Consider the following 126,993-nt stretch of genomic DNA (forward strand, 5'->3'; position numbering starts at 1 on the left):
ATACTTGCATGAGTCCTTAATCTGTAATTTGGCAGTGAGCTGTGTTTTTTCTGTCTAGATGCAGGTGCATCACCCTGATGAAGACACTGACAAGAGAATAAAGAGTAAAGAGTATGACACAAGAGGAAATTTGCCAGATAATTAGAGATTTAATAATAAATAGAAAAAAATGGGTGCTCTGTTACCCAAGATTGGTGCTCATTTAATTTCTTGCAAATCACAAGTACTTAAAGAGGGAGGGTGATTGATGGGATTAATTAGAGCTATATGTTTAACAAGTGCTCCTAGCTATAATGGCCTTATTAATTAAAACCTGAACTTTGTAAGAAAGCTTTTTGCAATCCATATTGGCTTATGAATTCTCTCCTTTTTTGTTTTTGAATGGAGGAAAAATCAGATGAACAGGTCAGTAGAGCATATGAAAAATAATATGTAATGCGTTAAAGTGATTTATATTTCTTTGGAGAATCAGAAAAACATGAATCAACACATAAATCAAGCATAATCAGCAAGGCCAGCCTTTGTGGAGATGTTTTCTTTAGCAGTCTCTGGAGGTCTGTGTTTAAATTCAACTTATGTGAGGTCTTTCAACTAATTGTAAACTAAGGATATAATTTTTAAGTTTTAAGTGATTTGCTTTCCATTGAGAACATTGAATATCCATCCTCTTCTTTTACATACTTTCATTTGTAAATAGTTACATCTCTTCACTTGATAAACTCTTAGGAAAATAACGTAAGGTTGTATATGTTTCCATACACATCAAGGGTCTTGATCCTGCAGTATTCTGCAAATGTAAAATGCACTTAAGTCACTCAACAGGCCCTATGCTGTTAAGGATTTGTGTTCCCTGATGCTTTGCTTTGTTTTGCATGAGTTAATGTTGTTTATTAAAATACACAGCTTTCTTTTACTAATACATTTCAAGGCTATTCATTTCAATTTGCTAATGGTCCTCATTCATTTTAAAATATACTAGTACAGTGAATATAGGAATATCCCTGGAAGACAATAGATGCACCCTCAGGACTAAAGATCATTTCATTAGAATACACTTGTTTTGGCTCTAATCCTCTAACTATTTGTCTATGTAGTTAACTTTATTTAGCATTCCCAGGAAATTCATATCTCTGATGCTGTCTTTTAGTGTTTGCAGAACAATTGCCATTACTGTTTGCAGTGAAAAGACACTCCCTTTATAGGAAAGCTGTTGAATTATGGCTTTAGTTGGAAACAGAACTGAAGGTTCAGCTGCAATTCACTTGTGTACGTGCAAATGGGAAAGACACAAATTTATCACATAATTCTGCGAGTCATTTGAAACAACATTTTATTAATATGCAAATACTAGATTCCAGAATGCAGTCCTAAGTTTGTAATTAAAGTAATACTCTGGTAATAGAGCGAGCTATGTACTTTCCAATTATTGTGTAGTTGCTTGGGAATACATTAATTTCTGTAAGACAAAGCATAACCTGTAGGAAGTATGTATAGAAAAGAGAAATGTAGTTGGACTTGCCTGCGAGCATAGTGTCTGAGTCACTAAAGATAGCCTATTATGCCTTAATATCAAGTTCAATGAGGATGTTTCATATCTATCATTCTTGATCACTTTTCTGCCATTTTTCATGAATTTTGAGTAAAATGTAATTTTTTGAAGAAACCTTTACCTAATTCTGTATTCTTTATATAACTCAAAACTTGCATCATTTTCAGCAAGGATGTTGGCTTAAAAGCAAAGAATAAAGACAACTTGGTACTTACTAAGACACTTGGAATGGAAATACTAATTGTTCCTTACTGGGCGTTGAGCCTGCACTTGCAGAGGTCTTTGGGAAACTCATCTTTCGATTTTTAACACTGAAGCATCACTGTTGCCTTCAGCAAAACTGAGAGCTGGGTATGAGGCTAAAATACACTTCTAATTACTGGAAGTGTAGATTCATAATACTACTCATGAATACCACATAATCTTCCTGTGAGACTAAGGGTTATGTTTCAATGCTTAAGAATGTAAATTTAAATTGGTTCTCTAATACAGTTTGTTGTGGCCACTGTATAAAAACATGAACAGATTCAGGCAGCGTTTCTCAAGTTTGTTAGCGTGATATTTGCATCCCAGTTTTCTGAATCAGATCATGTAGAGGTAAAGCACAATCAGACATCTTTGTAAAGCACCTCCACCAAAGAGACTAATCTGCCTGTTATGTTAAAAAAAAATTAAAAAAAAACCAACCCAAAACACTGGGGGATTTAGATATAGCTAGCAACCTCAAAATCAAGACTGACTTCTAAACCTCCCAAAGTTTTGAGGTTTCCTAGATTTGAGATCTCATTGTCCTCTGCACCATTTAGGATTAATTGCTTTTCCAAATACTGTAGCAAAGACTTTGACTTCAGAGGATGTCTTTAGAAACTTCAGGCTTCATGTTTAGTAAGTTTCAGATCAAGTTTGTTTTGGCACCATACTGCTAAAAAGTGGTTTACAACAAAGCAAAAGAAAACTATTTTCTTATCTTTTCAGTACAAAACCTTTTCCGTGTGGTGAGTTTGAATGGGCAAACAATCCTTTAGGCTGTGCTGCAGGAGAAGACGTAAAAAGGAACAAGTTTTTGTGGATTTGGCTGGGGTAGTTTTTGTCTTTTTTTCCCCCTATTTTTAAGCTTACACTTGCACACTGATATTCTTCAAATCTTATTTTAATAATTTGGTCCTACTGATGTTTTCATACTCCTGCCCTGATCATTCCCTCAATGTCCTTCAAGGGGACAGATTAGAATTCAGTGCTGTATCGTTAATCTAACAATTGGGAATGGAGTAATTAATCTTCTCTTTCTCTATCCAAAACCCAAAATGCAGCATTGAGCAAATGGCTTCATTGATCACAGGGAATTGTTAAAAGCTAGTCCTGTGTAGCAGTGAAATGGGATGGGAGTAGCTTTTATTCTTCCCTCTCCCTGCCTCACCTACCCCTCAAGATTACAAGTACCTGCTGTACATTGTAAGCAAGGGGATTTTTTGTCTGTGGCTTACTTTGAAGTTTAGAAAGATACTGTTTTGTCTGAATAAGGGAAATCTGATATTTGATGGTGCAATTTATAATCTATTCATCTGATATGAATCAAGTACTACACATTGCTCTGCCAGTGATGCACAAAGAGTTTTGGGATCACATGCTGCTGCTGAAATTATGGTTTGCCTTTCTCCAGAGAGCATTAATGGTGGGTCATTTATAGTATGGCTTATTGTGCCAAATTCAAATGATATATAAATACTGTTGTAAAATGCAGATGAAGGATTAAAGGGGGAAATGGCATACCTGCCTACAGTCACCCATCGTTGTCTTAAGGCATCCATCAAGGAGACAGCAGAGACTTCAAAGAGCAATTGATATTAAACAACCATTTGAAGGAGAATTGGTACTCAGTGTTCATATGAAACAGTTTCATATTAAGAAGGTGTTCATATTCTATCACGAGTTGCTCTTGCTGGCATGAAATTTCTAATTTTCCCAAGAAGCTGGACTGCCCTTTTCTTCCATGTCCTTGATGTGCAAAGAGAATCACAAGGTGCAGATACTGACTAAAAGGCAGGAGCATCTCTGCTTTATCCACCTGTTATATTTGGAGTGGGCAGAGGACATGACTAATCAGTAATGTATTGAAGGTATTTGCCCAGAGCAGGAGAGCCCTATATCTCTGACATGCTGCTCAGAACAGCCATGAGGCTGCTCTAACTTTGGCCCTGTTTGGCAAAAGAGAGTCACAAATGACTTTTGGATCAGCCCCTCTGTGCTGACTGACAATATGGCAGGAGTAAAAAGAATGCTGAGAGATTATTTTTAACCAATCCACTGCTGTTGTTTTTCTTCATCAGAAAATCCTATGATTAGCTGTATAGCATCAGTAATTTATGCGAGTGTGCTCTCTTGCTTGCCTGTGAGAAAGTTACAAACTGCAGACGTATTAGCATATTTGTTCCAATTGTTAATATTAGAGCTCCACTATGATCTCATTATACTACACTATGGCATCTGCTTTCTGTATACAGTGGACTGATTGTTTGGAGTATCAGTTGCCTGGTGCCTGGCAGCAGCACCTATCAGTCTAAAAACGTATGAACTCCGTTCATCAAAATAAGATAAAATAAAATTCCACAAGTAATGAGCTTTTAAAAAAGGATTGTATTTCTGTTCTGCACATAGAATGAGTGGCACAGAGAATTCTCTTTTGTGGGCAGATGGCAAAGCAGTAAAAACGAGGGTTTGGAAACTGCATATTAGGATTTCCAAACCTACAAGTAAAAATCTTACTTTCTAGCTTTCTTAGAAAACACCTGGACCAATTTTCAAGTCCAACAGTTTTTTACAAAGACATTTATGCCTGACCTATTAGCAAGGCAACGGAACCCAACAAAAAGCTGTATTGGATGCTTGTAGGTCAGTGAATTCCAGTAGTGACACTGGAGTACAGTTTTGTGCCCCATCTAAGTTGCTTCTCCCAGTCAGTCCTGGTATTATCTTTTTCTAGGACTTTGACTGCTTTGTGCAAATAGGACTTCTTGTAACCTAATTGGGCACCTGCTTATTTCTATCCTATTGTTGATCTGCTCCAGCTCCTAAGGCGCTCTGTTTCTTGATTGCAAGGAGCACTGTAACCAGAAGAATTGGGTTACCATACAGCACAGCTACAAGGTGTGCAGAATACGAAGCATGCTATTTGGCACTCCCTTAATAACAGGATTGCACTGGACAAACTCTTCCCATGCAGAGCTGACCCTGAATTCTGCAGAAACAAAAGGCTGCACAGCAAATAGATAAATTCTGCAGATTCTGTCATCAGAAATACATAATTTAGAACTCATGCATGATGAAATAATAATTTTATAGTGGTTCAATAAATGGATATTCGTTAAGTACCTGAGCCTTAAGCTATCTGAAGCTGTATTAAATTTAGATACATTAACTTACCTCTCTAATAATATATTAGCTCAGAGTCTTAGACTGAATTTCTTCACAACCTGATTGAGCTAGGGACATTGCCAGTTGAAATGTAGTGAATCTTTTGGACATAGTTTAAGAAATTACTGTCACCACCTATGTGCTTCTTTCCCCTGCTGTAACTTACTGAAACCATACAGAATCATAGAATTGTTTGGGTTGGAAGGGACCTTTAGAGGTCACCTAGCTCAACCCCCCTGCAGTGAGCAGGGACCTCTTCAACTCGATCAGGTAGGTTGCTCAGAGCCCTGTCCAACCTGGCCTTGACTGTTTCCAGGGATGGGGCATCTACCACCTCTCTGGGCAACCTGTTCCAGTGTCCCACCATCCTCATTGTAAAAAATTTCTTCCTTATATGTAGTCTGAATCTACCCTCTTTTAGTTTAAAACCATTACCCCTTGTCCTATTGCAACAGGCCCTGCTAAAAAGTTTGTCCCCATCTTTCTTATAAGCCCCCTTTAAGTACTGAAAGGCTGCAATAAGGTCAAATATACACCTTGAGCAATCATTTTTTAATTTGTACCTTGCAAAGAAACTCGTGAGTTGTGGTTCAGCACATAATCTACTGACTCTGTGGTGAAGGTGGTAACTTTCAGCAGGAGGGGGTCATTGGTGGCTGACACATCTTGTGTTTCCTTAGTAAGATTCACCAAAGCTCTTAGTGAGTACCGTTAAGTATGCACATGCACAGATGTGCTGGCTCTGAGCTCTGAAGATGATCATATTTAGTCATATATCTCCTCCTGCTACATGAGAATCTAACTCCATCTCCAGAGACTTGTCTAGCAGGGCTTTCATGAATTTCAATAGATATTGCAGAGGAGGAAGGCTAGAAGTCATCTATTTTATACTTGACGTGAGTTCAGAAAGTTGAAGAAGGGAGATTAGTATGGTAGAGGATGCGGATATTTGTCAGATGCATTCTTTATCTTAAGCTAAGGTTCTTGAATGATAACTAGAAGAAGCTAGCATAGCCAGTGGCACATGTAGAAGTTTTTGAGGCTATGGGTTTGAACCCATAATTATTTACTTGCACACATGAGCATGTGCGTACTTGTATATGTGCAGTGAAAATGCACTGAAGCCTTTGCAGATATGCCATCATATAGACATAGTCAGATAAGTTTTGAAAGCTTCTTCCAGTGTTGTCTATTAAAACATATGCAATGTTACCCTCAAAATGAAGAAGCACACATGCAGAAATCAAGGCAAATGTATCAGTAGAATTAAGATTATTAGAATTGTTTTGCATCACTTTTGTGATTGATTAAGGGGAAGATTTAAATATTAAAAAAGTATTCTTTTATTGAAACTCTGTTTCAGACTGTGGCTGGTTGTCTGCAAGCAAAAGGCATGAAAAACTCAGGCTAACTAATGTGGACAAACAGGAGCAGGGCAGCACCTGCATTGGTCTTTGGACTGGTCCATCCCAAATGCGTCTAGATGCTGGCATGGCTGGAGGGACAATCCAAAGAAGCTGCATGATGCTGTTTAATCAAAGATCAAGGACAGCATATGAGCTGAGGAATCTGAAATCCTTTCTGCTAGGACTTGTGCTATGGCCCCTGCTGGGCTACTTCTAAGTTGATTTGGCTATAGATTATCCATGGACATTTAATATCATGGAAAGGGGTTCTAATAATTGTAATCACTCTGCACATCTGTCTTGCTTTCTGCATGCTCGTTTTGCCAGTTACAAGCTGTCGTTCCACACACATACTGACAGACATTGCCAGCAGAAACCTTCAAAAACCTTATGAAGAGTGCATTTGTGAGGGCTCCGGTCTATTGTTTCAAGGAAATGAAACAAATAGGAAATTAAATAATCACAACAGTTGTTTATTGTTTCAGTGAGAACAAAGTGCAGACTCGTCCATGAAGAAAGACCAAAGACAGTGTGGATTTGCAACCTTATGATCAAATGTCTGAGTTATGTTTTGTTTCACTTTGTTGTATTACCACTGTATGAAAGAAGGCATTGCAACATGAAAAACAGAGAACACGAGGAAACAATTCTTTCCTGCTGTTTCCACTTTGCATGAATTTTTAACACCTTTGTTGGAGACCAAATGTCTGGTGTGACTTCAGTCAGGATTCCTCCTGGCACTTTGCTGAAGCATTTGTAGTTTTCTGTTGCAGTTTGCCCCTTGCATGCCAGTATGCCAGTTTAGCTAAAAAAAAAAAAAAAAAAAAAAACACAAACCATCTTGTCTTTCACTTGCTGAATTTCAGAAAGTAGGGTCTCCATAGTTCCATAGTGTTTGTAGGAAGGAAAGCCTTTCCCTCAGGCACTATGCTCTTTCAGACTGTCCCCACTTTTGGCAAACTCCTGCTGGACTTCGTGTTTTTAAGTTTTTGAGTAATGTTTGGAGGAAAAAGTAAAACCAAGTGAACTGCTTGTTTACCGCGAGTCTGTCCTGCAGTCTTCTGCCTTTCTGGAGAACAGCAATTTCTGAGACGTTCATTTTCTGCGTGACAGGTTTGGCCAGTCCAGGTCAGCTTCCCGTTACGGACCTGGGTGCTGCCGGTTGGTCGTCACTCAGTGCTGGGTTAATTGCCCCCAGGGCTGAGCTGGCCCTCAGCTGGGGTTGCAATGCAGCGCCATCCCACCACAGCCCTCCGGCGGGTTGCTGGGATGCTCTGCAGGAGGATCTGTTTCTTCCTACCTTCTCACCTCACTGAGGCTGGCCCTTGGGAGGGAGAGGAGGTATTTTGCTGTGGGCGCAGTGCAAAGGGCTGGCTTTGGGAGCACAGATTCTGGCGGAGGCAGTTAGGTGGAGCGGGTTTTCCTGCAATTGTAGGGGAGATTTTCCTGTTGTGCTTCGTCCGCGACTGTCTCACAGTTGCAGACGCAGCCAGTACTGCCACAGGATTACTGGGACAGTGGTGGCTGCTACTGCTTGTCCCAGCTGGGCTGCGGGTGCTTTCCAAGAGGGTCGGCGTGGTCCCTGTCTCCGCAGCAATGTTTCAGCCAGAAGATACAGGGCGGGATCCAGCGGTGGGTATGCGGCTGGGTGGCTTCTTGGGAGCTGGAGCCGATGTGTATGTGTAGGCTTGCCATTGCAAGTAGCGCAGGAGGTATTTTATAATGCATTTAGCAGTCGTAAGGGAGGAGCTGAGGTTTGTTCTGCTGCTGTGATGAATTATCTTTTTGGTACCGAAAACTCAGGAAAAAAGGGAACTTTTTTAGTAAAGGGTATTTTTTGTCTTGTGTTTTCAAACAAGGGCTTATTGTTGTCTTGTTAGTTGTCAAAAAACTAGTAAGAGAGATAAAGAGGCAATCAGCATCTTCATACTGTTAACAACATCTGGAACATTATAATTCTGATTTAAAAAGAACAGTTGAAGGCTGAGATACATGTTTACATGAGAAGAATAAAAAAAAAATGTCATTCCCTAAACCCTGTTCCAATCCCTGTGCAAACTTTTTCAAATCCCATTTACTTGTGTGTAACTGTTGAAGTTATGTAACCTAAAGTAATGACGTGTTTAAGTATGATGGCTGAGAGACGATGTTTTTTCAAAGGATGTACTTTTTGGCATGGGTATGCACAGAGTGATGGTCTGGTCACTACAGTTACTTTATATGCAAGATCTGTATCCACAAAAGCCCGCAAAACAAGTCATACGTTTAGAAGGATGAGAAGCATGTACAGTGCACAGGTACAGAATTTCTAATGTGATTTTCCCAGTATAATATTTCAAGCTGAGCAATTGTCTGAGAACAAGATAAGCTGACATTCAGTCAAGTTTTAAAGTAGATATTTAACAAGTTCCTGGGAAAAAAAGCTTGAGGCTGGAGGTTCTTCAGATGCATGCCAGTAATTCTTTCACAAGTGCTACTCTCTTTATTACATTAAGAGTCACCTGCTTGCTAGCTGACAGGAAATGTACAATCTATTCTAGTTTTTTGAGATAAACTGTGAGACTTCATATGTTGTTGCTGAGGAACTTCTCAAAGGGATGTAATTGAGCTGTTGTTTTCTCTTTCCATGCTATCTTTAAAGCTTCTAAGCTATTTTGTGAGTGACATTGAGAACATTTTGCTTGAGAGGCCTATATGGGGTATTGATACAGTTATTCAGAAGTGATTGCTCATTTTAGTTGTTTTTTCCTACTCCCTTTTGGGATGTCCTGAAGACTATCTGCAGGACAATTAATTTGAGGATGTCAAGTAAACTAGTAAGTAGTCCAACCGCCTATAGCCAGTGGATCCTTTCTGTGTGCATGTGTGTGCGTGCATACATGTGTGTGTGTTTGGCAGCCCACAGCCATAGCCACATAGTGAAAAAGCATTTTCCATTCATCTCATGAGGCGACTCAGCAAGGCCTTTCCCAGGATCGGGATCTCCTTGTAGCACAGGAGAAGAGCTGTACAAACCAAACACGACCCACATCTCGGGGCTGGAGGGATGGGACTGGGACTCTAAACACCAAAGACACTGTATAGTGACAGCTCAAAATTACAACCCTTTCACTCGACAGACTGAGCTTAAATTTATTACTGGAGCTTCTGACTGTTGTACCGTTCTCTGGTAGATGTCAAGTGAAGCACAGGTAAATTGGATCATTTTTTCTTATCACTTCACTAGCTGGATTAGAAACTGGTGTTACCGGTTTTCTTAATTTATTTCAGCTCCCAGAGCATCTCCCTGGTCATCAGTAGGGTTTAAAAAGACTAGTACTATTTACTACTTCAGTTTCTAAGCTGCAAATTACATCACTGTTACAATGCAGCCCAATGCTGCTCTTAATTTCTTAGCTTAAAGCAATGAAGTTTTGCTGCAGTGTGGTTACAACCAACCTGTGAGGCAAGATTATGTGGCTGTGGTTAATGATTGGTTTTGTCTCAGGTCTTTAAAAAGTCTTTAAAGGATAACATTCTTAAAGAATGTAAATGCATAGAAGAAAATATTTGAGATCACCAGGGTTTGTTGTGGTATGTTTCTGTTAAGTAACACTTTCTCAAGAAATAAAATACATGTGGGTGTGCCTCTGGCAAGCAGTAAAGCATTACTGGTTCTTTGCAAAAAGCACCAGTTGACATGACTTAGAAAGTCCTCAAGAGAGGTTAAGTGGAAACTTGCCACCTTCTTAGGATTTAGCTTTATTAGCAAGGAATAAAGACTAAGACTTTGCATCTCATTGTGAGTGAGGAGTGGTACCTCACTGAACAGGCTGGGTTGGGATGCCAAACCCTTGAGTGTCTTGGGGACAGAACAGCCGGCTCTTGTTAATACAGCACATGCAACTCTGTACTTATTTCTCTTCTAGGTTGATTTTGCTGGTTTTGTTTTGTGTCCTGTTGTGTTGGGGTCAGAATATTTACTCGTGCACTATTTTACTCATGCACTAACCGTTTTGGGTTATTTGGCTTAATACTTCCATTTAGTAATGCCAAGCAACCTGAGGAGAGGACTGGTAAAATAGTTACTACAGTCCTTGGTATTGTGAGTGGGAGAAACTTAACCCCTTCAAGCCTGTTAGAGAGCTGCAGTGGGATAGCAGGAAGGACAAGGATGAACAGTTGGAAGGACAAGAGTCTTGCACCTGGTTCATGATCTACAGTATAGTAAGGCAAGCTACTATTTTGTCAGAAAACTATGAATAAAATACAGAAGTTGAAGTTAGGTTTGTCATGCCAAGCAGGCTGGTCTTAAGACTTAGTGCAGACCCCATTGCATTTGGTTCTCAGGAACTGTCTGTATGCCTTTCACGTGCAGCAGGGACCCAAGCCATCCAAATCCAGAAAAATCCCCACTCAGTAGTGTCAGCTGGAAACAGGTTGTTTTGGGATCATTCTCCTGCAACTCAACTCAGTTTTCTGTGTATCCTCTTGGATCTTTAAAGACAGAGAAAGACAGAAATGAGTCATGTTGGAAGAGAATTATTGGAAGCAAATTTGACTAAACAAATGATTGTTGAGCTCATAAGAATAACAAAGATTCTCCATTTTCTTTTTTTAAAGCTCAAGAACATGGGAAATAGTTACTTATTAGTTGATGTAGTCTTAATTTCTTACATTCTTAAGTTCCTTTCATACTTGGAGTGAAATAAGCACATCTAGAAAATGCAGACCACTTAATCCTACAGATAATCTAAAATAGTATAATTGAGATGCCTTTAGAGATGCCTGTTTCTTTCTATTGATTACCCGGACCAGTTCATATGAATGCCACCCTCTGTGTTTAGGAACCACTGTGCAGTAAGAGAGAGGAACTGTTTTCCCATATTTGTTCTGCTAGTGATTTGCTACGAGGTATTTGCAGGTTTTTGTTCTGGTCTATGGGGCCAAAGAATGCTCCTAAAATCACTCTGGTAACGGAGAACAGGAACCTAGTACCGCAAGGTGGGGTGGCAGAAGCATGTTCACGGTGGCCCTGGTGACACCAGTAGGATGGGAAATGTCCCCACTCCTCTTGGAGCAGGCCTTGGGGTCTGGTGAGGGCCTGCATGAGGGTTGTGCTCCCCAAATAGAGGAGCAGCCCTGCCAGTTCCCATTTTGTTATTCCTGGGCCCAGGAAGCCCAAGATGGGTGTTTCCTGCACCAGTGACAAAGGTTTCTGTCAGAGGTCTAAAATAGATTATCTTCAGAGCACGGATATAATTTGTTCCTTATCCCACACCCTCCCATGGTTCGTAGCTAATTTCCCATTCTAATTACCTGATTACAATCTTGATTTTTAAATACACCATTGATCTTTTGGAGTTCAGTGTACTGAGAGTACAGCAGGCATAAATTAGAAGGAGCTCCTCAATGTTGGACAGTGGGGTGGGGTTTTTTTTTGCAATCGCCAGAATCTCTTTGTAGTCTCTCCAAATGTGCAGAATATAACTCTAAGAACGTGTGTTTGTTCTTTTAAAAAATCAAAACCCTTTTGTAGGCTTTTTTAACGATCACATATGAGGATCAGAGAGCAGGACAGCAAGAGGTTAACATTGCGTGCCTTGCAATGCAATAAGGATAGCTTTATAAACACAAGGAGTTTTAGTTAGTCAAAAGCGCATCTTGCAGGTAATTTAAATTCAGAGTCCTGTGTGGCGGGTGAGGCCACACCTTCATACCTGTTGTAGTTCTGGGACATTTTTTGCTGCTATTTGAAATGTTCTCTTTGATAAGAAAGTAGACCTTGGGGTTCTTCCTTGAGAACTTATAATATCTTTATCTAGGAGGAGGCAATGATTATGAATTTAAGTAGTATTTAGGATCCCCTTTACTTAGCTGCAGGGAAAGAATTCATAGGACAACTTTCTGGAAAGAGAATGCAATAATTTCTTTAAGCCACGCTAAGATCATCCCTGAAAACTTGCAGTAGCTTAAGGGCCCCAGTGTTTCCAAGCTGCACTAAAATACGTACCAGTGTGTGTGAACACATATGACTGGAAGGAATGTGCTGAACTATTTCTGGCTATTTCTGTTGCTGTATCATCTACGCTAAAGATCAGGCAGTACCATGTCACCTAAGGCATTACACAAGTGAAATTCCCAGCTGGGGAAATGTGAGAGATTTCCAGCTCTCTACTGCGCAAACAAAGCCCTATGAAAACTGGTGGGTTTGGGTATTTACTATTCGGGTAAAATTATTTTACCTTCCTTCTGTTGCAGAGTAGCATCCATCATCTAGAAAGCTCTTAGCTTGAAATGAGAGAGAAAAAAAATTGTGTGGTATATAGCAATTCGTCCCCTTTGGCAAGTTTTCGGGGCTGCTCCAGTCATTGTTTCCCATGCTGCCAGTATCCAGACCAAGATGTGAACTCACTTCCTGAATATTTGTTGTTGTATAGTTACCATATACCCCAGAATAAATACCGATTTCTCAAATGAAGAGTGTGAATTTAGTTGAAGAGGTTTTTGGAACAGACCTTCAGCCATAAATTTGTTAGGAGGTCACTGCTGATACCAGTAGACCTATGCTGATTCACATATGCTAAAGATTAAACAGTCCTTTCCTTTTGTTCCCCTAAAGCATTTAGAGGAAATATTAAATCTTATATCTAAGAACGTAAAGCTACGGGAGTTGCAAGAATATAAAAAATAAAGGTCAAAAAGCATTCCAAATGTATACTAGTATAGATTTATGCACACATGTGTAATACTGTATCTAATACTATAGATAGTATTAAATCAGCTATGTATTGATTGCTTTGGGATTTACAGGACATGATTTTTTTTCTTGACTCTTAGCTTTTAAGGCTCAGTTATCATTTTAGCTCCCATGAGAAAGAATATGTGATGTAGTGCCAAAGACCTTAATTCTGAGAGATGTTTTTGTCTCACTGAGTAACATACAGGATTCAGCTTTTTGAAAATATATTCTCCTACCAGCATATGTTTCAACCAGAAAGGGATGTTGTCTAGGCTTTGTATCACTACAAACAGCATAGCAGATGTGCTTTTGCTGTATTAATATCCTTTAAATGTTGCAAACAACTATTTCAACATCATGAAAACACTGCATGTAACTTCTAGACAAGGCATCTAATCATTCTTCTGTCAGTGAAAATGTATGAATAGGATGAACTAGTCATTTTCTTTTTTGCTGAGGACTTTTTGCATATCAGGAGATGTTGAAAAGCATTGTCCTTTGAATATTTGTTAATTTGCACTGCTTTGATAAAAAACAGTGGGAAAACAAGTATTTGCTTGCTTCAGGGTGTGTGCAGCTTGCTTTCTTTAGCATCATAGAAGTTTTCATTAAACATTTCTAAAGAAAAAATTCTGAGTTTCGATCATTAGTTCCTTTTACAGTACTTACACAAATTACACTACTTACATGAACATCTCACTAGCTGTCCTGCTGGCAATTATTAGTACCCATAGACTTCAGTGTCTGTGCTGCAGAAGGTAAAAGCTGTAATGCACTTGGGACAAACTGGGCTATGAAGCAGTCCATTGGCTTAATCACATTTGAAATGGTTATTGAATGCGATGTGAAACAATCACATTCACTTGTTGGAAGGAAAAGTTGTTCCCAAGACAATTTTGTGTATATCCTAGAATAGGATAGAAAATGGCCAAAAGAATAGCATTTTCTTTTTTCTTTTTTTTTTTTTTTTCCAGAGCTAACAGAAGAAATTGCAAGTGTTTTTTTTTATTGCCCATAACAGATTTTATGACAAGAACATAAATTTAAAATTTTCCTTTTATAATGCACTTAAGAGAAAAATACTGCCACTTTGAAAACTACAGCTGTGTATTATGATAGTAGCCTGCCTAAGCACTTGCCGTAGTTTATTCAGGAATAGTGTGTGTGTTGACTGTAATTCTTCTTGTACTATAAACCTAGGATACATATATGTATGCACACACACATGCATGCATACATGCATAACACATTTTATTACCTTTCTTATTTACATGTTCATATTTTGTACAAAATTTCATTTCTTACTCATATAATGGCAGTTTAATAAATTTGATTTTCTAACTGAAAAAGTTGGCAAGTGTTTTCTACAAAAATACTTAATCTTCCAGTGTTTGATCTTTAATTTAGCCTGTAGGCTTGTACCCATTTATGAACATTCTTATATATGGAGGATCGGGGTTGAAATAGCCTTATTGTAGTAGGCATTCAGTAGCAGCCTTAACACAACAAATTGTTAAAAAATACTATTAGGAAAAATGCTATTCGAACCTACTTGGGTGTATTTTGGCCATAATTCACCAAAACACGACAAACTGTGATTTTGCCAAAGAGGTAACCCATCTAGGAATTTTGGAGCATGGCACAAGTCCAGCTCTTTTGCCTAGTGCTATTTGTTACTAAGAAGCTTAGAATTTGCAGAATGGCCTAGAGCTCTGTTTCCTCCTTCAGTGTCACTGAGTTTGCTACAATTTAAAAGTTCACTGAAACAGCTTTAATTCAATCTATGAGTTCCACCTTTACTAGAGTGGAAAGCGAAGCTTCATAGGACATCTTCTTCCACCACTTTTTCACTCCTGGTAGACTCTCTTCTCACCTTCCCTGGAGGCTTGTGGGAGCAGCTGGAATAGAAAAGGAGCAGGAGGCAACACGTGGCACACTAAAACATTCCCTGCTAACTTTATTCTAATAGCTAGTGATTTATTCTGTGTGGGGAGACTTCTGTAGTGTTTCACTGACAAAAAGTGATCTCAGTATACTGGAATTTTTCATACATTCAGTTTTAAGTGTAGTTTTATACTTTAGGCATTTTACTTCAGACATTATGTTAACACTTCAGAAATACCATGTCCTGGCTTGAACATACTGAGTTAAGATGAAGAATGTTCTTTGGAAATATCACGCTGTAATTACTTTGTTAATACAACAAATGTAAATAATTAACAATATTATTGATTACCTAGTTAACACCAATGAAAAACAGATAAAAGTAAAGACCTTGTCAGGTCACCAGTGGCCTCTGGTGAGTATGACTAGTTAAGCTGAAATGTCTTATCCAGATGCAACTTTAAAGAATGCTGTTAGTTTATTACCGTAGCGTCACCAGGTCCTATGGTATTAGTGCTGGATGTTTCTCTTTTTCCCGAGGAGGTTAGCAGGGTAATTGTTTTGGACATTAATTGCAATTTTCTGATTGTCATTTGGGTGCAGAAGGAGTGCTAGCCTGTGTACAGGAGCCATATAGGGGTATTTGCTGTGAGAACAGCTCCACGTAGCAATGTGTGGTTTGCAATATCTTTCTAATGGCATGTGAGTTCTTCAGAATATAGAAATGTGTTGCTTCCTGTGAGGAAGTGCTTACAGTTCTGGTTCATGGAAGTCTCCCCCCACCAACGCTTTCTGGTATTTTTATCCTGCTGCTTCTATATACTGCTTTCTGTAATTAAAGTGTAGGGATCATCCATAACACTGGCACTCCAGCAATGAAAAATCAGGAATCAGCCTTCAGTCAACCCTGGGCTTATTTCAGGGCCATTAAATCACAAGATTTTTGTATAAATAGTAATATTTCTAAAAGTGATGAACTGCCTGTTTTATGTCCTCCTCAGGAAATGTGTTTTGGGCTTTGATTACTAGGGTCTCATTGAGATCAGTGGTAACAGGTTTCTGGACTTCTGGTAGTATCGCTTTTTTTGGTAGTATCTCTGATCCATAATTCTTCAAGTATAAAACAAATGGAAGGTATAATACAGCATTTTTGCAGCATAGCATTGCGTCCAGTTACAAAACAGCTTGACAGATTTTTTTATCTATTCAGCTCTACTGGTTCTTAACATACTGAAATTTATCTAGTTCAGCTTTAGATTTAATTTCTCTCATGCCTCTTTACTTCAGAAAAGTTTAGGGTGTGCTTCGGTGCAACTGAAGGCATTAATGCCACCTGCAAAATATGTCATGGTTAAAACAAGAGGTACAAAGACGCTGATTCCACTAGGGTTACTAGAAGTCTTGCCATGAACTACATTGAGATCAGGATTTCATTTACTGCATTGCTTACCACATTATGCATAACTAATCGTTATGTGCTGGGGAGATGTCACAAATCCAAAGTTACTTATATTTTTGATTTTTAAATAACATTTGTCTTTTGACAATCACTTTGATATCTGTTCTTAAAACTACCTCTTGTGGGTAGAGAAATACTACTTCTCATTTCAATGACATTTTGGTAATAGTATAATTTTCTGCCAGTAATTCCATATTCTTGCAAATATGAAATTACGTACTCGAAACTCCTTCTTTCCTTTCTGTGTCTGGAGGCTGTCTATGTGGCTTTCAAATTATGGGCCATGTTGAATATGGAATATGGAATACAACCATGTGCATATATAAACCATGTGTATTGAATTTCTGCCTAATCTTTCAGTTTACTGTAGTTATGGATTCTCTACCACTCGAAAGGAAAAAAAATTACTGAATGTGAAACCTTGAGGCAAGGGCCAGTGAGATTGAAAGATTTTGTAGCTGGATCAGCAGCACACTCTGTACTTCAGGCACCAACCTAAAAGTGAAAGCAGAATTGCAGTCAAAGAGTAATCATTGGATTGCCCAGAAAATGCAGCCCCTCTTCAATGACTCTTAAAGGATTCATTATTCAGTCCCAGATGCAGTATGTTTTGACTTATTTGCAACTGCAAATGAAAACAGGGAAATGTAATTTCTTTTGGTTTCTATCAGTGTGCTCGGCTTTGATTACCTTGGAAGATAGGGTCTTATTCCAAGATGTTTACAGTGTAAGATCAGATTTTGGCACCCTTGCTCATACTGAATAGCATTAGTCAGGGCTGAGCTGCTGCTCATTCAGGTCAGATGGATCAGAATTAGTCATCAATTGAGATGGTGGTATTTACGTAGAGCCATGACAGTGATTCAAACATCTTGCCATGAAGCACTGATGCAAATGTTTTTCTGCTGCTTTTATCTGTTTATCTGTACCTCTCCTTTATATGAGTACTGTAAAAATTACTTGGGTTAAAAAAGTGCTTTAAGAAGGAAACTGAATGAATGTAACTGGCACATGAAGGAGCAGGAGGGGTTTTGTACAGAAAGGATAGCATGGAAGAAAGCCCCTTATTCCAAACATGTCCTAAGAAATAAAACCCTTTTGGAGGGTTGGCAGGTTTTCACTGGGCTGCCAAGAGATAAGCAATGATTAGTTTGCCTTTTTTAAAATGTTGTCTCCTGCCAACTTCAAAACCCGTTCTCCCATTTCCAGCACAGCATTCAGCCTGCAGGATAAGATGGATGATGAGGTACACAGTTGTGGTGTGGAAGGGATTTGAACAATGTGAATGAGATTTTGATCTTCTGGGACTTCTGTGATACAGAGAGTGAAGAGGAGGAAAGACAAACTGGTCTTCATTTGCAGAAAAGGCTTTCGTCTCTTCCGTGCTGTGTGGCTATGGCTGAGGAGAGAGGAGGGGAGTTGTCTTCCTGCTTATGTCAAATTGCCAGGCCTTTAATTTTGACCAGATGCACCATGCAATTATGGCAGCTGATGGATAGTTATAAATGTATTAGTCTTTGGCAAACTGAACTTTATTTCAAGTAAGATCAGCATCACAGAAGACACAGGAAAGCAAATTTTGTGATGGGGTCAGTGCATTTTTTAAATGCTCAGATTTCTTGGCAGAATAAAAGGACGCATTAGTGCAAAGAGGCGAAGTATCCTAATTTCTAACCATACCTCTGGAACAGACGCCTTGCTGCTCTTCCCACAGAGCAAGGATGACTAAATACTGATGGGCAGCCTGAACCTTGCCTCTGTTTGCTGAACTTTCCTTTTTGCTGTTGTTCATATTGGGGTTATAGGTAGCATTCCTGTCACTGCCACTGCGCTCCCCACACTAATTGTCATGAAGGACAGAAGGTTCAAGCACGCTTGGTTCCCAAGGCTGCTAATGAGCCGTGAGCTCTCCTTACCCTTAATGAACCAAGGTTTGTTTGTGGGGGATTCTCGTCCGACTCTCCTTTTCCCTGGTCAGGGAAGGAGGCAAGAGTTCACACAACTGAACAACGACTTTACAGTGTAAAGACGATGCAGCTGTGCCATCTGAAGCCATCCTCAGTTATGAGCAACAAAGCTTAAATAGATTGTACTGCGAAGAGGTACAGCTCTGTGAGTATGAAGCATAGCTTTTGCTTCTGCTCCACTGACCTGTCTGCTTGTGGCAGCGACGGGCCCTTGACGGGAGCTTAGGCAGGGAGAGCTGCGTAGGGCGACTCTTTCAAAACCACTCTCTGTAACGCCAAGCACAGAAAAGGAAGCAAAATGAAGTTTCAGTTGATGTCTGATGGGGTATACTGCTGTGTTCTCCAGAAAATCCCATGCTCTCCATTTAAAAGTCATTGATTCCTAATCCACTTCAGGTGGTTGATCAATAAGGCCACTGAAGCAAGCGGTAGTTCGTAAGTTTTAGCAGTAGAGAGTACTCGCAGAAAAGTGGATGTACACATGTACACACAAACTCCTCCTAGGCAAATCACACATTTCACCGTCTCACTATGTTTTACTGTCTTACTCTCTAGAGGCTCGTCTTGTACCAGAAATTTCATCAGAAATTTGGGCTAAACTACTGTTTATCATTTACTTCATCCACCTTCCTTCAGGCATTTCAGTTACAACACTGTGTGATCCTCTAGCTATATTTATCTTACTATAAACATGTAGGTGATATATTTTGGGGCATATGTGTACAGGTACATATGCACAAAAGTACAGGTACATATAAATACAGTTGCATATGTTCTTGAAATACATAGGAGGAGTATATTAGTATACGATATATGTGGTATGTAAATGATATATGATATGATATATCATACATACATATTATATGTAAAATATCACATGCTTTCCTAGAAACATTATTCCTTGTATATATTCAGGTATATATTTACGCAAGTAAACACAGACATGTACTCTAAATGCTGTGCTAATGCTACAATAGCAAATGAAAATCTCAATCTGATAAAATAACTCTGTTCATTGTAATAGCAATTGTAAGGTTATCAGTTATAATACTCTGGACTAATCCTTGCACAATGCTGTACAAAGGTGAAGTTTTTAAAAAAAGTTTTACTACTAGATGAGTGAAGCCAAAAGCAGCATCTGCAGAAGAAATCTAATGTTGCTGTAATAGGCTGTTTGAAGGTCATCATTTGGAGTTTTAATAATGCACAGAAACGTCTGTTGTTTTCCTCGATTGCATGAGAGAGAAAGGGCAGAGAAAGAAATGAAGAAGGAGCTTTTCTTTTGCATTCTTAAGTGAACGGGGGGGGGGGGGGGGAATAAAGTGGTCCAGTTTTAAATACCTTGATGTGTGCACGTGCAGGTTCAAAACTTTTGATTGCTCTCCCACCCGGCGGGGTGGGTTGATAGCTCCGGGAGCAGTGGCGAAAGTTGACAACCCCCCACGGCTGACCCCTCATGTTCTTTCTCGCCTAATCGAATTTTATGTGTGTTTCCAGATAGCTGATCAGCTTCCCTGGATTTCGCTGACGCCACAGGAAAGCTTTGCCTGAAGATGGAAACACTGGAGTCGGAACTGACCTGCCCTATCTGTCTGGAGCTGTTTGAAGATCCGCTGCTGCTGCCTTGCGCTCACAGCCTCTGCTTCAACTGTGCGCACCGCATCCTGGTCTCCCACTGCGCCACCAACGAGCCGGTGGAGTCTATCACCGCCTTCCAGTGCCCGACCTGCCGCTATGTCATCACCCTCAGCCAGCGCGGTCTAGACGGGCTCAAGCGCAACGTCACCCTGCAGAACATCATCGACAGGTTTCAGAAAGCCTCCGTCAGCGGGCCCAATTCCCCCAGCGAGACCCGCCGGGAGCGGGCGTTCGATAGCAACAGCATGTCGTCCTGCGAGAAGGTCCTCTGCCAGTTCTGCGACCAGGACCCTGCCCAGGAGGCGGTGAAAACCTGCGTTACCTGCGAGGTGTCCTACTGTGAGGAGTGCCTGAAAGCCACTCACCCCAATAAGAAGCCGTTCACCGGCCACCGGCTCATTGAGCCCATCCCGGACTCTCACATCAGGGGATTAATGTGCTTGGAGCACGAGGACGAGAAAGTTAACATGTACTGCGTGACTGACGACCAGTTAATCTGTGCCTTGTGTAAACTGGTCGGGCGACACCGTGACCATCAGGTGGCAGCTTTAAGTGAGCGCTATGACAAGCTAAAGGTTGGTACTACCTATCATTCTTTCTAGCCAAGCAGCGTGTGGTTGGGAAGGAAAGTGCCCTTTGGCTACATGCTAAATTCCTCATTTGGGCAGGGGTTGGAAAAGGTAGGTGCGCGGTCTCTAATTGGACGAGATACACATATGGATCTATATGTGCATTTGCTCGTCACCATTTAAAAGGTGTTGGATTTTGCTTAAGGAAAAATTCCTCAGTTGTGCTTCGATTTCTCTATAGCTACCATAAGGAATATGCCGCATATACTCCTGTTTAGGTGAATTTTCTTATCTACGTGCAGCTTTATTTGTGGCAGCTGGCAAGGTCTAGTGCTGACTGCACATAAACAGATCCTGATTGAAATGTCAGGCATTCTTTGCGTATGCTCTGCTGTTGATTATTTTTCATTTGGTTGCTTTCATTGTGAAAAGCCCTTCCCATCGCCGCTAACAGGAGATGCATTTATCTGTGCTGGCTTCAGGGATGCCAGCTGCCCGTCCAGCCAGGGAAATGGAATGCCGGCTCCGCTCTTCCCGCGCTGCCTCCCACCCCAGCTCGCAGGCGACACAGTCTTGGAAACAAAACCGAAATTGTTTCTGAGTTTCTTGTGGCATTTCCACAGCTTGGCAAGCTCCTGACACTTCTGCCAGGTAGCCAGGCGGCTCCAGCAGCCCCCAGGCGCCGTGCAGGACACCCTGGGTGGGGTGGCAGCGGGCAGCCAGGTCTCAAGGTGCTCTGGGTGCTCCCCAGGCTGCCGGCGGATGCAGAGCTCCCATTGAACAGCGAGGCCAAGACGAATGGCCTCCCACCTGCATGGGTGTATGTTCCTCTCATGACAATTCCGGTGCTGCTGCAGAGCAAAGGCAGGAATTAAGCATCCCACATTTTCCTCCATCCGCTGCCTCTGGACAGTCTGCGTGTGCCTGTACACGGGTGTCGGGGGGATTTTTTAAAGGTGGACTGCAATCGAGAAACAACAAGTGAGGAGGGCAAAGCTTATCTGCCAGCCTTCTCACATAGAATTTTGGAGGTGGCAAAAGAAACTGAATTAATAGATTTAACTAACTGGAAAGGTTTTCTTAAATACCTTCAGACAAAAAAGTCTGGCTGCACACATGTCTATGATAACTTTAGGTGATTGCAGGTGAAATCTGCATACACATGCTGTGTGAGTTTTGTGCCTCTATGCATGTGCAAACATGCAGATCATATTCTGTGATTACATTAACATAATGAAAGACACCGCTTTACCTGGACCTGAGAGCTTCTTTTCATCTCTCAAAGACTTTTTTATTTACTAAGGAGGAGTTGCTATTTTTGCTTTCTTTTTTTTCCTGAACTGGTTTGCTGCTTTAACAGGTAAGAGTTTAGCCATTGATAAAATGGGGCATGGACTATAAATGTGAATAGAAAATGCCTGCATTTACAGTGCTTTTCAATAATCCAACGGGTTTATATCCTTGACAGGTGCTGCTGTTTAGTAAGATAACAGTGTATTGTTTATCAACTTTATATGAGTAGGAATACACTACTTAATGTGAAATACCTTCAACATTAAATAATGGATAAGTATATTTCTGAGGATGTAAAAAAGTAGTAAACATTTCATAGTGTTGATGTACATAGATATGGCAAGTCTTGAAAGACTTTAAAAGGTATGTCCCTTCTCTTGAGATCTTTGACTTAATATTGCAGATAGTTAGGGAAAAAAAAAGAGGGTATTTTTGCAAGACCTATGGCTTTTCTGTGCAAAGATGCCTAAGCAAACTCTGAAAGGGTATCTCAGACAGGCAAGTAACATTCATATCAGATGTTACGCAGTTTAGCTAACTTGGCGGAAGCCTAATAGAATACTTTCTGCCAGCCTCGTTGAAGAGTAATTCAAGTACCAGTTTAATGGTTAGCATAGGCCCAAGTCAAATAACTCTTTACTTATAATGGCAACTCCTAGTGTTGTTTATGACATCTGTATGATTTTTCTGAGACATGGACTTTCTTTGTACCCAAACTATCTGAAAGTAATTTACACAGACAATTATTAGTCTACATGAAATCCCATTCCTATCCTCTTTGTCTTGAAGCAGCTTATTTCACTTTGCTAATGTGAGCAATGACATCAGTCATGCCAATTATGCCAGCGATTATGACACGTTTATACTCTGAGCCCAGGAACAGTAGGCTAGGTAGTTTCCATCCAGGTCCAGCATCCATTCTCTGTTCACAAGAAAGTAATCTGAAAACTATGTCTTTCCTTTCCTTATTGCCTCTTCCATCTCAGAAATTTGTGCTGTTTTATATATCAGACTCTGAGAATGAGATTTTCAGTTCTGTAGACTGGCATTTATCCCTCAGGAGTAAAGGAATGATACCTGTTCGCAGCAGCGTTCGGTCACTGAGAGGCAAGAATTTCAGGTCCATTTTCATGCAGGCCTCCTCCTTCGTAAATGGTGATACGACCTCTTGAGTCACTGGTCATACTGCTAACGTAAATCTTAGGTACAAGCTTGCAGATGGTCTCTGTTAAATTACAGATAATGTGCACGTGGCATTGGCAAATTCAATGTTCAAGTGGATCAGAAAAACCCCACCTGAAAAAACAGGTTGTTGCTTGCTATATTGCACTGCAGGTTTTTAAAATACATGGGGTTTGATAGATAGGTTACCCAAATCTTTAAAAAAAATTCTGAAAGAATGAGCATGCAGTAGCCAATAGTATCCGGGATTCATTCAAAAAATGAGTGGTTAATTTTATCTTTAAAAAATAAAAGCAAAACTGCTTCAAGTGATGCTTCCTTTCTTGGGGTTTTCTTTTTAAATCGACACGTTGATGCTAACAACAGCAACTGGTGTTGCTCTGGGTGTCAAGCTATGCTAATTACTTGCATTCTCTTCTAGCAGTGTTACTAATTATTTAAACAATATCTCACCCTTCATTAAGCATAGGACAAAAGATGCCATTACAATCTAGCTCCTTTTGTGGCAAAAATGAACCCCCTTAATTAGGAGTTCTGTTCACTTGTCCAACCGAGGCGTCTATGCTGAAGTGTGTGTAACAGTCAATGTAATAGCAATTGTGGACATCTGAACATGAGAAAGTGTTTTCCTTTGGCAACTACGGCTCCAGCCGTGAGAGGTGCTTTTCTTTCTCAACTTCTCTCGGGTGGAGGGGGTTGAGGGCACTTGTGTTCTTCCAGGAGCGGTCCTTTCTTGCTTAGTTACACAACCACATGATAAACCGTCACGTTTATAGTTGGTTTAGTGTTTACAGATGTGGTGGTGGGGTTTTTTTAAGTAGATCACAGACAGCTGCATATTAAAAATGGAAAAATGATAAACCATGACCAAAACAGGGAACAGGAAATATCCTGGTGATATGCTGAACTTTTGAGGTGGTGTTCAAAATTGTGGTATAAATTAGAAAACATTTTTAGCTACATAAACAATGACAGCTTTAAAAAGAGAAGGTGCAAATGCTTATGCTTAGCCCACCATATTACCTCAAAGAAAATATTTATGGCTAATTACTTTTGATATTGTTTCTTTATTTTTTGTGTTGTTGCAATGGAAAGGAAAAGACAATTGAAAAGTACATTATTTTTTTTCAGAAAAGATTCATAAAATTACCATTGTTCTATAGGTGTATTTATACTCAAGAAAGTGATAAGAAAAATGAGAAGATAAAATTTATTTTGAACAAGAGAAAATATTTTGGAGAGAAGTTACAAGGTGTGGATGGAAAGATATCGCTCATTTAATATTAGCAAAGGGCGATGAAGAGGTGTAACAAAAGAGGAAGATAGATGGTAAGCCATATTTTTAAATGGTGTAAAGCCAGCATAACTCCATTGAAACCAATGTTTTTGCTCACCTTCATATTTACTGTGAATCTAGCAGCTGACGTATATTCTTGCCAAAATATAATTTTGGCACGGTTTTTGTAGTGCTTAGTCAAGAAAGATCTTTTGTTGAATCAAACTGCTGTGGGCTAGCTGTGGTTCTCCATGTTTTTGTTTGAATCTTATCAGTGCTGACGTGTATTGGGCATGTTTATGAAGGCAGGGCAGTCCTCTGAATGGCACTCAGCGATGCCAGGAACAAAAGGGAGCTTCTTGTTTTTGTGGTTTTCACCTAGTTTTAGTGGCAGAATTCATACATATCTATCTTTCCTACACTGTTGATTCAGGGTGCAAGGATTCAGTTTTCTACAGTGTGTCAATTCAATTACTCACAAATACTTTTTGGTGGGAAGCAGCCACAAACTGTTTCCATGTAGGGAGAATTGCATTCAACTCTTATAAGCCTACTTTGACTGTGTAAAGGTAGGAGACTTGATAAAGTCCACAGCTTCTACAAATAGAGCACAAAAATGTCTGCATCCCTGCTATGTATATGATGAATTAAAAAACATTTCGTTTTTAAATGTCTTTGCAGAGATACTGGCAAAATGTGTGTTGAAGCTTTCCAACTACTTTTATTTGGCATTATTTTATAGTTGCAGCTTGATCATTAATTGGTATACTGTGATACTGTAAGAACCCAGCACAAGTCTATACTCATACAAACAGTGGGGTTGACAATCTGGGAACATTGGCTTCTGGACTTACATGTAAATATAGTATGCACATACATGTAAATATGTGTCTATATACATTTTATTCATTTTATGCACATATTTATAGTGTTTGTGTTAGTATATAAATGCAATACAAGTTTGTATGTATGTGTATGTGGACTCGTTTGTCTAGCATAGAAATACATGAAATTTCTAGTAATGTCCAAGTTCCTGAATATCTAGAATATTGAATTTGAATAAATACACCTATGCCTATATTTTAACTAAATATATACAGTTTCATATATATGTGTAGGTCTGTAAAAATATATTTGATCACATAAATTTATGTAAACTACAGGTTAATTGTTTTACTTGCTATCCATTTTTAATATTCCATGCATGTATCTTTTTTTTTGTAGCTGAATATTTTCAAATCTAAACTTATAGTCTCCCTATATACCCTTAACTTTACTAACTTTGTAATTAATGGAAGCAATTTACCTAAAAAAAATCCAACTGATACGTAAAGACATAGTATGTCAGTGTTATAGTGATATGTGTTATTAAACATTTAGATAAGTGGCACTTTTCCTTACATTGTACTTAATAGATTCAGAGTGTAGAAAATTACTTTCTATAGTGCCAGTTATGCACATTTAACATATAGTTAAAACACTATAGCCAACCTGACAAAATGTGGAACTCGTGGACTTTCATTATTGTTAGACTATTTTTAGATTTGATGCAGCTTGATTTTATTATTAGATTATTATTAGATTAGATACTACTTGACAGATATTTCAGTATATTCATTTTTTATGAAATTAAAATGATGAATGGTCACATCTATTAGTATGGAATATTATCTGATATTACTTAATACAGAAATAGATGCAAAAATATAACTAATTGGCTGTGCTTCAGTATTTGCAAACATCCAAAAATATTAAGTTGTTGCATGGAAGAGGGTTGATGTAGGAATGAACTATTTTACTACAAAGGTTTTCCAGCTACGCTTATTTTATTACATTAATATAGAACTATTAAGGCAGATTTTAGAACATTCTCTCTTTAGTGTTATCTCAAGTGGCTATGTTTCCTCCATCTGGTGTTTCTTTGGTGGAGTTTAGAAGGTTAATAGAAAATGTCAATAATAACAACATTAGGCTTTTTTTTGGGGGGGGGGGCATTGTTTGGATTCTTTTGCAAATTTTAGACTGTTTTAGCATAGTTTGAAGTTCCTTGTGTTTGTGACTTTGGATAATGAACTATGGCTTTACAATAATTGTAAGTACTATGAGATTGTTTTTATTTTGTCTACCTAAAATCCTTTAAATAATATAAGCCATAGTCTTTTAAAACTTACTTTCACAAATTTAACAGTTGGCAAGTCTTTCAAAAATGTTCGCATACTACTTATTTCCTTCAATTTTTAGTGGAAATGATGGTGTTGAAGGCATAATCTATTCAGGAAGAACAAGAGAATTAAATAAAATTGTAAATGGTACAGTGTTATTTTCTTTGTTCTCATGACTCTGGTTTCCAGGGAAGCCAAACTAGGCATTAAGTAAAATGTATTTTCATAGTTTTCCATGGATCTGGTCCAAACTGTTCAGATAGTTGTTCAGATAACAGACTTTAAGTCCATGTTCTAGGTCTGAATTTGCTTATTGTAATGACCTCCTGACTGACCCTTCGTTGCTTATGTGTTTTTAGATAACATGCTGCTTGAAAGTGGGTGGTGGAATATAATGCATGACAGATACTTCCTCAGAATGAGAATTTGTATTTAAACAATAAATAATAAAGCAATAAAAAATAAAAAGTAAAAATGGAAATGAAGCAAATAGGTGAGGTTAAGGGCAGATAACGAACTGTTTTAGAACACTGGGCACAGGTTGACCCTTTGTTTAGGAAATGTAGTGTCTGCCTACCAGAGTAACAAAGATAGGGCTGGTAACAGGAAAAGTTACAAACAAGTGACCTTTCAAAGGCAGAACATTTATGGGTTTTAGCATAACAGTACGTTTTCTTGTACCTGAGAAATAGAATGAGTAAGCTAATCCTTTTAGTGCTTTGCCAGGGAATGATAAAGCTAGTTGCAGGTTAAAAACACTTACCATGGACAGTAGGCTAAAACTCACACTCTTCGATGGCACTGAGGGGCGTGTGGAAGAGTATGAATATGTATGTCTATATGTTAGGTATGTATACTTTGAACTTATTTTAAGGTAGAAACTTATTTTAATGCAAATTTTTTAAAAAATAATGTGACAGCAAATACATTTTCAGACAAAGGTGAAGGTGGTTAATAGTATGCTTTAAATAGGAAAAAAAACACCCCAAAACCTGGATGTAAATACCTCCCAAATAAGCACTGCAGAACACTCAATATTCAAATTTCCCTCAAGCTTTAATTTAATATGTTAAATTACTCCACAAAGAGAAATCCAAATTATTTTAACTCTGCCATGTAATGACCTACAATCATAGGAGCACGATTAAAGCATTTTAGTTCTTCATCTTATGTTGAACAACTTTCATGACCTATTATATTTTTTTTCATGTTGTCTGATCTTAAAACACAAACCCAGCAGTGACCCCAGTACACTACTTTCTATTTCAGGCTTTACAAGTGTACATCTATTATGATTTTCTTTGGCCTTCTTTTTTCAGCAAAACGTACGCTTCCTGGCAAAATGATATTACTTGTATGTATCCTCAGTACTGTGAACCTATACATAGGGGCTCATAATAATCAGAAACAGTGCCTGATTTGGAAAACGTGAATACTCCATGGACAGGGAATCTCCTCCAGAAGGTCATGGACTAGAAAGCCATGTTGGGTTGCTAAAGCACACTTTAGATTCAAAGCCTGATATGGGTGGTAAGATTGTGTGTTCCCTCTTTCTCCCATCTGTATTTACCTCTCCCCAAAACCAACCATCCAGCCCCCTATCTCCCTTGGCATCCCTTGACCCTCCACGCAGGAAGCCTTTTCTTCTCCTGGGAAAGACATTGTTGCCCCGGAGAGTGAGCACCCTCACCGAGGATGTGGGGTGAGGGGATTCCTGCCCTTCACAGCTTTCACGCCTCACTTATAATGCCGTCTTGCAAATCAGACAGAGCCTGCTCTGTTTTCCAGTTATCTAAAGTCAGTGAAAAATGGAGGAGCAAAGAAAATGGAAAATTAGATGATTTTATCATAGTGTGACTATACTCAGTTATTCCTAGACCTTCCGTAAATGCTTACTTAAGAAACTCCTACCCTTTTACAGTATAAATGCTCAATTGAAAGCGCATTGTCTTCATCAGTAAAATGCTTAGAGCATGTTGGGTAGCTAATAAATAATATCACTGACTTTCTTGATAATGTGCCTTGATGGTGCCAGCAGGATTGCTTTTTACGATAGCCTTTTCTTTTTTAATTTCTGCAGGCCGGAGTGGAAGTATCACTTGTTTTACAAATTTCTCCTTTGTGTGGGCTGTTGGCCCTATGCAATATCAGTTTACGACTGTGGAAGGGGAGCATGTGCAGGTTTGTTTTAATGCCTTGGCCAAAAGCGCTCGAGGGACCGCAGCTCTGCACTGCCTCTATACCTTACAGGTCCCCTCCATTAGAGCTTACCAATCTGCTTTCAGCTGTCCCTGGTTGCCAAGATGTGAGACTCTGTCATAGTTAGAATCGCACTGCAAAATTTAGAAAATTCTCTGCCGCCTGATAGCACCTGTGTGTTTGCACATACACCTTGTCTCCTCTGAAAGAGCTCTGTGAGATTCTGAGTGCTGAAAACTGGAAAGGGAAGAAAAAGGGACAAGCAACGTGTCCACTGTCAGGAATATGGTTCTGTAGAAATATTTCCCCATCCATCTCAATTACAAGACTATTGCACTTCTAGAATTCTTGGGCTATTTACATGTTTGTATTGAATGCATGTTCAAAGTTGCATCGGTTTGACTTTGAATGCAACAGAGTTTGGTGGCTTGTGTTTTTTCCCATGCTCACAACATCTGCATTTTTGGAGAAATGAAAATTTCCTGCCAAATTGTAATCTTAGTCTTCTTTTTTGAAACTTTGCAATTTTAGCTTCCTTACAGTATGTTGGCCATAATAACATGAAGTAGCAGTGTGATCCTATAATTATATTTTACAGTATGTGAGGGATCAAATTCAGCACAGATGAGAAATGTAACTGGAGTGCCTATGGCTAGCTTTTTCCTTTGTGATTTACCTGTTCAATTACTTGCGATACTGAGAATAATCTTCTAAACTACAACAGACCCCTCATCCATAGCCCTTTAGTGGCCCACAGAACATTGGCTGCAGAAGCCAAATGCTGAAAATTTGAAAAGACAAGGATATTTTGGTGGACTAATATACAATATACAATTTCATATCTATACGGAAGTTGAGGGGTTTTTAAGAAAAAAAAAAAAAGGAAATCTCCGTGGGCATTTGTGACTTTGGAAAAGATGGTATTCCACTGTACTATCATCTCTGCCAACTGCATCCGTAAAGTATAGGAATTATTTTACTTAATTTTACTATGGTAATTCCCAAAGACTCAATTAAAAAAAAGTCCTGTAATATAGGATCTTGTGTAAGGACATGAGAGGTAATCCCAGTTTCAAGGAATATTCATTCAACTGTGCTTAGAACAAAATACGAAAGTAAGCATGACACTTACGTAGAAATTTTATATGGTCACAGGGATATTCAGGTGAGCTGTTGGCATCATGTAAATAGGTAAGATTAAATAAGAAAAAAGTTTTAAATTAATATTGGCTAGTTCCACTACTCAGCAGAGGCACTAGTATTTGATTGCTTATAATTATTCTGGTTTGAAATACAACAGCCTCACTCCTCCTTGTTACTATGGTGAAAGGCCTGGGTTCTTGTGCCCTTCCTTAAGGAGAAGAGGTCCCAGTGCAACTCCTGGCTCTGCACATCCCATCTTATGTGCCAGTCTAATAACAAATTAACTCTGATGTCCAAACTGATGTTAGTACAATGTTATAACAGTACTCTCTGTTGACTGAAAATTTACACTCCCTAAATTTGAAACAAGAACTGAAATATGAGAGATTCCAAAATAAGATACGAGATGGAGATTCTCTTCTATCTCATAAGTGTTTCAGCTTTTATTTCTTAATGAAATTATGGTTTTGATATCACATTCTTTTTCCAAAGTGTATTCTAAATAAAATGAAAATAAAAACCTGGTACAATAAGAAGAGATCTTTCATGTAACATATGCAACAGCTCATCTAAATTACAATAAATAGTAATAAAATATATAGTCTTTTCTCAAAAAGCTAAAAAGTACAAAGGTGCCTTTTTGATTCCATTACTTCCTAGCGCCATACTACACGAATCATTTCTTACACCATCTCTTACCGTACGCTCACCAGTTGTGGGTGATAAATCAGCATTGTTAATACCAGGACAGATGAAGATGGCAGCAGTAATCTGCTGTTAGGCTGAGTGAAGAGATGGGGGTGAGATGGGGACGGAGCTCTTGGGTCCCAGGACTAACATCAGGGTGGGATTGCTAATATACCTCTTGTTCAGGGGTATGCCTGAAATCATAAGCCACTCCAGAATTTTTCCTGTATTGTTTCCTGTAATTCCACCTATAATGCACAGACATCTTGAAATACATAGTTTAAGGGTATTAAACTTCAGCTTTTGCCTCAGAAGATAAATACTAACCTGTTCAATTACAAATAAGCTGGAGCATCTCTGATGGCACATAGTACTGGAAGACTTCTTAGCACACTCAGAGTACCAGAGCTGGAGGAAGCAATGACTAATTTGAAGCTGATGATGAAAAAAATAATGAAAGTGCTTCCCTGGTCAAAATAATATTTTTTTTCTCTTTTCTTTAAATTTTGTTTGCATATATGTGGATACTTTTATGACTTGCCAAACTCTCCTGTTTTCCCCATGCAGTTTATATTGAGATTTCATGCTATCTGTGAATAACAACGTCAATTCAAGCTTGTAATGCATTTGAATGTCAGGGAAATTTTCCACACCTAAGTCTAGCTGATAGGTAAAATCAGTTAAAGGTAAAAAGAAATACATCATCTTTCATTAAGTACTAGAGAAAGGCAGACATCCTATGGCAAAGTAAAAGAGAAAAACCTGTGTTGCATATTAGTTATATAGATTAACGTTCTTCTGGTTTTTGGGAAAGTTGTGTACCCTGGTAGGGTACCCTGCTTTACCAGCTGGCAGTTGCTGTAGGTCCTGCATTACAGTAGCCTCCCCCCTGAAACTCATCTCTGCGCTTCTGGAGTTGTACTGGCTATTTTGAAATGTGAGGTTGCGCACCCAAGTTTTGTTATTTGTTATGACACAGTCAAACTAAAAGTGATTAAAGACAAGCAGCTGTTCACAACATATGTGTCTCGTGGTAGAAGCATTAAGCAGACTCGTTAGGCTGTAGCTAATGACAGCGTGTGCAAACTTTATTTCCAGATTAAGCCAGCAGCATATGGAGAATATAACTCACTCAAACTGAATTTGAGCAATATCTATCTTAATAATAAATTACTAAAGAGAAGAAAACGTATCGATCAGTGTATGGATGACAGTTCAGCTGAGTAGGTATTTAAAATGTTTTATTTGTGGCCCAAAAACTCTAAATACATACATGCAAAAAATCCATCCAATGGAAAGATTCAGCTTGGCAGGTGTGAGCCGCATTTGCTTTTCTGTGAGTAAGTGCTTGCTGTTGGAAGGCTCGCACTGAGAGTTAAAATTCATCAGTACCTTGACAAAACTCTGCCATGTGAGGAAGCTCCTGCATTGAGGCCCTTTTTCATCCCAAGGGGTGATAGGTGCCCACTTAGCATAAAGGACCCACTCGAGATGCCTGGTGAGGTTATGCAAACTTTGGGCGAATTTATATTATGATGCAATCTTTTCTTTCATGTGCCTTAAGTATGGCCAAGCATTGTTCTCTTCCCTGCATTTGATTACAACCTCCAACTTAAAAAATATTCTGCAGCTTGGGGGGGAATGGGTATTATATTAGATGTACAATAATGTTTTCACCCTCTTTTGAGCATTTCTTATGATCACTCTTGAGGAAAAAGTGACCTTTCCATTCACATCCACCAATTAGAGCAGCAACCATGAAGCTTTTTTGTGGTTTTTTTTATGTTGTCTTTCCCTCTGCTGAATTAGCTTTTTTTTACAGACTTGGTAGACATGTGCTCCAGCTCTCCTGACATTCTGGTGCATTGAAATTCTTATGCAGGCAGGATGCTATGAATTACTGTAGTTTTTTCTGGGTAAGAATATTATCAGAACAACTATTTTATACCCCTTTAATTTACTTGATTACTTCCAGCTTTGTCTGTATTTATACAAATCAAAAACCTTTGTCTGAACATGTAGTGAATTACTCTAAGTAATATCACCTCTTTAGATTAATAATTTTCTTGCAATGTCTTTTGTTAAAAGAGGCTAGGTAAAGAGAGTGATAAGCTAATAAAACATTTTTCTGAACACCTGAAAAACATCTAAATGAATTCTGAATTTTGAGCAGTTTTAAATGGATTCTTGCTCTGCCTAAATCAGTTTGAATGTTCTCGCTTGAAAGCAAAGTAATTTTTCTGTCAGATAAATCACTACTACTCTTTAGGAAAAATCAAACAAACAAACAAACAAGCAAACAAAACTGATTCTGAGTTCTGCTCTTAAATCTCATAATACTTAATTTCAGCACTGTTAAAGTCAGTGAAGGCTTTAGATTATAATGTGTACAATATCAAAATAATTTTGAATAAGTTAGGAAGCTATTTTAGTCTAATTGTTGTCTCTACTGTGTGCAGAGTTGAGTGTTTGCAGTATAAGGGTACAAGTAAATTGTTGGGTTACGGGTAAATGATTGTCAGAAGTTACAAATTCAGATGCAGGAGAGCTTATTTTGTAATGACTCTGCTTATAGTTAGCACTGAAACTGTCACTCCACGGAAGAAAACAACAGAAAGGTAAAGAGGATGATGCGCTTTTTTTATGGGGTTTTTTTTTTTTTTTCTGACATATTCTAAGCATGGTAGGAACCCCGGTTCACCCTGAAGTTCAAGACCGGAGTGCCTCATTGAATGACTTCTGCTTGCAGAAGAGGCTCTGAAACTGCTGTCACGTGTTTTCCTTGGAGGAACTCGTTTCCTTCCTGAGGAGGTCTGCAAAGTCAGGCAAATATCCGATCTTGGAAGCTGCCTGTCTCAGGGCTGCTCTCTCTGAGTCATTATTTCTACAGAAAAATTCATAGGGAAAGTCTGTCAGAAACCCTGGAGTGTAGCTAAGTGCTTCAGTAATGGGGAGCCATTTTAAACAGGGCATGCCAGGTAGGAAAGCGTTTTGAAGCTTTGGGGATTCGTTGTCTTGTAGAGCATATACGTAATTTCAGTATTCTTGCGTAAGAGTCAGAATTCATGTATTTGTTTTCTAGTGCTGTGAAGCGGTAAGGCTTGGTAGTGTGAATACAAGGCCTCCTGTCCAGTCTTAAAAATTTGGCCCTTTTATTACTTTTGCTTTACGTTATGTTTACAGTATAGACCAAATTCTGGCCTCAGGCATACCAGCAGAATCCCACATTGCTTCAGTAAATATTATTGGATTTTTTTATTATTCTCACTTACTATTTACTTACTAGGTACTTACTACTGAATATCTGGGGTTTTTTCTTATTTATACTGTTAGCACAGAGAGTACATTATGGGCTCACTGAACTGATTTAACAAGCCCACTGCTGCCAAAAAATGGTTCACCCTGTTACATCACTCTCACTCTCTTTCCTGCATGCTACCGCTGTCCCCGCTGATGCAGCTCCGGCATTTGCGCGACCCTGTGGTGAGCCGATTCCCTGCCTCTTCTGCCGGCAGTGAGCAGCCCCGGCAGTGCAGCGGTGCAGGCATGTGTGAGGTGGGACCACTGTGTCTGCTCCATTTTCACCCTCTTCAGGCACCCAGCTGTCTTCGCTGCCCGCACAGGTGTACTCCAAGAAGTCTGCTGCCCTACATGCTGGTATTAGCTGCACAAGTCAGGTGCCTAAAATACAATTTCCCAGCAGCCAAATCAATTTAATGGCTGGTTTCTGTAGGTCCAGCATTTTCCCCCTCCTGTAGTGGTGCATCCCTCCCTCCTCCTCAGCATCTGTGCCATGCCTGTCTGATCCCACCCTGCGCTATGCCAGCTCTCAAGGTCAGTAAAAAAACAACTCCGCATGGTAAGTGAACAATTTTCTGGATGTTTAGCAAGTTGGAATGACTCGGTGATGGGTCAGACTTACTCTGGTTCTGGCACAAATTAAAAATGGGGATCTTACAGAGTAGGACCGGGAGGAAAGTAATTGAATAGACTTTAAATATTATCCTAAGCAAGGACGAGTGATTCCACCTATAGCCCTTAACTGTGTATAAAAAGGGGATACAGCAACTTCTCTATGTCCAGCTCTGTTAAGGTTGTTCTCTTTATCACCACAGACCGCTGTTAAGATGTACAGATGTGACTCTTGACATTGAGTCAACCTTTCAGAATTTGAGGAAAACTGAAAAAAGAAAGCTTTCTTTTTTCTTGTGTAGTTAAGTAGACAAAAAATATTTTTGCCAATAAAAACAACTGAATTGATAAACAAAGCAAAATAAACTACTGAGGTACCAAAGTGGTGCTATAACTATGCCTATACAAAGACTTTTTTCAGTGCAAAAATTCCCTGAAGAAGTTACACCCCTCACATGGTGTTAGCACTCTGGAAAAGCTTGTAATGTGACTTCTAATGTGAAGCTGCAGCTTTTGTTTGGAATAGTGGCAAGAGAACAAATTTGATCTTTGGATGTTTTTACCCCCCTGTTATGAATTTTGCCCTATGATTAGGCTTCATGTCACCTCCTAGGATGTGTTTAGAACTCACTGTAAGTCCTCCAGACAGTTCCAAAAAATTGAACAAATATTTTACAAATCTGGCTTAAAGTTTGAGCTTGGAAGCAGTCACAGAAGTAATTTGGTTTTGATTTCCTTGAGAACCCTTACTAAATTTTTAGTAGGGATACAATCTTTTCTGCTTTGGGAAAAGTTCATCCATGAAAAATATGGACAAAACTGAGGATTTGTTATTTATGTATTTATTTTGATTTATATACATGGCTTTTGAAATAGTCCTGGAATATTCCTTGAAGTATAGTGGAATGGATCTGTCTTGTAATTCCTTTTTAACCACAAACCAGCAGGACTTCAATAACTGAGCTGCAACAGGTGTAGATATATCTGATTTTTAAGAACTCCTGTCAGAGCCTTCCCACTTTCTCACAGACTGCAGGATCAAATGGCCTTGGGAGTCATGCTCACTAAAACAGGTCCATTCTAAACTAAATAAAGAGCAAATTCCAAAACACATCAGAGCTAATTTGCCATTGTTTTCACCATAAACCATAATGAATCCTCATCAAATGAATGCAGCTGCTATGGTGCTGTATCCAAAATAATGTAATTAAATTGTTGCTTGGGGAATTTTAGAATATAAATTTGGCAGAGACTCGGTACTGGCAATTGGACAGCAAAGCATTTATAATCTTATCCAGAGAGGTGTTCCTGTGTTCTGTCATTCTAAGAACAGAGAGAGGAGAAACAGAACCAGGATGACAAATGACCAGACTGAAATCTGAAACAAGAAACCGCAAGAACTTAAGGCTAATCCAAGCCATGCTGGAAAGCCTATTGGGAAGGCAAGGGGAGGACAGAAGGAGGAACCTTAGATGGGTTACATTAGAAAAATTCTCCACTGTGCTCAATGGTGACAAGGTCAACGAGGAAAGAGGGTCCACCAAAGGGAGCCTGTGAGAGCCACAGGTTTGCCAGCATCAGGGAAAGAAGAGTTGCAACCCCAAAGCAGGCAAGGGTACCTCTGGGGCATCAGGCCCAGAGCTGACTCATCCCCCCTGCCTGCTCCCCTACAAAAACATTCCCCCCCCATGCTGTCAGCAAGTGTGTGGGTGCTTGATCGTAACTTAAATGACCTCCATCTGGGGAAAGCAGTGATGTTGGGCAGTTTGGCCTCTTGCATGATGAATTCCCCTGGAGCTGTCAGGACCCAGGCTGGCACATGGAGATACAACACACAGCTCAAACATCTGTAAAAACTTCCGTGATGAACGTGTGCCGAACACACCAATGTTGTCTTTGCTTGGGCTGTTCAGGATCAAGCAAGCAGTCATTAAAGTGCCAAGAGTTATGATGTGACTACTACAATCATTTTCTTGGTTACAAAACTGTAAAACTAAACCCAGTGTCATCCTGTCTCATCAGAAAGCAGGTTTTATTTCTAATTTGTGCTAAAAGTGACCCCAAATTAAATTCTAATTTCAGGAGAGAGGAATTTGCATGAGGGCCAAATCTGAGCCTTTAAATGTTTATGTTTAATAAGCCTTAGTATGCCCATTCTAATTAAGTATATATGAAATATTGCTGCTTAAAGTATACTTTAGTTTAACAGTTATGTTTCAGTTCCTTTATATGCTAAGAAAAACTCCTGGGATTGTGTTTCCGATATGAATATTCAGTATTATGGCTTCAGAATTGCATATCCATGAATATTTAACGTTACATGCTCCCAAAGGAGTTACCTAACACTTCAGCCTAGGGACAGCTGATCCAATGAAGCCAACAAAGTCCTTCACATTATCTTCAAATAAAGTCCTTCACATTATCTTCTCATTTTTAATTTTTTCTTTATTCCTTAGTGCATAGCAGTTATTGGCAAAGTTGCAGAAGCAGCAGCTGACAGCAGTGGCAGCAGAACTAATTGAAAAGGGGGGCGGGGAAGAGGAAAATTTCAGGCTTTTGATGAAAAGCAAAAAAAAAATTATTTGCTAAAGAAAGTGTAGAGATCAAATGTTGAGATTAGAGACTGACATGTTCAACAGTAAAGTTCACAGCACTTCTTTGATGTGGAAAGAACATTAAAAAATACTACAAGCAAAGAGTTCAGAGGTAGGTGGGAATCCCTATTATATATGTGTGTATATATATATATATGTCTACTTAGAGCTAAACTTTGAGGTTTGATATTCTTTCTACCCTAAGGTTTAAAACAATGTCCTGGTTTCAGCTGGGATAGAGTTAATTTTCTTCCTAGTAACTGGCATAGTGCTGTGTTTTGGATTTAGTATGAGAATAATGTTGATAACACACTGACGTTTTTAATTGTTGCTAAGTACTGCTTATGCTAGTCAAGGACTTTTCAGCTTCCCATGCTCTGCCAGGTGCACAGGAAGCTGGGAGGGGGCACAGCCAGAATAGTTGATCCAACCTGGCCAAAGGGCTATTCCATACCATGTGACGTCATGCTCAGTATAGAAACTGGGGGCAGTTGGCTGGGGGCAGCGATTGCTGCTCGGGGACTGGCTGGGCATCAGTCAGCAGGTAGTGAGCAATTGCATTGTGCATCACTTGTTTTGTATAGTCCTTTACGGTTGTTATTATTATTATTATATCTTCCTCTGCTGTCCTATTAAACTGCCTTTATCTCAACCCATGGGTTTTACTTTTTTTTTCTGATTCTCCCCCCATCCCACCGCGGGTGGGAGGGTGAGCGAGCAGCTGTGTCGTGCTTAGTTGCCGACTGGGGTTAAACCACGACAAACAAGAAGACAAAATGAGCCTGATGTATCCTTCTGTTACTCAGTATTGGCCAGTAAACATTCTTTTGGATGGAAATAAAAAATTGGCCTCAAGGTAAATGTTCCAGCCACATAAATCTAATCTAGCAACAGACTGATGTCTTCTGAATTTGAACTGCCAGAAGGGGGAAGTGAAAAGAGAAATAGTCAGGGTGGGATTTGTAGGTCAGTCATGGATTTCATGTAATTCATTTGTTGATGTAGCTTTGCAAACCCAAAGCTGTCTGAGATTTAGAAAAACAACTATTCGTGTCTTCTCAGAGGTTTGCCAAATGACAGAGTGCTGGCAATCTTAAGGAGAGGCTGAAATCATTTGTTACCATGTTGTTTCAGCTCACAATAAGCTTTACAGTTATCCTGGATTTCATACATATCTCCAGCATTGCTGAAGGCAATAGGGTGCCTATATCCCATGCCAAACCTTCCAAAAAATTTTGTAGCAGCTGCTCAACAATTCCACTGTGATTTTTTTAGCATTACTGGATGATGACTTTGGTTTTGGCCTGTCTGGTCAGGTTAATTTGCTGCTGTAAAGTTCTGCAAAGTGGCTGAGAAAATGCTGGCATAATCTTGAGCTTATTGGAAGGATCAAACTGGCCTTATCCTGCAATTTAATCAATAGAGTTGAGTAACATTTTTAGTGACTGCAGATTCATCACAAATGGGGTTTTGATCCTAAAGCTGTTTCCACTTTTGAGTAGAACTGCAGAATCAATTTGAGGTGAGAAAAAAAAATAACCTGGAGATAAATTCTAGTCATGTTGCCCCTCTTTTACCCACTGACTCGGGGATTATGAAATTTGACTTTTATCTCAGCATGAGAGTCTTGGAAACCGCACCTCCCTCTGCAAAAGGACAGTGTCTCTGAGGAGAAAATTAGAGGGAATTTGGAGTGGGCTCTTCTCTTTCTCTCTTCACTGTACTTTGTGTCTTTCACTTGTGAGGGTAGAAAGCAGTTCTTCCTCTGACCCTTTCCTCAGTAAACCACAGTAGCATAGTTTGTCCCTGGTGCCATGCATGGCATCTCTTGTGCCCAGCCAGCCAGAGGTGCTGGCCTCTGCCGTCCCCGAGGTCCTCAGCCTGCTCTCCCGGCTCCTTTGGTCCATGGGGTCCGCTGCAGCACACAGCCTCAATGCTCACGCCGCTACTGAAACCGCTTTAACAGCAGAGAAGTCACTGGCCGCGTTTGCCTTCCTGCTTGGTTGTCCTAGAGCCTGAAGGTTCAGTCTCTCTTTAAAAATGCAGGAACTCCAGGTCAGGTTTGTTCTTTTCCCAGTCCAGGGTGGGGACAGGACCAAAGAGACACAGCCACTTTTTTGCTTCCAGTATTTCAGTTTGGCCGCTGACCCAGAAAATCAATCGCAGTCACAGCCCTACGTAGTGCAGAATAGGGTAATATTCAGTATGACAGTGGGTATGCCTGGCCTTTGTGGAGCTAAGGCACCTGCGGAGGCTGCTTTCTATGTGCTCCCTTATTTACCCCTTCATATTCCTTTGCATTCTCCAGAGGAATTCTGTTTTCTGTGCAGATTTATTTAAAGTAGAGATGCAGTACATTAAGAGAATACTGCCTTTTTTTTTTTTTTTTTTTTGGCACAATAGTTCTACAGACTGGTCTTAGATGAAGTTCGGCTAATTTATATACTAACAATAGTGAGCTGATATTTCCTCTGATACTGAGACTTGGCAGAGAGGACCAGAAGGAAGTGTTTCAATCCAATGTATAAAAGAACAGCAAAAGGGAAAAAAGGGACTTCCTCTTTATTATGTGAGGAGAATAATATATTACAAATAATTTCCACCCATTAAAATGCCCTTTTGTTCTTACAGCCTAGTTTGGGATATGTGGTCAGTCCAGTTTTGATCACTGTAATATCTTTGCAACATCCCATCTTTGCTTCCTCATATCTATAGCTTGCTTTTGCATGTGTTGCATCTGGTGCCAGCTGCTTACATTCAAAGATCATTAACCAGGACACTTACTATTAAAGAGTAGTGGTCAAAGTTTGGGCTATTCTGGGCCAGCTGTTGCAGCTGGATTTTTGTGGTCCTCAAATCCGGCCATTTCTGGATACCTTCATCTTTAATCAACTGACCAGCTGTAATTTAGTGAGAGCACTAGTGGGCTAAGTTCTCTGAAGAAGGATATTTAAAAGAGCTTTCTGTAGTTTTGCAAATCCCAAGGTTAAATCCCAGGTTGAGAAGCTTCCCACAGAGTTCAAAGAAAAAACTTTGTGCGTGCTATTAGCTTTTTTGGTGTTTGCATGAGTTATCACTCTGGTTACTGAATGGTATGTTTTTGCATTACAAATCAGTAATAACTGGAGGAGAAAGACGGAAAGATTTTACACTGTTCTTTTTTTGTACACCACCAGCAACACAGTAATATTTCATTCATTCATGTAAGGGACGTTTTCTTTACTGAAGCGCGTGGCTTCTGTGGCCCATTTTGTCCTACTGGCGTTAGGAAACTGTCAGTAACTTGTCCCTGCAAGTGCTATTTCAGCCTCAGAGTGCTGAGGGGCTTGTGGTGTTTGCGAACCACACAGTGTCGAAGAGCTGAATTGCTCAAAGGCTTTTCCATCGGAGGCATGCCACGAAGCCTGATGTGTGGCTGATTTGGAAACCCTGGGGCAGCATGCAGTTTAACAGCAGAAGGGACTAGGAGAGACGCTGCCAAGTCCTGTGGAACCACGGTTCCCAATATGGCAGAGAAGGAGAGGAAGATTTCTGATGCCAAGGTTTTCAAAACAATCAAGAAATGGCAGTAAGTTCTGTCATGCTTTGGGAAAGGTCTGGTTTCCAACCACTGATTTTTGATAGCTTGTCGTGGTTTAGCCCCAGCCAGCAACTAAACACCATGCAGCCGCTCGCTCACTCCCCCTACCCCCATGGGATGGGGGAGAGAATCGGAGGAGTAAGAGTGAGAAACACTCCCGGGTTGAGGTAAGAACAGTTTAATAATTGAAAGAAAGTAAAATAATAATGATAATAATATAATAATGATAATAACAATAATAATATACAAAGCAAGTGATGCACAATGCAATTGCTCACCACCCACCGACCGATACCCAGACAGTTCCCGAGCAATGATCACTGCTCCCTGGCCAACCCCCCCCAGTTTCTATACTGAGCATGACATCATATGGTATGGAATAGCCCTTTGGCCAGTTTGGATCAACTATTCTGGCTGTGCCCCCTCCCAGCTTCCTGTGCACCTGGCAGAGCATGGGAAGCTGAAAAGTCCTTGACTAGCATAAGCAGTACTTAGCAACAACTAAAAACATCAGCGTGTTATCAGCATTATTCTCCTACTAAATCCAAAACACAGCACTGTGCCTGCTACTAGGAAGAAAATTAACTCTATCCCAGCCGAAACCAGGACATAGCTTTAGGACATAGTCAAGCAATAAATGCCAAAAGAGTGCTGCTCTCTTCTGCACTTTCATGTTGGTTGCAGCTAAAATCCAGAAGTCTGGAGGTTTGTTTAACAGCCTATGGAGTGCAGTCCTGGGAATTAAAATTATCCAAATAATAAGCAATATGAAAAAGTTGTGTTTCTGATTTGGTCAAATTTTTGGCTGACTTCTCAGTCACAGAATAAAGATAGTATGGGCAAATTTTTCTTTGCAATGGTTATTGTGTGTGAGCCAGAGGTCCATTCCTAATGAGGGAACTTCTGTTTTAAGAAGTTAAAATTTTTTGCAAAACACAGACACTCATACTCTAGTAGACAGCTGATGGCAGCAAAAAACACTTACGCGTTTCCGGAAAATAACACCTTACTAGTTTAAGTGGAATTTCTTAATGATGAACAAGCTGTAGTATACAAGCTATAGTATACAAGCTATAGTACTGGTTTTTAGTCAGCTTTTCAGATGAGTTTAGCTTGTATACTAACACCACAGCTTTTCTGTGTCAACTCTGCATCAGATCAGAAGGATGTTTTCTATTAGCCTTGTCCATTCTGCTCAAATGGACTTTGTGGGAGAGATGGGCTCAGGAAACGTGCTGTGGTTCTCTGAGTCTGGCTAACTGATGTTCAGCAGCATTCATTACTATGATATATTTTTTACATTCTTACCCCTGGCAAGTTTGTAATAAAAAGCTTCCATACACCCAAGTTTTCTCGGGTGAGTCCTCTCCTTCTGGATTGTGCAAATCTTAAAGGCTGTAAAAGAGTGCCCTGAATTTCCAGATGGTAACTCTAAATGGATCACACACTTCTAATTTGGCTGCTCTTTGTCTGGAATCCTAAATGTCTTTGGGATTTGCAGCGATCACCACCCAGGCATGTGCATGCTATTCTTTACCTGTGCACAGGAATTCTGATGCTGTCAGGACATCCCAGCCTTCCTGAACATGTGCTATTTTATATATTCACTTTCAACTGCATAATAAGTCTTCAGTAGGTCCCTGAGAAGGGTCACACGCTGCCCAGATGGCCTTTGCAGCCCCAGCAATTCTATGTGCCCTTAATGCCTCAGATTTATTGAATTTACAGCAAACGTTCACTGCCTTTTGATCAGGAAATCTTGCCTAGCAATGAGTCCTCTTCTATGTAACACAAGCTCCTGCCTCCCTGGATGATCCACACTATGGTAGATACAGGTGGAAACAAAACCACCACCAGCTTTCTAACCACAAAGAGGTTTTTTCATGGTGAGAATGGTCCATTTGACTTTTGCTGACCCACTTAACACCGTGTGTTGACGTTTCACTAGAAAAACTGGCCCTGTTTGGGAAATACCTCTAGTGAGTATTTAAAGTTTATATAAATGCCCTTCAAGCATATTGGCTATATTAGTCTTGAAGGTAGAAGAATGACTGTGTGGTGCAAGGAGTTCTGTCACCAGGATATTGTGCATTTGATCTTTATTTCATTCTTTATTTCCCTATTTCATTCTTCTTTATTTTCTGTATTTCATTCATGAATTAGTAGCCTATGAAGCTATGGTGAAAACAGTTGGAAAATATGTCCTGTCTTTTTGCTGTTGATTCCAGTCCATGCAACACTATTTCAATAGGAATTTGAATTTCTGGAATGACTTGTTACTATATCTACTTCTTTTATCTCTGGTCACAGAGTCATAAGAGACACAAAATAAGTTAGTGTCTACTTTAAAGAGTAAAAATAGATGTCTCTTGAAGACTCTTTTTTTCCTTCTGAGGCAGTAGTCTTCCCTCCTGAATTAAGATAATGCTACTCAACTACTTTGATTTTTAAAGTACATAATTACATATCTTTTAAGTATCCTAATGCATTTTTTTTTTTGCTTTCAAATTGCATGTGAAAAGGGGATAATTGCTTTGTCTCTGAAATTCATGGTTCTAATACTTTTTAAGATATTTCTGAAGCACATATTTGGTGGGCCTGTTATTTATTGACTTCTTATTCTGGACAACATCAGCATTCATGGTCTCATTATAGTCGTGGATCTCTCTGAACATTATAACTTGCCATTTGACTGAAGTGAAAGGCTGTTTATTTTGATGATGTATAAATTAATTGGTGAAAATTCTGGTTTTAATGTAATTTAATAATTTAAAATATTTCAAGACAGAGGTATTTGACTCAGTTAATTTGTAAAAAACTATAAAAGACAGAAGGAGAGGAAAGAATGAAAATTAGCATAGAAAATATGGAAGAAAAAAGGTAAATAAAAGTTGTGTAAAGGCCCCAGTCCTGTAGGTGGAAATCTTGCTGTTGATTTAAATGGGAGCAGGAACTTACTCTTTAGTAGAATGACTGCTTACAAGATATGGGACTGTCATTCTGTAAAATGATTTTGTATATTTGCTGTATTTTTTTCACATCATGGAAAACCCCCAAGCGCTAAAGACCCTCAGGCTAACATTTAATTCCTAAAACAAGTTTAGTAAGCCTATTATTTTTATTGGCAACGTGCAGTCTGTTGCAGCACTCATTCTGCTGTCTAAAAAAGGGTCTTCAGTGAGGTAAAACATGAGCTTTTCATGTCTGGGGACTTGGCAGAGGATGAACACTGGAGTCTCAGTTCGGCATCTGATATACAATAGGTGATTTCACAAATCACCTTTGCAATTTGGCAGCCTTGTTTGCAAGAGACCTCAGGATTAAATGAGCCTACAGTGAATTACTTAACATTACCCCATAGAAACCTGCCTCTGTAGGCCAAACCTGAAGTTAATTCACCAAAACTACTGTAGTTTTTTCTTTCTGTGCTGTTCTGGGCCTCAGAGTACAGCAGGAGACATCTAGCTCAACTCAGTACCTATTTCACCCTTTAGGTGTTGGTCTGAAATGTATTTACAGCTCTGAAATACGCTGAAGAACCCAGTGAATATAGATGTGACACTCAATGAGAGACTTTTTAAATATTTTACACCTAAAAAAAAATGTGTCTGGAATCACCAAATTAAATCTTACTGTAAACACTATGGGTTATGTTTAGGGAATTAGAACTAATATTACCCGAGTTCTTTCTACTCTGATTGTGACACAAAGTACCATCCAGTTTTTATCAACCATTTTTAGGGGTGTGCTTCAGTTTCTGTACCGTACTCCTTTGAAGTTGGTATTAACATCATTCTGTGAATGGCAGGCCTGATTCGGGGCTTGTTGGCATCAGCAGAAAAGGCCCTAGATTACTTCGGAGGCTGCTGCACAGGGAATCGATGGCTATACACATAAAAAATTTACTGGGATTGAGTGTTTTGTCTGCGTCTTGAGTAGCAAAGTCTCAAGTGAGGTCCATGGAGTCAAACTGTGTATAAACCATTTAAAAGCACTCCAGCAAACCCCATGTGCTTTGACTGGGCACTTAATCGAGTAATTAAATGCCCAAGTACCATGAACTTTGCATTGTGAATTAGGTATCTGACTGCTAACTTCTTTACAAGCCCTAATAATGTCATTGTATAGTATATTTCTCAGATATCTTTTGTCTCATTCCATGCAAAATATGTCTGGAAACCCTTAAAATACTAGGTTTTTCTAAAATATATTGTTTATGTTTGGTTTGGAGAAAAAAAATATATACACGCTCTTTCAGATTACTCTTTGTTCTATTTTCTCTTGGCTATTTGATTTAAATTTTACATTGCAGAGATCATGTCTCCTCTGGTTTTGTAAAGATCCATGGGTACTTCTACGATATATAGGTGATGGAGGGTTTAATTCTAAGATTAGCTCTTCATAGGTAAGGTTCTACAGGAGGCTATGAAACATTATGTATTATTAAATCCGGGTGTATAATCGCCTGCAGGATCAGGGTCTCATATGTGAATTTTTTGGTTCAGGCATGTTTGATGCAAATGTTGCATCTAATTTTTAGTGCAGTTCTATTTTACTTAATTATCCTTGTAGTCTGACTGAAGTGTAAGGAGGTCAATTGACTTTCACAAGGTTCATGGGGTTCCTTGACTCAATTCCTCATCAGCCAGACTGAGTGACCTCCTTATTTAACACTCATGTCTTTGCAAATTATAGAAGACCTCTGCTTTGAGACTCTTAGAGATAGATGTTTACTAGCAGTATTTGTTTGTGTGGTAGGTTGACTCTGGCTGGATGCCAAATGCCCACCCCACCAAAGCCGCTCTATCACTCACTTTCTCAACTGGACAGGGGAGAGAAAATATAACGAAAAGCTCATGGGTTGAGATAAGGACAGGGAGATCACTCAGCAATTACCATCACAGACAAAACAGACTCAACTTGGGGAAAATCAGTTTAATTTATTACCAATCAAAACAGAGTAGGGTAATGAGAAATAAAATAAAATCTTAAAATACCTTCCCCCCACCCCTCTCTTCTTCTTGGCTCAACTTCACTCCCTATTTTCTCTCCCTCCTCCCCCCAGGCAGCACAGAGGGATGGGGAATGGGTGTTGTGGTCAGTTCATCACACATCATCTCTGCCGCTCCTTCCTCCTCAGGGGAGGACTCCTCACACTCCTTCCCTACTCCAGCATGGGGTCCCTCCCATGGGAGACAGTCGTCCATGAAATTCTCCAATGTGGGTCCTTCCCACAGGCTGCAGTTCTTCCCGAACTGCTCCAGCGTGGGTCCCTCCCACGGGGTGCAGCCCTTCAGGAGCAGACTGCTCCAGCGTGGGTCCCCCGCGGGGTCACAAGCCCTGCCAGCAAACCTGCTCCAGCATGGGCTCCTCTCCCCACGGGGCCACAGGTCCTGCCAGGAGCCTGCTCCAGCGTGGGCTTCCCACGGGGTCACAGCCTCCTTTGGGCACATCCCCCTGCTCCGGCGTGGGGTCCTCCCCGGGTGCAGGTGGATCTCTGCTCCCCCGTGGGCCTCCATGGGTGCAGGGGCACAGCTGCCTCACCAGGGGCTGCACCAGGGGCTGCAGGGGAATCTCTGCTCTGGTGCATGGAGCACCTCCTGCCCCTCCTTCTGCACTGACCCTGGTGTCTGCAGGGTCGTTCCTCTCACGTATTCTCACTTCTCACTCCAGCTGCGTTTTGTGTGCCATTGGTTTTTTCCCCTTCTTCAATGTTACCCAGAGGCGCTACCACTGTCACTGATGGGCTCGGCCTTGGCCAGTGTCCTGGTTTCGGCTGGGATAGAGTTAATTTTCTTACTAACAGCAGGCATAGTGCTGTGTTTTGGATTTAGTAGGAGAAGAATGTTGATAACAGGCTGATGTTTTTAGTTGTTGCTGAGTACTGCTTATACTAGTCAAGGACTTTTTCAGCTTCCCATGCTCTGCCAGGCGCACAAGAAACTGGGAGGGGGCACAGCCAGAATAGTTGATCCAAACTGACCAAAGGGCTATTCCATACCATATGACGTCATGCTCAGTATATAAACTGGGGGGGGTTGGCCGGGGAGCAGCGATCGCTGCTCGGGAACTGTCTGGGTATCGGTCGGCGGGTGGTGAGCAATTGCATTGTGCATCACTTGCTTCGTGTATCATTATTATTATTATCATTATTATACTGTTACTATTAGCATTACTATTTTACTTTATTTCAATTATTAAACTGTTCTTATCTCAGCCCAGGAGTGTTTCTCACTCTTACTCCTCCAATTCTCTCCCCCATCCCATCGGGGTAGGGGGAGTGAGCGAGCGGCTGCGTGGTGCTTAGTTGCTGGCTGGGGCTAAACCACGACAGCCAGCAGCAGGTCCATCTTGGAGCTGGCTGGCATTGGCTCTATCAGACATAGGGGAAGCTTCTAGCAGCTTCTCACAGAAGCCACATCTGTAGCGCCCCCGCTACCAAAACCTTGCCATGCAAACTGAATACAGATTGGTAGGTTCATAATTATTACACATATTTTATACTGCACTTGTACAATGCAGAAACCTTCAGGATTACAGTTAAGACATCAAGAAAAAAAGACTATGTTTTCTAATGAAGTCAACTTTTCTAAATACATGCATTGGATAAATTGTGGCATTTATCTGTTGGCCTAGGCTAGGGATAATGGGAAGCTGTTTATTCTGCCCGTATGGGTAACCTGCCCCTTCAGTGTGCTTAGGTCCCATGAGGTGGGATAACTGTGATGAGACCTCTTACCTGGAAGAGGTCACAGCAGTCGAATGCATGTTGCTTGCAAATAAAAATTATCCTGCATTTTGTGGTATGATTTGGAATGGAACTGTTCAAGACTGCACGTGTTATCTCAAAGTTTTTAAGAAGGGAGAGACATGAACAGTAAAAACAATATAGTGTATCAGCCCCATGTAATGGAAATATATGGTACATAGTGATCTATTGCTATCTCCAGTTGTACTACTTGCAGGAGTAAGGGTCAGTCATATGAGGGCTTATGAGATAAAGTCCAGGGCTGCCTTTCCAAAGCACTAAGAAGAATTGCTAAGTAATAGCATTTTCCAGGAATGCCTCCAACCAGCATTTTTTACCACAGTACAAGAAACAACAAACCGAAAGCATCCCTTTCTCTTTGGCGTATTTTCCACCACATAACAAAGCTACATAGACATGTTAGGAAAAAAAGAACATACTCTTTTAAATGTAGGGCTGCATAAAGCAGGACAGATTCACTTCAAGAGGATAAATAAAAAATAGAAGAGTCTACTTTTTTTAATCCACTAAATTTCTTGTTTTCCTAAGTTTAAATAAAAAAAATTTTGAGTCTTAAACATTTTCTGGTCCAGGATCCATTTAAAGCATTACAGCTAGCATTATTGTGTCTAGTAAGTCATCACTGCAAAGTAGGAGTGTAGCATGTCCCAAATGTAGGAACAACCTGAAGTCAGAGATGCAGCTTGTTATTACTAACTGTGACTTTATTTATTCCTGTGAGTCACCATCAAAAGTTGCAGTAGAGATCGCAAGAGATCATGCAGTTTTTCTATTGTATAGTGGATTGCACCTGAAAATCAACTCTTTCAGTCATTGGGCTAGCATTACTCTTGGAGAATTTTGGAGGCTGATAATTATTTTGGACCCTGTGACAGGTATAGCTATGATCTCTTGATTTTTGTCTTTTTAATCTAGATTCTTTCTAGAATCTTTCTTTCTGATCTAGGATTTTTTAATCTAGATTCTTTGTCTAAACTTTTGAGTTAAGGTACTAGTGGAATTTAGGCAAGAAGGGAGAAAAGCTTTGTTGGAACTTCAAAGAAAACCACAGTGTGAAGTGGAAGTAATGTGACACTGCAGAACACCACAAATGCTCTTTCATCGCGTCTATTGTGCTCTTTGCTCTTGAAGCACGTCAAAACCGTATCTACTCCCACACTTTCTGTGAGTATACCCTTAGTTTAAAGCAAGAACAGAAAGCAGTGTGTTTGTCTCATCCACAGTCGTTGCCAAGCCTTGAGATGGAACCTAGGTTTTTTTCATCTGTCAATAGTCAAGTACCAGTATTGTGCTTATATTGTAACTAGTAAACAATGCTTCCTCAAGTAACTGAAAAAAAATTTCTCAATTCCTATCTAGGTTTCAGATTTGGATTACCTATTTTATTCCAAATGTTTCAATGTCTATTTCAAACAAGGAAGCTGAATTTTATTTTTAACTGTGTTAGATAGAAGTATCTTAAAAGTCTGACAAAGCATTATGTCCTAGTGGAACAGAGAGCAACCTGAAACTTCACAAATAATGAATGCTGCAATGTAACTTGCAATAAAAAATCTCAGTATAGGGCACAGGCAGATCAGATCAGGTTTATCTTTGATCAAGAGCCAAAAGCATCAGGAAAATAGTGATAGTAATTTTGTATTCTTTTATTTTCATAGAGAACATGAGATAAGCATTGGAAAAAATTATTATTTATGCTAACAAGGGAATTCCTTATTGAATTACTTTATTTAAAACAAAGCTAAGACTGAATGAAATAAAATTGTATACTCTCCTGCCATCCTTACTCTTAATATTTAATAAATTATCTTATCTTCTATCGTCTGCTGTCTAATATTCTATTCCATTCTTCAGTCTGCATGAAAAAACTTTATATTAAATATAGTCTAATGTCTGGGCACAGAGCCACTTCTAATGCTGTAATTCACTTCAACAGTTTTTGATCGTTTCAGAACCGGTAACTGAATCTCCTGTCACTTGTACACATTATTAGGTCACAAAGATTCAATTTCCATTCCCGTGTAAACTTTCAAATAGAGACACTAGTGGTTTTGGGGGTTTTTTTGGTTTGTGGGTTTTTTTGTTTTTTTTTTTTCCCCTTAATTAAGGCATTCCAATCTGTTTTGCAAAGAAAAGAGTTAGGCCAAAGATGAACCCTACCTACCTTTACAGAATTGTTATTACAGAGATCTATAGCTATCAGGATGTTGGATTGTGTATGCCATTGGGATCAGGGACAATTAGGAGTTTGGGAACTAACTTTCTATTGCTGTTTTTTGTAAATGGTGGTATTTATAATTATTTTTTTTTCTCCAGGAATGATCCATTTTTAATAAAATTTCTGTGGAGAGAGCCAGAAATTACTTCAGGGAAAGAGAAAAGGAGAAGCATCTCAGAATAACCTTTGTATTCTTTGGTAATGATTAGGGAGAACTCCCTGTCGGAAGTTCATAACTGTTTCTGTAAGTGAACATATATGTAAGGGGAGACTTTGTGAAAGAGGGTGGTAGGAACTGCATGCTCCAGTCACAGGTAGGCTGCTAATTGACATTTAAGGTAGCTTGTTCAGATCAGTAATATGGGACACCAAAGTTCAAGTATATATTCAATATATGTTCAGTAGGTAACCATTTATAAACACTGAAATCACAGCAGGAACAGGGACCTCACACACTAGTTTATTCATACACGATGAGAAAATTGCTCTGCAAATCAGGAAAGAAAACATAGCTCCCTATATGTGTAGCTATGTTGAAAGAGCCATCTTGGGGCCAAAAGAAAATCTAGAAGCTAAAGGCGACTTTTTTACTTATCTCATGAAGTTTCTGACCAGTGTATTCAGTTAATACAGTTATGTTTCTACCATCATTCTAACAAAGCTCTACAGTCTTAATTCATTTTTTGCTAGAATACATTCAGCCAGCTGTGGTTTCCCTCCCTGTGTTCCAACACTTTCTTTTGTTCCTTAAACCACGTGGACTTCCTTTCTCAATAGCTGCAACTGTTTCCTTGTCTTCATCTGCCTACTGCTCGCTTTAAAACATTCCCTCAGAGAATACGCATCTAAGAAATTAATTTTTAAGATTTTTGACACTCTGGCCTTTAATGACATTTGTGGGGCTTGACATCTTTCTCTGAGAGTCATATCTCAGCATCCATATGCTCAGGCAGTGCTTCTCATCAGCATGCTTGCTTTTAGCTTATTGCAGTTGAGATCAGTCAGGAACAAGCTCTGAACGGGAAGGAGCTGGGGAGAAACAAACACTGCTTGAAAGAAAAATAAAAATTTGTGGGGTCTGGAGAAAATCAGCTGATCACATGCATTGAATAACGCACATTCACAGAAGTTATTTAATTTTGTCAAGATATTTTTGACCACTGACAAACGTGTACATATATATATGTGTGTGTGTCTGTATATATATGCACATATGCAGGTATATATTTTTATATATGTATATGTGTGTGTGTATGTATGCATTTGTATAAAACAATGGTTTCAGACAGGCTGAAGTTTCTCATGTCTTCAGTCTTTCATTTCTGATACAGCTGTTCACATGCTCATGTTCTTGCTTGTCCATATGCTGATTATTCCCCATATAGGCTTCTACTCTTCGTGAATGTTGATTCCAGCCTCGCTTTACTCCTCCTCATTGTCCAAGGTACTACAGTCAAAATTGTATGTCCCAGCTATTGCTTCAGCCATGTTACTTCGCTATCGCTTTAGTATCCTGTTTTGATGTCCTGAATTGCAACTTCCCATGTTTCCTTTGAACAGCATACATAGTGGTACTTCTGCTGCATGCCTATGTCTTCCCTGTTCTTCTCATTGTCTCAGTGCTGCCGTTTTCCAAAGACACGTCCATTTCTCACATTTAGTCCCCTTACCTAGAACAAAGCTCAGTGATTCAAGGCAAAGTCACTTCAGGCTCTAAGATGGCATTTCCAAAGCAGTGAGGTCTGTATTTTCGCTTGTTCAGAATGTCATATATCAAAGAATTAAAAAATAATAAAAGGTGATCTTAATTTTTCTTTTTTTTTTAATGCTAGGATCTTTGCTTGTAAAGTCTAACTAGTTTTGCATGGGGACTAAATTTTTGTCTTACATTTATACAATATCTAGCAGAGCAGAGTTCTGATGTGTGACAGGACTCTGAAGAAGGAGACAGAAGAAAGAACACAGTATGTAGCTTCAATTGCTTATAAATTGATTGCTTTATTGTGGGTATTTCAAAACTACTCATTAATTCACTTTTAATCTTGGATCTACTATATAACAATACAGTAAGTATTAAAAACTGCAGGGAAAAATTTTAAATGTTAGTTTTATGATTTTTTTACTTTTAAACATTTGGGATATTTCTCTACTCATAAATTATTGTTTTTAAAGCATACTCTGTAATATTTACATAGAAAGTTGATAATCAGTTTAATTTTGACCAACTATCACTCATCAGTAATCAGTTAGTCATCTGTGGGTTATGGATAATTACCATTATTTAAGTTTTAGCCTAAATTCTCTAACATTTAAACAAGGCAATATTTGAGTAAGTGTCCCTGGAGGGAATGTTTCAGTGCTCAGCTCTGCCTTTAATTACTACAAATTTCTTTTAACTTCATAATTATTCACTAGTGACATTTTATTTACAGATAAATGTCTCATGCACTAAAGAAGGAAAGGGTTTCTAGCAGGCTCAAAATTCAATGTTTTGTCCTTTCTTCTCTGTTGATAATTAGTATATTAACTGGTTCTCTGAATGTTGATTTATTTTGTGTTTATTTCTTTGTAACTTGAAGGCTCACATTGGTCTTTGCATGTCGTAGAAGTGGTGTAGTTCAGATGGATTCCTAGTGCTGGGTAACTGTCTGCATAATTATGAAGGAACTTAAGGGTGAGCACATATTTATGCAGCTTGATGAATTCCAGCCTAAGTCCTCTGAACCATTCCAGGAGTTGAGAAAAAGACTCCCTTCCCGCTCAGCAGATGTAGAAATGGGGCAATATAATTTCAAATGGCAAAGTCTACCTAGATATGATGGATTAACTGAGTGCTTGGCGTTATCCTTTGGAAGGAATTAGCTAAAGAACAGCTCTTAAGGATAGACCAGTTCTTGGGAACCTTCTTAAAAAGTGCTTAGAGGAAATGTGCCAGTCTATAGACCTAACTGCATTATTTTGATAATTTAGATCTTTCTCATTAATTTAGACACTTTTCCCAAATTTGACAGGCACACAAATATTGCAAATATGAATGTAAAACTGTGATAATACAACAAATGTGCTAAGAATGCAGAGCTGTATTCACTGTAATACTTGACTATAATCCTTTCCAGGCCGTGGACTATGCTTTTACTCATCCTGTTACAGCTAGTGATACTGCACTAGTATATTGCAATATTGCAGTATAGTATACCATGTAATAATATATACTATATAGTATCATATGTATTTTAGCATACTACATAATGATATATAGTGGTGCCTTGCAGTATTGCTGGTGATACAGATGGTATTATTGTAGCACTTTCCAGCTGAGGTTAATACTATACTTTCTGCTTTGAGATTGGTGGATGCTCAAGAATTTAACCAAGAACTTATTCTTTGCTTTTACGTCTGTGGCCAGAGGTTAGCTCCTTTCCTGGTGTGCATAACCGAGCCCCGGTCCAGGCTGGAGACTCTGGAAAGGTGGCAAGTGCATTACTAAGTAGGCTGTATGTGCAACAGGACTAGCAAAGCTACAAGTAGAGCAGCCTGTGCCTTGATAACCCCTCCAAATAAGTCCAGTTTCCTCCCATGCTCCCTGGATTAAGTTTTCCTTCCTTGCAATACCTTCTTGAAAATCCATGGGCGTCTTCAGTACCTCTTTCCTTCCGTAGGCTACCATCTGGGTAAGCAGCAGAGCAGCACAAGGGGTGCTTCCAGGGTAGGTGCATGCTCCGGTAGGCCCTGTGGGTCAGCACAGTTCACACCACGGTCTTCCTCCTCAGCAGGGCCATTAACTGAGTCCTCACTCCACTCCTCAGCAGTCAATTTTAATGAACTTTGTAGGACTCCAACATATCTAGGACTTCTGTCTCTGTTTTTCTGAAGCTAGCCATTCCATTTGTAAGCTATTGTAGACATGGCAGAAAGCTGCATGGAGGTGTAACAGGTAGTCAGGTCAAAGTTAGAGAGAAGGATGAATTTAAATGAAACCCTCTTGGAAACAAAACCATTTCTATCCTCAGTATATTCTCTAGAATGCTAAAAGCTACTTTTTCACCTCCTGCTCTTCCCTCCTTCCCCAGCATAACTCTACACAGTTGGACCAATTTTTTGAAAGGAGTGGCTGTTGTATTTTTCTGTACTTATGAGTGACGCCCGTGCTTCTAGACATATGTGTTCTGAGGATACTCGCCATTCTACAGTTGTAACTTGTTTGTCTAGAAAGATAAGCAAACTCTAATAGTATGCAAATAAAATATTTCCACCTGACTGAAATCTGACTGACCGTTTGCTCATAGAGCTGACAGTAAGATGCTTCTTTGTGTGGCAAGCATATAGATGCTACAATAGGGAATGTAAATCAATTAAGTTGAGCTTTTCAAGATTTGCAAAAGTTATTCAGCAGTTAAGGTGTCCAAAATGTAATACTTCATGGGAGCCTAATTTTTCTAGTGTTTTTTAAAATCCGTGCCTTGTAAATGTGTCTTCAAATCTGAGGCATCTGGAAAAACAAATAAGTAACATTTTGAAGTAAAAGTAGCTTAATTTTCAGAGGGGCTGTAAGACTTTCAACAGTCATAAGCCTAAAGAAAATAGTGTAGGCTCTAGAAACTTCTGAGGAAAATGTCAGTTACAGAAGTTTTGCGACCAGTTTCAGCTAATCTGAGACCTCATCAATAGGAGGGATGGTTCTGCTTCACCACTTGCTTCAAGATAACTTGTTATCCACTCCTCACTGGTGCTGGCTGTTACAATCATGCACCTTTGGGAAGGATTTGTTTTCAGCAAGATTAATATTTTGATGCACTTGACTGTGCTCCCACATGCTGTAGTGCTGATGAAAAGGTGAGAGCAGGAATGCCCCTTTCAACAATGGCATGTTCTTAAGTTATTTTAATAACTTTTGAAATTAAATCACTAGCTGCCAAAAAAAAAAGTAGGGCAAATAAAACTAAGAGGTTTTCTCTGACTGTCTGGGGAAAGGAGCTTAAACAGAGTCCTTCCTCTACTCAGAGAAACAGTGTGGGGTTTTGTATGAGGGGGTCTTTTCTGGAACTTCAGAACCAGTCTCTGAGTCACATACCACACACTGACTTTGCTGTCTAATTCCTCTCTTTAAAATTGCCTCTTCTGTAAATAAAAGATGCAAGAATGCCATAAACTCTGTCTGTGTCAATTAGTTTCTTTCTCACCAAGGAACTAACCCCATCCTGGAGTCCAGACCTTGCTGAGAATTCAGGAGGTGTGACAGTATCTCTCTGTAGTGCCATGATAGGCCAGGTAAGGAAACCTGTGTTCATAATTCAGTTTCCTGAACGCAAGCATATACACGTCCAGTAATGAGTACATTTTCAGTAGTCATGTGAAAGAAATGGTGTCAGATAATGGAAGTAAATGAGGTCTTTGGTTTTTGTACTTTAAAATAGAGCAAATCTTTTGGCCACATATGTACATTTAAAATAGATCTAAGAAGGGAAGTAAGACACATTCATAGCAGAGATATCATGTCAGTTCAAAATAAGTAAATAGAACATCATTAAATTATCAGGTTTAAGGAGCAAGGAACATAAATTTGCAGCTGGAGTTGACTGTCTGTTTTGCAAATTGAATAATGTTTGACCAAGGAGACATGGTCACACACCTTAGCTTATGCTTTTCTGAGAAATGGCACCAGTTATGCAGTTACTCTATTCCTTCCCTTTCTCTTTTATCATCACGTGTAGTATCAGACGCTGACATTACATTTTTCTTCAGTAAATTCCTCCCTCCTTTTAACATCACGACATCAGTGAAAAGTAGTGATCTATATAATTATATTTTACAGTGCTTAAAGGGACTTGGTGAGACAGGATTACTTTTTAGTGAAACCGTGAGATGCTGGCTTTAGTGTGACGTCCACCTGGCAATTTCTGGCCCTTCGGCACCTTGCTTTCCCCACTCTGTCACAGGTCATCACCTCCTCAGTTTTTCTGCTACAACTCTCTGTGGAGCTGCGTTGCAGACGGGATCTCTTATACTGGTTTAGAGTATATTCCCGTTCCCTCCCTCTTTCTTTCAGAGGTTTATTTTTAACCCAGACCCGGCTTGCAGTGCAGCCGCACAGAGCGGTGCCAGCAGGGGTAGGGCAGTGGGGAGGGCAGGCCCGTACTTAAACTGGCCTCATCACCACAGCCAGTAAGTGACAATATCATGCTAAAGACTGCAGGACTCTTCATGTTCCGTGTTCTTGTAACACTTGTATCCAACCAGTCCCAATCAGTTGACTGGTGCCTGCTGAGAATTAACTTGTACAGGCTGCCAGAACATTGTAGAGGCTGCTCCCACCCCACGAAAACCAGCAAGTGACAGTACACGGAGGGTGGCTGTGGAAGGCCTCTGGGTACTGCCCTGAGACCAGTTTTGCATCGCCTCATTAAATAGAGTTAGGCCAGTATTACTTTTTTTCTTTTATAGATGAAGGAACTGAAATACTCAGTGATGTGGAGTGGCAAAGGCCAGAAAATAAACATCACTCCTGGGAATAAAAGTCAAGACAAATGTATGTGAAAAACTCGCTCTGTAGTTTTTTTCCTACAAGCCTGTGCTCAAAATAATGCAGCTCTCATAACGATACTTATTTTTTACTTTGCCAGATGTTGCCAGTCAGGAATGCTTTCTTCTTAAGACAAATAAGAAAGTAGCATAGTAAATGTGTTACTTTTAAAAGCATGCTTACTGTGCACTAGAGCTATATGCCATTTCCAGAATCTCTTAAAGGAATGGTAAATCTTGTTTTGCTTAAGTATTTTTTTTTCACAAGGGAATTGGGATTTGCTGGGATATCTCTGTGTGGGTTAAGTCATACATATGAATTTTATTTTCAAAAGCAGTATTTCTTCCAGACCGTGACTTATTCCTTGAACAAATAACAATATCTAGCAGTGTAAGAGAAATGGCTAGCACTGAATAAAAGTATTGGGGGAGAACATTTCACCTTTGGCATTTGGCAAGTGTTGGATGAATACTAAAATATCTCTAAACCAGCTAGCAGGGTCAGGCTGTGGCTTTCCTAAGCAGTCTTAACTTGTCTCTGGATGTAAGGAACTCAGGCGGGTTTGGTTATCATTTGGTTATTGCAGTCTAAGCACCTACAAATGTTTTTTTCCATTGTGTAATATTTTCACCAGATTTGGCCTCTGCAAGACATAAGGAGATAGGCTTTGGATATAGAAACACGGATGACTGAAGAGAATGAGTTTTTACCTGATATTTTCAAAAGTTCAGAATAAACCTTGCATTTAGGAGTCTAAGTCCCTTTGAAATTAGTAAGCGTTAGATATGAACAACCTTTTTCAGATCTGTATCCTAGATGCCTGCTTCTCTAGGCATTTATGAATATCCCACAAAGAACATATTTACTATTGCAGCCACTATACCTTTGAAAAGCATAAGTCAACACATTGAGCCTCCTATAACTCCAGCTGCTTCTTTCTGGTTGCAATCCAAAGCAGGGCCTCAGAACTGAACGTACACACAGATTGGAAATCAGTGCTGTTTGGTGCTGTACACACTGAAGGTCTCAATCCTGGTATAGACGGGTTGCACGGACAGCTGGGCTGTAATGGCATCCTTGACTGGGTTGTATCTGGTAATAAAGATGGAATTGAAACTCAGTGAACCCCACACCTTCATAATTAACAGTTTAGCATGCTTCTGAAGCACTTTGATAGACAAGATTTTCACTTCTTTTTTGTCATGAGACAAAGTGTTGCCAGGTGGCTGGACACAAGTTTTGAATGCCAATGGTTGTAGGACCACACGACATACAGAGATGGCTACAGCCTAGCCTACCTTAGACCTGTTTGATGCATATCCACTGAGTAGCACACTAAAAAATGCCTCCTGTAGTTTTCTGATCTGTTTTCCCATCCTTATGTAAAAGTTATGCCACCACTTTGCTAAATCCTACACTTCAGATCTGTCATTATATTTGTACTTGGCTGTCCTATATTAGCCTGAAAACTCAGTGCTCTTCACATTTTTAACATAAGCTTTTAAATGACTCATATAGAACCTTAGGCTTGTAGCACAGCCTCAAAAATATTATGTCTGTGGGAGATTCGTCATGATAAATACAATAAAGTAAAGTATCTGTTTTTCAAAGAAAATATCAGCAGTACAGTTAGCAGGGACACATTCTCAGCTGACATAAATAACATCGTCAGAGTCACAATTTACATCAACCAAGGGTCTGCAGATGCTTAAAATTCTAGACACTTTCCAAAGCAACAAATTTCTGTAGGCCAAAACTGTCACACATTTTGTGAAATAATTGTAATATGGGAAATGAAACCACTTTAATTTCTTTGATTGGCAGTGTCAAAAAAGAAAAAGAAAAAAAAAAGAACAACAAACTCCACAGAGACTTCTGTTTGGAGAACTTATTAATAAGAACACTAAACACTCAACCTACTTAAAGCTGATGACAAGTTGCATTGTATTATACATTATACTTGGTAGCAGGTAGAAGGAAATAATATCGTCCTCTAACACCCTACTAACTTGCAGAGAGTAAAGAGCTGATCCTTACACTGAAATATCCTTTACAAAAACGGAAACCAAACAATTGTATTAACATTGCAGCCTTTTATTAATTAAAAGCTGGATTAGGAGAACAAGTGCTTTGTTTCAGTTTCCTTTTCAAAGAAAGATGGGGTAAAATCCTACCAAAATCAAATCAATGGCAAAATTCATAGAAACAGAAATCACAGGTTGGTAATTTAGAAGAGTAAAGGATCATTTGATATTTTCCTTTTTCAGTGTCTTCAAAAGACCAGCATTTCCAGAGACAACCATTGGTCTGTTTATGTTTTTTACTTGTCACTTTTTGCATGTAAGCAGATTTCCCAAGGCTGCAAAAAAGAATTGTGAGAAACAATTAAAAACAGAACGTTGCCTCTGTTGGTCTCATTTATGTGATTCTGTTGTAATACATGATTGCATTTCTGCTGGCAGATGGAAATATTTTGCTAAATGGGAAAGTATAGCTGATATCATAGGGATCATTTGAGAATTATAAGAATGCTGTCTGGAGCTGACTGACTTCTCTGTCAATATACGCCCACACAAAGGCTTGTGAAATTATTTACCTAGAGGCCTCTCCCTCTGAGGGAGACTAATTTCCTATTCTCATCTTCTTTCCATAGACTCAGTCTTCCCCTTTCCTGACACCCAGTCTCAGTCTTCTTGCCTGCTCAGATCCTTTTCCAGTTGTATATGCTCAACATCCATGCCCCAAGAGTACCTTTTCCCTGCCTCTACATCTGTATTTATTCTGAACCTTTTCCTTTGGTTCCCAGACTGCTTGGATCTCCATGGATGCTCATCTATGTTCGGTAAGCCCCCGCCTCCCGCAGACCACTGTTCTGCTCAGGGCTCTGCCCTCCCTGGTCTCTTACCCCAGTGGCTCTGCCCTGCAAGGCTATATTTGCCCAGACCCAGCTGTTTCCCCACCACAGTAAATCCCATATGCAGATTCTCATCTAACTTATGCTGACCTTCCACTGGTCCTTCTTCTCCTCTGCTTCTTCCTCCCCTCACCTTATCTTTCACCATCGCCACCCCTTTTTCATTCCTGGGGTTATCATTTCCACTATCTACCCTGCTACTTTACCCTCTCACTTCCAGGCTTTCTTGTCTGGCTGTATTTCCAGAGGGGCCTTACAGCTCACCCAACTCCCAGTCTCAGCATCCTTTTCCAAAGTCACTTTGCTTGCTCTGCTTTTCCAGCGGTCCATCCCCATTTCTTCCCAGCACCTCCTTCCAATCTAGACTTATCAGGAGCAATTTTTGTCCATTGTTAGTCTACCCGATCCCATGTCTTTGTCGAATTCCTTTATCTGTCTCTAATCAAACTATGGCACTTGCTTCATTTTGATTTTCACTTGGACCTCTCTGCATTAACTAGTGGGTCCTCATGGGAGGGGAACTGAGGGCACAGGAGAGACAAACTCCCTGGTTTTAGATGTGGAATATGACCCTGCCTTGGGTCATCAGGTGGGAGAAGTCATTACAAGGACATTGTAATTTGGTTTTAGTAGCCCTGAGCTGTACCGTGATGGTACATGTACCGCCTGGTCAGCTGGGAGTCTGGAGCTCAGCTAGTGTTGACAATCTTCAGAGCTTTTAGTTGCAAAAGCTCTGATGTACAGTTTTTTTCAGATCTTGCCTGAATTTGGAAGGGCTGGCAGCAAAAGGCAAAAAGGCATATACTTAGCACAGAAACCTCTCCTGCCAAATTTAAGTCCAGCTTTCAAAGCACTGAAGCAGCAGAGCAAGACTTTTTGTCATTGACAGCAGCATATTTCCCTTAGCCTGTTTTGTAAAATTAGCTGGTGGTTTTATCTGGCATTTTCATAAAAATAAAAATTAAATCAAATCAGGCCAAGGAAACACTGTAACTGGAAAATTTAATGGGGAATAACTAAAGTTTGACATTTCTGTATGTGAAATCAGGATCTAATAATGGGAAATGTCAAATGTGCATAATCATAGGTGAAACTGCAGTCCCTGCTGATATGAGTAACAGCTTTAAAAAGCCTGAAATATGTTCTAAATTGTTGAGGATAAATTATGAACGGAGCTACATCTCTGGAAATCATCTGATTCTTATGTTCAACTAATAGCTGAATTTAGCCCTTTGTGTATAGCAAAACTTCTAATTTTTAAAACTTGCTGCAGGCAGACATTATAAATTCTCAGCTTTCTAAGGCCAGACATGACCATGGTAATTGCAGAATCTGACCTCATGTGCAACATCGAGAGACTGGAACGTTTTGCATACTAATTCTTTTATTTCACCTAAACCTCACAGTTGAACAAGAAGATAGCCGTTAGTGTATCTAAATCCAGCTATCAATATGCATGTATTCGGGGGGGCTATTTCCCGGGTTGTATTCAAGAGAAGAGGTTGAGCCTAATGGCCGTAATGACATGACTGTATCTTAATGGGAACACACCACTAGCAAAACATTCCAATTAACGGGGGATGTACTGAGCTGAAATAAATGGTTTTAAGTGATGATCAGCCTGGTGTGAAATTATAAACTCCTTTGTTAGCATCAAAATGACTAATTACAGCTCTGATGCAGAATAGCACTCAAATTTTTAAATCTGTGGGACTAAACTGAAAATGCTTTCAGCCTTTTGCATGACCTCCAGGGAAAAATGAAAAGCATGCAATTTTTAGCTTGCATTTTTATTTAATTGGTGCATTATTTCAGTAAAAGCATTATATAGTATTTCTTTCCTCTTTCTCCAGTCTTTTTTTTAATTGAGTTTCCACAGGATGTCCTAATTAGGAGACCCACACTGTATACCCTCAAAAGAATTAAGGATTTCACGTCAGCTAAGTGGCATTTTTGACTGTGGAAAAAAAGCACAATTTAACGGGACAGACTAAAACAAGGTAGCCAGGCTATTCAGGGAAAAAACTGAGAAATAGGTACAAGTTTTATGTAAAGATTCATAATTCATTTAGGTGGTACTCTTTTCTTTACACTTTTCTAACACTGTATAGTACCAAATTCTCTTAATTTAATTTGTACTTCTACATAAAGCAATCCACACACATTTTAAGGTTTTTTCTTCCTTTTACCCTACAGCTTTCATATCAAGCAAGCAAATGTTAAAAGCAGTTAAAAGCAGGCTTGAATATGTTCTCTCCATTGATGGGTTTTAAAATTAAAGCTCTTTGAAACTTTCATGCCCATCAGTGCAGCCTGGGACCACTAAATCACAACTGTCTGGTGCCACACACGGACAAACCAAGTCTTGAAGAAGGGGTGGCAATTTTTCTGCCCTAGCTTAGAGTGCCCAACCAATGCTGAATGGAAGAAAAAAACACCATATTTTTCTTTTTAGTAGAGTATATGAAATAGTAAAGGCAGAAGATGCCTTTGAGTTCCTGTTCTGTTTTATTACCATCTCTTACAACTGCCCTGAAAGCTGAAAACATCCCTTAATAAATTACAGTTTCTTTCTTCATGACAGATTCCAGGTGAAGTAGAAAAGGTATGATATTTCTGTAAATGTACACTACACAGAAAGTATATTATTCACTGAAACTTGATATCCTGCAGAAGATAAGAATTCAAAGGACAGATTCAATGAAGTTAATAGAATGAGCCATGTAGCCACATTATTCACTCATGTTTTACAACGTTCATTAAATAGTGTAATCAAACCTACAAAAAAAGTTGACACCTATGTGCTATAATGATGGGCATATTAAGCATAACCTAATAAAGCTCACAAGTTTATCAAAATCCTAAAAGCTGATTTTCCTGAAATCCATGTCCTTGAATATTTAAAACAAAATCTTAAATTCATAGATATTTATTAGTTCCTTGTACTTTTATAAAAAGTACATTGGCATACTTCACATTTGGATATTATAGGTCTCATAGCTCTGGTGAAAGGTAAAATAATATATAAGAAAGCTTCCAAAGAAATATACTTTGTTAAGTTCTTTATATAAAAATTATTTAAGGCTCAACTATCTATCTTAAAAGAACTTCAGATTTTCACGATTTTTGTAAAATTTATGAAGATAAACATCTTAATTATGGAATTACAGAATAATTTAATTTGGAAGAAACCTCTGGAGGTTATCTAGTCCAGCCCCCTGCACAATGAGGGCAGGTTGCTTAAGGACTAACTATTTTGAATACCTTTAAGGATGGGACCCCACAGCCTCATTGGGCAACCTGCTCCAGCATTTGACCACCTTGAAGGTGAAACAGCCAACTTTGCCATGAGAGCACATGGTCAGCTTGTTGTCCACCAGGAACCGCAGGGCCTTTTCTACAAGCATCAGGGTGAACAGCTGTTTTACCAAGTACAGTGTTTCCTTAAAGAAAATCACCATGTTGTGCTATTAGATGCATTGCTTTTATGGTGATTTCCTTTTCTTTCATTCACATTTGATTTTAGTGCTAGTTGTTCAGCCCTGAGTCTCAAAAGCATTTTTGATGTACAAATTTCATTTGTACCTAACATCTCTGAAGGTACCTGTACAGAACTCTGCAAAATGAAACAAACCAGACTTCTGTTTACTTTGAAAAGCATGCAGCAGCCGATGTCATACACTGGAGACATCCCACAGTGCATGTTTAGTAACGGGAATGTACAGCCTTAAAGTTCTGGACAAACCCAGCAGGAACTACTGAAATCCCCCTTTTCAGACATGCAGTTTCAAAATGACATTCAGCAGCAAAACAGTGATTTTTTCATAAAATGTTTCTGAGGTGCTAGTTTTAGAAGTCTGAATTGGGAATGTTTATCTGATAAGTTTTCACTTTGATCATGTATCAATGGACTGTGGCAAGGGCAACATACCTCTGTTATGTCAAACCTAGGCATCTTTGAGTCATTGATTTTGTTGTCATCGGTAATCATGTATATGTTGTTTGAACCATAGTGTGATATCAGATATACAGATACTACTCTGACAACAAAGTAATAGCCAATCAATATCTTGAGTGCCCAGACTACTTGTCAGTGCAAGCACGTGTTACCAGCACATGGTGTCTGTGACAGGAGGGACCTTCTACTTATCTTTACTGGTTTCTGATGAATCTCATTCAAAGCCTACAGATTCAGTAGAAAAATTAGTATAGCCTTCAGTGGGTTTTAGACTAAAGGCATTTGATCTTGGGGAAATTGAATTATCTGTAAAATAAGGATCATAATGTTTCTCTCTTGTAAAAGTAGATGAAATTCATAGAGGGAAAGTACAAAGTACGCACGATTACTGTTTTATCTCTATTAAGAAAACTGGTTTTATAAATTTTTATTTAATTACTTAAATGACTAATTTAGGCATTTTAAGACCTCATGTATCTGGTGTTTCATTCGTTTCTTTCAGCTGAATTGAGGTGGTCACTATGGAAACAAAGACATTGCATTATTTGAGTTACTGTTAGCTTTCAGAAGAAATACATTATTATGAAAACAAAAAAAAACCCCTGAGATATTGAACTATAAAGTAGAATAAGATCCTTATTAATTAACAAATCCTGGGTAAAAGATATTTTTATACTCTAAGTATGCAGAATAGGAGCCACTCTGGCAGAAACAAATGAAAACCAAGAAAGTTAATGGAGTTGTCATTTCAATATTCAATAATGTTATCTAGAATATGCAGTTTCCCAGATGTAATTCCCATATCCTGCATGAACAGTTACAACAAAGTGAAAGGCTTACTGATGCCAACTTGCTTTTCCTGTCACAGTGTAACTGCAAAATGTATACACTTCTAGAAACAGCAGCGCAATTGGGAAAATAGAGCTGCTCTCAACATCGGTTATACAGGCAATGTATGGCATAGTCCTCCTGGCACCTCCTCAGCTATTTGCACAATTATTTTCTTGGCCATCTCACAGACTTGCGTGTTTATGCACGGGGCAAACAGGCGTGCATGCAGAAAGGAGTCGTCGAAGCCCCTCAGCCTGGAGAGCCGGATGTCCTGATGGTTGACAAGTGTTGCCAGGCTTTGCTTTCCAAACTCCTGGCAATACTGGAAAGAATGGACTGGGCCAGTAGGAGTTAGATAGATGTCAGTTCTCCTCTCCCATACATAACTCACTTTTGACTGTTAGTGGCCCTATAATGTTCAAATCAGGAAAGAGTTGCATAATTGAAATCAGCTCAAACTGGGCAAATCAAAATACAGGCATGGAGTCCAGTGAGCTAGAATAAGAGCCCAGGCTAACCTGTAAGTTGATATCACCATAGCATTTGCTAAAACACACCCATACATGCACGCACACACACACACACAGAGCCACACTTAAAAGAATGCTTTGATTACAGATACAGCTCTTTAACTAATAAAAGTACTCGATAAACCACCAGTCATAGAACAGCCCAGGTTGGAAGGCACCTCGAAAGATGATCTGGTTCCAAACTTTCATGGGAAAGGGAACCTAGATGAGTTTATCTAGACTGTCTGTGCAATTGCATCTCGAAAAGTTCCAATGATGAGGACTCTACCATGACCCTGGGGAGGTTGTTGCAGTGAATGATTGTTTCCACTGTAAAAAATTTCTTACATCAAGATGAAGCCTCTCCCAGTGCAACTTGTACCTGTTACCCCTTGTTTTCTTCCTGTAGCTTCTTGTGAAGAGAGAATCTTCATCCTCTTTGTAGCTGCCGTTTAAGTTCAGGAAGGCTTCCTGAGCCTTCTCTCCTCTAGGGAGTAAAGACCTAACTCTTTCAGTCAAACCTAACTCCTTCAGTCAAGGAAAAGAACAAAGGAAATTAAAGAGCTACATTGTCATGGGGTGTCTTAAAAACTGTTGAGTGTACGAAATCAAGCTCATCCCTCAATCAGTGTTGTATGACCTCAAAATACTATTGTTAGTCATGCGCAGAAACACCAGAGGAGACTCTGTGTTCTGCTTCTACATCGTTTGCACATTGCATAACTTATTTTTTCCACATTACAGAGCATGTATGAGTACCTATGTAAATGCGTGCTTGTTTCTGTCTGTTTTATAAGCTAAAGAGAAGGCATTTCTCACAAAGTCAGTAGACTTGACTCTCAGAAACAATGGATGTTAAAAATAAAAACCTGAAGTAATGTACTGGGTGAATCAAGTCCATGTCTTTTCTCCAAAGAAAGCTTTATCTGAGATCAAAATCAAAATTAGTTAATTAAAGGCCCCAAATAAATACTTCCATAGGCTTTACAGTTTTTATATCTTCCCAAAGTGCCATGAAAAGCATACTTACATAATCAGCATTGGCTCATGTTTTCAGTGGAAGAAGTTTGCCAGCCTTGATAGCAGGGAAAACTTCAAAGGCTCTGATGAATCAAATGAATAATTTGTCTGGAGGAAGTCTGTATAAATTGGTCATGTTATCTAAATGTGTTAAATGAAATGTTAAGATCTCCCTATCTCTCTTTCTCCAGGAGTAATTGGATTTGCACATCTCTCTAAATTGCTAGTCTTTTCACCAAAATGTAGGCACATGTATTTTTCATTGCCTGAACGCCTGTCGTGATAAACGGTTATGGAAAAGTGGGCAAAGCTATATGGGAGGGTTCAGGCAGTCTGATTCTACATTTTCCTACTGTTTCCTACTCTTAGCCCACCTGATGTGAAGATGATCAGCAGCCGTGTAAGACTAGCTCAGTTCTTCCTCCTTAATTTAGATATGCTGGACTGAATAAGATTAAAGGGTCTAAGATTCTTTGTATATCATTCAAAGGTAAGTGAGAAGGCTTCATTACTCACACATGAGTATTTGGCACTGGTGAGGCTGCACCTGGAATACTGTGTCCAGTTTTGGGCCCCTCACTACAAGAAAGACATTGAGGTGCTGGAGCATGTCCAGAGAAGGGCAACGAAGCTGGTGAAGGGTCTGGAGCACAGGCCTTATGAGGAGCGGCTGAGGGAACTGGGGTTGTTTAGCCTAGAGAAGAGGAGGCTGAGGGGAGACCTTATCGCTCTCTACAACTACCTGAAAGGAGGTTGTAGTGAGGTGAGTGTTGGTCTCTTCTCCCAAGTAGTTAGCGATAGGATGAGAGGAAATGGGCTCAAGCTGCACCAGGGGAGGTTTAGGCTGGAAATTAGGAGAAATTTCTTCATGGAAAGGGTAGTCAAGCATTGGAACAGGCTGACCAGGGAGGTGGTGGAGTCCCCATCCCTGGAAGCGTTCAAAAAACGGGTAGATGTGGCACTTTGTGACATGGTTTAGTCTAGTCTACCTCTAATTGGTTTAGTGTGGACTTGGTAATGTTAGGTTAATGGTTGGACTGGATGATCTTAAAGGTCTTTTCCAACCTAAACAATTCTATGATTCTATGATTCTATGAGTTCCTCTAGGGGACCATCAGTTCTGAATTTGGCATTTTGGAGGAAGAAGAGGTAACAGGAAATTGCATTTTAAAATGATCTTGATTTACCTTAAGTTTCTAAGGTTTTAAACATGGGTTGGGTTATACATATCACTTGCTGTTCTTATAGAAAAGGGACTGTGGATTCAGATGGTTTATTCTCTGTTATTCATATGGTTTTTGTTCTTAATTGGGCATTTATGAAAATCTAGGATATATATGTATTTAAATATTGCTTTGGTTTTCTATGCATTAAATGCTCTCTTTTCTGATGCCAGATTTGCCAAATTTACTAATGCAAATTCAGATGTTTAATGTTGACATCAAAGACAAAGCTTCTTGTCCTTATTTTATTACTAAAATGTTTGAAGCTTCTTGCTATTAGAACATGTGGATGTCTTATTAATTGTTCCAGTTCTCTTACGAAGATAACACATAGCTCTTTCCTGAGTGGTCTGCCTTTCAGCTGAGAATCTGAAATGTCAAGAAAACAGAGAAAGGAAAGTTTCAACTCAGAAGCTGAAGTACAAAATTATGTGTTAGAAATTGACACAGTGATAGATAAGCTTGTGCCTGCACAGTGTGGGTGTGAAAACTTACAGGTGCACATATTTGGTCTTCTATTTACACTTTTTTTCTAAAAACGTCCTTTGATTTCATATGGTGTGATCTATCTCCTTGCCAAAGTATAGCAGAATTTTAAATTTTTAATGGTATGTTTCAAATGTCTTGAGAGACCCGAGTTCTGTGGTGCTACCAGGAATGTATTGTCACAATCCACTGATTCTTACCGACAGTTTTACCTCGTATATGTTTTCAAGCTGTATGTAAACTGAAGTAACAAATGGAAAATAATGTTTGGAATATAATGATGGAACCTCAAATATTGATGAAGTAGAACTGGCTTGAGTTACATTTATGGTTTGGCATGCTACAATGATTTATTTTCATAGGAACATAGTAAAAATAAACTACAAAAGTGCTTGGTCCACAATCATGCAAACGTGCCTTCTTGAGCTAAAATTCACTACTTTGAAGTATCCTCATGCAATTGTTCATATTAGTATGAACAATTCATTAGTTCATACTAACTTATTAGTTCATATTATTAAAATAAAACACATCTGTTATTATCTGCAATGCTGAAATAAGTGAAACACTCAAGTCTGCTGTGGCCTCCACATAGGACATTTGCTTTTGGTTTGTTGGTTTTTTTAACCATTCCATATACATTGTCTAGGGCTGTTAAATAATAATTTGTCCTTCAATTATTGGGCCCTCAAATGATAGCCAGATCAACATTGAATTGATTATTGCATTTTAGTCTGAGTGAATATGCACTATATTCAATATAAGATATCCAATAATATCTTAGAAGGAGAAGGAAAAGAATTATTTCTTTGGGTGCTCCCCTGGCTGTAGCACACACCCTTTGCCCCCTGAGTATTTTCTTGAGCATCCAAGTTACTTTCAGACCTTCCACCCAGAATCTCATGGCACTGTGCAATGCCGGCAAAGCAAGAGCCAGCAACTGGGTTCAACTCAGGTTATTAAAATCTAGCAGGAGGTGAGGTGTGTGTCGTAGCAGCAGCTGGGCAGGTCACAGCATGACCAAAGAAAAAGGGGCAAAATACATATGTGTTTTGGAGGTAAGAGTGGTGAGGGAGATCACGATGTCTGGGAATGGAGTTGGGTCCACTGCTGAGGTGAGGTGGGGAATAGCTTTTAGTGTTGCACATTATATGAGAGAGGATGATACTTCTGCCTGCTGACTATTTCCTTGGTATGTTTTTCTTTGATTTATCAGTTGCAAATACAAGGCAAAAAAGAAGTGCTATTTTTGTTATGGGTTTTTTTCCGGTGGATTGATATTTAAATTGATATTTAAATTGATATTTAAACCTGAACCTGGTTTTCCAACCAAAAGCTCCTTTTTTTTTTTTTTTTTTGTTGGTGGTGGTTTGGTTTAGTTATTGGGTTGTTTTTTGGGGGTTGGTTGTTTTTTTTTTTTGTTGTTGGTTGGTGACTTTGAAATCTGGAGTTGATGTCTGATGCAGTGTTGGCAATAACGGTTAGGCAGGTCAGAACAGAAACTTCACCTGAGTATGACAGAAATACAAAACAAAATCTGATTCCAAATCATGATCTGTACCTTGCAATTTATACTCACTATTTAGTTTAAACTTAGCTCATCACCATCACATTGTTTTAATAAGTCCCTAAGTATGTGATTGTACTAAGATTACTTTGTACTAAGATTATTTAACATTATCCATAGCAACTTGTAAAGTCAAAGACTTAAATATAACAACTCTGTAGCTGAAATCTGAATCAAGGATGATCATTACCCTAACTCCTAAATTCAAGATCTGATGCTTGGTCAAAGGCTTTGTACGGAAAAATACTGATAAATTATATCATCAGGCCAGACTGACAAGTATTTTAGATGAATGTTTAAGCCTTCTTTTCAAAAAAGTACTTAAGCCCGTGTCTAAACTTTAAAAATGTAACTGAAGTTTACCATGCCAAACTTCTTTTGGGGCATTTATTCAATGTAGTAGAGGGGCTTAGTATACTGAATAGGAAATAGAGCAAAAGAAGGGAAGAAAAAACAGAGAGATTTACACTTCTGTCTAGACCAAGCTCTAACTGCAGGCAGCAAGGCAATGACCATGTGCCAGAATGAGCATTAAACTGGACAGTTGCCAACTTTTTTATTGCAAGTAACCTCTTGCAGCTGGAGCCTATTCAGTGGAAGGAAAAGGCAGAGCCACCAATGACTTCAGTGGTGCAAAACCAGAGCGCTCCAGAGCGGAAGAATTAGCTCATGGTGTACTTCTTGGCAAAATCCTGGAGACTTTATAAACACAAAAAAATACCATAAAGCGTAATTGTAAGTGGGGCTTTGTTTAGTATGATTTACCCTAAGTCAGGGTTGGCTCTTTCTGGTTGACTGGTTGGTTGACGCTTGCCTCATGCACCATGCCGTTGGCCAGTGGGATCAGCATTTTCCAAAAGAGATGCTGTGCTCTGGCTTCACTTGGGCTTACCAGTGGTGCCTACATGGCTCCCAATATGCTGCCAGAGCAACAGCTGGGAATATACTGTGTTCACAGATGCACCTGTTTCCTCTTTATAGAGGAACTGCAGAAAGTCACTCCCGTTTCTTGAATTCCTGCTGGTGGTCTGCTTAGCCCAACTGCTAGTTGCTGCACCAGTAGCAGACAAAGCCAGTGTGTGCCCTGGGTGTCCCAGTCCTTCCAGCTGTGCCAGGACATGGACTTCCAGCTCCATTCTCCAGATGGACAATTAATATCCGCAGGAGGGCAATCTATAGACGTCCTTCAAAGTGCTGTTTGCCGTACTGAGAAACATAAATGCAGCTGCCTCAAATGGCAGCTTTGTTACAGGCCAGCAAAAAGAGCTGAGTTAGGTTTGTGACATCTCCACTGGTCTGCTACCTAACACAGACCAAATCACCATGTTGACCTTCTCTACTCCTCGCCTATCTAGTCATCCTTTCTAACCCGCCAGTTTTACATAATACTAAATTGCTTTTTATACATACCTGGTTAGATAAGATGGAATTTTTCAACCGCAAAATGCAGTAATATGTACTGACTGATTAAAACCAGATTTTTTTCCATAATAATACCTCTTAAATAAAATACAAACTTTCAGAAATGTTTAGGCAGACATCTGTAGAAGCCAGGACTTTAATAACACTGCATAAATTGTGGTTCTTTAGATGAGCTTTTTGCTTTCTCTTCCTATAAATGTCTGTCATTAGTTATGTACAAAACTTGGAATTTCAGCTTTTGGAATGAATACTTCCCAGGTCTTGCTTGTGCAATATTAGATTAGGCATCTCATGAGCAGGAGATCTTGTTGAACTCCTGGTTTTAAGTACAGTCCATGTCCTGGCAGTTCGGAAGTAGATGCGGCCAGGATGCTGCAGAACAGCTGTGCAACAGTTCAAGTTCTGCTTAACCCCCTTCATTGCACTGGGTTAGCCCACGGGGAAAAGAACGAGCTTATGAATCCTCTAGCTCTCCTTAATAAGTCTTTAATGACATGCTTTAAATGCAGGGTGTCTGGTATTTGTTGCGCTCTTTTAGCACTTCATCTTCCAGTTTGACTAGTGCATTGAACTGAAAAAAAAATCAAATATATTTGGGCCTCAAATACATCTACAGTTTTGTAAACCTTGATTAGTTCACATACCAGTTCAAGACTGGTTTTGGTTTTTAATTTAGTCAAATGCTCAATCTAGGCTTTCTTGAGCCTTGATTCCCGATCATTATTCTAGTCCTCCTTTGATTAATGATTCATTAATGAACCAAACCCCCAGATCCCAGCCAAACCAACATTTGGATATCTTATAATAGTTTGATTGAAATGGAAATCTCTAAAAAAAATTACTTGTCCCATATTCAGTTTTGTCACTGTCTAAACTGGGACAAATTTTTTGTAACATGTTTGAATGCCATGAGAAAACAAATTGCTTTCTCTGTTTAAAAGAAAATGGTATTTTAATTTTTTGTATGCTCATTTCCCATTATAAAATTGAAAATACCTAAGCAGTGTCAGTTCCGTTGGCCTGTGTTCTTGGTAATCATGGTCCCTGTTACAGGCAGAATAGTTTTTAAGTATATATATATTGTTTCTTTCCCAAACCTAGTACTGCACATCAAAGGAAAACTTCTTCTATAGTGTACTATATATGGCTCTCATCCTGTCCTTTTTCCTCAGAGGCCCCAGCTGTGAAATTTCTCTGATGCTCTGAAGAAGGGAGAAAAAGCAGTGAAGGAAGGCAAAAGAGCATGGCAGCAAAGCAACTCACAAGGCAGATTAGTGTAGTTAAATCAAAGGGCAGAGCCATGGCTGCAAGTGGCAAGTGCCCATGGTATATTTGAGGGCATGGCTTTGCCCATTTGCTTTGCAGAGAAGTGAGAGTACAATTGTAGGTTTTCCCTCGAATATTGTGCTCTCAGTTAATGAAGATTTTATGTGGTCAAGAACCTGAAATGCTTGGATTTCCTTTAATTTTCACAATGTCCCATTTTAAATAAGGGTTAATAAAAAAATAAGTGACATTCCTATGAAATATGGAAACAGGTCCAACTTAGCTAACATCATTTAAGTCACAGTGGCTTCAAATGCAGCTATTTTTATTGCACTTTTAATAAAAATAGTCCTGGACAATTAATTAACAGTGCAGCATCTCATGGGTCTTTCCTTGTGATATACTCTAATCACTTGAGGTAAAAATCTTAGTCCCCAGGAGTGTATCAACATCATAGCTGTTATTTCTTTTCACATAGAAATGTGGAGTGCAGTTGTCAAGCTCTGCACATTTGAGACTTGAGGTCAGTCATTCCTATTAACCGCAAATGTTACCATTCCCTGGCTGGAGAAATGCAGGGTCGAGCACGTGTATCCTACGGAAGAGTAGTCATCTGTTTCAGGACAAGTACATAGAATAAAAATTAGCTTAAATTTTTCCATGTGCACCTGGCATGTCCATTTAAATAAAGAACACCAAAGGAAACATTAAACTCGCATACAACCAAAACCTGGCTCAAAACCATGCTCGATATTCTGGCAGTTCTTCTGGAATTGATTGGCAACTTTTTTAATAGGTTAGACACAAGTCCTGGAGGCAACAGGCCTAGTTCATAGGGTATGTCACCGCGATGAGGTGGAAACGTAACTGGAGCACATGCAAGCATAACTTCTTCAAGTTAGGATGAAAACCAGTCGCAGTGAAGATGTAGTTGCACGGCCTTTGTTAGCGACAGGGTGTATATTTATGATCTCCAGCCAGCCTGCATGTACTAAAGACTCATCTGCCATGTCAACACCACTCTGGTTGCCCTGCTGCCTTGAGTAAGTTAGGATACGATCACACTTCTGCTTTGTGGTGTTTTATTCATCATTCTCTGTTTTACTGCAGTGTAACTGTGTGGCTTTTGTTTACATGCGTTAACCAACCAAATCTGAAAACATATAACCTCCGTTTCAGTTTGACCCTTTGTAAAGAGATGATGGGAGGGTGACTGTGGTTCTCATGAAACCTGTATAATTACTTAACCTAATTTCCACTGTGCAGGAGTCTGTAAGCCCAGAAGGCTCTCCGAAGTTGTTTTCTTCTTTAAACCAGGAGGTAGCCTCAAACTATGCCTTACCCTGGTCAGTTCTACACCAGGAGCAAAGGAAGTGCAAACTGCTGTCAATGTTTGCTGCTGAAGGGCTTTGATCATGATGGATTTGATGTAAATGGTGAGCAAGGCTGTCGTTACAAAGTACTGCCCCACACTGTGTGAGTCTTAGCACATGCCGTAGTTTCAGTGGATCGGTTCTCAAAACCTTCCAGTAAGCAGTGAGTGGAAAATACAAATGCATACTTATATTTAACAATGGCAGGAAGAAGAATATTTTTAATGAGAGAAAAAAAAAGTGGCTTTACTTAAAATGGAATTTAAAGTCTCATTGTAGCTGATAGCTATATGTTTTATCTTGTGGCCTTTTGAATACACATTTTTTTATGGACCAGGAAAATGCCTCTGAGAAGATCTCTGGGATGTTGTTGTTTTCTCTGCTGTGACGTAAGGCAGGAGCACACAAGTCAGTGTTTTTCTTCTTAAGCTTACATTAATTTATTTTGACAGCATTTTTGACCCATGTAGTAGCTTAGGACTATCTGTTTGTGCTACCTTCCTATTTCAGACAAGCGATGCTTTGCGTGAGACTGTTAATTTGGCAAAGGGCATGGGTTCACATTTGGTTTTCATAGACTGATAGATTTAAAGGCCAGAAGAGACCATTATGATCATCTAGTCTGACCTCCCACTTCAATCAGGGCACAAGCCTCACGCAATCGTTACTGCAACAAGATCATGACTTCAGTGTGAGCTAGACAGCAGCTTAAAGAAGGCATACAGTCCTGAGTTGCCTTCCTCTGATTTTTAGCATTAATTTTTCCAACTTCAGACTCCAGTCCCTGGATCATATAATTTTATAGGCATGCAGAGTCAAAATGAAACATCATGCTCAACTGTCCTTTTCAATTACATGTCTGTGATTCCATCTACTTGGATTTATCCCAAGATTATAGGAATATTTATGTTGTATCGTTGTCAGACCATGCTAAATGGACAGTAAGCATTCTTCTCACTTCATACTTGATATTGCAAAAACAGTTGCAAAGCACGCATGAAATGTCAAGATCTTGAGCTAGCAGTATTCAGGCTATGTCAGGAAGGATTCAGCTTGGTTTTTGGTTTTTGAGAGCAGTTTGATTCCACTGAGTTAATGTGCATAAAGCCTGTTCACAAAGCAAATGCACAACTATTGTCCTTCTTTTAAAAACCAACCCCTGCATTTCTAGGATCAGTTTTTAATAGAGAGGTAACAATGAGAATTGGCAAGTGACAAAAAAAGATAAGGAAAGGCAGGTGGAAATGTGTAAGAAATTATGATTTATCTGGAATATTTAAAAAAAAAATGGTTGTAATTTGGTTCACCTAAGAGAATGGCAATAGAACATTTGGTGGGAGGAAGGAAGATACTTTGAATAAGCTTATTCTGCCACTCATCTTCACACACACTCATCATAGCGTGGGAGCACGCTTTCTTCAGACTTAAAACCTGGCTACAATTCACTGTCCCAGGAATTCTGGTCTACAGCACTGGATCAATTTTTCAAGATGGCCAGAGCTCCAAATTTGTCATTGAAGTTTTACATAACCTGGGAAGTTTCAGGTGTGGATGTGAAGTGGGTTTGTGACACTTGGAAAGTCTGTGAGCAAGTTAAACTATTTCTGAAATTTAAAAGCCTTTCAGGCCCTTTCCAGCTCCCCCTGTGCAGAGTAAAGAAAGAGTGCAGGGCTTGAACTCCCCTTCTGGTACATACTATCATGTGGTAGACAAAGTGGTGCCATGGTCCATATGGGAATGGAATAGGGGAAAGAACGAGAGGAAGACACTGCCAAGAGAAAAAGAGGGTAAACATACTGCAAGAATTGATCGAGTTTTATAACCTTTAAAACTTTCAAGTCAGGCCAGTTTTAAGAGCTGCCATTCAGTACTTACCCTAGTGAAACTGAAAAGATTGACATTAATTTCAGAAAGCAGCTGCCAGGTTGTTGCTATTTAGTAAAGCATTAATATAAACTGATGTTCTTCAACAGAAGTTTATCAAAATTCTGATACTTCTTGACTTAAAAAGACACCGCTCTCTTGCATACCAAACTGCAAGGAAACAAAATTTCAGGCTTTACAGTTTGAAAATGAGACACAATTTTCACAACTGGGAAATGCAGAGGACATCAAGAGACCTATGTGAAACCATAATAATGGGTTTATGTGTGTATTCACTGGATAGAGAACATATTCTAAAATTTTGTTCTTTGTCCAGGATTTTAAAATATTCTGGATATAATAATTGCTATTTAATCTATGGGTAAATAAATTTCTGTTTCGGAGAAAAGTACTTACTCTTCATATATTAATGGCCTTAGTTCAAGACACTTTCAGGTTAATGAAAATCACTGCAGTATTCCATAACAGCTTTGAGAATATTTTTTCTTAATAGTATGTGAAGGTCCCAACTCTTAGCATTTATTTTGTCCAATAATACATTTGAAATCAGGCAATCCCAATCAAGAATTTACATTTTTCAATTTAAATCTTTTGGTATAAAATATTAGAACATGTAAAAAATGAATATATGGGCAGTAAGAAGGTATATAAATATCATTTCAAGAGTACTTGCACATTTGGACCCCCCTTAACAAACTGTTTTTTAAAGACAAAGGTTATCTGATACTGTAACTGTATAGGGTATTTTGAATTTGCATGTGAGTCTCAGCTCTGCAAAGGGACATCTACCAGCACAGCAAACATGCCTTTGCAATTAAGCGATCATTCACAGTACAGCTTATGGAAATATAAGATACAGCTCAAACTGTTCAGTAAAGAATGCCCTTCCTTGTTACTCTTTGTTTTAATGGGCTATAAAATAAATGCAGTGTAGAAGGGATTTTTACAGCCAGAGCTTGTGATACACGATATGCATGGCTGTGCTGGGAGGAAAATGCCAAAATTATGTTCTTCAAACACCCATCACGCTTCTCGGAAGGGTTATATACGTAAAGCCATCAAACTCCTGTGCTATCTTTAATGCAACAGGACTGACTGCTCCTCTGGTGTTTACAGCATCAGCCCTGATAAATGCCAAAGTACGTGTGGTTCAGCAGTGAAATACTGCCAGCTTCACTCATTTGTAGCCAAATGCAAGAAGGAGTAGGGAGACTGCATGGCTGCAGAAAAGGAAGGCAAGGAACAAAGTATTTTAAAACAGCATGAAATAAGCAGGGAGTAACAGCACCAGAAAACAAACGAACACACACACACACACAAAAATATGCATGCATGGAGGTGGTAAGGGGAGTGGGGAGGAAGGAAGAGAGGAGTCGGGTGAGTTCATGGTAGCAGAAGGGACTTAAGCGACGGAATAGACGCATCGGGGGGAAAAGTAGTAGTGCGAAGAAAAGAAGCCCATTAATAAAAGATGAGGAGGGATGAAATTAGTGAGAGCTCTGCAGAGACACTACAGCCCTTGTGAGGAGAGAAGCACGGGGCCCAGTTCTGGTATTCTTGTTCAGTACTTCCTAGATCCTGGGGACTGCTCGGAGGACAAAGTACAATTAAAAGGCAGGGTCTGTCAGCCTGTCAGGAATACCAAGCAAGGGCCTAGTCTCACACACTTACATAGCTGAATAACTATGAGGAACAGCTTGTCACACCAGCAGTCCCCAGGGTTTTCAAAATTGAACTATATGCCCATGAAGTGGCTGAAATAAATGAGTGTTTACAGTTGGGACCCTTTTTAATAGCTTACTACTGTATTTTTCTTCTTCTTTTTTATGTACTCAAGTTATTTCTACAGAGGTTTTTTTTTATCTCTGTGGAAACTTTGCATTTATGCAAAGCCAGGATGTTTTCATGCCCGTGCGTTTCCAGAAGATGGAATTTCATGTAAAACAGTAGCTATCTTGGAAAGTGTGGTAAAAAGCGAGGAGCTGCTAGTTGCAAGTTCCGCAGTACCCGGCATGGTCCAAGGCAGCCAGACCAGGGAGCGGGTTGCAGCCATCACAGACCTCCTCCTCCTCATGTGCTTGGATTTCCTTCCTGTGGATACGGAGGGGAATCTCACATGCAGTTGCACAGTGGCCAGGATGCAGCCTCAGATCCTGACACTGGAAAGCACTCTGATGTCCCACAGTTGCAGATATTTATTGCAGCCACAATCGGTTGATAAACACAGGCATAAGCCACAAGTTCTCTCTTAAGAGCCATTAATGAAGGCACAACCTGTGAGAAGATATTTCATTCTTATGCATAGGAAGGATGTTTTTCCTTAGAAATATTTATTTTAAAATGTAGCTCTTGAACTAGGGAATTAAATCAATTAGATCAATCCCCCAAGCACTGTAAATCCCAGGAAGAAAGTGCTGACCCATCTACTGGGTCCTTACAAATACAGTCCCAAAGGGACACGTACTTGGAGACCTCAGTTAGCAACAGGCTTTTAAATTCAGATGTTAGACTGACAGCAGGAAATAAGGAGTCAAAAAGTGTTCTCAGCCAAAATAAACCACTTTCTTTTGTGAAACATTTTAAGCCTCCCTGCTGTTCCCCTTACTCTTTTTTTTCCTCCTGACTAAAATTAATTGCTTAATCTAGTTTTTGGTGGGTTCCTTAGAAACTCTATTTTCTAGAACTCACTCTTATCTTGAACTTTTCTGCTGTCTTGTCTCACCATACTTGATGCATAGACAAAACATTTAATGGAGCATATCAAAATTAAAGTCTCATGTTCATGCCTGTGTAATTACAAAATTCAGATCCTGAAAATACATCAATTTTTCAGCTGTTCAACTAAACATTAAATTCTTCAATATGCTAATGTGTTCTTTTCTTTCTTTTTGACAGCAAAATTTGGAAAGTAACCTCACCAACCTTATTAAGAGGAATACTGAACTGGAAACTCTTTTGGCGAAACTCATTCAGACCTGTCAACATGTAGAAGTGAGTACTGACCTCTATCTGAAATACTTGTAAACTTAATTACGTTCACTTCTAGCATTCAGGAACAAAAGTTTAAACAAAAAAAAACCAAGCACAGAACTAAACTAAAATAGTGGTAAACTGATTTGGAGCTTTTTCACTGATAAATGGTATTCTCAATACAGATGACCTCCTTTACGTTCCTTCCTATCCCCTTTTAATTACAATATGTTTGTATGGCCCCTACCACTGCTATACTTGAGCATATCACTCACTATCTGTAACGTTTATTTTTTCGGGTCCTTCATGAGGTAGAGTAATATTTACAGGTTGAAAACTAAGGCAAAGAAATAGTAATGACCAGATCCATAATTATATTTAGGTTTCTATCAACCACAGATTTTTTTTTTTTCTCCAGAATTAAGTATCTAAGTACAATTGTGGACTCAAAAGTCATACATGAAATATATCTATCTTCAGAAGAAGAAAGGTGCCTACAGGCCTTTGAGTTGCCTCAGTTACGTGTTCCACTTTATCACAGAAAATCTTTAGCAGGGAGGGACCTGAATCCATATTTCCCCAAAATCTGGGGAATTTTTTAGATGGCCCCATGGGGGCTGCTGCTCTACATGCAAATTAAAATAATCACAGACTAATTCAGCCATGGGAGCTGACACAGAAAGAGATCAGAGTCCAATATGCTAAAAAAATCCTTTTTTAGCAAAACCTCTCTTTTTACTTTTTGCCACGCTATAAGACCTTTTCAGTTCCTTATTCAGGTCAACAAAGCCAAAACCACTATGAACAAAAAGCTTCCATATCATAAAAAACTTGCAAAAGACAATATGAGTTTATGCTTTCTGCAGGTAAATATTATACAAACATCCCCATGGCATCAAAACTTTACCACCAGTGCTTTCCTCTGTGTCAATCTCAGCCATGAGTCCCAGGTGACACACCAGATACAAAACATTTTTACTGCTCCTCCAGGTGAATTGTGGTTGAGGAACACTGGAAGACTAGGAAAGGCTCAACATCGTGAGATGCATGTGCTTGTTGAGAGATATACTGGATTCATTGAGACACACCAAATTCACCATTTGCAGCGCTATCGGTTCTCATAAGTTCTAAACTCAATTTAAGATGGCATGGGAAAGTGAATGGGGTAGGAATCAGAGGAGCTGGTACAACATATATACTGCTGATTTAGAGTGGAACAAGCTTTAGACCTCAGTCACAGAGAAGAGGTATTTTCAGTTGAACAGCTAATTACTAGTCAGATTAGCAATGAAAACTTATTTTCCCTGGGAAAAATGGTTGGGTTTTTGTTTGTATTACAATGCTGTCTGTTGACAGGCTGCTGCATAGGACCATGTCACTTCTGACTGCATTGCAGTTCCTGCAGCAGCCTTGTTTATTGAGAGAAGGGTGACTGTATGTTCCTAGCAGACAGGCAGCATTAAATAATAATAGCGTTGTGTAGAAAAGGTATTCCACTTTGAGTATGGTTGTCTGTATATGTGAAAGGAAGCCATGTTTCTTCACTAGTGTTACTTGGGGAATAGCCCTGGGGAATCTGAGAGAGGAAGGTAGCCTTAACCCAGAGCTTCTGAAACATGGATATAATTTAAGTTAGCTGTGACATAAACTGCTGTAATACAGCCACCTGCCAGCTCTGCAGAAAGGCACTTGGCTTTTAGAGAAACCTCTTTTTCTTCCTTATAAAGTCCCATGGAAGTTCTCCATAGGGCTGCTTCTCTTCTGTCTTTTTCAGACTAAAATTCACTGACCTAATTAAGCCCAAGAGCAACCTTTGCTTGTGAACTTTTGCTTGTTTCAAAGTCACATCTTCAAAATTTGGCATCTGCTTAAGTACCTCGTTGACCGTGGCAATGGCACATGTCTCAGAAAAAAAGCAAGAAAGTAAAAAAAAAAAAAAACCACCCCAAAAAACCAAAGCAAACAAAAAACCACCAAACCCCAAAACAAAGCAAACCACCCCAAGACTTCTTCCAAAGAGATGGTCTCATCCATTTTTCTGTCTGCTCCACCTCTGTGGAGCCTCACTGATTTCATGGGGCTCAACAAAACCATGAAAGCCTATCCACAGTATCAGGCTTGAGGTGAACAGTTTGAGTTCTTTATACAGGCAGCAATAATATCAGGCAGAACAACTGTAGTATCAGCTGGAACGACTGTAGTAGGTAACGAGAGACAGAGGCAAGGCACGTTTTCTTCCACTGGGTATAAAACTCAAAGCAAAACCCATGAAGCAGATGGGCCCAGGACAGCATAAGGCCTCTTCTTCATTAGTGGCCTATGTCCAAGATGGGCTAGATCTGGAAAATTTAAAATCATTCCTCCATCTCCTCTGCAATTCTGCACTATATTACCAACTCTAAGGTTTAGTATTACAAAAAATCCAACTTGTTCAACTGGTAACAGATGCGCTACTGTCCCTGGAGCCCTGTTTTAGAAAATTTCTCTGTAGACATAAAGCAATAGGAGCAAAGTTGTTAATGAATTCCTACCACGTTTTATTCGTCAAATTAGACTAATTAGCATTTAAATTAGCTAAATATTAAGAAATGAGCTTCAGTCAAAACCCTGGACCTGGGCCGTGCTGGAAATCAGGCAAGTGGGGATGTGGAAGTAAACTTTAAAGCTATCTCTGTTTCTCAGAACCCTGTGAAAACTTCCGATATCATGTGAATATTTCCAATGTTAGAGAAGCTATCTAAATAGATTTTTAAAAAGTCAGTATGCTCTCTTTCTTTGTGCTTCTTTGTGACAGAAATTCACCCCAAGCCAGAAACCCGAATGAAGCAAACAGTATATTGGTTGTAACATTAATGTTACAAATTTTAAATTACAAAATATTAGGAAAAAGAAAAGCTGAAGTTTCCAATGACTGTATTAGTGTTGCCATATGAACTCACTCAAAGGTTGAAACTGAACAAATAGTTAATTTGATAGGAAATGTTTTCTTTTTCATTTTTTGATACAATATATTACAGATGATGATGTAGAATATATTGTATACAATTTGTAAGCATGTAAAAATATAGGTGCTGCACTGTAAAAACTGCTGTTACATACCTAGATTTTCCTTACCTACTTTTAAATCATTTAAATAATGTTATTTTAAAGTTGATCTAGATTTTGGTGCGTTTAAAACCAGTTGAAAAAAAAAAAAGAAAAGAAGCTTTGGGTTTCACACATAATTTGAACTTTGAAAAACAAGGAAGGAAAGGAAATTATTATTCCTTGTGTTAAAGTTACCAATTTTTTTTTGAGGGGTATATAAACTTTAAAAAAAGTTATGCTAATTAACATTTATTTGTAGAAATAAACACTAACATTTTTTAAAGCCTTTGTCCTGTCAGAAACCAAAAAATTCCATATTACATGAAAAATAAAAAAGGAATGCCTTTTTTGGCTTTTGATATGGAGCAGAAGCTGATGTTTCCGAAAATGAACAACAAACAGGCTCTGTGTCTTTTGAACAAATGAATCCTCGCCAGCCAAACCAAATGTTGTCGCAGAGCCACTGTTTCTCATCAACCAAGTGAGCTGTTAATGTGTTCCCAGCAACCAGCTTCACTGCAGATTAATTATCTACCCATACATCCTTCGCATCAGGCAATTGAAACTTTATCAATAGCAAAGGCCAAATCCCAGTCTCTCTGTGTTTTAAAACTAATGTTTATTCCCTTCTGAGAGAGTTGTTTTCACTTTTTGCTCACATGAGCAGGCAAGGACTGATCAGGGATGTTTGTTATCTGGAAGCTGGACACCTTCCAGCCACTGGGGAGGGGGGATCTGGGGCTGTGTTTCATCACAGCAACGGAGGCATAGATACTGCCTATTTTTAGTTGGTGTTTATCAATTTATGATGAGATTTATCCTGATGGAGGACCTGATCTTGGGAGGCTCAAAAAGTCCACTTCCAGTCTTGCATTCCTGGGGGTGGTTCTGGTCATATCGATGGGAAAACTTTTGTGAATAATTCAAGCCAAACTTGTATTCTTTACTGCTTTAAGTACAGCAGAGATATTAATCATTTTATAATATCTGAATGACTGATTTCATGCCTAATATGGAAGTATAGTCTGTGCCAATACTTAGTTTATGGTAACACTTAGTTTTTAAAATCCCATTTTCTCAGTGGGAACCACACCCTGAAAAGTGAACACTTGAGACTATAACACTCTTTTCTGCCCCAAATCTTTCTGTTTCATTAGGAGCATCCTGGCACACTGGTTTTACTCATCTTTCAGACACATCCCTAAATCATTTTTTGTTCTACACTCATTTTTCCATCTTTCCACTCTCCCTTCCTCTGTAATCCTATCTGTCATTTCTTGGTTTTGCAGAAAATCCAAAGGCTGTTAATCAGGAAAGTTTTGTTTTCCTTCCTTGGAGACAACGGCAGGTCTACAACCTCACACCTTTGGCTAGGCTGCTTTCTGCAGAGCACCCCCTCGATCGGGGCAGCTCACTGGGTTGGCCCCGGTGATTTGGCTCTGCTCCTCACTCTCTTTAGTGAAGGCAGCTGTGGCTGCTTCCCCAGGGACAGCAGGCTTGGCTGCATTGAATGATGAACTGATTCATAGGATAAAATATAGTTTTCTCCACAAACTGAGAAAATGGAATAGAAATGGCTACTAATCTGAAATATGTTTGTTTGTAGTCCTAGTTCACAGCATTCCCACATCTCATAGCATCTGGAGAAAACTTTTTTAAAAGCATTAAAAACCATCCTGGAAAATTTTATCATTAAATTCTGTGGACATTCACCCAATGAGAGAGCCCTCTAGCATGTGGCTAAATCAGCATGTGGCTCTTAAAAGCCCATAAAAACATCCGTGCATGTCAGGAAAGCAGCCACTTAGTTCTGGAGCTGTTATAAGCAGAAGATGTTTGAGGGAAAAGGAAGTAATGTAAATATTTATGCTTTGGCATAAATTAACAGTCTAGGTACAAGCCCTCTATCTCAGCTGAGGGAGGAGAGGCTCTAGGTGGATCCAGTCCTACTGGGTGACACAAGGCTGCAGTAACTCGCTCCTAACAACTGTGCTACACAAATTGCTCATGTGAATATCTGAAACTTTCTGTAGGTGCCTTGGACAAATCTTCCAAAAACACTTGTAAAATTGGGACTGGCAGCCCTAGGATATAGTGATATAGGGTAGTCTCTGGGTGATAGCATTCCTGTGGCCGTACCAGCCCACCTCCAGGTCTCCCTGCTTCTCGCCGTGTGCTGCAGGGGCACCAGCGTGGTGGTGCCCCGGGGTGGCCTTTGGCACTCCTCCCCTACCTGCCCCCGGCGCCCTGCAGCACTCCCACCCTCCCCTGCACGCCCGCCACGTGCAAGGTGATGGGGGCAGCACCCTGCGCTGCTGGCCTGTGGCTTTGCCAGCTGCGCGCAGCTCCGGATTTAGCCACTTCTCAGCTGAATCAGGGAAGGATTTAACGCTGTAAGCGCTTAGGTTCTCCCTTTGGTTGTGGTGTCACAGGTTTCTCTGGCTGACAAAGTGCTATGTCACAGCGAATTTGCTGCTTTGTCACAGTTTCTAAGGCATGTTGCTTCTATGAATGTGTGAGGCTTCTGCAAATGTCTTTTAGATCATGACATTAATTGGCATAAGGCACAAATTTGAGCATGAGACTCTTTTGCCAGTTACTTTTTTCTAAGCAATTTGAGTGTTGTTTCTGGACCTTTTTCTGATCTCTTCTAGGAAATATATGATTAAATGCCTGTTATATAGGCAATACCATGAAGCTCCCCTCGTTTATTATGCAGAAACATAATCTGAACTCAGCTGGAGGAAAAATTGGAGCAATTATCTCGGAGGGAGGGGAAAGGAAATAGGTTTTGCTTGTAGACAGTTTTATAACATCTGTATCTCGGTCCTTCTGTTTGTTTGTTTTGTTTTCAATTCACCAAACGTCATAGGAAGCAAATTCTGGACACTGCTGCAAAATCATTTTTGGTTGTATAAAGAAGGGAAGGCATTTTCCTCTAACTGTGTAACCCTCAAACTGCTGCATCGTTTGCTTTCTGTTTGTAATGGAAATGCTCAGTTTCTAGCTCACTTCTAAAGATCCACTGCAGGCTAAATCTCAGCATAAAGTTCTCAGTCAAAATTTTTGTGTGTATCAAAGAGTGGTTTTTATAGCTATGTTATATAATCACTTAAAAAAAATAGTATATTGAAAGACCCTTTATTTCACCAGCACAGATACGGAACACTCACACATATCAGACACATTTTAAATCAGTGTAAAAACAGTAGTGCAAAAGAGATGAAGAGAAGATGGCAGCACCTGGAAAATCCTGCTGTTGCTTTTTTCTGTGTGCCTGATCAAAAAAAAAAAAAAAAAAAGAGCCAAATGGGAAAATTATAAATAATGAAAATTCGAACCTGTGGTAAGACTTCAGCTACAAGAGAACTTCTTCAAATTTTGCTATAAAATATCTCAATCAATTTTTCTATAAGATACATGTAGCATTTCTGTTACTTGGGGAACAGCAAAATCAAAACTCGGCTGTCAGAGTGATTCCCTGAGGACACTCTAACAATAAAGAGGCTTTGTCTGTGACAATAAAAAACAGTGGGTACTCTGTTTTCACTAAGTTTCATGGTACTCGCTCCTTCTTGAGATTTGGGATCATTTCAATCAAAGCCCAAGTAAACTGAGAAGTTCTCATTAGGAAAATTTAGGTGGAAAGCCTGTATGTAAATCCTGGTGTCTGAACTGCAGCAAATGGCCTTCATAGTCATACAAAGCTGACCACTAGTAGTTTGGAATTGGGAATCTACTTTGATGAGGTTTTTTAGACAGTAGGAAAAGGGCAATGGGTTAAATAAGTGTTTACCATCACTGTGGGCAGATAACTTGGAAAGTAGCTCCACTGAAAGCTGCTTTTTCCTCTGCTTTAGTATCTTCTGGTTTTGCTAAGATACTTGTTCAGCAGCTAAATTTATGTGCTATATTTAAGTGCTAGAAGTAACTGACATTTTTTGATTTGTGAAATAGATAGGAAAACATGACTTGGAGGAAATCCAGTTAATACTCTCAGTAAGAGACTAGTTAGCAAAATTCATGATGTATATAAAACCCTAAGGAAGTTTACAGTATTAGTTTCCTAAGACAGTTTCTAATGAGACAGGGTACAACAGTACTTTCTGCATTAACATTGTTCAGATGAAATTTATGGCATGATCTACTTTTGATTTCTAATTACTTTAGTTCTACATTTAATTCCACTCTGATATAAGATGATTTCATTGAGTGAAAATCTCGGGTAAGCTTTAGTAAGAGTCTTAATTTTACATAGCATTAGAGAAAAGAGAAGCTTCAGAAATAAAAACTAACATGCTGCATAACATATGGCAATACAGAATATTCATTCAAGGATGTCCTAAGTTGCATGCCCTTTAAGCCCTAGCCTAGTAGTCAAATATTATTTGCCTAAAAAATTATTTAATTGTTTTCACAAATGTATAATTGGTCCTATATAAAATATTAGTCCTATATTAAATGTATAATTGGTCCTATATATGTATAGAACTGCAGCACTTATACATACATTTTATGTACAGATTAGGCACGTACTGGAATATGTTAATGCACCCACAACTGCTTTGTAACTTCTGGAAATTGGAGTCATAATTATGATAGAGGTCACACACAGTGCTTGCCGTTGCCTGTTAAGGCCGCCAGGTCCCATTGGCTCCATCTCTCCCTCGGTCTCACATCCATACACGTGTATGTGTTCACAGTCTTGTTAGACTGATATTCTTGCAAAAAATTTGGACTCAGACTGAAAAACGAGGCTTAGTTCACTGTTAATCACTGGTTAACTAATGCAGCAGATAATTTTTTGTGCCTGCCATCAGAGAATACAACTTGTCAGTCAAAATGTTGTTACTTTTTGGAACCTTCTGTCTTTGAGACATTTACCTTTATGGGAACAAAATACACCTGAGTCTCTCCTTTTTCTGCCTAACATAAATAGCTGAACAGTAATTAGAGTAGCAAGGGCACCAAAGACGTTGGTCCTCTAGTGAGGATGTTAAACACTAGGCTAAGGACCCTGGATTCTGGGTGAAAGTACTGAACTGTTGGTTACTAGGGCACTTGCTTCATCTTCATCAAAGGATGGGCAGTCCTTTGAACTTCAGTGATTATTTAATTGTTCTTGTTTTTTCTACCCTAAATGAAACACACCACGTGAAGTATTTTGCTCAACTTGAAACAAAGGCTTAATGTCAGCAGGAAAAAACAGAATAAAACCAATAAATAAGTAAATATAGTTCAATTAAAAAAATATTTTGATTATTTAGGTTCAAAGAAAAGACTAACATAAAGGACAGAAATAATGACTGAAAATAAATGATTAATATGACCATTTTACTGCATCTTAAAAAAATCACATCCCTCTTAGGCTTAGTTTCACAAAAAGCTTAATCTGATCTTAAGCCTCATTGCTTCCAAAAGTCTCCCCACCTCTGCTTCTGCCCTCCCAGTTGTGTTTCTTTACCTGCTTCCCATGTATTTGTGCAACATCCACATCAGCCAGGTGAGCTCAGACCAGCCATTTCCCCAGGTGGCCACACTGGGTTCTGCAGATGGAAGAAAAATGGGAATACCTTTTTTCTTTTTGGCAGTGTGATCCCAGAGCAGTTTAACCCAGTTGTGAAACTGTGGTTTGTCTCTCAATAAATGTTTTTGCTCCAGTATGCTTTCCTATCCTGAGAAATGTCAGCTATAGTTTCAACATGATGCTGCATTTGTGTTTTATAAAGCAATACCTGGTTCATTGAAGCAAGCCTAGTTGATGGGCTTTACAGCTGTCAGCATAAGCATATCTCAAGCAGCTCTTTGTAAGAACTTTCCAGATCATCTGAGTTTAAGATTTTTTTATGTTTTTAATGGAAATCTTACAAAAACAATTTGTTTGTTTTCCATGAAACTTCTGGTTTGGTTTGGTTTTGTGATTAGATTTTAAATGTCACTAGAGGACTACTAGGTTTCTTGCTGCTTAGTTTCTCAACCATGTGCTTCAAAGCACAGTGGGGAGAAAAATTTAAAATAATATTTTAATAAGGAACATGAGTATTTCAAACTTCTAAAAAGGTTTGCTTTTAGTCAAGACTGGGGCAGATAGTCTTATCAGCCTGACCCAAAGTGGTTTAGCCATCCTGGTCTAATTGATTCTTCATTCACAAAATTCCTAGGTAGCCAGAGTAAGTTGCTGTATTTTTGCACTGACCTTTGTTTAACCTGCTCCGAGACTGCCTGTAAACACAGGTCTCCAGGTTAGGGATAGATGTGGAATGCAAACAAAAACAAAACCTCTGGCACACTTGAAATGGGAGATGACCATTCCTTTCTCTTGCACCAATTCAGAATAAAGGAGTTGTAGATGATCCATTCAGATTGCAAGCTGATTAATATCATGTATTTCCGAAGGCACAGTTTGTCATAATAGATAAAATCAGTCTAACACTTAATACTAGATAAAGTCTGAAAAAGCTTTATTCCAAAAATTGCTTTTACTCTACAGAAGACTAAATTGAATAACCTGTAATATCAAACAGGGATATGAAATGAAAGAAGTTTGGATCCATGACTCTCATTGCCTAGCCATCCAGAAAAGAAAGGGAAGAAATATTTTCATAAGTGCGCATTAATCATTATCCTTTGTATTTCCATTAAATAAATAAATGAAACATGGGTGATGTTAAAATATTACTTCAATGTATTGTGACTCTATGAAGAAAAGTTACTCACTTTACAACATAGAGTAATTAAAAAATAAATAGGCCTCTCTCTTCAGATGAGTATAATCCTTTAATTCATCTACAGACACTAATCCCAGAAAGTGTGTTCCACATCTACAGGACAATGAAGAAAGTTTTCCTAGACTAAACAGGTACCAGCTATTATATGTCATCATTTTACATTTTTTTCCCCACTGCCTGGGTTTGGTGTAAGGAGGAATTCAGGCTCAAAATTTAGACTGAAATATGTGGCAATGATGCTGCAGTTTTTAAGTGGAATCATTGCAAATTGCTTTTCTGATGTTTTTGTTTATTTGTGAGTATATAGTAATTCTGTAACCATCGACTCAAACCCATAAAGAAAAACTAGTACCTCTTCTTTACCTGCTTGGCCACAACTGCAAAGAAATTATTTTTGAGGCATTGAGACCAATTTTAAATAGTAAAGCTGAAACTCATTTATACCTCACTTTCCAAAGAAGAACCTACTTTCTTTCATTTTGCATAACTAGTGGAGGACTAGAGAATAAAAATTACTCTGGTTTTGATGAATTTATCCCAGACAGTGTTGTCTTAAAAAAGCAGGCCACCTCTAACTTTAGGTGTCTTTTTTTTTTTTTTTTTTGTCATTTAGAGACTATTTGCTGAAAAGACACGTGCATTTCCACTTGCGGACAAAATTGCCTCACCCATAAGGAATCCCAGAGGCAAGGTTTTGCTCCTGCAAGGAAAATTCTGCTGAGACACTAAAAAATGCTTTGATTCCCACATAGTAGTTGAGGAAATTTTCATGGGTATGAATCTAGCCCTCTGAGACTCTGTTTGCCTTTGAATTAACCAGAGAAGCTCCCCTGTAACCTTGAACCTCTAGCCATGTTGTAGTTGTGTGATTTCCGAAACATCTGCTGGGGATTTTGAAACCATCACATTCATTTTCTTATGACCTAAGCTGCAATTCAACTCAGGTCTCTGAAGATGAAAGCCAAGGAAGCCTCTGCAGAGAGCAGAGCACTTTCCAAAGCAGTTCTCAGCTTGTGGAGATGGGAACAGCTGGCCTGCTCTCCCGTTCAGGTCGGGAGGGCTTGTTGTTTCCAGCTCCCTGTCAGACATCTGAGGAACCCCCATTTTTCTTTTTTTTCTACACCCACTCCCTGAGGCAAAGGCTAGCACTCCCTATCCATCTGTCTGGAAAACCTGGAAAGAACCCTAAAATATTTTTTTTTTTTTTCAGTAAACTGTCTGAGGTCTTCAGATATTACAGAAAAAGAAACAAATTCCCCACAAAAGCAGCAGGATTATAATCAGTCCTTGCTTGCTTGTTTGTAGTAAGAAAATGTCATTTTTGCTAAATTGTAACAAGGCATCCTTGTCAGTTTTAAAACAGTTTTGTGGAATGGAAGAGAAGTTTATGAAAATGATACCAACAAAACCCAAACCTTTAGGTTCAAAGTAGTTCTGGACATGGATTTTTAAGGAATTTGTTAATGCCAAAACTAAGAGTATTGATATCAGTGAAATTTTCTACAGAAAGGTGTCCCCAAGTCCACCATAAACTCTCAGGCAATAGATATCTCAGATTAAGGAGTCAACACTCGTCTGGGATGGAGGAAGCTCAGATTTAAGTCTGCTCACGATGTGATTCAGAGCCTCCCACAACCAACGTGAGCAACACAGTCTCCAGACTTTTCTAATGCAGCTCTCAATCTCTTTTAATGAACTCCTTGGAAAGAGGGCTTGTTTTTAATGTGGAAAAATGTAGAATGTAAAACCTCAAATATTTTCACCAGACAGTACTCGCATTCCTTGGCCAGTCCCAGCTGGAAGTTATTGTCAAGGTTGCTGTTCATCAAAGGACTCAGGCAGAAGACAGAGCCTTATTCTGGTATTTCTGTAGCACCTGTACAGCGGAGCCCCACTCCATGCCTGTGGCTCTTTGGTCTGACATATGACTTCTCAGAAACATACAAGTAAATAATATTCAGTGCTAATCTCACAAATAGTCCCTTTAGGGCCACAGCTAATACGGTGCACTTAAAGTTAGGCATGTGCTCAATTATCAAGTTATTACTGAATCAGAGGCCTTGTAGGCTGAAAATTTGATTAAGGAGTTATTTCAACTTGAGAAAAGCCCCCAGATTAAATGGGTTTTTTTTCATACAAAGTTCAGACATATCCAATTATTTTGGAATATTCTTTTCACTTTTAATAAGCTTGTGCAAGCTATAAAGTTGGAAATGTCCTCAAATGAATTTTATAAAAGAGTATACTTTTCAGATTTCAAAGAAAGAGAGAAGTCTGCAGTCAGTGTGTAAGAAACCCAAAGGTTTTTTCCAAGCATTTTGTTTTTCTTAGTCTAGAGTTTTTTAAGTTAAGATTTAATTAATACTTTATTATTTAAACTAACCAGAGCATTAAATGAAACAATGTTGACTTAACCTTCCTGTAACTCTGTTTCATGACAGTTACCCCAAAGATTAATTAGATCTGCTCGACAAAATGAATTCGTGATGTAAGTGGTGATAGAAGTAACACTTTGAGTGGAAGCTACTCAAAAATCCTGTGAAGTGTTACTGTAATTAAGTGCCAAAAGTCGGTTCTGGTGTGAGCAGACCTTAGTATCAACACAGAAGGAGTTGCATCCATGTGCAGTGAATGTGATCGTTGCCACTGACTGAGCCCATTTGCGATTCCCCGCTCTTTGGTGGAATTTCCGTCCACTAGTGAAGCTGGAGTCGGGGCTGGGGAAACTGGTGCACTGGATGGCTCGTTGAAAACAGCTCTGCAGAGTTTCATGCCAAAGTACAGTGCATGACAGGAGGGTGTGCTACAGCTGGGGCGGTGGGATGATGAGAAGAGGGGGAATAGGAGGGACAGTGTTGATTGACTAGTTCTTCTACTCATGGACCATGGTGGGAAGCCAGGCAGAGCAAACAGCTAATGTAAGGAAATAAATAGGCACCTAAAACTGCATAGTGGAATTACTTTCTACATCTTCCCCTACTGTGTGTAGATCTCCCCAGCACTTTCAGTTCCATCTGACCCCTTCCAGAAACAAATATAGTTTCTCTTTATAATCCTGATAACTTAATTAATATTTAAATTATTAAATTATTAATGTAAAATATGCAATCAAACATTAATTTTATGAAGGTTTGAGAAGGATAATCCAAAACCTTAATGAAAGCACGCCTTTGTAAACAAGTCCCCTCTTTGCCTGGAGGAGACAATGTATTTCACATAAGCAGGTTATTTGTAAAACTGGCCCTGGTCCAAATTCAGATATATAAGCATTTGTTTAATCTTAATGAGGTTCATAATGTGCTTACAGGTAAATGCATGTTTAAACACATTGTTGGAAGAAAAAAAAAGGCTGAGGCAGATCAGGGGCTCATCAGACTGAAAAACAACCAAGAGGAGAAATATAGGTACTTGTCACCCAGAACTGTTCCCTGTTGTTCCTTTGGAAGAGGTGACGTAGCTCTGAAGATTGCTTTACTCTCTTAGCAAAGTGTGTATGAAAACAGCTCTGAAATCACTCCTTTAAATTTTTCTTTATTCTAGATATGATGAGAACTTTTTGCGTTTTTCTCTGACTCTTTGTGGATACATGTAAGCTATACATACTACTGCTGGCGGGGAAGTACATTTTTCTTGTCATATAGAATGTTGACTTTTCACTGAAAAAAATCAGTCTCCCCCAGAAACAAAACATTTTCAGCTGAGAACGAAAACTTTTCTGGTTTAAGTTTTCTTATTTTTTGACAAAAGTCAACATTTTCCTTAGAAAGCTAATATCCTTTGTGAGGATCTTTTGCATTAAATACAGTTTCACTGGCTCATATATTTATACTGTAGAAAACTACATGAGCACAGCTATTATCTTCTGTCTGATTCGTTGCTGAGGCAAAGTGGTAAAAATAAAGACAGGCAATACACATGACTTGGTAATGTCTCTTGGATCTTTGGTGATTTGAATCTTTCAGGAACCACTATGTGGACACTGAAAATAATAAACAATATTTTCAAGTGTTAAATTCAGCAAAGCAAACATTAGGAATCATTGTGAAAGTAATCAAGATGGAGTAGAGAACATATCGTGCCACTGTAGGACTCCATGGTTTGTTTGCACCTCAAGTACTTAGTATAGTTCTGTTCCTTGTATCAAAAAGGAGATGATAGACCTGGCAAAGTTTCAGAGAAGAAAAACAAGGATGATTGAAGGTATGGTACAGCTTTCATACAGGGAAAAATTGAATCACTTAAAACTCTTCAATGGAAAAAAAGAAGTCCTGCTAGAGGACAAAACAGTGATCTATAAAAACACAAGCAGCATGGAGATTGTGGGTAGGTATCAAGTAGTTCACTGTCCTTTCCAGTAAAAGAACTTGGGATCATTAAATACAGCTGGAAGGAGATAGGTTCAAATCCATTTGAAGGAGGCAGTTGTTCACTTGACTGTGAGTTAAGCTGTGGTGCTCGTTGCTGTAGGATGGTGGGCATATTTAAATTTTGCAGGGGCCGAAGGAGAGACTAAATAAATCCACAGAAGATAACTTCTGAGGATTAGTAATGATGTAGAAATTGTGTCTGGTTCAGGGAGACTCTGAGCTGCAAATGGTTGGAGGATGAGAAAATATTCATGGGAATTATCGTATATGTTGGGACTTCTTCCTAAGATGCTGGCACTAGCAGCAGAGACAGGATACTGCACTAGATGGACTGTCTGATGCAGTACATGTGCTCTTAGTGCATTAGTATTCACTGCAGTCCTACATACAGCTTGAAACTGTGATGTGTTAAGCACCTCCTGAAGAGCCTTCACTTCTCACTGATGTCCGCCATCACTCAGCACTCACAGGACCAGGCTTTTCTCACTTGCCTTAGAAATACCTGATGAGTATCTATTTGAAGTCCCACCTCCTACAAACAAGACATTCAGACTCATTTCACTATTTCACAAAATCCAAGACAGGGAAAACAAAATAACACATAGATTATACACAGAAAGGAGAAAAAAATGCCAAAACAAACAATTTAGAAATTACAGTTTTTAAATTAGAAAAAGGAAAAGGAAAATGTCAAAAAAGGTTTTGCTAATCATAATGGTTTGCTTTCTAGGTAAATGCATCCCGCCAAGAAACCAAGCTGATGGAAGAATGTGATCAGCTCATTGAAATAATCCAGCAAAGACGACAAATAATTGGAACCAAAATCAAGGAAGGAAAGGTAAAAGCTTTTCTTCTTTAGATCACAAGTATGTCAACACTGCTTCCTCATGCTTGCGGCTTTTTGACCTCAGGTACTGTTAATACAAATTTGTAAAAGACCTTATGTAATCCTGGGCTACTGCTACATTCATGTAAAGAGGAATGAAATATATCAAGATTAGTTTTCTAGACCTCAATATTTTATTTGGCATTTCTCTTACTACCTGTGATTATGATTTTTAAGGATAAATATATAAATAATGTCACCATCAGTAAATGATAATAAAATGATGACTAATTAATGATTCCTTCACCCTGTTATATGTCTGACAGTGTTTCCCCCGAAGTTTTCACTTTCACAAGGTGTCGCAACATTTGGTATCATGGCTGACAATTATCTGCATGAATATTTTAGTCTAGATACTTTAATTATTTATTAAAATACTATCACATGAATAATTTGTTTCAATCATTGTTCTTGAGAATAGGAAGTCTAACTTATTTACAAAAAAATACATTCAAAAACATGCAGGAAATTAAATGAAGTGTGCATTTGTAATTACTGAGGTATAATGATTATTAGCAACAAAAATATTGAGCAGGAAAAATCTCTGATATTCAAGTTTCAATGCATTTTGCTAGCTACCTGTTAACTCAGAAACACATTAGAGTTGAATTAATGTTCTTATTTTCTAGGTACATGGTGTTTACTCTTTAACTACTAAACTAACTAAGTCAAATATAAACTCTTCTTGTGTGGGAAAAGCTCAGGAAAGGAATAAAGTCAAGAGCACGTTAAATGGTTCATGCGGCTGTCAAGATATTCCTATTAACTTGAAATAAAAAGCCTGTAGGCAAGGGCTGACTTAAACATGTTTCCAACCACAGGTCCTGTACATTGTGGAACAGAACTTGAATTTCCTCATGCTGTTAACAAAATATAATTCCCTTCAAAATGGAAAAGATGGCCTTCTGCATTATTGTTTCAACTCTGTTTCTCTATACAGTGACACCAGCTGTGCTTCCAATGAAGTAGAAAACTTTCCATTAATTTGGATTTGTGCTATATACATGAGTTGCTTTTAAAAAATCTGTTGCTTGCAAAGATGTATTCTAATGTCCATTAAGGCATGGAAGATCTGTAATACAATTTACTCCAAATTTGTATGAATATAGCTGGTATCAGAATCTGTCCCCATTCTTTGTTCTGCTTTGTTCTACCAAAAGTGATTCCATTGGAGGTCCAGTCAAGATCTGGAATGCTTTGCCCCAAATATTGTATACGTTGAAAGATTTCAGGGGTTCAAGAGACCCATGTGAAAAGCCACAGGAAATTCTGCCCAGTGTACCATTTCTAAGAGGGCCTGTGGCTAAGACTCTGGAAGGTAAGGCACAGCAAATTTGGCTATAGGACTATAGTTATGGCTACAGAGCTGGAAACACTCAGGTATAAAATTCTAGCTATGGCTGCAAGGCTGCAGATTCAGACACAGGAATCTGACAATGTGGTGCAGCTCTATCCTTAATCTCACCTATGACCTGATACCTATAAAATCCCACAGAGCATGTAACAGGAAAAAAACACTTAAATATCAAATAAATAAGATAATTTTAGTACAGACGTTGTTCCTGCCATTGGGGGCGGGGGGTGGGGAGTGGGTGAGACGAGACTCTTCCTTTTAAAGTTTATCATCAGTTGACTTCTTGAAGAAGATATAAAAAAGAACCAAGCAAACAAAAAAAAAAAAACGTACTTCATATGTAGACCTCACAAATCATTACATGCCTTCTGATTGCTAAAAGCTCACAAGGTAACATTTATTTCAATTCATTGTTTGTTTTGTTAATTAATAAGTAAATAAAGAGGTGAGCTACTTAATACTGCAATGAACCTTTCCCTGGTTAGACTGGTGTAGACTAAATTCTAATCTCTGCAAATGCACAGTTAGAGAAAACATTATGGTATTAGTTCATCCTAGAAGCTGAACAGATCATTAGCATTATCAAGATCTTTATGCTTTCCCAGCATTTTTCTCCCTTTATTGTTTCTATCTTTAGAAGAAACACCAATGTTACAGGACACTAATCATTTGGCCAGTATTTTCTTTTTGAAAGTTTTCCAAAAGATTTATTTTCCTGCTGGTTTCTCTTGTCAGGTAGGTGCACAAAGGTACTTTTATCTCTGCTTAGGATGCAATTATATCTGAAATTCAACTCAGCAACTTCATAGCTTGTGCCCTAATCGCTGAGATTGGGAATGTTATCTTCATTATAAATTTGGATATTTCTGCCAATCCACTTGGTTGTTAGTTTCCTTATTTTGCATGTAACTGGGTCTTAATGGCTTTCTAAACTCCAGAATTATTTCATTTCCTTCCTATTTCTTACTCCTGTTCAAACTATGATCCTGATGTGATAACAACAGGGAGGACTCCCAGACCTTTCAGGAACTAGAAGTTTTGTTAGCCAACATTGTCTTTAAATGGAGGATTGACTGTGCTCCTCCCTAACCTTTCAGCTAATGACTACAGTCACATCCACTGTGTTTATCTCCAGCACACGTGTTTGCACTAGTAGTAATCAGCTTTCCAGCACTACCGTGCTTTTATCCAGTTAAAAATAACACAAAAACACCCTGTTTGATTAAAAGCACATAATGAAAAGGGCAGGCGTGTACTGTTAGTAGAATTGAACAGTCTTTTTCTGTCAAGTTTTATTTTCAGATTATTTTTTATGAAACTCACCTCAGTAATAGGAAAAAAGTGGTTAATCTGTAAGATACCTTTAACACAGATCTCATCACTTCAGGGAAACGGTTATCTAAATAGCCCTTAGTTATCATGTAAGCAGAAAGTACCAGGAAATGACGTTTCTTCTGTTGGAAATTAGGCCAGCTGTGCTTGTTTTGGCTCTCCCCTGTTGTTTTCCATGTGGAAAATATTGAGGCAGAAAGGCTGTGCATGCCCCCTTATTAAAAATGTTACGTGGCTAGATGGGGCTCACCATCAAGCTAGTGTGAAAGAAGCTCTTGTCAGCGAAGCCATTCATCTCAGCTCCCCCTTTGCATTCCAGCTTTGCCTTGGAAGTGCAAATGCAATCATGATTTGTGACCTTAGAGATGTGACTGCTTTCTTATGTTTCCACTCAAGGTGGTGAGGTTGAGAAAACTGGCTCAGCAGATTGCAAACTGCAAACAGTGCATTGAGCGCTCGACATCCCTCATCTCTCAGGCTGAACAGTCGCTGAAGGAGAATGATCACGCTCGCTTCCTGCAAACTGCTAAAAATATCACTGAAAGGTAAAGACGTTCCTCTCAATAAACTGAAAAGCCTCAGTTTAAGGCAGATTGGTTGTCATAGTTGCCATATTGTCTTGTCCCACCACAAACGTGGTCAAAGGGGGCGGGGGGGATGTGTGAATTCACACATTCCCCCAAAACACTACTTTGTGCTGTACCAGAGTGGGAAGGACTTTACTGTAATGCTAAACCAAAACATCCCTTTGAAAGGAGGAGCAGTTGAAAAAGGATGCAAAATAAGAGTTAGAACAGTAATAGCATGCACAAATGAAGGAGGTAGCATGGATGCCAAGCAGATATCTGGTGCTAAACACACTGAAAAAAACAGGTTTCTGGAGGCTGAAATTCCCAATCCACGAAAAATTCTGAGATTGCGAAAGAAATCAGGCAGAGAGTGCATTCCTTAGAAGAAATTTAGAATGAACTTATTGGATTCATATTCTTCACAAAATAGCAAGCTGCAAGGTAACAAAATGTGTAACTTCGGGAACCTGCAACATGCATCTTTGAGGTAGCCCACTCGAAGAGTTGGAGATTTGACAGCTTGGACGTCTGGAAGTTATGGCAGCTGCTGTGTTGGGTCCCTGGGTGCAGGGAATTTCTATTACTTCCAGGATCCTAGCTCCTTTTCAGTGTGCCAGATGTATCAAGGACCCAAAGACAAGGGACCAAGTCTTTCCAGGAAACTGCTGTCAGAAAATTTAGTCTGGTTTTCAGTGCAACACTGTGAATGCTGAAATATTCCCACTGAATTTCAGAAGTATTTTCTGATGAAGAAATGTTCTATTGGAATTATCAGCTGTTTAGCCCATCAGTCAGAGAAACAAAAGAAAAAAAAAGAATAATGAATCTGGACAATGAAGAAGAAAACTATTAAGAAGTATGCTCATTTTTTCAGCTATTTTTTTTATCTCTGGGTTCCCATTATAGCTTCACATTGTCCAGCCAATCCAAAATCAGCTAATCCAAATCATGAAATTCCTTGCTCTTTTTTTTTTTTAAATCTGTCACTTGCTCTGAGTGCTGTGTGCAGATTCAATGAATATCATGCTTCACCAAAGCTATTTAATCAATTTATAAATAAGCCAGCAATACTGGGTTGCTTGTTGCAGGTTTAGAGAGTTGAAAATCTGTTGAGAAAGGCAAAGCAAAGGAAGGGAAGGGAAGGCAAGACAAGGCAAGGCAATGGATTCCATTTGATCTGTCAGACTCAGACCCTGGTTTGTATTCTGTCACCAAGCTACATTGTAGCACTTCCTTCTCAAAGCTGAAGCTGATAGTAAAACCACCAGTATCATGAGCAAGAAGCTGAAGGTGAGGGTCTGGCCTTTTTTCAGTATTTGGTGGAACAAGCAGTAGGGCAGAAACCTGTAGAGACACACAGCTTTTTGACTGACTACCAGAGAATACTCAGAGAAGCTCATTTTCACCTTGTAAACATGAACAGTTGCATCATAAATACAGTCACGGGAGAGACACTCGGAGAGCAGAAATGAGACCAGCTGACATATGTGCCCAATCAAATCGAATTCTTGGCTATCACAGATTGCTGTCTGTAATGAGATGGCTGTGAACACCCTGAAAATCAGAGAATCATTTCAAGCAGTGAATAAACCTGAGAGGAAAAAAATCCCAAGTGCTTGCAGACAAATTGCAAGTGGAAAAAGAGGCTAAATCTGATTAATAAATTATTCCCCACAAGTAACTCTCTTAGTTTTTATGTGGTGAGCGATATTTTGTTTGCTTCTAGACTGCTCATGTAACAGTCTCACCAGGGCCCTGAGCTCCAGCAGCTAAAACAGTCTCCTGAAATTATGCTCACTGCATTTCTTCATGCACATATTTCAAAGTAATTGCAGTATAATATTCTCCGTTGTAAGCACAATAGGTAACTATGTATAGCAAAGACATTACACACACTACAATGATTTAGGTCGTGCATTATTTACAGTGGGTGAAATGCATTTATCCTAGAAAAACCCTTTCCAACCAAGTACAGTGTCGGATAGAGCAGGCAGAAGTACAAGAGGAAATTCAGTCCTCTGAAACTAATATGTTGACATGGTGTTTGAAACTGGGAACTGTTGAGCTCACTGAAAACTGACTTTAACACACATAGTCACAGTGCATCCTTTGCATAGCCCCAGACAAAGTCCAAAAGGGCCTGGTGATATGATCTTCTTCACAATAAATATGTGCTTTATGGAGGTATTCAAAGAAGCTCTTCATCTTAAATACCTGCTTGCTGGTTTCTTAGCAAAGCCTTTGTTAATTTTGCAGAGGTGTTTGCCCTAACACAGGCCCTACAAGAAATGCATGTCCTTTTTTCCTACTAGATATAAAACACCATAGTGTAACTGCACATGAACTACTGTGGGGTGGGAGCAGTGGGGGAGAAAAAGAAGAAGTGAAAGAGCTCAGGGAATTTTTCCCCCTAAGTAAATGGAGCAGAAGGCACTACAATTAACCTCTCTAAAAAAACCCATCTGTACTAGGATCTACTTTAAACTAAGTTCTCCAACCACAGTCACAAGAGAAACAGTGCTGAAAACTGTATAACATGAATTATTGACTAGGAAACATTCTCAGTTCAGCTCTTGAAAACTATGCTGAAGACAATGAGATGTACAGCTCAGTTTTTTACTTTCCTAACTGCATTTTCCTAAAATACTACACGAGAAATATATGAAAACATAGTTTTTAGTAAGCATTTGGCCTGGAGCCATTTGATTCATGTCTGCAGAGAAATACTCTAATTTGGGAAACTGTTAACTGAAGCAATCGAAATATTTTGATCTGACATGTGTCATGTATGACAGATAACTGACATACCTTGTGTGCATGGTTGTGTGTTTACCTTCAAACTCAAAAAAGTAACAAATGAGGTTTAATAACCTCTTTGCTTAAATGGACCAAATTTTCTGTAAACATATCCAGTATCCAGCTCTCTAGTAACATATATTTTGAGATATCAGGCTGAAGGATCTGAAAGATAGATCCTGATGGCAGTTTTCTTGTGAAAGCTCATCTCTCTATATAGTGTGGCTGGACAGACAAAAAGTGGATGTAGCTCCTGAAATGAGGTAGGCAAGGAAGCTTTTCAGTTTTGGAGGAAATGTAAGTATGCACACATGCTTTGCAGGGAAAAGCATTTCAAAATAAACTGTGCCAGCATCTATTTGTTTTATCTCCCCCCTGTGCTTTTTGAAGTTAGTAGCAGTGTGCTGTGCTGAACAGCTGAGGAGGTGTGGGGATCTGCACCAAACCTTTGGGACAGCGGTGCCAAGGAATGCCTGCAGCAAGAAACTGCTTAGGAAAACAAGGGTTGGCAGAGATGCAGCATCTGTCAGGATTGCTTAAAACACAGATAAATACAGTGCTATTGCTACATTAGTTTAGTGGGTGACTAGAAAGAACAATTCAAAGTATATTCTTGTTTAACAAATATTTTGTTAAAAACTTATACTGCATGTTGGGCAAAAAGCTAAGTAATAAGAGATTTTTACTGGAGACTACTTGCAAAAATAAAAGTTGCAGGAGAAGCTCCTAACTTAAACCATATAAATAAAATACATGTAAAAGTTTTTGTCAAGCTTTTTGAGAAGTGATAACAATCATAATGATCAAGTCCTACCTTGATGTGAAAGTTATTGTATCTTGGGTGCTAAAAGACTTTTCTTTTCATTATAGGGTTTCCATGGCAACTGCATCCTCCCAGGTTCTAATTCCTGAAATTAATCTCAACGATACTTTTGATACTTTCGCACTTGATTTTACCAGGGAGAAGAAATTGTTGGAATGCCTTGATTACCTTACAGGTAATTTTTTTGTCAGGGTGCTACTATTGCTACTATTATATGTTCCTCATAAAATAGTAGTGATAGGATTGTCTTCATTCCTCTCAGTGGTCAGTTAACTTTGGCTGACTGCCAGGTGCCCACCAAGCTGCTCTCTCATTCCACCTCCTCAGCAAGATGGGGAGAAAATAAAATGAAAAGCTCATGGGTTGAGATAAGGACAGGGATCTCACTCAACAGTTACTGCTACAGGCAAAATAGACTCAACTTGGGGAAGATTGATGTAATTTATTGCCAATTAATTGTAAGAGTAAGATACTGGGAAATAAAAACAAAATTAAAACTACTCTCCCCCACCCCATCCTTCTTCCTGGGCTCACCTTCAGTCCCAACTTTTCTACCTCCTCCCGCTGTGTGGCACAGGGGGATGGGGAATGGGGGTTGCAGTCAGTTCATCACGTCGTCTCTGCCGCTCCTTCCTCCTCATGCTCTTCCCCTGCTCTGGTGTGGGCTCCCTCCCACAGGATGCTGTTCTTCACAAACTTCTCCAACATGGGTCCTTCCCGCAGGCTGCAGTTCTCCAAGAACTGCTCCAGTGTGGGCCCTTTCCACAGGGTACAGCCCTTCAGGAATGGACTGCTCCATTGCGGGTCCCCCATGGGCCATGGGTCCTGCCAGAAAACTGGCTCCTGCGTGGGCTCCTGTCCACAGGCTGCAGCTTCCTTCAGGGCAAATCCACCTGCTCCAGTGTCAGTCCTCCACAGGCTTCAGTGTGGATCTCTGCTCCATTGTGGTCCTCCATGGGTGCAGGGGCACAGCTGCCTTCACCATGGTCTTCTCCACAGGCTGCAGGGGAATCTCTGCTCCAGTGCCTGGAGCACCTCCTCCCCCTCCTGCTTCACTGACCTTGGTGTCTGCAGGGCTGCTTCTCTCACACTTTCTTACTCCTCTCTCTCTGCCATGCAGCCTTTTGTTCCTTTTCTTAAATATGTTATCACAGGGACACTACCAGCATCAGTGATGGGCTCAACTTTGGGCAGCAGCAGGTCTGTCTTAGAACTGGCTCTGTCTGACATGGGGTCAGCTCCTGGTCTTTTCCTGCGGAAGTCACCCCTGCAGCCCAACTGCTACCAAAACCTTGCCACAAAACCCCAATACACTCTCCCTCTTAATCCTGAATATATTATCTCCTGCAGCCCCAGAATACCTCAGGAAGGATTAGGTGCTACAAAGGACAACTGGAATGCATTTGCTACCTCCTCTCCTTGCCTTCCTCCCCACCAGAGTGTGGGCAAGTGGGAGTGAGAAATGGTTAAAAGCCACCACAGCAGAGTGAAATGAAAGAACAACTGGAGCTCAGCCTGGAGCAGCTAGAGGAGGGAGAGCAGGGACCAAATCCCATTTCCCAGGGGACGTATGCTCCATGTGTTACCCTCTCCCTTGGGGCTGCCTCCTTGCTGCAGCAGATTGCAGCCTGGCAGGTTTCCCATGAGCAATCAGAAGCTGTTCAAGCAATCAACATCAAGGGCTCAGCAAAGAAAGATGTTTTCTCACGCCAGTGGCACTGTGTATTTCTGCCATCACAGAACCGGAGAACCTCGCTGTGTCTGGGGCTAGAGAGCGCGCAGTGTGCTCTGCGCCAGGGTGTGGGATGGGTTGTCCCCAAAGCAGAGCCCCAGCTCGCTTAACTGAGAGCTTTGGCCTGAAGAAGCCTGCAGGATTAGACCCTTACTGAAGGCCTGAGTAATGTGCAATCTCAGAGTATATAATGACTCACAAAGAGAAAAAAATTACTGTAATTTAGGGTGTTTTGATTTCAATGCCAGAATTAGAACAATTCATTCCAGTTCAATTGAAAACAGAAGAGACACGGAGTAGGTTTTCATTTTGCAGGGTCTTTAAGCATCTGCTGTTAACAGCAAGAATTTGCAATGAAAGTCACAAAGCACTGTTAGAAAAGCACTTGAAAACACTTCCTGGGCCCATTCTCTTAGCCCAGTTTGCAGGAGATATAACAAATACCCATGTTATTTCAGAAGAATGTGAGAGCGTGGGGTGTCCTCATTGCCAGCCACCGGATATTTTCCATGCAGAGGGCTGGGTTCTGGCTTTTCTGCAGGGGAATAAGTGAACAGATTAGTACTGGGAAAAACAAGGCTGTCTGCATGCACAGGGCAGCAGCACCCTTACATTACAGAGCTGTGGGGTTCTTGCCATATCTGAACAAGAAATTTTATCTGCAAGAAATTTCTGTATCACTGTGTAACTGGTGAATACAATCAATGTTTAACACATACTCAGGCAAATAATACATAATAATAATGTGGTGAGAGTCACTTGAACTTTTTATACAGCACCAGTGAAATGTTATGGTGTCTGCCTCTCCCCAAAGTCTGCTGGAATTTTGCCACCACGTTGAGTATTCACCCCAAACCTATAAAAAGACAAGGAAATGAAAGGAAGGATTAAGAAAAAGCCAGGCTCATTTGCCCTAACCTAGAAATCTACCTGTGAAATAATCAGCCTCAGCTTCCTTTATAGTCAAAGAAGAGGAATAACCTCTTTTTTAAGGCATATCTATCAGTCAGTTGACTCCATTCTGGAGGTGCCTATTTCTCCCAGCTGGCTCCAAACAGAGGCTAGAGAGACTCATTGAAATACAGACAATTGTGGTTAAAATCTTTGAAGTTATAAGAGGTGAACTCCATCTAGCAGTCTGTTCCGCACCCCAGGTCTTCTCCCCTTTCCACATCCCGTGTCAATATTACCAGCCTAATCTCTGTGCAACTGCCAAAATTGAAGTTTGTATCTGTACCAAAATGAAGGGTAGTCTTGCTACAGGGTGCAATGCCACAAAGATCCTTTCTGCAGTCCATCATGCTGGCTGTGCCATTTACACAGCTCCTTCTCTGCCTTCTTCCTACCTCATCTACAGTCTTGAAAAATTGCTCACAATGCAGTCTAAGAGAACTTGCAAATGTACCAAGCAGTTTAGCTGGTTTTTCCTAATCTGCCATTTTTAACCTTGCCCTTGATGCCCACTGAAGAACAGTTTTAGCTGGCTCTGCCTTTGTACTATTTTTCTTCATATTAATAAATAGCATATGGCTGCAATGGCAAAATCTGAAACACATGTCCAAATTATCTGAGCATAAAATACAACCTATGCAGACAGTTAAAATAAGTTTATGTAAATATATGTATATATGTAATATATATGTGTATACATATAGTCCCAAGAGTCAAATGCACTTGATTATTCTCTATTGTTGTTCAGAAACTCTAGAGGAAGATTTATTTTATTTTACCCCTTTCAGATTGATGAATGGAGTCTTCATAGATCTTAAACTGAAAACTGTGTGACAGAGTGAATTGGGCTTTACTTTTATCATGTTTCACAGTTAAGTAAAATGAAGACCATTTGTAAGTCCTGAAGACCATTTGTAAGTCCTAGTGGTACATCTGTGTTGTGAATCAAGTGAAGAAGCCTATATTATATCAATCGTCTGTACTGATTGTGAACAACATGTCAAAGCCTGAATTCCAGCTTTATTCTGTCTGCTGTCAGTTGCCTTCAAAGCAATTGTCCTTGGTTGTCTTCTGGAGATTTCCTTCTCCTTTGGTTCTTCCCAGTGTACTATTTGTCAGATCTTCTTCATCCTCCATCTCCCCAACCCCAGTTTTCTATGTGGCACATTGAAGTTTGCATTTTTCTTTCTTCCTAGGCTATTTCTTTCCCAAATATAAATTTAACTAGTTTGTGCTTATCATTTACGCAGCTGTCTGTCCAAAGCTTCTGCTGTCCAAATGAAAATCTCTGATATCTCTCTGCAAGTTGCCAGCCAGACATTGAGATGTCAGGCTCAGTATAGTAAAACAATACCCTTAATCTTCCTCTGACTGTTCTATCCTCTGTATATATAGCCTTGACTTCTTTTGAAAGCTTTGTTATCTTGCCAGTTGCTCAAGCTCTTCATCTGGAACTCATCTTTTTCTAAACATGTATCTAGCTAGATCCAGGCAATGCACATGACTTGCAAACTCTCTGCACAGTATTACTAACATAAGGACTTTTTCTTATCTATTGTGAATCAAAAATACTTGTTCTGTGTCTTAATACTTTGAAATCAATTGCAGGAACATCTATTCTTTGACCTTGCAATTTGCCCTGCTTCAGAAATCCCCTCTGAAACAATGATACATTTTCTTCATCCATCACTTTAGCTATGACTGTACTAAGAAATATGCATTGCCTAGCATGTACCAGCAGTTTTTTTCACATGAAAAAAACTTCATTCTGGAAACCCTTCACAACCTCTCTTTCATCTTAACTCTTCAGTATTAAAAGATCAAAACCCACCTCCAGCCAGCTCAGTCTCATGGTTTGTGTGTAATCTCTTCTCATTCTGTTGTTTTTGAACAGTTCTGGTCTACCAAAAGACTATGTCTACATGGTTGTATGACTGAGCTCTTGATGCCAACTTATGCATGACACGTCAAATTTGTATCCACATCTGTTCTATCTGTGCCTTTCAAGTTCCTGCATGCTGGTTCAGCCTAGTGTCATGCTACACCATGGAGCCAGTAATGAACAGCTGAGAGAAGTTCAGAGCAGCTTCCTCGATTCCTTCATGTTCATACCGCCAGTATGAATATTTTTAGCACCATTAAGTCAAAGAGGTGGCTTAGATCTTTGTTTTTTACTCAGTATCAAAATCAGTAAGGAACCCTTACAAAGTCAGTCACCCCATGCCAGCAGTGAAGTGGAGACCGAGCAAACAAAAGGAAGTTGAGGTGGTTTTAGTCAATCTCTGTGACCTTGAGCTGAAAGGACTTAGACATAGTCTCAACAGTCACCCAGGAGCCACTGAATTCATGCTGGGATTCACCAATGAGAGGCAGAAATTTCCCTAAACTGCGTCTTGGGTGTATGGACCATGCGGGTGCTTTCACTCTGCTTCAGAGCAGAAGCCGCGCAGATGACATTGAGTGGAAGGTGGGTTAGACTAACCCAGTTGAAAAGGAGTAGGTATACTCACGAGGTCAGTTAATTCCAGAAGCAAATTTAAGAAACTGCTTTTCTAATATTAGTTATTGCCTTTCAGGCACTTCAGATGTGGTTCCTGACTATTTAAGCATGCCTGCTCAGTTTTGAGTCGAAGTCACACAAATGAACTAAAACAGCCTTCAGCAATGATTTTCAATCTTGTCAGAGAGTGTCAATTCATGAATGCAGATGGATGAAAGTCAATGTGACTGAAGCAGTTACCACTCCCAGATGTTTTCCCTGGTCCTCTATGGAGATTGCCACCCCATGATCAAGGAGAGCTACAGGTGTTAGGAAACAATTCCTTAAACTACTGCAGCTTTCATTGTGCCTTGCTAAGTCTGCTGGCACTGATTCCAGGTTCCCTCACTGCTCAAGGCTGTAAATTTGGGGTTTTCAGGAGCTGCTTCAAATTTTTTTCAGCTCTCCCTGACATTAGGTAGCAGTTTGTAGACAGGAGGCGGCTGCCAAGTACTGCGGGTATTAACAGCATCAGCTGTCAAACTTCAGTCTTGTTACTGTTGCAAGTCAATGCTCCGTCCTCACCCTGAAATGGACTGGAAGTGCCCATGGGCCATCCCTGCTTCTCCTCTGGGAAACAGGAATGAAGGGTGGGTATGAGGCTTTACGTCTTCCACTGTTGTGCTGGAAGCATGCTGGGCTTCCTCTTCCTGAGCAGTGGTGGAGCACACCCAAGTCAAGGCCACGTCGGGGAAGGTGCTGGTGCAATCTTGAGATCGCTCTGGAGTCTCTGTAGAGCTTTCCCTGTGGCACCTGAGCTCTGTAGCAGTACAAGTAAATGTGATAAGCAAACCACACACTATCAAATGTAATAATGAAGATAACTGATTAAGGTCAATCTCTTTAATTGCATTACGGACTTACATTCTGCAAAGGAGTACGTGCTGTGGAATGATGAATTTGGCAGTCAGACTTCATTATTTTGAAAGCCATAACAAACCATTTGCACGTAGATTTCCCTGTCTGTCTGCATGAAAAGCAGATATATTTTGTTTTATTCTGAGTGGTTTATGAAATGAGTGTTGCTGAAGAGCTGTATTTCATGCAGTATGGTCTCAGGTGGGTGTGGGTTAATTACAAGAGCAAGGGAAAAGATGTCCTGCTTAGGTCAAGTCTCCTTTTTCTGTCATTCCCATTACATGAAGGCTTGTAAAGCTCCAGCCATAAGGCCAACCAGGTGTGCATATGAAGAGAGAACTTAAGCTCTCATTTTCAAAGGAGTTGAAGACACTTAGGTACTATTAAATGCAGTTTACAGTTCATTAAGCCTTCAGTAATTGTTGCTTTCCATTAAATTAATATTATTATCTGTGTTGTAGTAATAACAGGTACATTTTTCAAGTTAAAAGGTTTTTCTCTGTTTGGTGCAGAAGACTGAAGAAGACCTCAGTTGAATAGTAGCAAAATGGATCCACTTGTATATTTGTAATTAATATTTTTTCAATTTTTTTTTTTTTTTTTTTTTTTTGCCTTTGAAGGAAAAGCCAAAATATGAAAAAGAAGCCTCAGCTAGAAAAAAAAAAAAACAAACATAGCTCCCCTAGATTGTTCTGCTGGATACATTTCTGAAACATAGCTAATAGTACCAATGCAGTACTGCATAGATTTCACAACAGTTAGTTGGCACGTAGGGAAAATGATTAGGACTGAAGCTCCCACTGAGACAAGCATGCAGGAAGGCCCACCGGTCTTTGAAAGAAAGACTCATTTGTTTCTTATTTAGGTTTTTGGCTTTGTAAATAATGCAAACAAGGAAAATTTAGACTTAAGAAGTTTGCTTCAAGTTTCACTTTTTAAATAGGTCTTTAAAACAAACTTGTGTGTTAGTATGGGAGAAGAGTGTATAGCTTGCTACACAGAGATCTTGTTTGTTGATTAAAAAAAAAAGAAACAGAGGCACAACTTTTTAATAAAGCGTTTGAATTGTTTTCTAGAATTATTTATTTAGCAATGACATTGAAAATTAGGTTGCAATAGTCATACAGTCATGATGTTATGATAAGAACTCTTTATGTAAGGCTGAAAAAAAATGAGTTGTATTTATTAGAAAGGATAGCTAGGAAATAAATAAAAATGAACTTGGACAGAGAAGAAGACTGAGCAGGAAAGCATGAGTGTTTGGAGGCTTCCCCAAAATGATATTTTTTAAATACCACTTATGCCGATCTCTGGTAAGATAGACTAGGCAAACAATGCTTTCAAGTCAACAGTGAAGAGTGTTGACTCTCCCTCTTGATACATGCATCAACGAAACTTTGATAATTTTGGTGTGATGGTCAGAAACAATCCTAGAAGAAGTAACATGTCAATTGTACCCATTTAATCACAGTTTCATGTGACCACCAACACTTGACTTGTGCTAGGGCATCTGAAATTAAAGCTACTTTAATAAAAAATACTTAAAAATCTGGAGTTCCTAGGTGACTATATTGATAGCAAGAATACCTTTGCAACAACTTATTGATAATAAAACTTACTATTGGAATTAGCAAAAAGTTGTTGAAAGGTCTGTTGGATGGTTTAGCTACAAAGTCATATATCAGATGCATCCCCTAATCTCAGATGAGAAGGGAAATATTTTACTGATTGTGTCAGTAAGACTCCTCTGTTGTATCTCACAGCTCCCAACCCACCCACCATTCGAGAAGAGCTCTGTACAGCTTCTTATGATACCATTACTGTCCATTGGACATCGGATGATGAGTTCAGTGTGGTCTCTTATGAGCTGCAGTACACCATCTTCACTGGACAAGCTAATGTTGTTAGTAAGTATAAACCTCCTCTTTCCTAGTTCTGTTCCCTTATGGTTTCTCCGTAAACCAAGTGCCTTTAAATATAAATGTAGGAAAAAATTATTTTCTAGGAAGATTTAAAACCAAAAAATTTAAATCCACACCAATAATGATTTCAAAAGGTCTTCAAATTCAGAATTAATTCAGTTAAAATTTTGTGTGTCTTTTCTGGGCATGCCATGTAGTGGGAGCTTTCAAAGACTAAAACCAGCACATATTCCCAAAGGCACGAGCATTGTCTATGTTAACAGGACTTGTCTCTTGCATCCTAGGTCCCTTGTTGCAGATGAGGCAGGGACAAAGATCTCAGTTCCATTGTCTGGGCTAGTCAGGCACTTGGTAGCCCGTGTTGAACTGGTCATTCATTAGAACTGCAGCCCTGTTGTTACTTAGATACCCTTGACAACTGGACCTTTGTCAGAAATACAGATTAAGTTCTTCCCTCTGATTTTTACTGTCTTCAAGGCTACAAAGCACAGGTCTCAGTGAGTATACTGAAGGCTAAGACAGCAAACATCAGAGGAACAACAATTAATATGGCAACCTTGTTTGACTTACAATGACATTAACAATCTTTGCTCTATATTTTGTATTGTAGCACATTTTTTATTAAATACATTCTCTGTTTTGAATCTGTGACTTTCCTTAATGAACAAACTCACTGACTATTCTTTGGATTGTTTTATTTTTAAATAACTATTCCTCTAAGAAAACAATATTGTCTAATCTTTGGCCAGGACGTCAACACTTCAGGGTTCAGTGCATAGTGAACATTGACTATGAATTTGGAGGAGTCAAATGACTTCTTCCTGTTCCCCGTATGTTTAACAGGAATACCACTAGCTGACACATACTTGCTTTATGAAACAAGGATTCTGAAATGAACCAAGTCAATCAAAAGGTGGGGTTTGTTCAGTCAACATGTATTTAAATTGGGAACTCATTGCCACAGACGGTTGTTGTGTTTTGAGTTCAAGAGGTGACTGGACAGATCATGTAAGAAAAATCCACTGAGAACAATGAAGTGTAGAGACTTCCTCCTGACTCAGGAAGTCCCAGAGCTGTAAACTGTTGAGGCTTGGGAGAACATGGTGAGAAATGATCGCTGTGTGCTTTCCATGTTCTTTAACACCTTCCTACGCTCCTGCTTTTGTCCACCATCAGATACCTTGGCCATGCACTGAGCTAGATAGGCTTAGCTCTGACCCACTGCAGAAGTGTTTTTCTTCTTACAAAGTTCGTTGAGACACTTTGATGAAAGTCAGTGCTGTGGACATGTTTATATGCTTTATGTCAGTGGAAAAATGTTATGGACTATGCCAAGTTTCAGTACTGAGCCAAATTCTTGCAATGACTCCTCTGTTGCTGTGTGCACCTTATTTTCTCCATCACTAAACTGGAGTTAGTTTTCCAAGCCATCTGAAAGGATATCTGAAGGTTCATGGGCTGGCATTTTAACACCATTTTTAAGTAGCATACTGTGAATATATTATGGTATTCAGGATCGACTAAAAAATAAGGTGGACTATTGAAAATTTGATGAGTATTTTGCCAAAATCTCCATTTAGTATTTCACTAAACAGTCTAATTTTGGACAACACACTGTAAAAGTTAAGACTGCTGGAAAGACCAAGTAAACTTCAACACCTGCTCTTACATCTCAGCAAGCTGGATAACAAAAAGGTCTAACAGAAATTTGTAACAAATTGGAGCAAGGTAGATAAGGAAGGAAAAGCTTCCCTGATTCATCACTGCTTAATGATAACACAGTATGTTGCTTGTTTTCTAACCCATTTTTATCTATGGTTTCATGCTAGAAGACTTTATGCCAGTCAGTTATTGGCATTACATGTGAACACGGCAGCAGAAAGGCATGCCATTGACACACCTTTATGATGTGGGGTTTTACACTTTGCTTACTAGTGAAAAAATAGCAAGATATTTCATTTTTAGGCTGTATTGTAGGTTTCCCATGTGGAAGTGAAAGCTTTGATCTGCAAAACTTCTATCAATTAGTCTACTTTCAGAGATGCAATATGATAATTTTTGGGTATAGCATGAAGTGCACAGTGTGCAGTCTGAACTTGCATTTTATCACTTTGCAAAAATGGTGTCATTAAAAGTTTGAAGAGAAAACAGATTAAGAATGTAAGAAACTTTGTTTACAAAATGCTCTGAAGACCTTAAATTATCGTAGAAAGAAATTAAAGAACTGGCCTTCCCCCCCAAAAAAAAATTCCTGGCTGTTAGTTTCAATTTAATTGAAAGTTACAATGTTAACACAAATTAAATACATGCGTATATAAGTATATGTGGAAGGGTTTTCTAAATGTTGTAGAGCTTATTTAATGTAGACTTGAACACTTCCAATGGAGATGTTCCCACCAAATCTAACTGCTGCAGATCTGCCCAGGTTTCTAACACATGGGACTCTCCCAGTTCATTCCAACTTCCACTGGTACTGGAGATATGCCCACTAATGTTCTGATTTTACTCAGAACACTGCTTGGATGTTTCTTCACTTTGTTGAATTATATTCTTTGTCCTGCAGAAAGGTCTAATATCCCAACTTTTATAAATGACTTTCCAAAATTGTCCCTATAATATCAGAGTGTACCTTAGTAATGTGGTTGAACACAGACAGATATTGTCACTGTAAGTGGCTTTAGCAGGCGCTGGATTGCAGCCTTCATGTTTTGATGAAATGCAGCTAGGTGATTTTTTTTTTAAATCCTGTTTTAATGGAATAGATTTTGGATTAGCACAAATTTCTTTCTCTTTATGACATTTGCATGCTGTTGCACGTATTTTTTTTTTTTTTTTAATTTCTATCATATCCCCAAAAGTTTCCATTGGTATTGTGTGTTGCCTGTAGCATAATGTAAACATGTTCATAGATTGTCTTCTTTTCTGTGTTTTTATAGCTATGAATTAGTCACAAGGGAGTAGGTAGAGTACTGCATTAAACCAAGCTTTTTTCCCCTGAGACAATAGGAATCACTTTGCATACATACCCGCCTACCGTGCTAATGGAGGCTGTTATTTTGGAATCCACTTCTTAAAACCACATAGCCAGACTGACTGCACTTTCCACTCCTCAGTACATTTCCCCCACCAGAGGCATATATCATTCAGAGATTGCTAAGAATTCAGTAACAAAAACAAGCAATGCTATGTTTTTCTAATATATTTTCTATCCAACATAATCAACTATATTCTTTTTTATTAACTGAAAAATTGGAGAGTTAACATTTGATGGAAAAGGTCCAAACAGAGTATTTCATTTTGAATCCTATTTCATACAGGAAAGATTATTTCCAAATGTGGCCAGACTGCTTGGCTATTAAATGCTTGGCAGCCCTGTTCTGTGCATAAGAGCAATACAGAACTTTAAGGTAAGCAGGCTTTTACTAACGCAGTTGTTCTCAGAGTTATACCATTTGTACATTTGCATTTCTGAGAGGCAGCTAATCACCTACAATCTGAATATTATAAAGGCTTTTAAAAATTACTTTGTCACTAGCTAGCTAACATGCATTATAATTTCATTATCCCATTTCAATAAATTTTCAAGTATTTATTTGTTGAGTATGCATTTTTTTAACATCATGGAATTGCTTTAGCGTGTTTCAGGAAGGTTAAAATTTAAAGACCCAGCTTTTTACTAGCTGCAATACAAGATGTCTTCATGAAAAACACATCTCTCTTCAAGACAAAAAGCAGTAAATAATTCTCTCTTTCCTGGTAAATGGAATTTGGGATAGTTAGTTTCATCAGCTAAATACTAAAATTAAGGATTATTAAGGCTACAGTGTACTGTCAGAACCTTCCCAGTGTTACATGGCTACTCTTCCTATAAAATAGGATAAGATTTTTTTGAAGGGTCTAAGACAATTAGGACCCCAAGCTTCCATGAAGAACAGTGAGTTTATGATTCACCAATTGATTTTTGAATATTCTAGCTTTTGTCTGTTTCTGAAAGTTTTAATTTATTAAAAACAGATTCCTTACAATCTTCAGATTGCTAATGAGGATTTTAGTGAGTATGTTTTAATGGCACAAAAGCAAGTTTGGGAGAAAACGAAGAAAACTTCTGCCTTTTGAAGAGTACAAAAAGAGTGTATTTCTAAAAAAAATGCAATGTGTTTTGCAGAAATCCTGCATATAATATTTTCTTTCGCATGGCAATGCAGAGTGGGGGTGGACTGCTGTCTGTTACCTTCACCTACTGTATTTGTTCTACCAATTTGAATTGCTAATAATTTAAGTAAAGCATTTTAAAATAATTAAAATATTCAAGAGATTAAATAACCTTCTCATGACTTCTGTGCTCCTCTTCCAGTTTTCAAGAAGGTATATTTTATTAAAATCTACCAGTGTAAATTTTAGGAGGATTTACACCTTGGGATTTTTCCCATCTGTTTTTTAAAGTGCAGCAACAGACAACACCAGGGAAATAGCTTTACAAATTATTACCTCCAGACTCTGAGAAACTTGTTTTGAAAACTCACACATCCTGTACGGACATCACTGTGCTCACTGCACCATTTCAGGATGTAATTTAAATTCTCTACATTTTTGTAGGCTACAGTTTTAAAATGCATTGTTTTACCACCTGCATTACCCTGTAAAAAGCCCTGGGTTTTTGAAACAAGAAACCTGAATGTAGCCTGGGTTAGGAGTGGGTACAATAGGAGACCCTTAGCTCCTGCTGCTGCGCCAGTGAGGAGAAGATATGTGCTTTTCCACTTAACCTGCTGCCACCGGCAGTGAGCTGAGAAGGCAAACGCTACCTCCGGAATCCTGTGTTACCAGGCTGCTTCCTCATTTCCCTGGACCTTCTTAATCATCTCCTTTTGTATTCAGAGAAGAGAGGCTGTCCTGACAAGGCATAACTGGAGACAAATTCTTTTGATGCAGTGACAAAATATTCTTTCGCACTTAAAAACTTAATTTGGCTGCCACTAGTTGCTATTCTCTGTTTTGAAGGATTTTGGTCTTGTAGTTTGACACCATCAAAATTTCATTCCCAAGATTTTTGAATCAAAGTTCAGTTTAAATCCTGTTATCAAACACCTCACAGTCAGGAAGCACATGGACACATCACTGAGCCCCTTGGTGGTTTGTCAAGCAAAGTAACTGAGGCAGTCACTGCACATCCAATATTTATTATACGCCCGTAGCCTGGATTGCCTAAGACTAGAAGGACAAAGAAAAGAAATCAAAGGTGCCATGTATCATCAAAGAGGATAGAGCCTTACCCTAGAACATGACACAGGTCAAACGAAGGGTTCCCAACTCTCTGCATTGACTATGCAGTGAGTTTAGGGTAGGTAAGGTCCTAACTCAGGAATTCTGCTCTGTGTTCAAGGTCAGGTGGGATGAATCTATACCTGCCTGTCAGCGTTTTGCCATTAACCCCAGCAGCAGAAGCCAAGCTATAACAATGCCTAAAATTATTGTGGCTCTGCCTTCTGTACACAGAAATCTAAATTAAGCATTAACTAGATTATTTAATAATATAATAATTTACCGTGTGTGAGTATTTACAGATTAGTGAGTATTGGGTATATATAAATCGACATACACAGGAGGAGAGGATAGACTGGAGAGGAGACTCATAGCAATGCATCTGTACCTTATAGTCCTTCATATATTAGAACCAAGTTTTATACTTTATTAAGGAGTGATCAGCCTTTAAAGGGTAACATAAAAAGTGTAATGCAAGCCTGAAAAATGTGCCCTTTAGAGAGCTGTAGTGACTGATATAAATCTAGTTTTGAGATGATTTAGCAAAAGTCTGGGCACTTCTGTGTCTGCGTAAGGGTTTGTTTATATACAGCCTATGTATACCACAGACCTTTGCTTTTGAAGTGTGGTTGTCAAAGGAGAAGACACTTCCAGGACTCCTGTCCAGATTCATCCCACTTACTTAAAGAATTAAAGGTCTTTTCCAACCTAAATGATTCTATGACTCTACTGCCATATGTTATTTGAAACCACATCCGAGGCATCGGAGTTAGGGATTCCTTGGTCATACTGGACTCCCTCTCAATCCAGTGCTTCATTTTGTTTTATTTTACCTTAACACTTATTTTGCCATAGCACCTATGAGCCAGGTAAGTGATGGTCTCAATGCAAAATCAATGTGGTAGTTCAGCTACAGAACAATTGTGCCTTCACTCTAATACCTGTGGCAAATTTTTATTGGGAAAAGATGAGGATTCCTCTGAGCAGTCAGTGAAATATTTGATGCCAGGAAACTACTGCTTTTATTTCCTTTCTTCCTCTTGGGAAACCCATTCACACCCAGCCTAAAGAAATAAATATCAGTCAGTAGGTATGGTTCAGTGAAACATGATGTGGACTGATGTTGCTATAAGCAGTTTACTACAAGTGCTAGGCGCAACTGGGGTTTTCATGGGGTATAACACTGGGTTGTTTTTTTTTCAGGAGGTAGACATATGATTGCTCTATATGATCTAGTGTTTCAATAGTCTTGAGAAAAACAGTGCTGCAAGGTTGCTTTTGTTTGCTGCTTCTATCCACATATAGCAAACCATTTGAATCCCTTGTAGGTGACATTTAGGGAGGCTACGTGTGGTCAGGATGCTCACTGCTTGGAGCATAAGGAACATCCTAGAATTCTTTTTTCCCACTTTACACCAGGAAACTGCAACAAAGAAATGTTCTCTCTCTGGTAAATCATGGTCCAAAGGCCACAACCCATGTGTGAGTTCAGCCACAGGCTTAGACTTCCAGACTTCGAATCAGGGTGGTGGGGGTGTTCATCTCACCTCGTTTCAGATACCTGAAGTTAGAGATCTCACCTATGGTAGTCACCTAGACTTCCTCTGTGGCCAAGAAAAGAGAGGCACTTGTGGTAGGATGTTCACACCTGGAGAAGTGATAGAAACTACTCACTGATTTCTGCCTCTCCTCAGAGTCCAGAAAAATACATTAGGCATTGGAGCTCTTCATGAGATGACAAGGTGATATGAGTCCTGCCTGAAACTGTGCCTCAGTTACCCTTTTGCACAGCAGAATGAGTAGCTGCCTGCCTCTGAAGTATGCTATGTAATATAAGGGAACTTTGAGACAAAAGCTACATAATTCTTAGATTGAAATTTTGGGTATGAGGTCTGTTTCTAACGACCTTTTGTTATGAAAGCACATCCCAAGTCAGGAAGGAATCTCCCAGTATGGTTATCAATTGTCTATGAGCCTGTAAACCTGTATCACAGGTCTTTTTCTTTCAAGTTTTGTGTCCAGTAGCCTTTTCATTTTTACTTTACATAAAGATTTTGTATGGCCTAATATGTGGGGCTGAAATTACTACTGACTTCTAAAAGATTCTCTTCACTAGTACTTACTGGTTTGCTGGTAAAACACGAGTTAAAAGCTGAAAGCTGGTTTTTAATAACACAATAGCTTTCATAACATGTTTTATGCCCAGTAAAGGCAGAGACCAAGTCTGTCAGGTTCCCAATCCAGTCAAGCATTTTTCTTTTAAGTTTTCCAGTCTTACACATGCACACTCATGCATACACTTCCATCTGCATATATCTTTTTCTGGCTGTATAGCTATATAAAAGGTTGTGAATATATATACACTTTATGAATGTTGAATTTGTTATTTATGTAAATGTTTGTAATAAGAGAGCTATGAGACTGGGGATCCATTAGACCAGGAGCTGTTCAAAATGTACAGCAAGTAATATGGGTGATTGACTACCCTTGCAGTTATATCACAGTAGGAAAAAAATATGTAAATTAATAAATTCATCTCAATGGAGTATTTTCCTGTTTTGCAGATGATATTGCTCCTCCCTTATTTCACTTACTTCCTAAATATTATACTTCTGTAGTAGGCATCAAACATACCCCAAAATGTTTGTAACTGGAGAACTATCCAGCTCTTCCCCAGCTGACATCTAACCATGAGGACATAAATCAAAAAGTTGCATCCCTTAAATTTACTGGCTTAGATTACATCCTGGCAAAGCCTGGAGTGTAAAAGCCAAAGCTTGCTCTGGAGCCCACACTCTACCCTGTTTGGCCTTCCATGATTTGCTTCAGGTCCTGAAGAATGCATACCTGGGGACTACCAGCAAAGGTGCCTTCCCAGCCCTTCTAGCTTTAGTGCTCACATTAGTTTTCTGAGGCTTAAACTGAGTTTGTTAACCCAAAGAGTAGATTGATGGGATCTCCATAATCCTCTAGTTCTTAAGCAATAACAAATTCCTTGTACTGGGATATGAAAAATCTCAGACTGCTCATGCCTCCACTGACTCATTTCTTAAATGTCCATTTTTTATGGTTGACTTCACATAACAAGAACTTAAAAGGTACCTTGGCTGAGGGCTGATGAAATGGGTTAGTGGAATTAAGTAGCTACTTGGTAAACATAACAGCACTTTAAAAGTACGGAAGCAAAATTCATATCGGTCATTGGGTGCTAGGGAGTGCTCTAAATGTTCCTCTGTTACAAAGTGTTTAGTATGTTATGACTAATGTGCTCTGTTTGAAATTGCAGGTTTATGCAACTCAGCCGACAGCTGGATGATTGTTCCCAATATCAAACAAAACCACTACACAGTGCACGGGTTACAGAGTGGCACTAAGTACATCTTCATTGTTAAGGCCATTAATCAGGCAGGCAGCAGAAGCAGCGAGCCCGGCAAGCTCAAGACAAACAGTGAGTAACGTGAGATCTGGCACGCACACATTCTTCTCCTTTCTTGCCTTCCTTTTTAGGTTTGATCTTTGGAAGACAGAAGAGTGCAGAGCAGCTTAACTTGTCTAAAGTGCTTCCCACAATGGAAGCCACTTATTTAACTCAATTCAAGACTGCCAGATTCTTCAGTAGGGCAGATTTTTTTTTTTTGAGATGCATCTGTAGTTTGGTCACTGGAAATATCATTTAGGAACAGAACCATCACATGTAAAATGATTGGAAATACTATTTTGTGGTTTTGTTTTAATGTCCTCTATTCTTTTTCCTCTACAAAGCAAAAACTTTTCTTATGTTTGCAATAAAACATTTATTTTTGTATAACATTCATAAGATAATTGCTAGTTTAATTTTATCCTCCAAAATGATCTCTTTCTTATCTCCATCCCCCTCAGTTTTTTATGGAGTTCAACAAGGTGGTAGAGTAGTCAGAGAACCCACTTCAAAAAAACAATGGTTACACAAATTATTAGCAGATGTAGTATAGCAATTTTAAGACTGGTTTTCAGCCTTTTTCTTCTTGTGTCCCAGCCAATCCCTCATTCATGTAGTCATCACGGGCAGCTCTGAGCACTGGAAAAGGAACACTGGGATTTGTGCACCCTCTGAAACCTGCTTATTGTAGGGGAGGCTGCTCAAAGAGGGGTGATACTGAACATTGCAAGAAGGAGGCTGGAGGGAATGGCATGTACACGTTTCTCATTTTCCCCTTTCTGCTGTTAACCTGGTTTGCATTTCTGTGTAAAAACTGCTCATACAAACCCCACATCTGCTACCAAGAATCTGCTTGTTGTCAAACCTGGTAACCTACAAGCAAATGCATAACCAGAAAACCCATTTGGAAATGGCAGTCTTTTACCCTTTTGTCCCTTTGTGACCTGGTGCAGCACAAAAACAATCTCTCAGGTGACTGCGAGAAATGATGTGACCAGATACACTTCAGTACAGAGAAAGACATCCTCTGGATACTGCTTCAGCAACACAAAGGGCACTAAGCAGTTAGAGAGGCAAGCTGCAGGTATTTTACTCCTACTGAGCAGTAAGAAAAAGCAGGTAAAGTGTTCCCCAAATACTTTCCAATGGGTTCATTTTATACTTTATCATAATACATAACTAAACACACGTTATGAAAGTAGATGGTAACTCTAAAGCTGAAAGTACTCCTTATCTAATTTGGGACCCATCTCTAATAACGTTAAATAAGAATTAGTATTGCCTTAATCATCTCCCATTTTAAATGTCTGCATTTTCAGATTGCCTAGAGATGTGAACCAACACATATTGACTGTCACTGCTCAGATGAACTTAATTTCTTCTTACCCCCAACATTAATGCTTTCAGTTTTACTGCGTGAGAAATGCTTAACTGTTCTTTCATGAACTCTGAACACTTTACATCTTATTTGAAGCACACGTGTCAGTGCCTGACATAGACCTCATGAGAGGGCTAATTTACGTTCTCTGTGCATGTCGTCAAATCTTCCACTTGCATTTTTTTTCCCCTTGATATGAAAGACAGTCAGAAGGGAAAAGGGCTTTGCTAGACCACTCATGGGGTCATAGTTTCCTAGTTGTCTCCTGGTGGAGGTAAATGATCATTTTGTTTTTTGACACAATGAGCAAGCCTGTCAGAATTGTGGCGGGCTTTATATATCTACAGGGTTCGGTTTACCAGAAAGCTTCCTGTTATTGTCTACAAACCTTGTGCTACAGCTGAAGATACTTGCCAAGAGCAACAGCCTCAGTAATGTTTTTACACCATATTATTTGGACCAAGTTACAGTTCACTTCCTTCTTTTTAATGCACAGTATCCAGCACCACACAGGCATCCTTCCAAAGCGATCCTGAATTGTTGACTGTGCTTGTTATAAATAAAGCTGTGAGTGAACGAATGGACAAGGCTAGTGCTGCTTCTTATTTTCAGACTCATTTTGTGGGATTTGAAATCATATTTTTTTGTAGTAACGATGAAGATGTTATTTATGGAGCTTTATCCCTAGAGAATTAATAGAACATAACTTACTCTAAATCTAATATGCTGTGAAAAAAGCAACCCTCAGACCTTTATTAGCATGTATATTGGTTTCAATTACATGCAAGAATTAGAGTATTCAGGTTACCTCTGGGTCAGAGATAATGGGCATGGTGATTATGCAGGGCTCTTTTCAGGGATTATCGACACAGGGAAGTTAGTGCACAATGAGACTGACAGTAAACTGACAATGCAAACTAGTGATTGCAGGGACCAGAATAGGTTAGTCTATCCTGAGAACACTTCAGAGGAGATTAATATGGTTATGTAATCTTGTGGGCTTCTTAGAGGCTCACTAATCCACTCTCCTTTTCAAAATCAAAGCCAAACCGTTCTTCTGCCATCTTTGTCTCTGCCTCTCTAGGTCAGCCATTTAAACTGGACCCCAAATCTGCTCATAGGAAATTGAAAGTGTCTCATGATAACTTGACAGTGGAACGTGATGAAACATCCTCCAAAAAGAGTCACACACCAGAGCGATTCACAAGCCAGGGGAGCTATGGAGTAGCTGGCAACGTGTTCATTGACAGCGGGCGTCATTACTGGGAAGTGGTTATAAGTGGGAGCACGTGGTATGTATATACAAATATATGTTAAAAGAATCACTGGTTCACACCGTGAACAGTTTCTCTGATAGAGACCAGGAGCAGAGGCACGGGGAACAATACAAGAGCAGGACAAGCATATACTTTCACATGGTTTGTCAGACTATTTTCTCAATATCTCCAACACTTTTGGACTCTGGAACTAAATCTGCCAGGTAGATCATCTTTATATTTAGTGGTCTTCACAGGAATTTTACTCCATGGCTGGAGATGGTTGTTTTTTGAACCCACATACAGTAAATTTTAAGATTTTAGTGCATTGGAGAGCTCAGAAAGTTTCATCTCTTTCATACAACACAGCAAACTTTGTAAGTGTGATTATTTCTTTACTAAACCTGAAAGATACTGGCATCCTTCAGGAAGAAAGAAAAATAAATATGAGGACAATTTGATGATCCAGTTTCACAGGGGTGGAGGTCAGATTTGCTTCTGTGGAGGGGGCACAGAGCAGCAGAACTGTAGGTCTGTGCCCCAGGGTATGAAGCAAGGGGCAGGAAATAGAGGAGTGCATTCCTCTGCTCCTGAATGATCCTCTGTGTCATACAGGGGTGGATTTCAGGGGCCCTTTAGTCAGTGGAAGAGATGTCATCCTTTGGGATTCAAAGGCAACAATCATGATGGAGGTTAATGGAGTGGAAAAATCAGTAAGGTCTTCAGGTATGCCCACTGTCTCAAACAAGAAAAATGCTGTTTGCCTGTGCCAGCTCTAAGGGATGGAAACAGAATAACTTATGGCACATTAATCTCTGTTGGTTGAAAGCCTAACAAATACTGCAGTGTCTCTAGAACGTGAGGAACTTTTACATTTCTGTTATATATGAGAAATCAGGTATTTTCCCTCAGTGTCCATTAATAAGAACATTTTCACAATCCTTTTACCCTGCACATCTTGCCATAAATTATGGTTTGCAGAGCAAATGTCTTCACCTACAATTGCTTCACTTGGCCCAAAACCTAGTCTCAAAAATGCTCATTTGAATCTAAAAACCACACCAACATCTGGCAAAACATATTTGGGAATGGCAAAAATGTTTTTTTTAATGTGTCCTTTGATGTTTACTCTTGCATTCCTTATTCTGGGCCATATATTAAAGGAGCAAGGAGAGATCAGATTAGCTGACAGATAGCAGTGTATTTTAAAATCAATGAATTCCTCTGTATTCATCTGTTTGGAAGTGGAAATTTGAGGCCCAGTGATTTAAACACTGAGTTGCTGAGTACTCAACAATCTTCCTTTTGAATACCAGAGATGAGTGCTCCAAAAAATTACCATAGCAGCCAAGCTGCAAACAATACAGGGGACAATAAGGTTTCCCTGACCTCTCAGACCCAAGAGAGATGGGGAAAAACATTAATTAAGCCTGTGCAGATATTGCGGTGAAACGTCACTTAATTAGAACTTAACCAGCAGCAGTAAGAAGCTGGGGCATTCCAGTGAGTCCTCTGGGCTAACATTTGACTTCACTGAGAAACAAACGTGGCAGGAAGCATTTGTTTCCTTGAGTTGTTTTTTGTTTTGCAGGTATGCCATTGGTATTTCCTACAAGTCGGCGCCGAAACACGAGTGGATTGGGAAGAATTCTGCCTCCTGGGTGCTTTGCCGCTGCAATAACACGTGGGTGGTGCGGCACAACAGCAAAGAAATCCCCATCGAGCCTGCGCCTCACCTCCGGCGGGTCGGGATTTTGCTGGACTATGACAACGGTTCCCTTGCTTTTTACGATGCTTTGAACTCCCTACACCTTTACACCTTTGACATTACATTTGGGCAGCCAGTGTGCCCCACGTTCACTGTGTGGAATAAGTGTTTGACCATTATAACTGGCTTGCCTATCCCTGACCACCTAGACTCCTCCGAGCAGCTCGCATGACTGCTAAAAGCCAAAAGGTAGGAGGACGCGTCTTCCCAGGGAGGCCAGGCAGCTGCCCACAGGAGCTTGCCCGGAGCTGGTGGACCACATGGCATCCCGGCCTGTCACTGCTGAATCCGGCCAGAACTGAAAAGGGGAGAATATCCCTTTACTGTCTACTTTGTACGGAAGGACAAGAAGTGGCTTTAATAATATCTTAGAACTTTCTTTTGAAGTTGGTTTTGTTTGTTTGGTTTTGTATTTAGTCTCTTACAGGAAGATTTATAAATTATTTATAAAAAAAAAAAAAAAAAGAGAGAGAGAAAGAAGGGAAAGCCTGGTTTGGACACCTGGAAAATTACTTACTTGTTTTGCACATTGATGGTCCTATTAATTAAAGTTTCATCAGCCCTTTACATCGTTTTATTTTACAGTGGATAAAAGCAGGAAATTGGAAGGATGAAAACTGCACAGTGGACAAGTCAGTATCCTGCAGGTTTTATTTGCGCCAATATTAGCGCTCTTATTACCAGTCTTACTGAGTGCAAGATCTCCTAATTTCTACTTTGCACATGGGAGTGTGCAGACCAAAAAGAACAAAAATAAACAAGTGAGGAAGTGTAGCTAGCCAACACAGCAAAAGAAATTTTAATTAACTTCTGTTCACGGGGCAGTGCTCTCTCTGTTCATAAAAAAACATGTGGAATATCTCCTAGAAATGTGAGTGGATAAATCATCTGGCAATTTATTTTATTGATGGCAACATTCCCATCTACCAGTGCTTCTCCTGCGTCTTTGGGAAACATTGTAGAATCACTGAGGATGTGAAAGACTGATACCATCTCTGAGAATCAGCAACACTGGAGGAGAGCAGCCAATCCAAGGTCTGACTGTAGAATAACTTGATAAAGCATGGCATCATTTAAGGATTGATTGTAATAGAAGATGTCACGGTTCTGATGGTAGACATGTGAATGCTTATTGCTGATTTTACAAGGTTCAACATAGCAAGCCCAGCCAACAACTCGGAAGTGAGACATGCGCCACTTTACCATTGATTTTAAATTAAATACAAATGTTTCATTGTCGTACACTATATAGTCTCTATAACAAAGCAAGGAAATCTGTTTTACATGTGCTGTATGGAGAAACACTGCAGCTGGGGTTTGCTCATAGTTATCATTGTCCTGGGCTGTTTGGGAAAGCACAGTTCTCTGTGTGAATGAGGAGTAAATAACAAGTTTTCAGCAGCAGTAAGAATCTGCACAGGCAGGCCCTACGTTCATCCTAGTGTTGGTGGATGGACTTCAGCGAAGGCAATAGAGGTTGTGCCTACTTTATTTCAAAGCTGAATCAGGTGCATTTTTTTTTTCTCTTTTCCTTCTACAGAACAGAAGCCCTTTGTAATTACTACAATGCTTAAGTATAAATGATCATTTTGGGAGATGCTTGAAGCATATGACAACCTTAAAAGAATGGTTTTCCTACAGTCAAACAGCTTTCCTACAACAAACAGTTGTTACTATGCAAGTGGTGAAAATCCACCTGTGTAGAAACAGGATAACCAGCTGTGAGGAAAGATTGCTCAGTAATTTATAACCATGCTTTAGGTGTCTTTTGAAAAGGATGCCTTAATGCACTTTGTTCACTAACAGGTCCAAACCAAAATGGTCCCAAGCTCAGCTTCAGATTTTTTAAATACTGATTCTCCAGGTACCAAGCTGTACTACAGTTTGCCTTATGATGATGTAGAAAACTTATGAGCAAGATGAGGAATACATACATGCCTATTTGGTTTTTTCCTTTCTTTTGATAGAAATAAATGCCTGTCCATGCTCCTTTGATTTCCCTTTACATGCCCTGCTAAATGCTGAATTAAATGGAGAAAAGTCTGACAGTACATTGCTGGTACCATGGCTTTCAGCTGGGGCAGGATCTCATGGTTCACAGGTAGGAGCCACTGATCTTTCCAGAGTTGACATAAATAAGTGAAAATATGTACATATAGTGAACTGCAGTGTTTATCATAGTGTCTGTAATAATAAAGAAATGTATACCCTCAAAAATGAAAAAGTAAATAAATCCCCCCAAACATTACATTTTATAATTGATCGCAATGCTACTAATACAATCTGAGGTACATTGTCCAGATGATCTGGCCTGGGATGTTTGGAAGGTAGCTGAGATGGCATGAAAATTATCACAATGAGTTTGCAGGAGATGACTGAAGCAAAACAGTGATAAAAGATGCAGGAGGAAAGGAAGTTTAATGTAGGATTATTGCCAAGTTTCTGCCTAAAAAGAAAGGGTATATTACCAAAGTACATGTAGCAAGGCTGTGTATCTTCTCTTTTGCCAGAAATATTAACTCTAGAAGCTGTTTCAGTAGTGGACAAACTGAAAACACCGTTCAGTGTTTGGCCATACAATGTTGGCAGAGATTGAGCTGGATGCAAGTAATACCATGAATTTGGAAAGACCTCAATGATCACACATATTTTCATTGTAAAGATAGGCTGTGAGTCTAAAGACAGACCATGGTTTTGGCCAGCGGGAAAAAAAATGGTCTGTTATCTGCAGGCCTTGCTGTATCATTTTTATTTTAACACAGAATACTTCATTTGGAGCTAAGCCACATTCCTCCAGTGGACTATTCATTCAGTCAGTACTCTTTGTGTGTATGTGTTTGTGTATATATGTATACATATGTATGGGTACACACACACACACCAGTATATGCACAAATATATTGTGTAATTTGTGTATATGTGTACATACATATATACACACACAGACTGACAGTAATTAGTCAGATGTTCCTTTTTTGCTTGTTTCTTGAACAATTTCATATTCTGTATGACTATGAGGAAACAAGTTTGCTATGAATGCTATTCTTCTGGACACTTTTTAATGAACAAAATCTGTTTATTTTACAATACTTGATTCAATGCCTGATTAATCAATAAAACCATCCATTTGAAAATGTAGCTTCTGTGGTCTGTGGCATTTTGCATGGTCCATAGTAATCAATTGAAGTCTGGGGGAACAGTAATCCTCATGTAAAAATAAAACATGAAACTTTAATGTAGCATGCAGTCTTAGATGAGGGTTTTTTCCTGATTTTTGAAAGTTTTGTGACTAGGAATGAGGTAGCATTGAATAATGCCATGTTTAACAAAGGCAGATTCTTGAGGTAATAGTCTGTTGAGATGCAAGCGGGTAGTAGATAAAGCCTGTGTTGGTATAATGATTGTTTCAAAGGTGTATTTAAAACCCAAGTTGGGATTCAGCAGAGTTAGAGCAATCTCTGTAGAAGACAGTAGCATTGGCTCGGAGTAATCAAAACTCTTGTCTAGCTTGAGGTAGTGGAACAGTGGGGGACTTTTTTCTCTCTGAGGCCAGATAAGATTTTCCATGCGTTATGGGGGAAAAGTCATTCAGGAATGTGCTGTATGTCATAAATTATTTAGTAGACTGTCTCCAGCTCCCTGTAGTTTCCCATTGTTGGCTTTCAGAGAGCAGTGAGAGATCTGAAGTTGCTGCATTTTCTGCCATGAGTTTATTCTTTGTCTGTTTTGGGTATCCCATTTCTCAATTGCTCAGCGAAGAGACCCCCATGGAGCAGTGGGTCCAAAGGGTAGGAAGCATAAGAATACCTCAGGTGTGAGTGCACTGCAAAAAGCTGGAAATTGGCAAGTACAGGTGAAAACACACGCACGTTCTTTGTTATATTAGCAATAGTAGGTCACTAAACAGCAGTGTGCATCATCTGTTTTAACCCTGCATCTTAATTGCAAAGGCTATATTCTTTCCATGTTAGAAAACACAACAGGACACTACTGACAACAGAAATGAAAGTGTCAGATATTTAACCATTTCATTTTGAGATGGCCAACATTTATAGCACTATGAAGAACTATTGACTGTGGGAGATTTCATTAAACTATTATTTGACATCAATCACAGAGTAAGTATTTCTTTCATAATTATTCTGATAAAGCAGATGCCTAGTAGTTCTCAGATTCTGCTTTTAGTTACAACAGCACAAATTCCAGATAAGCCCATGCACCAAAACAAAGTGAGAACCACTAGTGGCTCTTATCTGTATCACCAAAACTGAGGCTATTCATTTTAATTGAAAACACTGTCTTCATTTCTGATGTAGGAGTGAAGTGTTGGATACACACAGCAAGTACACACTGGACCATCTCAGTAACTGGCCAGGACATGCCTGGCCTGAAGGCCATCAGTGGGGCAGCTTTGAGAAGCTAGTGATAAACAAAAAACATGCACAGGTTGCTTAGGTAGTGATGTACTGGCAATTTTCTTGTAACACTATCTCTAATGTCTTTTCATATAATGACCTTTCCAGTAGTAGAATTGTGTATTAAGATATAGGAATGTAAAATGCAGTCTTTTCCTGTGTTATTGGGTTGGTTGCCCCTTTAGAAATGAGCATCTTCAGCATAGTGTTCTGAACTTCAGCCTTAATCTTTATCTTCTCCACATGGAGAAAAGCCCTGGTCATTCCCAGGTGCTGATGGTGGCTGTTCCAGGTTATGCTGAGGTATTTGTTTTTATTGCATTTTCTGAAGTGAGAGAAACTGTTTGCATTTTAGCCTTTGATTTAGCACTCGGTTTTCATATGAAACAATTAAGAGACTAAAGAGTAATTATGTCAACAGTGCTTCAATGTGGATGAGACTGTTGGTTTAGACTGTGAGGTTTAAAGCATCTGTGTACATAAATCTCTGTGCCAGGATAGACTGATTTGTCATTCATGTGGGAGTTGAACAGTACAGGTGCATGTGTTTTTTTTTCTGAGGTAGGCTTTTGCATTAACTCCACTTCTGGAGCGGAATATTCTGTTTCTTTAATTTTTTCTAATTGGTTTTCTGATTCAAGTGCCGACCATGTTAGTAAGACTCTAAGTAATATAATCTTTCATCATGTTACTTATTTTAGCAAGCCCTACTGTGTCACGTGCCTCTGGCAGGTCGCTGAACACATCAGCTGCAACCATAACCTTTGCAACATCACCTCCAATGTGCAGACTGATGTTTAAGCCATTGACCAAGTATATAACTTTCCCAGGTGGGACTCATCTTGCTTTGAGTAAGGAACTCTAGCACAAATGGTGATACCAGTTCAAGGCGAGAGGCTCATGTATTTCACAAAGATGGTATAGGAAAGATACGGGCTTGAATACTATCAGCGTTGAGGCAGTTCTGGTTTAGAAGCATGACAATGTATTAGGAAGGCATGAAGTCTTCTACTACAATGTGATCAACAGTGACATTTTTACTGCTGAGTGAGAGAGGGACAGAGGTAGCAAAAGAGGCAGTTCTGGAGCAGTGCTGAGAGAGATCATTCAGAGTGACAGGACAGCTGGAAACATGCCACCACTACCTGCCCTGGCGCCATGCTGCAGCTGTGCAAAGCAAGTCTGCACCTATTCTTCCTTTTGTTATAGCTCAGCCCCAATCCACATTCCCAAATGACAGGAAAAAAATATTGCAATTATATGTTTGAAATCCTAACCTCAATAAAAGCAGCAGGGCAGGGATGACAGCCCCGGGCCTTGATTCTCCTTTATTCACACAGAATTTTACATCTGTTGACTTCAAAGGAGATAGTCCCTGTTTACATAGAGGTAGGTACAAGCCCATGAATCTTTGGTTTCCAAAGGGTCAAACCCAAGTGAAGCTGGAGCCTGTGTGCGAACAGCTCAGCATTCCTATTAAATCATGTCTTTGGAGAAAGCACATTAGCTGCTAGCAAAACTGCAGTTTCTCATGAGCTGTTTCCCAAGGCCAGCACAGGTGTGTTTTAAAATGTATGGTTCTTTTAAAATGTATGGTTCAATAACATTCTTCTTGGGTGAATTGTTCAGGCAATGCTTCACTGTTTCCTCCAAGCAGGGTCTCATAGCAGGTGCTGTGTTGCTTTTATAAAAATCATGAGAACGGCAGATACATAAGTTATGATATAATGCTGCAACATAAGACTATTGTTCTTGGACTTCCATTTAAAAATGGATAATAACTAAAGAAGTTTAGAAGTCTACTTCCTCTAAATGTTTGTCCTAATTTATATAATTGTTTGAATGTGTGGAGATGTTTCCTCTCGAGGAATGTTACATTGTTTCTTTTTAATACACACAGACTCATAGTAATTAGGAGTATTCCTGAAAATCCATGAATTCATAGAATAGCTTATAATCAAGCCTTTGAAAGGCAGCAAATGGAGATGTT

General features: G+C 39.3%; 1 protein-coding gene across 2 annotated transcripts; it reads left to right on the plus strand.

Moving 5' to 3' along the window:
* The first annotated feature begins 19,950 nt into the window (after positions 1-19,950).
* MID1 (midline 1) lies at positions 19,951-120,760 on the plus strand. Of its 2 annotated transcripts, XM_075718250.1 has the most exons (10): positions 19,951-20,610; positions 54,804-54,887; positions 77,488-77,583; positions 92,475-92,582; positions 95,713-95,861; positions 99,552-99,679; positions 107,348-107,491; positions 116,055-116,216; positions 118,649-118,856; positions 120,412-120,760. In XM_075718250.1, exons 1-10 carry the CDS (start codon positions 19,951-19,953, stop codon positions 120,758-120,760), a joined length of 2,088 nt encoding a protein of 695 aa, XP_075574365.1. The 2 variants fall into 2 exon arrangements, with proteins under 2 accessions (XP_075574365.1, XP_075574371.1); XM_075718256.1 differs by lacking the exon at positions 54,804-54,887.
* The last annotated feature ends 6,233 nt before the right edge of the window (positions 120,761-126,993 follow it).

Source organism: Pelecanus crispus, chromosome 1 (assembly GCF_030463565.1).
Source record: "Pelecanus crispus isolate bPelCri1 chromosome 1, bPelCri1.pri, whole genome shotgun sequence".
NCBI lineage: Eukaryota > Metazoa > Chordata > Aves > Pelecaniformes > Pelecanidae > Pelecanus > Pelecanus crispus.

What these genes read in the sequence shown, in the direction of transcription:
- MID1 (XM_075718250.1), top strand. Translation starts at nt 19,951, where the DNA reads ATGGAAACACTGGAGTCGGAACTGACCTGCCCTATCTGTCTGGAGCTG. An exon ending in ATGCCTTGATTACCTTACAG is followed by an intron (nt 99,680 to 107,347) that starts GTAATTTTTTTG and finishes TGTATCTCACAG; the next exon opens with CTCCCAACCCACCCACCATT. An exon ending in GTTATAAGTGGGAGCACGTG is followed by an intron (nt 118,857 to 120,411) that starts GTATGTATATAC and finishes TTTGTTTTGCAG; the next exon opens with GTATGCCATTGGTATTTCCT.